Source organism: Cygnus olor, chromosome 1 (assembly GCF_009769625.2).
Source record: "Cygnus olor isolate bCygOlo1 chromosome 1, bCygOlo1.pri.v2, whole genome shotgun sequence".
Classification (NCBI taxonomy): domain Eukaryota; kingdom Metazoa; phylum Chordata; class Aves; order Anseriformes; family Anatidae; genus Cygnus; species Cygnus olor.
Genome location: NC_049169.1, coordinates 112,847,354 through 112,991,140, shown reverse-complemented (window position 1 = coordinate 112,991,140; position 143,787 = coordinate 112,847,354). Strand labels below are relative to the sequence as shown.

General features: G+C 39.8%; 5 protein-coding genes across 11 annotated transcripts; 1 reads left to right on the top strand and 4 right to left on the bottom strand.

Moving 5' to 3' along the window:
• Positions 1–20,928: 20,928 nt before the first annotated feature.
• CHAF1B (chromatin assembly factor 1 subunit B) lies at positions 20,929–36,894 on the bottom strand. Its single transcript, XM_040577295.1, has 13 exons — positions 36,614–36,894; positions 35,136–35,268; positions 34,299–34,416; positions 32,691–32,794; positions 30,338–30,434; positions 28,936–29,020; positions 27,823–27,916; positions 27,130–27,199; positions 26,955–27,046; positions 25,125–25,287; positions 23,561–23,965; positions 22,451–22,542; positions 20,929–21,956 (listed from the first exon to the last, which is right to left on the bottom strand). The coding sequence occupies exons 1-13, from the start codon at positions 36,737–36,739 to the stop codon at positions 21,835–21,837; spliced, it is 1,701 nt and encodes a 566-aa protein (XP_040433229.1). The 5' UTR covers positions 36,740–36,894; the 3' UTR covers positions 20,929–21,834.
• A 2,054-nt stretch (positions 36,895–38,948) lies between these two features.
• MORC3 (MORC family CW-type zinc finger 3) lies at positions 38,949–67,290 on the bottom strand. The gene is given in 18 exon segments (XM_040577285.1): positions 38,949–39,650; positions 42,809–42,972; positions 43,382–44,130; positions 44,133–44,206; positions 44,772–44,959; positions 46,386–46,428; positions 47,269–47,343; positions 47,456–47,578; positions 47,691–47,807; positions 52,218–52,300; positions 52,708–52,827; positions 53,965–54,096; positions 55,167–55,314; positions 57,161–57,308; positions 57,585–57,799; positions 58,935–59,067; positions 62,745–62,817; positions 67,135–67,290. Coding segments are annotated over 18 exon segments (2,778 nt in total). The 5' UTR covers positions 67,174–67,290; the 3' UTR covers positions 38,949–39,496.
• A 4,008-nt stretch (positions 67,291–71,298) lies between these two features.
• On the bottom strand, positions 71,299–115,856 carry DOP1B (DOP1 leucine zipper like protein B). Of its 3 annotated transcripts, none has more exons than XM_040577255.1 (37): positions 115,780–115,856; positions 113,435–113,609; positions 107,128–107,309; positions 106,870–107,040; positions 104,701–104,890; positions 103,778–103,876; positions 102,917–103,040; positions 102,321–102,421; positions 101,748–101,862; positions 99,194–99,314; positions 98,646–98,765; positions 97,913–98,018; positions 97,236–97,427; positions 95,700–96,390; positions 93,982–94,253; positions 93,047–93,199; positions 91,923–92,023; positions 91,082–91,272; positions 87,775–89,389; positions 87,049–87,160; positions 86,259–86,444; positions 85,409–85,534; positions 83,824–83,958; positions 83,181–83,236; positions 82,245–82,349; positions 82,092–82,158; positions 80,603–80,744; positions 80,121–80,203; positions 79,786–79,895; positions 77,886–78,032; positions 77,408–77,469; positions 76,325–76,453; positions 75,716–75,852; positions 75,306–75,361; positions 74,667–74,816; positions 74,059–74,188; positions 71,299–73,373 (listed from the first exon to the last, which is right to left on the bottom strand). In XM_040577255.1, exons 2-37 carry the CDS (start codon positions 113,570–113,572, stop codon positions 73,113–73,115), a joined length of 6,876 nt encoding a protein of 2,291 aa, XP_040433189.1. In that variant the 5' UTR covers positions 113,573–113,609; positions 115,780–115,856; the 3' UTR covers positions 71,299–73,112. The 3 variants fall into 3 exon arrangements, with proteins under 3 accessions (XP_040433189.1, XP_040433196.1, XP_040433204.1); XM_040577262.1 differs by having other exon boundaries at positions 93,982–94,250; positions 115,780–115,851; XM_040577270.1 differs by lacking the exons at positions 107,128–107,309; positions 113,435–113,609; positions 115,780–115,856 and having other exon boundaries at positions 104,701–104,885.
• A 6,004-nt stretch (positions 115,857–121,860) lies between these two features.
• On the bottom strand, positions 121,861–129,565 carry LOC121079663 (carbonyl reductase [NADPH] 1-like). 2 transcript variants are annotated; one of them, XM_040577232.1, is made up of 5 exons: positions 129,448–129,523; positions 128,829–128,915; positions 128,216–128,535; positions 124,723–124,830; positions 121,861–123,123 (listed from the first exon to the last, which is right to left on the bottom strand). In XM_040577232.1, exons 3-5 carry the CDS (start codon positions 128,499–128,501, stop codon positions 122,687–122,689), a joined length of 831 nt encoding a protein of 276 aa, XP_040433166.1. In that variant the 5' UTR covers positions 128,502–128,535; positions 128,829–128,915; positions 129,448–129,523; the 3' UTR covers positions 121,861–122,686. The 2 variants fall into 2 exon arrangements, with proteins under 2 accessions (XP_040433166.1, XP_040433175.1); XM_040577241.1 differs by lacking the exon at positions 128,829–128,915 and having other exon boundaries at positions 129,448–129,565.
• Positions 129,535–140,258, top strand: SETD4 (SET domain containing 4). 4 transcript variants are annotated; one of them, XM_040577195.1, is made up of 11 exons: positions 129,535–129,649; positions 130,041–130,143; positions 130,583–130,678; positions 131,647–131,684; positions 133,188–133,276; positions 134,420–134,849; positions 135,617–135,791; positions 136,465–136,546; positions 136,889–136,969; positions 137,949–138,072; positions 138,975–140,258. In XM_040577195.1, the coding sequence occupies exons 2-11, from the start codon at positions 130,074–130,076 to the stop codon at positions 139,107–139,109; spliced, it is 1,320 nt and encodes a 439-aa protein (XP_040433129.1). In that variant the 5' UTR covers positions 129,535–129,649; positions 130,041–130,073; the 3' UTR covers positions 139,110–140,258. The 4 variants fall into 4 exon arrangements, with proteins under 4 accessions (XP_040433129.1, XP_040433134.1, XP_040433144.1 ...); XM_040577200.1 differs by having other exon boundaries at positions 129,556–129,603; XM_040577210.1 differs by having other exon boundaries at positions 129,626–129,668.
• Positions 140,259–143,787: the final 3,529 nt, after the last annotated feature.

The following is a 143,787-nucleotide window of genomic DNA, read 5'->3' as shown; positions in this document are numbered from 1 at the left end:
CTCTTTCAAAGACACCTCTAACCAGGACCCCCACGTGGGGATGGGATGAGGGCAAGACTGCTGCTTCCCACCTTGGTATCTTCCCTGCAGGCTGTTGTACTAGCTGTTCTCCAGTCACCCTGAATTTTGCCGTCTAAAATATAGAAGGCCTTGATATTATCTCACCAAATATGCCAAATGTGTAACTCTGATTCAGCACATCACATACCATTAAACATAAATCAAAGGAACTGAAGAGAGGAAAACTTTTACTTGCTGCTAGAAATTGGACAATAGTCCAAAGGAAAAAAATGTGCTAGTCTGTTTCTACTGAGCCTGAGGGATTACAACCATGAGCACCCTTGCTAAATAGCATCCCACCAGTATCCTAACTGCATCTGCAGGAAAGGGATCTGACCAGCCGGCTGCAAGAAGAGACTGGTCTACTAAGAACATGAAACTGAGGCGGGGGGTGGCCACAGAGGTAGACCAAGGCCTTCCTGAGGTGCAAGGCAGGGTGGAGAAAAAAAAAAAAAAAGTAATTTACTTTTTGGTTCAAAGTATGGGAATACATTGATATTAAGCCCTGAAGAAACTGTTATGTCCAAGCCTGTCCTTCTGCACAGCGGGGGCCAAAAGACTGTGTTGTTGGAGGGATGCATGATCCAGTGCCTGAGACAGCTGTGCTGCTCGTTGTCACAAAACCAGACAGAGCTAGGGGGCAGACAGAAGCTCTTTGGGTTGCAAACTGGTATGTTTGCTCCAGTTTTTCCACAATGCCTAGTGCAAGTATTGAGTAAGGTAAATGATACACTGTAGTAAGCACTAACTCATTTCCAGAAGAAACGTGTCTGAGTTAACTAATAAGATGAGGAAATGAACTACAATCAGTAACTAGAAGTTCTGCTTATCTAAGACAGAATTCATCAGACCATTTCCACAATTAGCTGTTAATTAAGGTCTTTCAAGTCAGTGCATTAAGATTGATGGAAATTCTGGGTCCACCTGTAAACACCTACTGCTGTTTTGCTGTTTACTTTGCTCTATATCCAACAAGATGGTTTGTGGACAAATACGTATGAAAGATAGGCAAGGGTAAAGTGTTTCAAGAGGCCCAGGAGCTGCTTAAAGAAGAGCTCAAAGCTCAATATATTCCCTTCCCTAGGTGATCTACTAAAATATATTATCTTTTCCTGCATGCCTTATTTAGGTATGAAGCATAAGAGATTTTTTTTCTTTTTTACTTGTTTTCTTAAGAAATTATTTATACAGCTTAGCCCATGTGTTCTACATTTCCTTATTCTCACTGCTACATGGGTGCCTGGTCAGGCTGATTCCCAGGTTAATTCCTATCCTTTCCTGTTCTTCTGCCCTGACATCAGAAGATACGTCTGAACCTAGCGAGGCTTGATCCTGAGAAAAACATAAATCAGAAGATCTCCCTTGAAGTTACATTATCCCACTTTCCCTACTGCTCCCCCTTACCCAGGCAGGAGAGCTAGATTAGGTGTTCCCTTCGCTGAGAAACCTGCCAGTTTTGTAAGGCAGTTTTCCATCAACCCCAGCATCTGAAAATGCTCCACAAAGAAGACAGGAAGATATACTGACTTCCCTCATTTTTTCTTAGATGAAGGCCTCCTGGGGGAAAATGTTGTTAATTTTATTCTCTGCTTTAAGCACGAGGAAGATCCATTCATTTTATTAGCTTGCATCTAAAATATCTTTGGTAAGCAAACTGCTCCAAAGTAGAGTGAATAAAAAGACTGAATCAATGTGCAGATTTGATCTGTTAAGAGCATATGTATACACTTTATATGTGTGTGTGGATGTATAAAATGGTGAAATTCTGGCTGCATTGACTTTACAGAGGTCAGAATTTCACCCATAAGCTTATTATTATTGTCAATACTTCCAAGTCTATTATAGAGCTTTTAACTAAAAGGCCTCCAGAGCAAAGAAAATCAAAGTCAAGGGAGCTTTGCCCCTGTAAGAAAGACAGCGAGGTGGGACTTGACATGGCCATTTCACAAAGTGTTTTGTACCGAGCAGAGCAGTTGTATCCAGTGGCATGTATGAATGAATCTCCCTTCCACTTGAGTCAAGGACAATCAATTTTATTTTTAAAATGTCATAATCAGTGATATTGATCAACACTCCCTAATGGGGTTGCTCTCGAATCCATACTGGCTTGGGTTATTGCTACTTCCCTTGCAATTCATGCTAAATTAGGCTGCCTTGCTAATGCATGTCAGCTTCATTTAATCGCTCTCAGGCCTGCAGTGTGAGAAAAGGGCAAGCTGACAGAGTAATCCTGCACTTTCACTTTGCGGTGAGCTGCCTATTTGTTTTATTTGTTCAAATTTTAAAGGGCTAAGCGCTTGTTACATGGAAAATACAGAAGAGCAAAAGTCAAGAAGTACTAATAAGCCTTGGAAAACAGAGCTAGAACTCAATTGCTTGTGCAAAGAATGTCTAATGTGTTCAGTATTTTGAAAGCAAGGTGGATTTTGTAGCTGGGGTGCTGATGAGTAGTGCTTGTCCATGGAAACTGAAAAAAAAAAAAAAAAAAGGGTGGAAGCAAATGTCTTCTGCCAGCTACATCCTTGGAAGAACAATGTCTATTCACTGGTTGGCTGAGGGTAATGTGGCAGAAGCAACCTCTAAAGGAAGCTGGCAAACAGCTGGAGATCATAGACTTACAGTTGCTTCCATAATATATAATATTAACGTTAAAAAATGTTAATTAATTAGGAGAAAGTTGGGGAAGAGAGGGATGGCAGCACGCCAGCAGAAGGGAAGTAGCTATTAAACACCTAAGATCTCCAGCCTGTGCAAGAAGTGTTTGCATTTCCCCCAGCACACAGGTTGTGAGCTGAAACAAAGAAATCACCTGTGACCACCGAAGTGCCTAGCTGCAGACAGAGGCTCTCGGGGCGTTTGCATCTAGACCTGAAACTAAATACCAGAGGAAGAAAAATGCAGGTATGAGAAAAGTAAAGGAAAAGAACCTCAAGGGGGGCCCTCTGGAGTGTGGTACCCCCTTTATAGCTGGGCTGTATGTCCCTGGCCGCCATCCCACCTCCTGGCTAAAGGTTAGGTTTGCTGAGGGAACAAAGAAGTCAGAGAAACACTTGGAGGCTACAGCACTGCTGCGAGTCCCGGATTTCCAGCCCCCAAACCTGATGCGTTTCTTGGGAATCGGACCCGCATCTGACCACGAGGGGCAGACTAAGGCCGCATTGTATTTTCTGCTTCTTTCTAATTTTGGTAGTGCAAGCGGTGGGTGTTGCTACTCAAATGTGTCCCTGATAATTGGGGGAGGAGAAACAATCCCACAAATTTTGGGTGCTTTGTCTCCTTTGAGACTACGGCTCTGCCATCAGTGACCCCTGTGCCCCTGACCCCTGCAGGATGCAGCCAAGCAGATGCCGTCTTTCTGCAGGCAAGCAGCACACAGCTGGCTTTAGGGAAAACATCACCCTCAGCAGCATGTCTGTAAACCCCACCTCATCTCTGTACCTCTGCAGAGCCATGCCTGGGGCCCTATCTAACAGAATTATAGCAGGAGTGTGTTAAAAAGACAATATGAAAATAAGCTCAGTCCAATACCGCAGAAAGGGTTACTTGCTCTTTCTGTTTTTTTCATTGATTTCTTCAGTTTTTCTTTTTCTAGCCATGACAGGCCTCCTTCTTGTTCCCCGTTTCCTCAGCTCCAGCCTCTCCAGGTTACTTGGCTTTAGAGTGTGCTTCTAGTTTTAGACTTGCTGAGGGTTGTTACACATGATGGCAATTATAGCAAAGAAAACTGAAACCAATGAAGACAGGCAGGGGGAAAGAAAGCTGTAGGCTTCAGCCTGAGATTTTAGTTTAAGAGGGCTGAAAAAATTCCGGTACCCTTACAAAGACATACAATTGTTAGTACATGAAATCTGTCAGATGGTAACAATGCTTACAGAGGCCACCTAGAAGTGCTCTATGATTCATTACTATTGTCTTTGAATGAAACGTTACTTGAACTCTACACTAGGTAATAGATTTATTTATTACAGCTAGCTCTTTCCCATATCTCTCTTTCTACAAGAAATTTTATGAGAACTAACTTGTATAGCATTGGTAAGAAGGCAAGAACAGTACTATTTATTTATTTGTATATTTCAACTGTGATGTCCTTGCTCAGCCAGCCTGGGGATCTTGCATGCATTCAGGGCCTAATTCTGCAACATTTTGGCCAACAGAGTTTTGGCCACAGGCAAACAGAAAACACCAAAGCTATTAATTTTTGCTTTTTACACCCAGTTGTTCTGGGTGTTAACTGCCTAATGTATTAATCCGTTGTGTCCATCTGCTTTTTATTCTTGTTTTATCTGCCAATAACCAAGCATTTTTCATTTATATAAATAAATAAATAAAGCTGTATTATGCCTGTGGATTCTTCATAAAATGTCCTTAAATTAGTCACTTTTATATTTGTACTATGTACTCTTATATACCAGTTTATGAAATGAATATGTTACGAGTATGGATTACAAACTATTTTCGTGTTCCAGGTAACTAAAGACAGGCCCCTTTAGATGTTTAGATGTAGTCAATGCAAACCCAGATGCTGCACCAGCTTTTCTTCACCCATGCTTGTTTTGAGCATATTTGAGTTTTTAAAGTTATCTTATGCAGCTACTTCAATATAGGTGTAAAGACAAAATTCATAACTCAAGTAACATGGTCACTGATGGTGATGGGCCATATGCTAGAAACACTATCACCAGTAACACACAATTTAATCTACCATCGGTTGTTACCATAATAAGTACACACGTGTACCTGGTGAGATCCTCCTGAAATTAGGAGTGGCACTGTAAATGCCATCCGCTTGTAAAAGCACTTTGTTCTACGCTAAGCACCAGCACAGTGCAGGGCAGAAAAGAAAAAAACTCTTCCGGAGTGAAAGCCATCTTCACCATTGCACCTATAAGCTGCAGTGTGCTCCTGAAGGTCCTCAGTTCACTGCAGTGGGATGACTTCCACCAAAGCCATGGTAATCTCCTCGGTACTTGCCACAGTAATGGCAGGGAAAGACAGTCTGCCTGTTGTTTGGGTTTCCTGGGGTCTTGAAAGAAATCATTTTAAATGATTCTCTATCATTCTTAATTATTTGCACAAACAAAACAAGTATTTATTTATTTATTGTATTGGAAGATCGAGAAATAATGTTAGGTGAGGCTTTCCTTATAAGAACATAGAAAGAGAACGTTTTCAGAAGAACAAACCAGCCAAAGAGAAATACTGTTTAAAATTAAAATGTTTCCTCCTATCAGGGAATGAATATCTGGACTAGTCTTTTCATAAGGCTACTGGAGGCAAGCAACCAAACAGATATAAAAGTAGAGTGTGGTCACTTAATGAAAGGTATAAAGGGATGTCACTTCCTTGGACAAAGGGAGTTGGGTTAAATAAACCAGAAGAGTCCTTTTATCCATTTTTTTATCTGACAATGAAAGTTTTCAGTACAAAACTTGAAACACTATCAAAAACCTTTTTAAATAAGGCAGAAAAGGTCTTAGTTTTTCTTAGGGAATGGATAGTGTCTGGACAACTAGACAGGAGCACTCAAAGCATCAATACAGTCATCAATATAGAATAGGTAATTTAACTTTAAAATTGTGTTCCAAAATAGCTTAAATAATAAAATCCACAGAAGTGGAGAGCCCCCCCCCTCAATTAGTATACTAGTTATTGAGTGCTACCAATATACATCTGCAAATAAAGTGGGAAGAAAAAAAAAAAATCTCTAATATGTCAGTGAAAAGGGAGAGAAATAGAATGAATAGAATGCAATTAAATCTTTTTGAATTGCTCAAAACTGGGAAAATAAAATGAAAAACTGAACGAACTAGTCAAACACATCATTCTAAACATCCTTTAGAAAGATATAACATCATACCAAAATACATGATTTTCAGTCCTCTAGTCTTAACGTAAGCAGAGCAGCTCAGATAATTTCTTGTAACCTCTGCTGACTAGCTGACATCACATTTGCATCCAAGTACTCTAAGTAAGTTGAAATGCTTACTGAGCAGGGACAGGACTTGCCATAAACACAGCATACATTTACACAGTAAGAAATTCAACAAAGAAAATTTCACAGAAGGAAGTTGGGAGTTATTTAGCAGGTTATTGGTCAAAGACTTTGCCACAGTTTTGCTGAGGATTTGGCTTCATCTAGTTAATAAAAGAGAAATGAGACCACACAAGAACAAAAGGTAAAAGAAATATTCAAACAGCCATTTACTTAGCCAGCATGGCTGAACTCAACTATGAAGAACCTGAGTACAGAAAGACAGAAGAGACCAAAAAGTTGCTGGAACATAATCTCAAGTGCCTTTCCTTTTCTCAAACTTGCATGAGGTAAATTCCAAATTCTTACACCAAATATGTGTTTGTGAAAGAAACATTACCAGTCTTTGCCTCACCGCAGCCAAGAGTACTTCACAAAAAAAGGTATGGGCCCTCCTTTGGGGTCTCGGCACATCGCTGAGATGCCGATCCTGTATCACATGGGAATATGCCTCACAACTACCAGTGTCTGGGCTCCAGCAATGACACCTCAGGTTTCTCCCATGGTTTAAACTCATCATCTCCCAGAATCCCAAAGAAATTAGGAGCCTTTTGGCTTTTAGTTTGGTACTTCATCTCAGAAGTTACACAGCAGACATAAAAACAAGCTGACACATTACATTAGAAATGGGGGGCTTTGCACATGATTTCTGAATGTCTTGTTGCTTCAAAGGTCAAAACAGGTTAATACTGGCCATTAGAAAAGCTCACACTTCATGAACACAAAAAGAAAACTACTAATTTTACCATCCAAACTTATAATCAAGTAATGCGAAGGAAATGCCAAAGACAGGTCACCAAGGACAAGCACAAGAAAACAGATTTTAAAAGTCAGTTTTGTAATTGGTTCCCTTCTGATTTCTCTAGCTCCTCTACATATACTTTCACTGATTTGGCATGCTGGAGAGGTATAACCACTCATTTAAAAGAGATCTGTGCTGTTGTAGAGCCTTTTAATATACTGGCTGAAAACCCATTTCACATATTGATTATTATTATTTTTGATCTATCCTTAGCAATCAGACATCAGTCACATGCGGGACTTACACACTCCATCCAAATACACCAATCTATGGAAAGTCACAGAAAAACTTCCTGCAAACTCGAAGAGAAGAAATATCTATCACCCCAGGAATCTCCAGGAATAAAAGATTTCTCATGGTGTAGTGGCAATTTAAAAAAAAAAAAATCATCTTGAAAGGAAAAGTTATGCAAGCTGATCCAGGGTTAATACTTATATTTGTTACTTTATTTATGCTTAACACTCAGATATCAAACTGTGAAATTCAAAAATGTAAGGCCTAAATGAAATAGTGGTTGATTGACTTCCATAGTTGGTACTGCATTTTAAAACATTGCCAAATAACACACAACTCTATGAAAAAATATACTATGAAGCTCCACTGCCATTTTCTATCTTGATTCTTCCATTCCCTAAATGATTTGTTGGTCTTCCCATGTAATGGTTCATTATTGTTATTGAGTCAGGAACTAGATAATAAACTCCTTAAAGGCAAAAACTTATGGATTTATTAGCTTTTGTGCATTAACATTTTATTCTTTGCCAGCAAAGCACTTATTCTACTTTCACATTATTCACTAACGGTGTAACTTTCCTTTTCCTGTCATCAACAGCCAATGTACTTTTCACAGTGTCAGCTGGGTTAAAAGAAGTTTGAAAGAAGCAACGTTTCAGGTCAGACACTAAGGGTGCTCCTGCTCAGAAAACATTATTAAAGAATTATGGATTAATCAGCACTGCATTTTGACAGAATTTCCCACTTGTCCTTTCCACTTTGGAAAACAGCGCTACGCTTTCCTTCTAGCGGAGATTTGCTGCTGACTTCTCCAACTTCTTTTCCTTCACATTAGTAAACCATGCAGTTAACCACTGAGAGAGGAGAAGGAAAGTCATCGTGGCCATTAAACTATTAATATGTGGTAGACATCTATGAAGGGCTGGTCTTGCCAGAGGGTTTGGTCCTGCTGGTGGGTGGCTAATGGAGATTGATGCAGTTAGTGTTTTAAACCATTTCTGCTGCGTGATTCAGTAGATGTAAAATTAATGCCATCTGCAAATTGGCAGTGACCACTCTGAAGATTTAATTCAGTGGCTGAAGAGTGAAGCAGAGCTATCATAGCTTTTCTTTAGGAACAAAACCCTTCAGATAAGCAGATGTGAAATTTCTAAAGGGTAAAAAGATTCTGTTTTCAAATATCCTCTCTTCTGATGGTTCAAGACATCAAAGAGGGCTGATCTAATAATCATAGTGTTTTAACCCCACAGATAGCTCTCTCTCTTTATTTAAAAGTTTGCAAAATACAGAACATATCCTAAACTTCTTGCTAATATGTCTTAAATTCACTGGCAGCACACCCTCACATCTAGATTTGTTTGTGGGCTTTGAAACAATTCTGGGCATCCACAGACCTAAACCTTTGCCAAACTCATTTAGCCCACATCTCTGACAGTTACAGCTGTTCTATTCTACTATTATAATGAATGGGTGAGGAGTAAAAAATCTTGCTGATTGGGCCTGATAGAGCAGAAACAAAATAATGAGCTCCCGTGGTAAGAACTGAACAATGATCTCAGATTAGATAAGCCCCTAAGAAGCCCAGCTGAAGGGACTGTCACATCAGTAGCAAATAACTCCACTGTCCTACCCAGCAAGAGGTTTAGCCTCCAAGCCCAGACGCCTATGGCATTATGTTAATGCCCGATGCCTGCTACATCTGTGCACAAGGCTTGCACTGTCAGTGTTTAACTCATTACCCCCAGGAAATCCTACGAGATGTTTGGAATATAGAAAGTATTATCCTGTCCTGTGGTACCTACTGGGATATTTATGTGGCCTGCGTCACTGGCAGTCTCACAGGCACTGATGGATTTAGCTTCAGAGTATCCTGAGGAGGCATGCAAGGATTGCTGTCCCTGCTTTTTCATGATGAGTGCTGAGCAATAGGGAGAGTTAGACAAATGTTGGCAACTTCAATAGCGAGGTTTTAAAAAGTGACCAGCTTGCTGGTCCTCAGCAATCCTCAGACACCAGTGGCAGCAGAGCAACACAACACAGATTTCCAAGACTGAGTAACACACCCTGTGTCTGGGACAGAAGCAGGGGTCAAAGCTGTATCCCATCTTGATGCCATCTACACCTGGCCTGTCCTCCATATCCAAGGGAAAGGAATATTTCAGTGGAGGATGAGCTGAATTATCTACTACATTGGATTTAAACTTCAGGATATTCAATGGCAGCCGACTCCAACCTGCGTTTCATCTGCATGCATGTGGAAAAAGCCACCTACAGCTCCCTGTAGGTTAATCACAGAATCCCAGAGGACGTAGCCAATAGCTCCTTTCCTATTTCAATGCAGTCTGAATTGGGTATTAACTACCTGCTGTGTTTGGCAGATCTCTTATTCCTAAAATAAATAACTGTATGAAAAGTCATAAACTCTATATTGGACTTTTTCATTAAAAAAAATATCAAAGTAATGTCAGGTTTTTAGCAGCCTCACTTATTGCAGTAAATCTGGCTTCTACAGCTGTTCATGTTGTACTGTGTGCTTCAGCCAAGTGTAGCTGCAGTCCAACATTTCCTTCTTAAGGTATCCCTTACCCAGAGCAAAGCCAAGTGAATTTTGGACAGGACTAGCGTGCTAGAAATTATGAATGTGCTCTTATTAGAGCAGGTTGCATGTTTTACATTAAATATTCATTCAAATAACAATCCAGCAAAATGTTTGTCAAGATGATAGTTACTTTGGCTAAAAGAACACATTTTTCCTCCAGTCTCCACCAAAACTGGCCCATATTTATCACATCAAGAATCTAAGGACATTACCAAAGATCTTGCTTAAACTCGGCTGAGCTCCTGCATTGGTGCCAGATCCTGGTCTCCTGTTTTATAGCTGTACCATTTCAGAAATTACTTGGTTCTCACTAGGGACAATCCTTTTACAGGTTCCACTGCAGCTCATAAAAGGGAAAAAAAGGAAGAAAAAAAAAAAAAAAAGTAGCATTTTCTGCTCCTGCCTGTTAATGTCCTGCTTGCGTTGAGCTGAAACCCACAGAATGCCTCATAAAGGGATTTGATTTCGGTGTCATGGTTTTCCATGAAGAACCAAGTTTACCTCCACTTCACACATCCCTGCTGCTTTCACCCCACTGCCACCACTGCTCCTTCATTGCGACTTTCTCTATCCCCCTTTGCTCAGTTACCAGCTCTTTGTGCTGCTATGTTCTCGTGGGCATTTTTCTCGTCATGGAAGAACCTTTCTTTGCCTGGCCACAGGTGTCTTCTCCTGCTTTTTTTCCCAATCCACCTCTGAAGCCTGTCATAAGCCTTCCCACATTATTCTCCTTTGTGCTGGGGCTTCCAAAGGCATGTTTGGTGGTTATTTGGTGGATGGTCTAACGTGGGCCCTGATCCTGCAGTGGGCTACACAGGGCCCTGGGCCAGGTCATTGATGGGGCATGCACCAAGCTTTGTGCATTGTTTAACGCAGAGAACAAGAATATGTCTGTGACATAGTTCATAAAGGTATTTGAACCATGGCTTATTAGAAATACTGGACTAAAGAAATTCTGAGCCCTCAGTTACCTAGAAAACAAGTTTCATACTTTCATACTTCCTTTCGTCTTTTTGTTATTTTCCACTTTTACAGCTAATGCATGTTTCCAAAGCCTCAGAGTCAACCACTTGTATGGTAAGGCACATTTAGGACTACGTGTTGTTACAGCTCAAGTGGTATCACCATTTTCTTTTTTCCCCCTCAAATCGGGGTTGTAAATATGGGCCAAATATACAACAGGTATCACAAACACAGTCAAATCATGAAAGATTTCCTCTAAAAGACAGAGAACTTCAGTATTCTATTAGAATTACATACCTTATTCTAAATCAAAAGATCTAGCAAGGTGGTTAAACTAATAAAGTTAAAGATTAGCAATATTGCCATCATGTGGCTACTATAAGTAAATGCTCAGGCATGATCCTGAATTATATTAACTATCAGAAAGCAGGCTGCATCCTCTGAATTCTGCTCTTAAAACTAAGAGGCAATATTTAAAGTTGCTTGTTACTATTATAAAATATGATTATCTCTTTGTTACAGTAGTGATTTATGTAGCAAGAAGGTGTGTAAAATAAAGTTATATTACCTCTTCCACTGTGACCCTTATTCTCATGGATTTGCAGCTCATATTTAAGAATTCACTCCAAAACTAATCTTGAGTTACCACCCAGAAGAGAGATAATAGAAAATCACCTTTTACTGCAGAAAGCAATAGGGAAGGACAAATAGTCATTTTAGATGCCCTTCATATTCACAAGGACTTATAAGTAAAGTTTTATAGTTCAGACGTCTAAATTACTTAATCTTATGACTGTTAGGAACATTCATTATTTTCAGTAATTTTATTCTCTCTCTCTCTGTTTGTCTCTCCATCTCTCCATTTACTGCACTATCACAAGACACTCATCTATACTGACTAAAAAATGTACACGGAAGAGGTTTCCATAACCTATATCAGAAGGGTTCAATTTTGCCTAGTTAGTTAGAAAAATAAAATTCTTTATATTACAACTACCAAAAATGAGGACACACTCTGTCACATGCTAAGATAGTTCAGCTTCTGGCAGGAATTAATATAAAAAACATGACTTAGATTTGCAATTAAAAAAAGAAAGAAAGAAAGAAAGAAAGAAAGAAAGAAAGAAAGAAGGCATGAATACACTTGACTATATTACAAAGTTATTGCAAACTTACAAGCCATTTTGAAAACTGCCTCTCTATTTCTGGGATTCTGATGAATGAAATAGAAACAAGAGTTTATTTACTACCAGCACTTACTCTAGCAACTATTACATAACAGGCATTTGCAAGGTGTACTCCAATTGTTTTGGAGTACAAACAATCTATGTACATACAATTTTCTCAGTATAGAGTGTTCACTGTTCTACAAGATACATTGCAATGACCAATAATTCATCTGTGTTACTGTGCTGTCTGCTCTAACTTACACATACTTGCACATAGGCAAAATATTGCAGCAAGACTGTTCTGTGTTATTACTACCTATGCATGCAAGAAACTCTGATTTAGCTTCTTGCTGGTTCCAGACATTGCCTTCATGCAGTACATTATCATACAGCAGAGATGCAGCTTTTTCATAGCGTCAAAATAGGAGTTTAAAATGCTGGAGCACACAGCCAACATATTATCTCTTTTCTGCTTGCAGACTAAATCCATACCTTCTTTCCCACACCACTATTTGTAAGTATATCCAGCTGGTGCAACCTCACTGGTGCCAGAAGAAGGCAAAACAAAAACATCCATGAGACTCCCGCAGCTTCCAGTATGTAGGAGGCAGCATTCATTTAGTCCAAAGTATGATTTTAAACCCGTTCAATTAAGCTAAGATTATGCAGATATCCATTTCCATTTCAATCTGGCCCATTTCCTTTAGCAAACAAAGTTTAAGAATGCCTTATTTCAACTTATTTCAAATAAATACGCCAGTGTGGCTTATTTATTTGTTTTTGCCGCTTAAGTACACAGGAGAATTTTATACCTAGACAAAACCTGACATTATTTATAATCATCATTGTTGCGCCTACGAATCACATCATGGGAATGTCAGAGAAATAAGGCCCTTCAAAATTAAGTTTTTCTGGTTAATGTAACTCATAGCAAGAAAAATATTTTTAATGGAAAATATTAAAAAAGAACACCAATATATGCAAGAGTGCACATATGTGCGTATATGTTCTTGAAGCATTGAATGAATCCAACAGCCCTGCAGACAGCCGATTTTAAATAATTGGAGGGTACAAAGAGACTCCAAATACCGAAGCTTTGGGGAGTTAGGACAAACACCCATCAGTCCATACAGAAAAGATACCAATGGCTCCTGTTAAAAGACAAAAACAGGTTCTTCTCCTTTCAAGAGCACCAGGATCAGGTTTTCACAGTCCCTGGACAAGCCCAGATTTATGAGCTGTTTCCAGACAGAAAGAAATTTGTGAACCTTTTTAATTATTCATGCTCTCAGAGGCAAACCCTCTCAGGTTGCAGGCCAAGAGGCCTCAGGGCCATGGCTTTTTTGGTGTTTTTCAGTTGAGGGAATAAGCAGCCGGATTCTCAGCAATATCGCTTGGATGAAAGTGGCTGTCAGGCTCAAGAAAAACAGCACCATACGCTGCTTTGGCACACATGAAAGGGAACTGGCAGGGGAACAGCTTAGCTGCTCCCTGCTTGCAAATTCCAGCTATTCTGCTGGTGTTTGAGCACCTGCGGCCCAGGCAGCCCGGCACTCAGTCAGAAAGGCAGGCCGGGTCAGGCCGTGTCGGTGGAAGGGAGGAGGGCTGGGCGGATCGCCGCAAGGTTATTAGACCACAGCAGAGAAGCAAGGACTTGTTCCTTCTCTCATGCTTCCTTTGGAAGAAGGACAGAAGGAGCAGCGGCTAAGCAAAGGCCACTTGGAGCAGGCCTGAGCTGCCAGGACAGGGGAACCTTGGCACCCACAGCCTGATTCTCTGCAGCAGGCCGCTCTGCCAGCTCCCTAAAGAAACGGCATTGAGAAAATGGCAGCGCCCCAAAACCCCACACATGAAGAAGAACAGACCTGCTGTACGGGGCTCTGGGCTCGTCAGAGAGAATGATAATTTGTACCAAATGTGGGGATTTTGCTTCAGAGCTTATTGGCAGCATAAGCGCTGCCAAAGAAGGGCTGACAGATCTCCAGATCTCCTGCTCCTATCTGGAATGAGGTGGGGAAGGGACAAAAATACCAGGTTAATGATGTACTGTCTTGCATCTCGAATGCTCTTTGCCTGATAGACTTCCCTCAATGCCAAAATTCACAACAGCCTTCCCATTAAGACTATCAGGACCTCTGACCGGTTGCTCTCTAATCCAGAGGTTCTGTTGAACCTCTGTGCAGCCAGCCTTTCATGCTGCTGCAGCTTGGGGCTATCTGTCACCTCAGCCCAGGACACCGACTAATCAAAGGTCAATTGATTGGAAAGCCTGCAGTGTCAGCTCCTGCTGGAAAAGCCTTCAGATTTGTCTGAGACACTGCTGATGAGTAGAGTAGGAGAGGCTGTGCTCTGTTTCACAGCTGGCACCACTGAGGAGACTTTTTGATTGAAGTCAGCCTGTGGTATTTTCCTCCTCAAAGAACCATTTCCTGCTGAAGCCTATTCGCAAAATTTCTTGTTCATCAGGTGGAAAGGAACCAAAAATAATCACTTTTTAGAAAAGTCAATATAAAGATATAAAGATGATGAGAAATGTCTTTAAGAAAAAAACTGCTTTCTGGAGCAGAGTTGTGTTTCTGCTCAGTTTGATAAGCAGCTAATTCCCTGAATGCTGTCACCTGCTGGCAGGAAACCACAAAACTGAGAGGTTAGTGGCAAGAAAAGAGCCTTCGTGTTCCAGAGGAAAGAAGCAATAATACAACTGTCGCCCATCTTGGAAAACGAGGTGTTCCTGAGTAAGAAGGATCATTGCAGAGCTGAGAGTTCTGTACAGGAACTCCCAATGACACCAAACTCTCTCACTGCCACCTCCCACTGATAAGGCTTTCTGCACTCTCAGCTTCCCGTTTATTTCTCTTTTTCCAAATGCTATTTTCTTCTGCTTCGGTTCCCAACTCTCAAATATATCTCTGCATCCCAGCTCAAAAAACATAATCCACACCTGTGACTTTTCCTTTCCTAGCCACCTCCATTTCTACGCCCTCTTCTCATCAACAATTATGGCCCTTTCCAATTTCTTGCACAGCAAAGGGGTACCACTAGGTAGGAGCATTGTCTCATGTCTGCCTAACCATGATTTCTATTTTGGACTGGACAGAGGAAAAATAAAACTTCAATAGCACAGACAGCATGATGTCTAGCAGTCTAAAAATTAACCATTATTACACACCAGAGTGTCTTTCCAGGAGCAAGACAGCTGTGAATCCACCCCCATCTAAAATGTTGCAAATCTATTTAAAAACACTAGAGCAATTAGCTATATGCCTATATGAAACAAGGCCTCACTAGTTCAGTGGCTCACAGAAGTATTTGGTTTTTAAGGTGGTAAGTTTGCATATGCTATTGTTGAGAAGTAAGCACTCCTCGTGATTTTAACTGCTAGTAACTCAGTGATGGAAAAGACATCTCATTGACAGGGTAGCACTACCCTGACACATGGTGGAAGCAGCAAAAAGTATGTTTCCAGGCAGGAATACAAAATGGCAAATAAGTAAGGAGTTGTCACTTTGCTCTTGCAGTCAGAACATATTTCATGTGTGGGGATTGCTTGCATACTGCCCTTACACCCATGGTCACTCTCTCCTAGATGCCAGTGGCTTTGTGTGATGGCCCTCATCTTCTTCATTTCCTTTTATTAGGCTGGATGCTAATAAGATGGCAGTGCAATGTTTTAAAATGGATTAGAACAGATAAGCTGGTGCTGCTATACCACCATATATATATATATATTAAAAAATAATCAGATATATATGATTGTTTTTTGACTAATGGGTGGGGCATGCAAACGCATAGCACTATGTGTATCACAACTTGGGATCTCTTGGCAAAATAATCCCAAACTGGCTGAAGCTGGAGTGTGTACTAACCAGATGGTTCATACACATTCCAGATCCTTTCCATTCCCTCTTCAAAGATCTTTTCAAAAGAAATGATGCTTAAGACTTTCTTGGAAAGTTCAGGGCTGCATGTGGCATTTCAGGTTTATTAATTCATATCTCCCAACAGAGAAAGGGTATCATGGTACAGACTTACTTTCCTCAAACGATTAGAAAATACCATAAAAAAAAAAAAAAAAAAAAAAGTCTATCTTCCTAGAAGGAAGCTTGTCAAAACAATAAAACCAGTTTATTTGGTGATAATGTACATTTGTTATATAGAGTCAATTACAACTTGTTATTAAAAAGAAAACTTTTCTTTCTCTTCCCTGCTCCCAGTAGCGTTTTTCCTGACTCAGGAGGAGGAATCCTGTTAGAACAGTGACATCCAGTGGTCACTCCGAGATTTCTCTTTACACAGAAGTCTCATGCTTTGTGCTTATGCCACCTAGGCTTTTTGAACCATTCGCTGAACTTTGTACAACTGAGTACAAATTCACCAACAAGTTGAACAAAGGCACATAGAGTAAATTATTATTTTTTTTTCTGACACAGGTAAATGATTACACATACAAACAGAAACACACTTAAAATAAAAAGGTATGCAGAATTGGGACATAAAGATGGCCTTTTAAGAGATCTATTATCAAGACATAAGTAAAGTACAGAGAATCAAAGAATCACAGAATGGTTTGGTTTGGAAAGGACCTTAAAGACCATCCGGTTCCAACCCTCCTGCCATGGGCAGGGACACCTCCCACCAGACCAGGCTGCCCAAAGCCCCATCCAGCCTGGCCTTGAACACCTCCAGGGATGGGGCATCCACAGCTTCTCTGGGCAGCCTGTGCCAGTGCCTCACCACCCTCACAGGGAAGAATTTCTTCCTTATATCTAATCTAAAGCTACCCTCTTTTAGTTTAAAACCATTACTCCTTATCCTATCACTGCACTCCCCAACAGTCCCTCCCCAGCTTTCTTTAGGTACTGGAAGGCTGCTCTGAGGTCTCCCCAGAGCCTTCTTTCTCTTCTCCAGGCTGAACAACCCCAACTCCCTCAGCCTGTCTTCACAGGAGAGGTGCTCCAGCCCTTTGATCATCCTCATGGCCCTCCACTGGACTTATTCTAATAGGTCCACGTCCTTCTTGTGCTGGGGGCCCCAGAGCTGAGCACAGTGCTCCAGGTGGGGTCTCACAAGAGTGGAGAGGAGGGGGACAATCACCTCCCTCGGCCTGCTGGCCATGCTGCTTTTGATGCAGCCAAGATGTGCTTGGCTTTCTGGGCTGCCAGCACACATTGCCAGCTCATGTAGAGCTTCTCGCCAACCAACACCCCAGGGTCCTTCTCCTCAGGGCTGCTCTCAATCCATTCTCCACCCAGCCTGTGTTTGTGCTTGGGAGTGCCCCAGCCCAGGTGCAGGACCTTGCACTTGGCCTTGTTAAACCTCATGAGGCCCACCTCCCAGGCCTGCCCAGGTCCCTCTGGATGGCATCCCTTCTCTCCAGTGTGTCAACTGCACCACTCAGACTGGTGTCATCGGCAAACTTGCTGCGGGTGCACTCGATCCCACTGTCCATGTCACCAACAAAGATGTTAAACAGTGCTGGTCCCAGCACTGACCCCTGAGGAACACCACTCATCCACTGGTCTCCACCTGGACACAGAACCGTTGACCACAACTCTTTGAGTGCAACCATCCAGCCAATTCCTTACCCACTGAGTGGTCCGTCTGTCAAATCCGTGTCTCTCCAATTTAGAGATGAGGATCTCATGGGGGACAGCGTCAAATGCTTTGCACAAGTCCAAGTAGATGATGTCAGCTGCAAGTCCAGGCAGATGATGTTAGTTTTACATGCAGGAAAATCATCTGAGAAAGGGAAAGTTACACTTGCCTCCAACTTGAACTCTTTGATATATACAGTTCACATACATATTTACACCATCAGTCAATGCAGAAGACTTTATTTGTGTGATAGCTGTAGTGGATGTGTTCACTCCCCACCTTTCATTATGTTTTTCATTACGGGTACTTTCATTATGCATCTGTGTAAAATTCAAGTAATTCTGAGGATGAATTCTGAGAAATGTTTCATGATAATCACATATCTCAGTGAACTTCCACAGCTGGTAATTAGCTTATCAATCTTAATTGTTAAATCACTTGCTCATTTAACCTGAAATGGCTGTATTCACTGAATTGCAGAATGGCTGAGGTTGGAAGGGACCTCTGGAGGTCATCAGGTACAACCGCTGCTCAAACAGGGTGTGGTAGTTTCACACTGAGCAGGTTGTCCAGGATCGTGTTCAGACTACTTTTGATGACCTCCACGGAGGGAGACTCCACAACCTCTCTGGGCAACCTGTGCCAGTGCTCTGTCACTCTCACAGCACAGAAGTGCTGCCTGATGTTCAGACAGAACCTCCTGTGCTCCAGTTTGTGCCCATTGCCTCTTGTCCTTGCACTCAGCACCACTGAGGTGAGCGTCGTCATGGGCCTGACACTATTAAGGGTCTTTGTCCTTATTGTTTCACTCTGAGCCACAGCCATCATCTGTGGGACTAGAAAAAGAAACTTAGGTTCAGTAATCCACATATCATCGTGGTCCAACAGGTACAGAAGACCATGCTACTTTCACCTCAGAAAACGTAAACTGCGATCAAAACCCCGTTTATTTGGTCTTTCAGGGAATTTGTCTGTGGGATATTGGCATACACAGGTAAAAAAAAGAAAATACTTTGACTGGATGCAGGGTTTGGACACTCAGTGAAGAGTTCTGCAGTTCCCAGGGTTCAAAAGCGATTTGGTGCCTCTTGCAGGAGAGACTTTTTATGTGTTTAGCTCCTTCTTCTTACTGCTGCAAGATTGAAAGGAGATACTGACAGGTCATTTTTTCCTTTATCTTGATGCAACCTCATCAAGATAGTACAAGAAGGGTAAATGCCCTTAGAGTAGATATGATTCTCACAAAATACACTGAGCAAAATGTCACCTAGAAGACCTATGCCATGTTCACTGCTGGAATATGAATTCAGGGTCCATTTGAAGCATGAAAAAAAAAATAACACAAGTCAGATCTGAACAAAAGACCGTGTTTAAAAGAATTACAGCTACGCAATACATCAACTCGCCAGACAGTCAAGAAAGAACTGAAATAGCACAGGGCATATTCTGTCTTGGAACAGTCTAACGCATGACTGAGAAAAGAACCATAACCTACTTCTTACTAACATGATGTTGTGGTTTAGACCCAGCAGGCAGCTCAGCACTACAGAGCCATTCGCTCATTCTCCCCAGGTTGGATGGGGGAGAGAATCAGAGAGGTAAAAAGTACAAGAACTCATGGGTTGAGATAAAGACAGTTTACTAGGTAAAGCAAAAGCTGCACAAGAAAACAAAGCGAGACGGAATTCATTCGCTACTTCCCATTGGCAGACAGACGTTCAGCCACCTCCAGGAAAGCGGGGCCCAGCACATGTAACAGTTTCTTGGGAAGACAAAGGCCATCACTCTGAATGCACCCCCCGCTCCTTCTTTCTCCCAGTTTTATTACTGAGCCTGACGCCTGTGGTACAGGACATTGCTTTGGTCAGTCTTGGCCAGCTGTCCTGACTGTGTCCCCCCCCAGCTCCTGGTGCACCCCCAGCCTCCTTGCTGGCAGGGCAGCATGAGAAGCAGGTAAGTCCTTGGCTCTGTGCAAGTGCTGCTCTGCAACGACTAAATCATTGGTGTGTTATCACCACAGGTTAAATAACTAGCTACATATAAATTTAACTAAGCAGCATGTAACTAACAGAGAATATAAAGAAAAGAGAAATAAGAAATCCTAGTGGCAAGAGACAGCTGGAACTAATGAAAAAAGTCCTATTGGGGAAGAAAAAATACAAAGTAGAGCATTATGAAAGAGATGATAATGTGGAAATAATCTCCTAAAAGGAAGCAGTGCAAGCCACAATACATTTATCATTCCAATTATGTTTTAAAGCAGAGGGAAAATAAGCTAAGCAACCATATAAACCAATATGGATATCACCTGAATGGGTTTGGTATGAAATAAAGATGAATCCTCTGGTAATTAATTGCACCTGAAGACCACAAAGGCCAGGTATGCCATTAACACTAAAATAATATATCTAACCAACTAGCTTTCAACAGAAAGAATAGTTTATGATGAAATGCACTTTGTGTAAAAAAAAACAACAATTAGGATAATTTTACAATTAGTATTTCAAAGTGTAAGTTTGAATTCAATGAATCCTTTGCACTGCAACAGAACGAACCACTGCAGTATTAAGTGGGTCACCGTCCCACAGAAAGATGAAATGCCAGCTTTCTTACAGCTCATGGTGAAGAAAACATCCGTTGCTGGTCATGCTATTTTGTGTTAGCTACAAATATCTGCTTTAGATATCAATTCAGATTTCTCTACAAATTTTTGTTCTATAAACTTTTGGGAAGACAAAAAACATTTCAGATGTACCTTTGCTTGGCAATAGTCTTCATATTCCTCATTATAAGAAAAAAACAGGTTTGGCCAAGTCTAATGAAGTTCCATCCTCATCTCATTAGTTTAAACCAAAGATACAGTTAGTTTCCTACAACTTTTTACTAATTAATTTCCACTGAAATATGATTTACACATATGATTACACACAATTTGTTTCAAGCTCTCTTTCTGGAACAGGTGTTTGTTAGTATTTCCTCCTTGTGACATTTTTGTGAATCACTTCTGAAACATTTCTATTTCTGCTTCTCTCATGTATTTGTCCAATTTCTTAGAAACTGTCAGAAAATAAGCACTAATTACACAGCTTAAAATCAACCAAATCCAGGGAAGAATGAAAGTCAAAGAGCTTTAGTATCAATTGCAGCTTTCCCTTCCCATGTATTTCAGAACTTCACATGATATGTGTGGGCTAAATCACAAGAGAAAATTCTATTCAAAAATTTCTACATGTTATCATAAACTAGAACAATGGTTGGAACACATTTTAAGTATTATCTTCTTAAAAATAAGTACCTGATATTAAACAAAAGTAATGAAGTAGATAAGCTCAGAATACTGTGGCTGAGCATTCATTCTACTTCTGGAGTCTTAGTCTGCACACCAGAGAAAAGTGAGCGTAGTGGTTTTCGAAGATTTGGGTCTCATTTTCAATTTGCAGGTCTCTGTTTAATAATAAAGCAAGTATTAAATAAATGAACTTTAAAAAGTTTATTATACACTGGATTTATATTATATTTTATTGGACAAATGAGTTAGATTTGGAAAAAAAGAAAAGGGGAAACCTTTTCATGTAATTTTAATGTATACACTCAAATCCTGCTGCCTCAGGAAAATCTCATGTCTGCCTTTTCGTAAACACACGCGCTGAATAACTGCGAACTTTCTTCCACTGTTTAATGCTTTTAACAGGTCTTCAGAGGGTTTCTTCCTTTTGCTTTCTTGTTTCTTGCAGTTCTAGGTTCTGATTTGTTTCAGTCATATTGCATGCTGCTGCATTCAGAGCATTTGAACATCTGCTTCCATTCCACATGTACTGTAGAGTGTTAATTATTTTGCACATTGCTACAATGTATAAGCCAAGCTGCCTGAATGAAAGTTTCAGGGTTTTTTTATGTCTTTTTTTTTTTTTTCTTAAGACACATCCAATCATCATGAACTCATTTAATTCCTTAGAAATTCTACTCATTTGCCAGACAGGTTGCTGGAAGACATAATACTTTATAAATGTCAGCTTAAGGACTTCTTATGGAAACTCTTAGGTTACTGTACAGCTTTTCAATAACCAGATTTTCATGATTTCCTTTAGCTGCTACATTTCTTAAATAATGTTGTCTTCAAGAAGTAGAACTACACTTAGAAGTCACTTCACAACTATTTCCTCTTCTGCAAAGCCCGAAACCTGTGTCATCTACTGCCAGTAGAAATTTTATTCCTGAAACCTGTGTCTTCTACTGCCAGTTTCTTTCTTCACAGCACTATGTCAAATGTGCATATGGTACTTTAATCAGGAATTGAAGATTTAACATTTGCAAAAAGAAATGTGCTCTCAGATATGGCTGCATCACCTTCAAACTGAAGGGTCTACTAAAAGATTAGCTGTTATTTGTTTGTTTTGCAGCTGATTTGATCTTCAGCAGATGTAGAAAGGGGCATTTCCTCTGTTCTAGGACGTTTAGATGCTGGGGGATTTTGAAGACTGTCATCAGATGGTAGTGGCCTCTCTGAAACAGGCAGATATGAAAGTCATTTAAGCTCAGTGAAGTCAGATTAAGGAAGTGAACTGGCTTGCTAAATTCACTAACAATTAAGCACTCATGAAAGAAAGTGGTTTGAGAGAGACCAGCATCTGAAACAATTACATGCTCAAAGTACAAGGGCAGAAAGTCTCCTTAAAACCTACCTGTGTGACCTGGAGGACATCATGTCCAAGCAAGTTTACTCTTTAGTGTTTCAACTGTCAGCTAATGTTCCCATTACTATTAAACTGTAGTGATATACAAGCAGCTACCTGAGACAACTGTAGTGAAAACACCACACTTCATACTGTCATAAGAACCTTTCAAACACACACAGACAATGAAAAAGCTTTAAAATCTACAACTAGTTTTAGGTTTGTGCATGATTTGAGTTTTATAGCTTATAAGAGAAACCCACGATGGAAAAAAAAATGATTGGCAAAAATCTTTTCTGGATACTAATAGCCACAAAAGCTTACCATGTTCCTGTTCTGAGGAAGGAGGTAAAGGAACTGTATCTGTACATGCCAAGGTTGGTGTATCTGGCTTCAGCGATATCAAGTTTATTCTCCTTTAAAAGAGCAGAAATAGTTCAAGTACTTAAAGCTTCCACATCCACTTTATTTGAACATATACTATACATAGAATCCTTTAAATTTAATGTTGTTTAGATGTATGTTACTATGTGTTTTTTTTTTCTTATTATATGCTGAGCAGGGCATTTTTAGAAGTACTTTAATACAGCCATTCATCTTTTTCACTAGAAAGTACTTTTGCATGTTATGTGAAACAGGCCTTCAGAAGACACTGTTTTGGTGAAATATTTTCAAGTTAAGACTGTCTGCAAAGGTAAGAATTTTAGCCTGTTTCTTGACACCTGTTAAGGCTTTTCGTTTGGCTATAACAGCTTACCGTTCCTCTGCTAGTCTTGTCCACGTTAACACTTTAAGACTGTTAAAACTCTAGGGAATTCTTTTGCCCTATAAAGTCCACTAACAATTCTAGTGGAGGAAAAAAAGAAGTCCTTTCTTTACATCACACTCATCAGATTTTGTATTTTCTTCTGCTAAATGTCTTCCGGATAGCACTTAAAAATAAGCATAAGAGTGACAGAAGATTAACTGGACTATAAAAAAAATACCACTGGCAGCCCCACGCATATTCCTACAAGATAACACTCATAACATAATTAGCTAATATGATAAAATATAGCTTCTCTCTCAAAAACCCAGGAAAATTAATTTGTGCTGTCACCCTGCCCTCCGGACAACAGTAACTTTTAACTACTTAAAACCTTTTCACTTGTTAGTTCCCATACAGATGAGACGGACAAGGTGTAACGGTCAGGTTAACTTTGCTACTTCTTCAAGTTTTAGATAGAAAGGCAAGAACTGTACGTTTCGGATTTGAGAGACATTTTGACCGTTTTGCTGCAGTACAGCTGGAACAAGACGTTCCATGTCAAGACAGCTACCACCAAGACACAAGGCTAGGAGTTTATGTCTAAACCTCAAACCTTTAAATGCAGCACAAGCACAGCTTGTCTTGGCCTTTGGATTTATGACTGCAAATGGCAATATAAATCTCACCTTGGAGTCTTGCTCCATGCTTGTAAAGTGTTGAGAGTAATCCTCCTGGGCTGGTTTACTTTAGTACTCTGGCTGGCTGGCTGGCTCATTTTCCTCTCGTCTGAAGATGAGACTGGAACATTTTTTACGCCAACAGGTGTGGAAGGCAAGTCCTTACTGGCACCTGCGAGTGTCTTAGGTTGGAGTGTGGGAGTGCTGGGAGGAGTCCCCTCTGTCAGCCTAGAGCCTGGGGAAATGGCTTTGTGACACTGACTCTTCTTCACTTTCTTCTCTGTTGCACCAGGAGCCTTGACATTTATCTGAGGCTTCTCCTTCAGTGGTATTCCCAGTTCATCTTTCTCAAAGGTAACAAATGAACAGTATCCATCCGTGGAAGAAATTGCAAGAAAGGCTCCATCACTGGACCTATTTGGATTTTTTTTTCCATTAGGAGCAAATGTTAAAACTTTTTTCTTCAACTCCCAATCCCCCCATCTGTAACACACATCTGTTCCTCTTCCCTTCCCCCGAGTACATGCATACATCTAAATAAAACTGCATTCAAGTGAAAGACATGCAATTCAAATGATCTTCAAGTCTGGCCTTCACATCTGATTTAATCTCTCTGGCCTTGTCTGTGATCAGTGGTATTATGCTGCTGCTAGCACCTGCATTCATCTCAGCAGGCACAGATCAATTGCAGGTACAAAACCCCTTCAGGCACAGTTTCTGAAATATTGCTGAAGTCTGCCCATTTAGACCAGCAGAGCAGCTTAAGCTCTTTAGCTATGATCCCCGTGCTAGGTAGAGATCTCTGTGCTCAAAATCACTGCGGTGCTCATATGGGCAGGCCCATGGTACTTATTTCACCAAGTAAATCAATCACTGATAAAAAACATATGATTTCCTATTCTCTTCTGCTCCCCTCCTCCTGACACACAATGATTTTCAGTTTCTGAGCATCAGTTATAACTTCTGATAGAGGCTTCCACGTTGTCCTCAGCTTAGGAATACTGGCTAGAAAGGCGTAACAAGCCCAGTCCAGCAGAGGGATTATCCTGATTGCAAGACTCGGCTTCAATTTTCAGCTCCAGTTCAGACTTCCCGCATCAGGCCAGATAAACTACTTAGTCCCATACATGAAGAACCATCAAGCAGAGCTACACAGCTAAAGCTTACTTTGGCCAGGATACAGATACCTGAACGCAGAGGTGACCTTTGAAACCTCTGAATAACATCGTTAGTACCAGTAACACTGCCTGGACAATGAGTACTTTTCAAAGGCACCCAAGTACATTAGCATTTGTACAAATTTTCTATTTGTCTGTACAATGCTATCTACTTGTCCTTTGGCTGCTTGCACCTTGTTTCCCAACCAAAGAACTGTAATTCTTCAGTTTACAGGGCAAACGAGATGACTTGTTGTTTGCATATCACAATGACAGTGACGAAAGACACGTCATAAATGAAACACAAAAATAAAGCAAGACACAGGAAGTTGTGCAGAGCCTCACTGTATAAGAAGGACAACCTCTCCTCTCCCCCTCCCATCACAACAACTTTTAAGAATCTAACCATTACATACCATGAAATGTCACTGAGGGTGTGATAATGTATGTTAGAAACATAGCCAAAGGGGAAAGACTGCTCAGTGTCATAAAAAAGCACAGAATCTTCTGATGCAACAGCAAACACCAATCGATAGGGCAAATTCAACAGACCAGGAGATGATTTCTGACTAATTTCATCTAGAATGCAAAGAAATGAAAACACTGAGAATTCTCTCTTGTATTCATTGCAGGGTAGTAAACACACTAGTCAGTCATGAACCCAAACAAAGATTTAATTATTCATCAAGATAACGGCTGAGAAGATGGCACTTCTATAAAACAAACCTTAATGTCAAGCACTAACATTTCTATTGCCTACAGGTTGCCCCCCATTGTCTTAAGAGAGAGAAATCAGCAGAAGTTTAGTTCATCCAAGTTGTTAATATTTTGTTTTGTCTGTCATATTTTCCAGTTTAAATTCTTCAACATATTTATATGCACTTTAATACTGAAGTCAAAACAAACAAACCTTAGGAAATACTTTAAATTAAAGTCACCATAAATTTATACCATCACATTATATTCACAGAATCATAGAATGGTTTGGGTTGGAAGGCACCTTAAAGACCATCCGGTTCCAACCCCCTGCCATGGGCAGGGACACCTCCCACCAGACCAGGTTGCCCAAAGCCCCATCCAGCCTGGCCTTGAACACTTCCAGGGATGGGGCATTCTGAATGACTCATTCAAAATAATGTATTTAGCTCCATGCGTGGTATCTTGGCTTCAGCTCCTAACTAATCTTTGGCTTCCAACATTAGTTCTTTGTAAAGACAGGTTATTCAGACTTGACCAGAAGCTGTGTGCTAGCTAGCTATTTTCAGAAATCCCTAGTATACAGACCTCCTGTTCACTTCCACAACTATGGAAGCAATGCACTGAAAAAAACAAGACATAATGTTAATGTAACATAATGTTAATGTAAGGTGCTTACGTTTACAGATTAGATTTGTGGACTACCACAGATTCTCACTTTTCAGGGACTGTACAGCAGAAACTAACCAGTGCATTTCGGAGAGCTACACAGACTGACTGCAGACACTCGTCTCCTTACCTTGCACCACAGAACTAAAATAGATCTAAAGATTATGATGGAAATACAGAACACAAGAAAAGGTACTTTCTAAATCCTCCAAGGAATACTACAAATTGACTCTCTAAACAAAGAGGTTTTATTGCACTCCTTGAGATGAGCAAAGCTCTGCTTTTTCACCAGAGTGGTGAAAATAAGAGTGGTCTTGTTAAAATGTAAACACTCCTGGCCCCACAGGGCTTCTGATAAGGCTATATTTCAATCTCCAGGTAAGTTCTCATGCAACTTCATACCATTCTTCCCCTCCTCAGAACTCCCGTTCTGGCCAGTAACACCAGCATTGCTTCAAGCTTGGCTTCCTTGAATAAACATCAATGGTTGTTGCAAACTACACCAACTCTGTGGCATTACTGTGATGTGGGTAGTTGGGACTAAAAATATTTCACTGGGTTTCTCCTTTAGTGCTAAGCCAAGTTATTTACTTTTATTCACAGAAAATGATTAAAGTTAAAGGAAAATACTAAGCAGTATTTCTGTAGCCTACACGGCCAAGTAAGAAGTTTATTCGCTGTATCAAAAGCTATTCACACGGTACTTGAGGTGAATTCAGGGTCTTAGAACCAGGAAACAGTTTCTAAGATGTGGTACAACACTATCTTAAGGAATGTTAAAAGGCTAGGGAATAAAATCATACGGCCTGCAAATAAACAGCCACACTGGCCTTTTCACATGTTTGCTATAAAAATCATAATCCCCGACGGATTTACAGTACCTTTATTAAGTGCTCGTCTCAACTCAAAGTAGACTGGGCAGCAGCGAACAGCAAGAGTTGCCTTTCCAGGACAGGGCAGATGACCCATAGGCCTTTTATGAAGAATAAGTATTTCAGAAAACAGCACTTGATTTTTTTTTTAATAAAATGATATTTTGATCTTATTAAACTCTACCTTTTAAGATTGTTTCTGGAGAAAACATATGTGGTGTTTGTTACATTTTCTCCTGATTCAACACAGCCAGCTGCAAAAACAGGTAGAAACATTACTCATCAAGTCAAAAAGGTACTGAGTACATACTTTCTGCCTATAAACATTTTACTTCTCAGGAGTTAGACTTGTCAGTTGGGCAAGAGCTGTGCAACCTGAATACAACTTAAAAAGGCATCCCAAATATTTATTTAATGCTGTTTGTGTTTCCCTTATATACTTCCCGCTCAAAGCTTCTTTTTAATGATGCCAGACATCTATAAAAGCAGTGCTTATATGGGCAAACTGATCCCCTCCTTGCAATGTTATTTCTACTATGACTGCAGAATGTTTTTTTAAAAAGGATAAAAATGATGGGAGACCTGACAGTCAAAATAAACCACTCATTATTCTTCATTTCTATTTAAACAGCGCTGTATTGTTGCAATGTACATGTTTCAGTTAAGAAATGCCACAAGTATAACTTTTATCACCAGAGAAGGTTGAGGTTCTGGATTGCTAATGAACGAGTATTGTGGAGTGTCTATTTCCTTCAACGGGAAGATGATTAAGGAGGAATGGCACAATTCAAATAAATAAGCATCCCCTAGCAGTTTGAAAGCAATCCTAACGCACATTCAAAGTAAAGTATAATAAACATTACACGTTCTTACATACCTGGAGTGAGTAATAAGGAGCCATCAGGAGTAAAACTGAGTCTGCGGAAAAATGACTTCATGCTGTCATCATGAAACATCCGATAGCTCCTAGCCTGTAACATTGAAAATATGATTGCAAGAAGTGCCATGAATATGTCAGCTGGAATCCAGGTGCGAAAAGTCATCTAGTTGTACAGTCCAACCTCACAGAGCTTTTAAAATAAAAGATAAATATTTTAAAAACCATGATTCCTTCAAACTCATTTTCCCCCTTTGCAATAAATTCTTCACAGCTAAGAAAAATAACCCTGATCCCTCTTCAGCTAATCAAAACACTCTTAAGAACGGTCACATTAGACCAGTAATCACAAAGTAGTAATAACCTGGAGAACAACATTATGTAACAGTCGGTGTGAAAACCTGTTCGTTAGGCATTTAGTTTTAACTCTAGGAGTAGAGGTTTAAAGAAAGCTTCTGTAACGGCAAAGAGACTTCTCTCAGGCCTGTTCTTTAGTCTCTATAAAACTGTTACAAATATTTCACAAAAAAAATAAAAAGGAATAAAAGGAATTAAAAAGGTTATAGCTGGCTTAGAAGTGTTATTTTACTTTGAATTATTTTGGGGAAAAAAAAGTTCTTTGGTTTTTCTCTTTAAAAGTAGTGAAAATTTAGGAAATTCTAATCCTATTTTTTTTAAAAATCAGACCCCCTTTTTGTAAAAAAGGCTGTTGAATTTAAAAGATTAATGCTATGTCATATCCATTCATAAATGTACAGCTACACTCTGACAGACATGTTTTAAGTCTATTAAAAATTCGTCACACACACTATTTTTTCCATGCCATTTTTAACATTTACAGCCAAAGACGCTGTGTTACTACTTCACTCAGCTGAACTTTCAAGAGATCAGCAGCAGCAGGCAATGTTCTTTGTTAGTCACTTCTACAATGACAGAGGAAACCTGAAGAGGTCTCTACTCATAAAATGTTAAAGTTAGACACAGACGAAAGTATTTGATATGTGGATTATTTGAATGGAAAATATCTGTCCCTTCAGTTTCGGAGAACAGACTAACTCATACAGAATAGCACCCAGCATATTCTCCAGTACCATCAGCAGCAGAACAACATACCTCTCCTTCAGCTCCCGACCCAGATGGCATCTTGGTAACGTTGAATGCTACACGCCTGGTTTGCGTGTTGTATACTCGCAGGACCCTACACGGTGGAGAGCACAGTTAGCTGTAGCCAGCTTCCCTTCACCTCAAGTTTCACATAGCATTACAACATCTCACTTTTCAGTCAGGACTGCCAAAAATAAATGACAATCACACAATAATTATAACTCTGTTCATGAGACAACACCGGGGAGGACACGTCTTTATGGCTAAGCAAGCAGTTAATCACTGACAACTATTTGACTCAATGAGGTTTGTAAGGTACGAGCATATATATTCATAGAGGAATAAGGGAATTAATGGACAGTGAACAGCCACGCCATTCCTACCTGCGCTGTAGTAGCTAATAAGTTCCTGTGGAATAGGAACTCTCCTCAAAGACAATTAGTTACATTTCTAGGCTTTAATTCAGTTTCCTTTGGAAGACATGAAAACCAGAGTATAACTCCACAGAGAAGGTTTGAGCTCCACTGACTTCATCTCAGTAAACAGCAGGTAGCCAAAGCAAATCCAACTGCTGGTCCCACCATCCCGTCCTTTCTGCCAGCTCAGACACCCACTGAAGCCTTCACTGGGTTACGTTGGTTTGTGTTTCACTGCTGTTCGTTTTAATAGAAGCACACAAATTTCACATAACTGATTATCAGAAAACAGAGGCTCATAATGACCTAGCAGCCATTAACTCATCATTTTTCTGAGCCTATTGCAAATCTTAAATCAAAACTACTTTTCCACTACTACAGTAATTTTCCTTGCAACTGGTGCCAAATAACACACATTTATTAGCCAGCTGCGACCCCTCCTGAGCAGCACACATGCCCTAGACAGCTTAAGCTGAACTGCAAAGTTCTGACAAAGGCCAAGTTTATGAAGTGTGTGTTTGCTTTCCCAATGACATCACTTACAAAACTGCTTGGGATGGAGGGAGCAAGAGGGCTAAAGAAATATATCAGTGAAAAAAAATATTTTTAACTGATTTCTTAACCTGTTTATACCTTTCTCTAAAAAGCATTGACAAGGATGGACTGATTAGCTCACTGACAACCAGAGAATGCAGCAATCTCTTAAGATGTATCTGGTATCTCTAATGACTAATATCATGAAAGCCTATTTCCTGAAGACAATTTTCTAAAAAAGGTTATATAAGCTTACTTGCCATTTAGAAAAGACACTCAGACCTCAGGAATCATTTAACACAAGCAAAAAGTTTACTGAATTATCATGTTGCTTTCACATCAACCTTCTTAGACAACAGTCTGAACATAGATAAAAGTCACATTTATCTCATACACATGCTTTTAATTCATCCTCAAGGAAAAAAGAACATTAAGGCAAAACACTTAGACCATCAGCTCACCTATCACAACTCAGAGTTGCAATGTACTGGCCTAGAGGATCCCAGGTTATTCCTTGGACATAACTCTTGTGTTCGTTAAATATTGAAACCTTCTGCCCTGAAATTACAAACAGTTTCCAAATTCTGAATTCAAATGTGTTTTAAAAACATTTCTTCATTTCAGAAATAAAACAAGGCAAGATGTTTTAAAATACAAACAAATATTTTTTTAAACAAACTTATCTTGATGGCACCTGACATGAATGTTGGAAACAGAAATATTCTAGACATACAACAGACTCTAGACATAAATGCAGCCAATTGGTACACGCTAATTTAAGGCTTGTTCCCTACAAACTAACTCTGACAAGCAGCTTGGTTCAGGCATCAAATGTGCAAGATGAGTATATTTCAAAACCTTTCTGATTTAGAAAAAAAAAATCATAGAAGTCTAGAGTACTCCTCCACAATTAACTGACTTTGGCTGAATACAAAGCCAGAAATTCCAGCACTAAAACACAACTGTCAGCTGGGGCTAGATAGCCAGGCGCTGCTCTCTGGAGCTGTGGAAACTCACCTACTCTGCTGAGCAGGCACTGAACAAACATACTGCATGCATGCTGACTGATGGCTTCCACACGCACAGCTTTCAGAAATACCTCTACGGCAGTGCTAACTCGTGCTCTTCCACAGCTCACTGTATCATGAAGATCTTTCAAAGGCTTGAACTCTCTGACCTAACATGAATGGCACAAATCTAAAGCATTGTGATGAGGTAAATTTACAGAAAATTCTCATGAAATACTATGTTTTAAATACCAGTGACAGACTTTCTTCTAGTATCATAGTGTCGCTTTGTTTCAAAGGAACAGCTCTTTGAAAAGATTACACAAAGAGTTGAGGCCATGCTGCGTAATTCCCGAAGTCCTTCTGGCCCCCTTGTTCTCAGACAGTGACCAACAACACATGCCTAAGAGCCTAAGAAGAAAGCGAGCACGTAATGATATTTCTCCAGGATGCCCTGAGAGCTGCCAACAGTTTGTGCCTGTAGGATTTCTAAAGCCAGTGATCTGGTCTTTGTACTAAACAGCCCTATGGATTTTTATTAATTTTCTTCCTGCCATTTTTTGTTGTTTTTTAAACCATGCAAGCTTTTAGCCTGGATATTATAAGAAGCTCTCCTTGAAGCTCTTTATTTCAGGTACCTCCAACTTCAACCACAAAGCCTACACTTTCCATTAATGGCTTCTTACTTCCAACTTATTAGTTGCGTCTCCAGTTAGAAGACACAAAACTCCTCTGCAGCAATAATTTAATGCCAAAAGAAAGCAGCAAGAGTGGAAGACATTACACATATATTATGTAAGTAACATAAAAGGACATCCAGCTTTTTTTAGTAAAAATTTGAATAGATATGTCCATTTAAAGTTGTTACAAGCAGTCCAAAATGCAGGACATTTCATCACTATCTGCCTGCACATACTTAAGCTCTGAGCACATACACACTTAGTTGAACATTCTTGTATTTATGGTAAAGGAGTGTGTGTGAACACAGTTAGGATGGGAGAGAGATTAAGCATCCAAACCAAGAACATGAAAAAACGTCAGCAGCAGAACATTTATACTTTCATGGGTGCACGCACGGAGAAAGTAAGCTGGATGCTATTTTTTTTTTTTAAACTAGATACTAAGTATAAGAAATGCAAGATTAAAGTTTAACTCTAGTGAAAGTCAAGTATTTCCACATTAGATTAGAATTTAAAGTAATGATTGCACTGCTAATAAGAAAACACCAAACCACTGTCAAGCAACCAAACCTAATTGGTTACTACCAACCATACATACATGGCTGGACACTGCAGAGTGCTAAGTATTCTGGGTTGGTCCAACAGAACTTCTACAGCTGGGCTTGGAGAATATGAGCAATCCCATGGCAGTGGGATGAAAATGAACAAAAGTATTTTGCTGAACAGAGCCTAAAAAAGTGTCACACCTTGCCAAAAGAAACGGCCTACATCCTACATGTTCTTTCTGGATTTGACCGAGGTAGTTAGTTACTTGATACCAGTCAACTTTTATGTGTTTGTTGGGGTGGGGGGAGGTGAACGAGTAATACACAGGACACTTGTATAGGAGCTTGGGGAAAGAAAAAGGGTGCGGTTTGCTTTCTCAGTGAAGATATGAAGAGATGACTTAGTACACTTTGCTGGCCTGAGGGTATCCTTATGTGCTGGGCTATCTGCCTCACAATTCCAGAAGTTTAGCAACTAAGTGGACTGCGCTCTCACAAACAGAAAATATTTTTAACCATTTTGATAAATACCCTAAGACGCTTCCATCAGTACTGGAGCCACAAATAAGAAAAAGCATTTACCTTTATTGACATCCCACATTATTGCTGTGTTATCTACAGAAGCAGATGCCATGTAATTTCCATCAGAAGTCCAACAAATATCGTACACGTCTTCTAGGTGGCCTCTAGAAGCCGGAAGAGAAGATACCAATTATTAAGGTGAACAGATACATGTAAATGTTAACAGTTTTGCACAATTTCAGGTTAAAAAGAAAATCAGAAATCCAAATTAAAAAACCACGGAAGTAAAATGAACAGCATGATTTTCAGCTTCTAAAAAACTTCCATATTCAGGAGGTGGTAGAACGTTCTTAAAAGCACATCCTACTTCTACTCAAAATAAGCCTGCCTTTTCAACGTTCCTTTTTTTCCACAGACAATAAAAACTTTGCATTTGAAATTGCTTTTGAATTTATATCTAAAGAGCTACAAATGAATAGTTCTAGGATACGTACAAACAGAACACTACACCAAAGAAGTCAAGAAGTGATACAATTCAAGACAACTTTACTGCATATTTATGGGTTTTATAAAAGCAGTAAACAAACATGCACGCTCAGCAGAACCACGTGAAACACAGAAAATTAAGGTTGATTTAGACGCAACTGAACAAACTTTGTAAGATATTCAGAACCACCTAGAAGGACTTCACCAAAACCAATTTGTATTGCCTGTAGTTTAAAGATTTGCCATACAGTGTCATAGCTTTAATAATTAATATTTGCAATGCTAAATTTAGGGAAGGGGGTTTGGCTTTGTTTGTTTGCTTTAAGAGCTTGATGCTCCTAAGGATCCTGCCGGTACTTCATGCAATTTCACTAGCATGTTTGAAACTTTGCACATAAACTTCAACAGTTGCAAGGAATCTAACAGTTATGTACAGCACAGTTTTTTTTTTTTTGTAAAATAGTGTAAATTCTTAATAATTTTATCAGTATAGACAGAGACCTAAACTTTTAACATGTACTACACAGAAAATGGAGCAGGTATAAATACTGCTCATTTGAAGTACTGCAGAACCACTTATTTCTTTCGATCTTCTGCCGAGTGAGAACAGAACATATTCCAACTGCCAGCACTGGTTTAATGCCTTAGTCACTGTCAGCTAATACTGACCTAGACTTACCAGGCACAGTGTGTATATTGTATTAATCACTGTATAGTTTGAAACTATTAAAAAGAACCAGTTGTAAAAGACTGGTCTAGCTTCACAGCTACTGTCTGGCAAACTTCAATGAACCATTTCAGCTACTGACATTTTTTTGCTTTAATAATGATCAAAATTTCCACTATAAAGCTAATAAATAAAACTTCACATTTTCTTTAAATATGTATATACACACACACACACACACGTGTTAGTGCCTGCAAATCTCAGGAACCAGTTTCAGAGCACATCAGTTATGTCACGTAAATTAAGTCATGTAAATGCCTTAACTAAGAGGATGCAGGTTGGCACTGTATCAAAAGAAAAAATAAAAGATGATAAAAGGATGAACATTGGAGTAAGCAAATCTTAGAGAATACTGAAGTTCTAAATACACTGAGCAGAAGACTGTACTATATGACAAAAGCCACTGCAGAATCAAAAACCCAGAACAGGAAGCAAGCTAAAAAATATTGAGCTACCTTAAAGTTTTAACAACTGTCCAGTTTTCCTTGTTGAGCTGTGCTTCATCTTCATCCTGAAAAGCTAGTGGTTCCAGTTCTTTGCTATCATTCAGCTTCCACAACAAAATAACAGCATCTGGAGAAGAAATACTATGAAGCCTTCTTTTCCACTCATTGTTTTGTTAATATATTACATTTAGTTTAACATTACAGTTATCTCACGTATGACACATGAAAAACAAGCCTTAATTTGTGATGAGGAAGAAGAGACTGCTTTACCCTCCAGTGTGAGCTACTGATTTTAATCTAAGTATTTTTTACGTAATGCTAATAAAAAGAATAAAGAGACTCCCAGCAGTAAAATGAGAGTTAAGTGCTTGATTTTCAATTTACTTTTGATTAGAGCTGGCTATGGTTCTGCACTTCAGGCTTTTGAAAATCTTCCATTAAGGTAGGTAACACTCAGCTCTGTCTCACAGAGCACCCCCCCACCTAACGCTGTCCCTGCTGCAACTGAAGAACCCACACGGCCCTGGAGGGACAGGGCTAAATTTACAGATTCTGCCACAGCGTCTCAGTATGATGCTAGGCAATACACTCAGTCTCCCCACCTCTGAAACACAGACAGCAATTATTTTATATCTGGAATACATCCTCTCAGACACACACAGTGAGAAGTTATTTAAGAACTGCATGGCAAGTATTTGCCAACTACAATCAGAGGGCACACAGCAGTCCATAGCTAGAAGTGCGAGAGACAGGTATGAACAAACCCCCATGTTCATTTTCTCCCCTCCACTCACCAGATGCACAAACAGCTTCTTTATGTTAGCTTCTTTAGGCATTATCACTCACCATCTCCACCAGACGCTAGGATCTCACCGCTGGGAGAGAAGCGCACAACATTTACTGCTTTGGTATGGCGGGCGAGGTTGGACAAGAATTCCACAATAGCTTTTCCATCCGGTCCTTTTTCCACTTTCCATATCTACTTACAAAAGCATTACAGGTAGTTTTCAGAAGCAAGATGTAAACTGTGTTCATCACTAAAAGAATTCACAATTTACTCCTTGGGCAGTCATTCTGAGCTTATTATCTGAAACTCTTGACAGCTCAAGCTGCAATAACACAACATTTTTCTCTCTACAAACTACAACTGTAATTATATTGCAGTATTATTTTAGTCTGATGAAATGTATTACCAAATATTTCCCATAAATTTAAAAAACAACCACCAAACACATGACATCATTCTCTTACCTTTCATCAGCAACCTCCACCTTCAAGTGAATTTGACACGTCTGTAGATAGCGATTTTAATATTATGGGTTTACAGTAACTCCAACAACCACAAATAGTAACAATCCAAAAAAAACCACCCAAACACCCTTATCTCTACAGGAAAAAAAAAGTGTGGATGCAATCCAAACAATCCAGATTGAAAGGACAGGTCTGATCTTTGCATCTCAGATCCTCTGGTAAACCAGAATATTTCTCCATTAAGAAAATGCAGCAGTAATAATAAGAAAAAAAAAGTGTTCTTATTTCTCTCTTCCTGCTTGCTGCACATGTAGTGAGACCCCATCACAATACTTTATTTATTTTTCAAATACATCAGATGTGTGAAGACTGACAAAACATAAGCAGGCTCAAAAGATATTTAAAACGTAAAATTATCCAAGACTGATAGATGGATACATACTCACGTAGCAGAAAACCTGCATGAACTCTTTGTGTGGGAGTTTGTTACCAAGGAGCACAGGGAGGCTCCTGGTTGGAACCCTTCTTTATGGCAAGACAAGTTTGAGGAAAATTGAATGGTTAGCAGTAGACTTTTTAGCAAGCAAGCCAATTTTTTCCTTCTTTTTTTTTTAAATGGCAAACCACCATGCCTAGATATTGAAGGGACATACAGGGAAACAAACAGCCCAGCAGGATGGGAACCTACTCTGTTTCAGTTTTAGTTCCAAAAAAAAAAGGGGAGGCAAAAAGAAAACTGTGCCTCACTAGCTCATTAACTTTATTTAAAGAGATGACTAAGATGCATTTAAAAAGAACGTCGCTCTCTCAGTGCATTCGTTTTCCCAAAGCTTTCCAATCAGGCCTTACTTTTAAGAGGAAAAAATAGCGATTACTGACTGACTAACAGGAACAATATGTATCAGGAATTTTTATGACAGAAAACAACTGCTTGTTTTTGCAGTGGTGCATCTCACAGACACATCTCTTGGGGCTTACGCTCCTCAGCCACCTGATATTCTCAGAGGCGACTCTCAGGAGGCTGAGGACGAGACTCCCAACGCCTGCCGGCACCGACCCGGGGCGCTACTCACGCGGACGGCCGTGTCGACGCCGGCCGAGGCCAGCCGGTTGATCTTCCCGTCGGCTCCGCGCTGGAAGTCCAAGCTGTACACGGGCTCCTTGTTATGCCACGCTATTTCGCACGTGATCACCTTCATGGCTGCTCGAAGAGAACGCAGCGAGGCGCCGCTCCGCTCACCTCACGGCCCAACCGCCGCTAACGGCCGCCGCGCGCCCCCCGCCCCTACCTGCGGCGCCGCGCGGCCTGGCCCCGCTCCCGCCCGCGAGCGCGTTTCCCGCTCCTGCTCGCCCCGCCCCTGCCGCCGCCGCGGCGCCTGCGCAGTCGGACCCCCTCGGAGGGCAACGCCTGAGGTGGAGCAGCGCCCCCCGGCGGGGCGGCGCCATGACGGCGGGCAGCGATAACAGACCCCGAAACGTTTGGCATTTTACTTTGGCTATGTTTTCAAGAAAAGGACACCTGAATAAAGGGCAGGGGGGGCCTGCCTAAGCCTTCTCCCATCCAGGGTCGCCCCGCTTTCTGACGAGCTTTCTGCTTGAAATAAGGCAGCACTGCCAGCCGTGCTGCAGAGCATTTATTTATAAACAAGAACATCCTCTTGGGGCACAGGTTTTGATCTAGCAAACTCAAATTTATTTCCTTTTTTAATTTGATTTTTTAATTTATTTATTTATTTTTTTTTTTACAAAAAATACATTTTAACAGGTAAATAAAAACCATTTCCATTAGTCCACTGTTCAAAGTGTAAATGTACATTGTAAATTTTCAATTTTTAATACAGACATATGCTATATTTTGACAGTCACCTACAATAAACTCAACTACGGAATCCGATGAAACGTAATAAATAAAGAAATGGAAAACTACACACCAATAAATGGAAAATATAAACTTTTTAAAAGTCATACAAAGTTATATTACAGCCACCTCTTCAAAAATCAAACATTCCATTTAGCCATTATAAAGTACAACAGAATCACGTTATCCTTATTGGCATACAAGAACAGATAGCATCTCCAAATTGAAATGCTATCCCTTACAAGAAATTGAGATACAACTTACTTGGATCATGTTCCTTTTTAATCAGGACAGTTAGCAGTGCAAAAGCCAAAATCATTGGCTTGACAAAAAGTACAATTCCTAGGTATGAAAACACTGGATACAGTTTCATGATTTTTATTTTAAAGCAAGAACCATTTTTCTTGATCACTTTTTGGATGATGAATAATACCAGACGTAGAAGGTAGATGTGCTGTCTTTGCCACCTCTTCTCATTCATGAAGACTTGAAAGGAAAAGCATGCAACAGGCTGAAGAGAATACTGTCACCACTGTAATAATGTTTTGTCTCAGCACCATTTCTTCCAGGAAGTTTCTGCGTGAGCATTAGAGCATAGAACTAGTGGCTTAATAGTTGCTGTGAAACATTTAAGGAGGTTAGAAAAAAGCGTGACTCTAAAGGATGTCTAAACTTTAAGACAGCATAAAAAATTGTATTTGAACACTTTCAGCTTTAGCTTACTGTGTAGTTTAACACCACAGATAAGACATGCCTCCATTTTCGAAGTTATTTCTATTTCAACCAGATAATCAAAGATTTAGTAGTCTGACCCATTTATACACAGCATGGCACATGGATAGGAAAGTAAGTTCTGGAAATGAGTCTCAGCACCTTCACCATGCCAGCCTGAAAGACTCCAGGGCAGAATACATGTTTAATGCTACAGCAATTCCCCCCCACCCCCCAAGATAACATATACAAGCATTTGTATACATCACAGAACCTGTATGTCAATCCTTTTCAGCACTGGGCTGCCCTGAAAAAACACCTTCAAGTCTCAAGAGGTGATGTTACAGCTGAGATCCTCCAGGAGTCCAACCCTAGCTTTTCATACGTTCTCTCCAGTGGGCCACCAGAACGATTCCCATTCCGTCAGATACCTCTGACTTGGAAAGAAGTGGGCAAGAGCTGCAAGTTGAAAACCAACTACTCAAACCTGTGTACTGGTACATACTGGACTTGGGAACCAGCACTGTTGCGTTCAGATGGTACCTATAGATGTTCAGATAGGAACTACAGATGGTAGAACCGAACATCCCTCCCACTGCACTCAGAGAAACAAACCCTAGGAAACAACAATCAAGTAGCAAGGGCAGGACACACATAGGTATGTGGTCTCCAAGACTGAAAAGGATGAAATATCCCATGGCTTTGTTTATGCTGGAAGATTACGTACACAATGTTCATAAGAGGCACCAAAAATCCAAAAGGAAGTCAAAGATCACCCACTTTAAGGATGAGACCCTTAAGGCATTTTTTCCTCTTTTGGTAGTAAAACACAAATATTACCAATATGGGCAAAAATGTTATCTATTAGACACATTTCTAGAACATTAATGCAACATACAACATTTTTGATAGTAATGAAAATACTGTAGCTTACAATAATCACCGAGGTTTTGTTCTTAGAAGGAAATCAAGGCAGAGGCTCTTTGTGCATTTTTAATATATTCTACTGCCTGTACGATTTGCACAGAAGAGGAAAAATTGCAAGTATCAACGCTTATATAGACCAAAAGGTCAACCAAACTTCTGTAGAAAAGTATTTAAGATTCCTAATCATCAAAAATATTTGCAAATTTAATTACAAATACATTTTAAAAGCAAAATCCTTAATTAAGTACATTGGGGTTGGTCAATATTGACAGTGTTCCTTTACGAGGAAGTTAAGATAACCCCCACTGTATCCGTGGGAACATCTAAATGCATAGAGTATATACACTTATCGATCAAACTATGTCAAATATATAAAGTGAAGAAGCAGTATTTACACTTTTGAGCCTATACAAAGGTTATAATGGAAGAACAAATAAGAGACTGCTAAAATCTTAAGATATTAAGTACTACTGATTTCATGCATTTGTTCTACAACTTGTCCTAAAATTTCATCTACCACATCAATATCGTAATTTACTTGCTGCAAGTCTAGATCAGGCATGATCGTAGCCAAAAGTTGTCCAACATTCACTCGAAGGGAGCGTAGTTTCAGGCTGTGAAGAAATAATTTGATATGTTTAGATATAGATAAGTTTCATGTTAAAATACACACAACTTTAATTAATAAAGCTGGACTAAGGTTCAATAATGCAAAGGCTCTGTGCGTGACTTCCGTAAACCAAAAGGAAACTGAAACTGCAACAAGACAATTTCAAGATCTACTGATTTTTCAAAGCTGATTCTCAAGTTTTTAATTTTAAAGGTGTACATTTCCTTAACTTCAAAGGAATACTAAGAATTCTGCCTTTCTGAAAAGAAGTTTAATACTTCCATTTAAGTTAGCAAATAAGCACTTGCACAATCCTCTACCCCACAATACCTCTTTATTTCTCAAAACAGTATTAAAAAACACAATTTTTATACATCTAGAATCACAAACTACTACCACCAATGGGAACAAAAGAAGAGAAAAAGACAAGAAAAAAAAAAAGCAAGAAAGAGTAGCATGTCCAAAGGCTTGAAATTATAAAGAGGAATTAAGGTAGGAGTTACAGTACAAGGAAAATACTATTCCTCCTCTTTTTGCTTTCTTTCATGGTTCAACTGCTCTATCGTCCTCCTGCCCAAATTGCTTCCATATCATTCATTCCTTCTCTTGAGCATTTCCTTCTACCATCATTTCCTTTATTATCTCGAGTAGCCAGTCTTCATAGTGCCATCAAATCCCAATAGTACTTGTAACTGCCACCACAAGCAATGCATGTATTCACTAATTCTTCCAGTCAGATGCAGTAAGCAGAAAATGAAATGCTGGCAGGTGAAGGGGAAATTGAACCCCAGAAAAACTTGGACTGAAAGGGGTCTCTAGAGGTCATCCAGTCCCTTCCCTCCACTCCCTTCAACACGTATTGAAAGAAGGGCTAACTCAAATCAAGTTGCTTTGGACCTTCTTGTGTTTGGAAAATCTCCACAGACGGAGATTTCACAGATTCCCTGGATCCCTCTTCCAGAGTTTGACTGCCCTCACTGTGGATATAAGAAAAAAAAAGTTTAAACAGAATCTTTTCTTGCAGCTTGTTTCTATTGCCTCTCATCCCATCACTGTGCTCGCCAGAAGCCAGGCTTCATCTTTTCTACACCCACATCCAGCTGCAGAAGAAAGCACTGAGATACCAGATCTCAAGGCAGCTTCTTCTTCCTAAGGCTATTTCCCTCAGCATCCCCCTGTACATCAGACGCTCCAAGCCCCTCATCATCTTGGTGGCCCTCCAGTGGCCGGTGTCTTTCATACACCAGGGAGCCCCAAACACTCCCTGTCTGGTCTCACAGTGCCCAGCAGAGGGCAAGAATCACTTCCCTCAAACTGCTGGCTGAACTCTTGCCAAGAGCCCAGCAGGCACCGGGCCCTCCCACCACAAGAGCGCACTGTTGACTCACATTCAAACTTCTAATCCCCCCCACCGGCCCAGGAGGAGCCTCCAGCTTGTTCAACTGCATGGGTTGTTCCCAGTGCACCTTGAAAAACGTCACTGCTGCTCTGTTGAACTTCTGTGAGGCATCTTGCAGCCCACATCTCCAACTTGTTGAGGTCCCTCAACAACATCCCTACCTTCCAGCGTATCAGTGGTCCCCCTCCGATCTGGTGTCACTTAGAACTTACCAAATTCATTTTGTTGTCATCTAGGCCATTAATGAAGGCATTAACAACAATTGGCCTTGATATTGATCCCCAAACTTATCAGACTGGATAGTTTTACAACCCACCTCCTAGTCTACCTATCCAAATCATAACTCACAAGTTTTGGTTATAAAATTATGGCAGCCCACATGGAAAGCTTTCCTAAAATGAAGGCCCATTTTCCCCTTATCCATAGGGCCAGTCATCTCATTGTATGAGGTAATCAGGCTGGAGAGGCACTGTTTGCCCTCAGTCAATCCACGCTGGCTGTTTCTAATCACATTGACTATTGTGAGGCTGCATGTGGCATCCAGGCAGATTTGCACCACAGTCTTCCTGAGGACTGAGGTTACACTGACCAGTCTGTAGTTCAGATCCTCTTACTTGCCTGTCCTGAATACAGGCATGACAACTGCCTTTTTCCAGGCATCAGGAAGCTTAATTGACTGCCACAAACTTCTGGAGATGTCATCACAAGGCCAACTCCATCAGTTGATCAGCTCCCACTGATGCTTGTCACCTGGTTCCACAGACTTGCTTGCGTATGTTGAATTCGCTGAAGTGGTCCCATAATTCAGTCACCTTTTACTCCAGGCAATGCTTCAATTAACAATTAGGCTCATGGACCTTGGGGGCCAGAGGACAGACCTCACCAGTGAAAATGAAGGTAAAGGAGGTACTGAGTACCTCAGTAATGTGTCTCAGGTACCTCACATCCTTTGTCCACAAGGCTTCTGCCCCACAGAGAGCAGGCCCATAATTTTCTGTTTTCCTGTTGCTGCTGCTGTGCTTACAGAAGCCCTTCTTGCTTGTCCTTCACAGACCTTACTAGTTTTAACTCCAGCTGAGCTCTGGCTTTCAATTCCATCTGACATGCTCAGCAGTGTCTCTATATTCCTGCTGGACTAATCATCCTTCCTTCCACCTTGTACATGTGCTTCTTTTGTGTGTTTATTTCTACTAATGGAGAGCAGCAAAATCTCGACTTGAAAGCATAAACTCTTGTTTAGCGCGAAGATATACCCTGGACATGACCTAGTTCCGCAGGACTGCTCTGCAGCAAGTTGCTATATGGGAGAACAAATCAGTTCCAAAATTGAAAACAAACTCTTTCCAGCAGGGTACAGCTGATTCAAGAAGAAAAATAGCATGCAAAAGCGAAGTTCATCTATATAGCACATGCTAATAATCACCCTCTTTCTTGCCTTCTTTCTCCCTCCCCTTGTTCTATAAATTGTGTCTAGAAATTATCTTACAACATTTTCAATATTTAAAGAAGTGTCAGTAGGGAATTATATTGTGCAATGGTCAATGCTGCTCAAACAAATACTAGATCATTAAAAAAAAATACTTGATGAAGACATGAAGCATGAATGTTACTGAGCTGGGAGTCACAAAAGGCAGTAGAAAAGAATTCCAAGCACCAAGTTTTATTATATGATTATCAGACATGACCTTCAATCAAGGTCTTTCAGATACAGTCAGCCAGCCAAAATCTTGTTTGATATAGTCTAAAAAGAACAAAATTGATACCTTTCTCCATCAGAAAAATTTACAGTCTCTTCTACATTACTGGTTGTAGAATCATTTGCTTGTGCTACCGCTTGCGGAATTGAAGCTTTTAACTGTGCGATTTCTCCTTTGAGTTCTTCACATTGACAGGCAATTTTATTTTTTTCCACTTGCAGCATTTCAATCTGGCAAGTAAATCAAAATAAACAACTTTATACATCACATCAATTTGTGGTGGTTAAAATAAATATAACCAAAACAAACTATTTGTTGACTGCTTTCAATTAACTTTTCAGGGAAATTTCATGATATGGCAAATTAGACAAACTGCTTTTGAGCAGCCAGCTGAACACATCGCACTCTAAACCTACTTTGTCAGACTCTCAGGTTTGCTTTTTTCTATAATGGAAGCAAAAAAACCGTAAGATTCTAGACTAAGTTAGCCCATTTTAGGTGGCTTGATTAGTTAATAGACTGAATTTAACTAAACAACATGTTAGGTACTAGAACTGCTATGAAACATCCCTTCAAGAAGACGGAAATTTACGTTTTTAATTGTCATTTTGAAGCATATCACCGTTTTAACAAACATACCTCACTTTTGTAACTGTCTCTCTCAATGCTGCATTTGTCCAGTTGCCTGAAAACATCATCCAGCTGCACAGCAATTTCGTCGACCTCACTCTTACTTTCCCCGTCAGCACACTTGCTGCATTCAGTCTTTAAGTTCTGCAGAGTACTGCATTGTTCTTTTAGTTTTGCTATTTCTTCTAAGGCCTGTTCATATAGCACGCTTACTTCTGCCAAACTTCTTTCATGAATGTTTTCTTCTGCAAATGAAGAAATTGTCTCAGTTGACTGATGGCACATTTCTTTTTTCACATACTTATTATTCATTTCTAGTATCCTCTGTTCCAGTGTTTCTACTTGCTTAGTTAATACCTCACATTTGTTTTGGTACATTTCTTTTTCTTTGTTTACTAATTGCAGCAGATTTCTCAGTTCATTTCCAAGATCTGCAGATGTCTCAGAACGATTATTCACATCGTGCTGCTTAATTTCCACTTCCGCACCGGGAATTGGAATTTCAGTCTCATCTTCCATCTCTTCCTTTTTAACCACTAAATTTGGGACATCCGTCTGTGTTGCAGAGGTCAACTGTTCGCTTTTTGAATCTGAAGCAGTCACGCTGCAAGGTTCTCTGACATCACTGTTTTCTATCTGCTTCTCCTCCTGGTCCACATTAACACATTCAGTTTTTACCACTGGAACATCAGAATCTGCTGAAGGCTTTGGAGTGCTGCTCTCCTCTAAAATAATGACATCATCGTCATCATCATGGTATTGAATGTTCTTTCATTTAATCGAGGTGTTTTTAAAGACACAGGTGTAACACAGCCAGGTGTCTTCCGTTTCAGACTGAGGAAGAAAATATTAAATTGATTATTGTATTGTTCAAATACTGCAAAAGTCATTTGTTTTAAACTATGTTTAGTGTTTCGATAAGCACAATTCAAAACTGCTACTCAACAGAAAGACATGTCTCCCTGCAGCACATCTTAAGGTCAGTAGTCACAATAAATACCTTTCCTGTAAAAACAATGGCTGACATTCACACTAGGTTATTACTTTCATACGTTATTTTGAGACAGACTCACCATTTAGGGATAGAGAAGACCTGTAACAGAGGTTAAGTAAAACATACTGTAGAGTGAGCTTAACACAATACGGCCTTTTCCTAAAGTGAGACAAATCACTAAGCAATTTTCCTTGCCAGTACACAGTGGTTTTTTGCTGCTTTCCTTTTTCTTCTTCATAAGGTTTCTAGGTATCTTTAATTAACACGGTTCTTCCTATAGTACCAGAAGTGACATACAAACTTTGGCAGCTATGACCCGAAGATGGGTCTATACCCAACACCATCACTTTCATTACAAAAATTATTCGGGATAAATAGGAATCTTTTTTGTATAGGTTCACTAACCTGGTGTCAGAATCAGAATGAGGTGAAGATACTGATCTATTTGAAACAAGCAGAGGTCTTTTGACAGAAGCATTTGATGTTTCTGGTAAAAGTGCTCTTGGAACAGCTTCCTTTCCACTCACAGCTGAGAATGTTTTAAAGTCTTTACTTGAGGAAACAGGTGTTTTTAAAAACATTTCATTATTGATCTATAAGATAATGTTAGTTAAGAATAGAAAGAGAGATTAGTAGATTCTTCAGAATAGGTTTAAGTAGTTCTATTAACTATCTGAAAACATATAGAATTATGACAGACATTTCTTCTGTGTACTGCAAGGATACAGAAGCAATATGTATATTGCAATATGTCTCCATCCATAGCAATCTCCTTGACCCTGGCTCAATAGTTTGCAATAAGAAAGGTGAACTAGACTCCTTTTTAAAACCTCAGTTTTCTCAGCTTAATAATCACATACGCAAAGAACAAACAAAAAAAACCCACAACTAAACTCTACTGATCTGTATCAACTACTGTTTCCTTTGTGTCTCTCCAATGCTTAATTTTACTTTTTAGTGCATGTCTTAAATATAGAAATATTAGAAAGCAGCAAGGTTTTTTTTATATCTTAATTACAAATTTCTGCTGGATTTCTCAGAGGACTCCAGCTGCACAGTCCTCCCCATGCACAGCTGCTTTCTGACAATAAATCTTTCTGATCTTACAAGTCTTTCTACAGAAGAACAGAAATAGAAATAGCTATTTTTAAGTACGACGTAGAATCCTGGGGAAGAGATTTTTCCAAGCAGCTTTGTAGCTGGGTCTGAAGTCTGACCATCATACACAAAATATAGGATAGATGTTTCTGTTAAGTTGCTCATAATTAATTCAGTTTGTCCAAAATGAACAAACCATTTTACTTTTAGAAATTACTTTTCTACTTGGATAAAACTAACTGCAGGAAAATGAATACAATGAAGTAGATGGATTAAAATAACACATGCAAAATCTCTTCTCCAGAAGTTGAGTGATCTGAGGTTAACAGTTAGAGAACAACCTAAATCTCACTTTGTAATTCAGAATCAAATTTCCTATCTGCACACTCCCATTACTAAATCATTTTGATTTGCATCTGCATTCCATTTGAATACGAGTTCCTCCTTGCAACACAAGCTTTCAAAAATACAGCTACTACAAATTCTACACTTACCCCAGCCCCCCCAACTTTTTTCAATAAAACCTTTGTTTTTATCTCTTCACATTTCCCTCTACAACAAATCCACTTTCAACAATCAGATATCATGTCATAAAAATAGCTATCCATGACTGATGTCTTTTCTAGTACTATTTCGTGAGGCAGCTTTGACCCCTTCAAACCCTTTGTTCAGTACTGCATAGAACTCAATGCTGCATTTCCTATCATTAGACAGCAAAGATGGGGGATTTTTGGTTTACTAAGAGTGAATATAGCCTATACAACCATCAAAACAAAACAGGCTGTTGATCCAATCAGCTGACCACGAGTTAAGGCAACCTAAATCAAAGCCTGGCCTACTGGATCAAACTGCAGAGTATTGTTGCCAGCAAGAATAACTCCGTTACCAACGTCAGTTTCCTATTGACTTCAGGAGAGTTACCTGGTGGCAGTAGTCCAGCCGTTTCTTCAGTTTTTCCCTGTCTCTGCACAGGAGCAAGGAAAAAAAAAGAGCTTAGATTCAAAGCGTTAATTCATTGTGAAACCATATCAACTTACATCTAAGACTAAACACAATACACCTTATTTGGCTAGGTACATTTCTAACAAACACATTCTACTCTACTGAATGAAAATTTTCTGCATGAACTTAGAAACTATTGTAGTTTAAATTTAGCTTAACTTCAAACAAATTCTCCCTCAGATTATATTTATTTTAAAAAAATGTTTAAAACAATTAAAAAAAGCCTTCTAGAATGCAAACCAGAAATTCATTAAAATTGCTCAAGTCTTTTTTCTTTCCATATACCTTAGCTAAGAATCCTCTCATTCTTAAATAAATGCATTGAGGTATTCAGCTGCTTCAACGTGGGCCTTGAAAACAGTTTACCTAGACAAGGGCTCCTAACAGATATAAGGGACTGTTTCTCTCTAACATCCCAAACTATCCTCATACTGCTTACTACTATGGAACTCCACCCCTCTGAGAACTGTAGCGAACACCGGCTTCTTGCACTATTCACCTCACTAGTTATTAAATGAGAGGGACCTCTTCTGCTATGACTTTTCTGATTTTTACTTAAGATGGAAAACAAGCATTAGTCAAAGAGAGAAATTTGAAGGTCCTGTCAACATGCTAACAATGGAGAAAAGAAAAATGCTATTCAGCTAGTCATTACTTTGATCAGGTCTTGATTGTAGGGCGCTATCTTCTGATGGGTATATTCCCAGACGGGTTGCAATCATATCACAGGTGAAAGAAAACAGTGTTTAGCTTTCACATTATTTTTCTAGCGTGGACACACAAGAAAGTCTCTAGTACTCACTTTTTCTTATAAGTTTTCTCATATGTGGGATGTATTAAGTCATCATCTTCTGGTTCTTCTGGCACATTACAATCCCTGAGTTAAGAGAAAAAAGGCCAACAAAAAGAGCTTAACATACGTACTTACGTTAGGTGATATAATGAAAAGTAAAAGCAATAGTTTGATATTTTTCTAAATCAAATTTTACCGGAATTGTGGATCAGGGTTCAGTGAGCAGTACCACTTTTCTGGCAAGTGCTCTATTCCATCTGGAAGCTTCCGCCACTTCAGACATGCATCACATTGTACCCATGTCTGATCAGGCTGCTTTCTGTAATGAAAAAAAAAACACAGAACTTTCACAATAAAAGGTTATTTTCATGATCGAGCATAATGTAGTAATAATAGTATATAAAGTTGTTTTATTTAAAAGTGATACTCACTGGATCTCCTCAACTGGCAAAGCTAATGGATATTCTTCATTTTTCTTTGCTTTCATTTCATTCCAGTAATCATTAAGCTTTTCTCCTAGAGCCGCTATTGTGAGTCTAAAACCAAAAGTTTTTTTTAAAAAAAACCTTAATAAAATTTTAGAACAGAAATAACATTTTTTAAACTCCGCTGAAATAATAAGCATATGAGCGTGTGAGTATTTCCATTTGCACAACAGTGAGCTTTTTGCTTTTAGCAAACCCTAGAAGTTCAGAATTGCGCGAAGCCATGTTTGTCAGCTAGGAAATCACAAGAAATTTTACTTGGGACACAAAGACAGTTTTAAACTGAAAGAGAGAGTCCTTGATTCAGAAGCACTGTGCACATACAGTGCAAACCCTGAAGCCAAATCATCAGCTAGGCTTCAATCCTAGAAGAATCATGGTACAAAACTGCCTCTGTCAACCTGGCACTGAGGTGGGTATTTGGCTGTGTGTGTCTATAGGTTCATGACCACTCTAAACTGACCTACAGCAATACTACACTGAGATTGTAAACATATATTCACATTAGTGTAGTATATACTCTACATGCTGCTAAAAGAAGCAGGCCAGTTTTCCCCTATATTCATTTTTAGCTGGATTAGTTTCCTGATCAGGACTTATCATGCAGTGGCACGACTGCTAGAGTTGGCACACAGCAAGGAGTGGTGTAGAAGAGGAACAACAAGTCCCACAGGTGAGGTAAGGGTAAGACCGCCTATTATCAGCATGCTGATTTATGTCAGAGTTAAGTGACTGGAAAACCAGAGCCTGTGAGCCAGTCCCTCCCCTCCCAGCTTATTCCAATACCTACACAACCCCATGCTTTGAACTAACACAAATGTCTCGGCAGTGACCTAGTCTGGCCTAGAAAGTTTCCATCTGGATAACCTCCAAACCCAAGTCATGAATTCTGGTGCCAGAAAAAGGAAGTAGCACAAGGGCAGAAATGAGCAGCAATGCTTGAACTGAATCGTGTCTCTTTTGGTGAGGGGAGAGAGACAAGTCAGCTTACATTGATCGTGAAATTACAGCATCAGCTTTTCATTTCTGTTCTGGGCTGCTTCTGAAAACCTGTACCAGCAATCTTTGTAGAAAGACCTTAACACAAAGATCTTTAAGTACCTCTATGTCCATATTACAAGTACAAAAAAAAGCCAACAAAAAACAAGTAAAACGTTCAATGCTCACTGTGCCAGCCTGTGGGAATGTAGTGTAAAATTTGGTTAACACATATGACTATCCTGTGGCATATCCTCTGCCAAAGGAACTGTTAGTGCAACCACAAAGGAAATGGTTCAGGGAACAGTTGTACTTAAAAATGAGCACAAGAGCTATGTTATCATTAGAATGATTCCCTAGTCTGCTTTAACATGCGTTCTCATTAATAGCTCTGCTAGTATAATAGTGGCAGACACAGAGACTGCTTAAAGCTGGCAGTATCACTGCAAAGAAGAGTGCAAACAGTGTGCTGTGAGTACTACTTAAAAATATAGGCAGATTAACTGTAGCGGCTGCAACAGTCATCTTCCCAACTATCAGGCTTGCTCCTCCGCTAAAAGCTGCTGTTTCAACAGCAGGAATGACCAGGAGCTATAGCAGGGGAAGTCTGAACTGCTACAATTAACAGCTTAGTTTGTGACAGCACTCTGATGAGGTTTCTGGTTACCTCTCTAAGCAGAGCTGCACATAAATCAGCAAATCGGGAAAAGCTCCATGGACAGTTCAGCTGTCCTTGTCAGGGGAACACCAACAACTGGTTGAAGGGCAAAACACACAGCTTGAAAAAGCTAATGACTTCTCCTACCAAAAAGTCCACCCCCACCTATGTTTGCAAGCCAATACCCCCAAATTAAGTCCACATTAAAACCAAGTGTTAGGATAGGTAGAAGGGAAATCTGCTCCTTTAAGCATGCCTGGTCTGCTCAAAGGAGCCATAAACAAGTACAGAGACAGACCTGACTGACACATGATAAGGGAGGCAGTGATAAGAACAAACCTGGTCAGTCACACTAATTGTTAAAGACATGTGGAGTGTGAGAATGTTTATTTTTTCAGTTGGGAGGATGAGGAAAAGGAAGAAGATAAACACAAAGAACCATAAAACCCGACCAACTAGTATTAACAGAAACAACCAGAAACAAACCTGGACAGTCACACTAATTGACAGGCTTATCAAGAAACCGATAAGGATGCAAACCTGAAGGCCCAGGTAGTCGGAGGGAGGTCAGTGGAACTATGCCAACTGATGAGGCAACGTGCAGGGGAAGAGGGAGCAGAAATGGGGGAGTTAAACAGAAAAGGGTATAAAAGGAGTATAGATTGCACATAAAACAGGGACTATCAGCATGCTTGGCTGACAGATCCCCGCGCCTAATGCCTGAAGTATTTCCTATCCCCTTATTAAATCTTAACTATCTCTTTGTTGCATTCGGTCTGCATTGTGTATGTGCCCTGCAAGGACTAAATGCCAGATGCTGGTGAGATCCACACATGCAAGTGGAAATTGGTGCCAGCTACTGGAGTAAGACTTGGGGTGCGGGCACCTCAGCCTGCAGTGTTGGCTGCTGGAGTAAGCGAGGGTCCTCAGTAGTTGGAGGGGCCACAGTTCCTTGGGTCACAGGAGGGTGCTACAGACTTCGGGAACGAAATGCCAGCACTGGGGGCACCACTGTGAATGGATCTGGTGCCAGCTACTGAAGTCAGACTGGGTGTGTGGTCAGCCCTGCCCTGTAGAGTCAGTTACTGGAGTGAGCGTTGGGGTCTTCAACGTCCAGTTACTGGGGTGGGAACAGCATCTGTCAAAAAAAGCAGCTAGTGTGGAACCAGTCAGAGTGCGGGGCTCTGTGCCAGATGCTGGAGCAGGACTGCAGGTCACAGCCCAAGTGCCTGGTGCCAGTTGTTGGGGGTGTGTGGAGGGAGGTAAGTGTCTGTACCTTCCTCAGACTTGGAGTGCACGGGATATGCATGTGTATTCACCAACAAACTTCAAGCTGGATTTGCCAGTGAGTAGAAAGCCCCAGATCCAGGCCAGGGTATCAAGTGAGCAAGGGTCTACGCTGGTACATTCAGGGGCACTTGTGAACGTGGTGTGTCTGTGGGACAAGCATGCAAATGCTGCCCGTTTGCCAGTGAGCATCGCGCTAGACCAGCTAGCAAGCAGTAGGCCTGTGGGGTGGATAAGGCGGCCTGGGACTTGGTCAGAGGGGCTGTGACAGTGCTCAAGGGATCTGTGAATTTGTGTCTGCTTATGAATATAAAGTGTCACGGGTGTGCCCTCACTAGGGACCCTCAATCTCTACAAGTTGAGGAGACAGGAGGGTACTTGGCTGTCTATGTCCATGTTTTTCGTGAGTGCTGTATGCAGGTACTATTGAAGGCAGCATCTTGCCTGTAGAAGTGTGTGTAACCAGCCACGTCAGCGTTTTGTCTGTCTGTATCTCTGGGATATGTGCTCAGCTTCCCTACCAGTTCATCCCGCCGATGGGAGAGTGGCAGCTTGTGCAGAAAGTGTGGGTCCCCAGGCTGGGCAGGAGGGAGGCCTGGGACAGGGCTGCTGGAGGAGGTGGTTGCTCCTCATACATCCCTTAATACAAAGCAGCACAGAAAACAGCCTTGTCATCATGAAAGGAAAGAAATAGTAGAAAAACTCACAAGGTTTGCATCTAGAACATTTTCCCTGGACAGCTTTTCTGCTTAGATAACTCACCCCCTCCATACCTTCCATAATGCCAGCGCAACCAAGTCACAGCAAAGCAGTGTAAACACACTAGGAAATTCACCTGGATTAAAAACATTTCTGATTTTTATTTTTTCTTTCAAATCAAACTAGATTTCCAATCAGGTTCACAGAGCAACTGTAAGAAATACCACAGTAGATACCCACTGATGGGGTGGGTGCAGATGTGAGAAGTGGCAACCCTGAGCTAGAAATAACAACAGGAACGAAGCTACGTTCCAGATCACAGCTGCCTTTAGGGTATTTTGTATTTTAAATGCTCTCTCTGTCAGGTAGACAAGAACCTCAGGACATTCAAATCCACGCTTAGGAAAGAAATTGAAAAGAACAGCTGAAAATGTCCAGAGAACTGTCTAAGAAATCGTCATAAAGAGTTAATAATGGGATTCATACCTCACAATTTTAGTCATCTACTACACAAGTAGCCTGAAGCTAGTGATTCTGGGCTCATCCTACAACCAGCAAAGGGCAGAGTTGCATCCAACCACTTCTGAAGGCACACTTTAAAGGCACGCACTTTAAAATGTCATGTATCATACACACCCTTGATTTCACTGACTGCACAATGAATGCAGCATGACCAGCATAGATGTAAACACCCTACCCCTACTGTTTGGAACAGTCATGCAGTTTAATGGTGGAACATAATCATTTATTCTTATTAAGAAGGTTAAGAAACCTTTTACGGTCAAGTACCTCACAGTGAATGACAGTAGTCAATAAAAAGTTTATATAAATACACATTTACCTGTATTCATTTGTAATCAAAATCTTGTTTGTTAGTTGGTTTTAGGAAGTTGCACTCAATAATTCCAACTACACCAACACCCATATTATTTGCCTGAAAGAGATTAAGATCTATCAGGAGAAAAAAAAACATACCAAATTCCATGCTAAAACCATAAGACTTTGTCAAAGGTAATCATAACTTATATACACAACAAGTAAAAAAACTTTCTGCGTATCACCTGTCTCCAAGAAACCACCACCCTCCACCCCCCCCCCAACCACAACTCTCCTGACAAAACACCTCCCCTGGCTAAAAACAACTGCAAACAATTTAATGCAATTTTTAATGGCTGTGCAAAGTAAAAAATTAAAATTTTTATTATTTAATTAAAAAATTAAATGAAAATTAAAAAAGCTACATCAATATACTAGTTTCTATCTGTACTCTTAAAAAAAATCAGCATTTGAGTGAGAATTATTTCTAATGATGTTAAAATATTTTTCAGCTTAAATCCCTACCTTTAGCTGACAGCCAACTCTTTCATAAGCTTTGATGAGTCTGTTTTTATGGTACATCATTATTCCATAATGATCTTTGTTTCTGCAGTTAAATCCAAAAGTAATTCTTACAGTTTTAGCCTTTTACCAGATATTAAGGAAAAGTCTGGTTAATGTCATGTAACACAAAACCGTATCTACTTTGAGTGCTCATTCTAAACTGGATCCTGGAACTTCTTTTTATTTTTAAATATATTGAGACAATTAAAAACAACAACAAAAAGCTGCAACGTTCCCAGCAGAATTGAGACAGCTTACGTACAAAGTATGTATTATATCATTATATCATATAGTGGCTTTTGTTGGAAGGGAACTTAAAGATCATTTAACTCCACCCCCCCCCATGGGCAGGGACACCACCCACTAGATCAGGTTGCCCAGGGCCCCATCCAGCCTGGCCTTGAACACCTCCAGGGATGGGGCATCCACAGCTTCTCTGGGCAACCTGTGCCAGTGCCTCACCGCCCTCACAGTGAAAAATTTCCCTAACGTCTAGTCTAAATGTCCTCTTTCAGTTTAAGACCACTCCCCCTTGTTCTATCATTATCTACCCAAGTAAAGTGTCCTCCTCCATCTTTTTTATAAGACCCCTTTAAGTACTGAAAGGCAGTAATGAGATGTCCCCGGTGCCTTCTCTTCTCCAGGCTGAACACCCCCAGCTCTCTCAGTCTGTCTTCATAGGAGAGGTGCTCCAGCCCTCTGTGCATCTTTGTAGCCCTCCTCTAGACTCACTCTAACAGGTCAAGATCCTTCTTGTGCTGGGGGCCCCGGACCTGGAGGCAGTACTCCAGGTGGGGCCTCACAAGGGCAGAGCAGAGGGGCACAATCACCTCCCTTGACCTGCTGGCCACCGCTCTGTTGATGCGGCCCAGGATGCAGTTGCCCTTCTGGGCTGCAAGCACACACTGCTGGCTCATGTCGAGCCTTTCATCCACCAGAACCCCCAAATCCTTCTCTGCAGGGCTGCTCCCAATGAGTTCTTCTCCCAGACTGTATTCATGCCTGGGAGTGCCCTGACCCAGGTGCAGCACCTTGCACTTGGACTTGTTGAACCTCATTAGGTTCATGTGGGCCCACTTCTACAGCCCGTCCAGGTCCCTTTGGGTGGCATCCCTTCCATCCCTTCCTTCTTTGGTATCAACCACACCACTCAGCTTGGTGTCATCTGCAAACTTGCTGAGGGTGCACTCAATCCCACTGTGAATTACCAAAGGATACATTCAAAAATTTTGGCCTATATATATCACGTTCAATGAAAGCAAGGCTTTTGGAAACCAGTTGTGTTTTTACTTTTTGTCCTCGCAGAATGATCTGCATTCTTGGCTTCAGATACAAAATGCTGCAGTAAGCCTGCAAAACACAGTAATTCCTGTTACTCAAAAGACAACAAGACCACCTTCCCTATCCCCCCCCCAAAAAAACCCACACCAATCAAAAACCATCAAGATGAATACTTTACAATAGACATTACGTTGGAAAGACAATCCCAGGTTTTAATTAAAATGTTACAAACTCATTTGTGTCAAGTCTCCCCACATGCACACACTTGAATCCACAAAACCCAGGAAATGCAAGTGTGCATAAAATACGTATCCCGTGAATAGCAACTGAAGGAGAACTTTTATGAACATGACAAGTTAATCAGGTGTCTGAAGATGCACTTTTATCATTAAGAGCTCTCAATCATGCTCAAATGCACAAGCCCGTATTCTTATTCCCTACTGAGATCTTTAAGATTCTATTACAAGCTTAAAAAGAAAAAAAAAGCAATTGTTAACTTTGTTCCAAATGACTGCCTTATCAAACTACACAGCTTTCTCATAGGTGTGTCAATCCATGAATTTTAGTCTGCCTTTCATTCACCATATTTACACCTTCAGTATTTGAAGTGGATTAATGACTTCAATGAGTCTTGGGATAATTGAACGTTGCATTTCAACTGGAACAATACTACTGAATATTATTCAGAAGTACCCAGAACACCTAGTAATTCCAGGTGCACTTTCTTACAAAAAAAAAAAAAATCACCTTCAAAGACTATCGGAACAATAGCATAAACAGTGGCTGTAACAATTAGCCTGCAGACATGGTCTTCTAATGGAACTGCTTCCCAGTTCCTTGATCTCTTTTGAAACCCAGAACGGACGCTTCACCAGCTGAAAACTAGCAAAAATTTATTTGTGAGACTTCATAAAAAACAGTAATTTTCTTCTGAAAAACAGCAAGTATTTACACAAGTCCACAAACACATTTCATGTTTTTCAAATAGTGTCGACACGTTGCCTTAACATTTATATTCTGACATTTGTCTTTCTTTTTGTTTCCAATCACCACCTCTGAAGCATGGTATATAATGTTAAAACAAAAGCACACATCTTTCAGTTTCCACAAAACAAATAAATGAAAAAAAGCATACATACTCGTAGTGAGTAGTCGCTTTCTGGAACAATCTGGTCTAGCCTCTCTTGTTTTTTATATCCTCTTTTCCCTGTTTCATCTAAGTCTTCTGGAATCCTGATGTCATATTTATCCTTGTCGAAGTCAAACTCTGTTTTTTCATTTTTATCTCTAAGAAATAAGATAAAATATCTAATTATGAAAAGGAAAAAAAAAAGAGATATTGAGGTGAACCCAGAGGATATCACAAAGATGAAAGAAGCAGAATTCCTTTAGTGTTTTTCTTCACAGACTTGCTAAAATTCACAAATTCACCAGCTCCTTTTTGAAACCTCAGGAATATGAGAGAAGTGACAACAAATGAAACTTTCGTAAGTTCTAATTGTATTCTAAATAGGTTACACTTCATTAATAAAAAAAGACAGTATAAACTGTAAATAATGGATGAGCCAAGATGCATGCATTCTTTCTAAATGAAAAATTTTTTAACGCTGAAAATTGCCTTCCTAAGGTTTTTATTGCTGCAGAAGTGACACACTACAATTTTCTAACTCAATAATACTTCATTGTGATTTCTTATTGCAGTGCTCAACAGATGGTTTCTTTATTTAGTTGCAACTGACAGAAGTTTTGCATAACACTGATATATCATAGTTCACAAAAAATACTCCAGCAATGAAGTATTAATATTGAAACAGCTCTGTTGGGTTTTTGAAAGTAGATTTAGTTGCAGCACATTAGAAACAACAAGAAAAAATTCCTCAAGTGTTCTCTTCCACAACTTCCAATGAAGACTCTCAAATTCAGAGCACGAAAGTTACCCTGCATAGTTATTTGACTTTATTTCTTGAACAAAAAAGTACAAAAAAGTGATGCACATTTCTAAAAATAAATGAAAGTTTATCTGGATAATGCAACTTAGTTTTTGAACTGTACAGGAGGTAAAGTTTTTCTTATGGAGTACGTGGCAAGAGGAAACAATCAAAATTAGTAATGCCAGACCTTGTTACCTCCAGCTTTCTTGCATTAAAATTTACTATACTAAAGTGCCTTAAGATCCCTAAAATACAGAAGTTAATGAAATAAGAAGAAAAGCGCCTTTTATCTGCTATAATTCACTGAGATTTTGTTCTGTCCTATAACATTTTATCTGTAGTTATCCCAGTCTGGGTTTCCTCCCTATACTTTTTTTTTTTCTCTGATGGGGTAGAATAAACTGAAAAACAAGCTATTTTCCTGCCAAATCCACTGAACCGTAAAACAGTTCAAAATTGCTTCTGATGGATACCTCGTTATTTTTGGTATTTAAAACTCCAGTAAGCTGAACACTTAAGAACACAATACAAGGAAATACATTCCCAACCAATTAGCTCTATCACTGTTAAAGGAGTGATAAAGCTTTTCCAGACAGGCCATCAGACAGGTTCCCTGCTAGTAAGACAGCAGCAACCATGCAAGAAAGAGAGGACTGGGAAAGATGGGAAATGATGACATCCAGATGCCACTGCTGCAACAACAGATTTAAAAAAAAAAAAAAAAAAAGGAAAAAAAGCAGTAAGCCCAAGCTAGAAAAGGCTGAAAATCCATACTGCTGCGAACAATCCCACATACTTAAGTAGATGAAAATAAACAACTATTTACTTGGAATTCTGTTTACATTACAATAAACAGTTAATAAGTTTAGGAAGGTCCAGGTCTTGCCATATCAGTTTGAGGTAACACATTTATAATTCATCTATTTCATTTTTTCTTCTGGCAAAATCAACAGTATTTTATCAAGGGGAAGTATGAAGTCCTTTACATTCTCCTTCCTCCTTTGCTACTTAAGGTTAGCAACAGTTCTCATGGAACACTATCACCCTTCAAATAGGAGTTTGAGTCTAGTTTTCCTAACTGCAGCTAACTCTCCAGTCTTTTGGAGTTACTCTACAAAAAAAAAAAAACAAAACTTGTATATTTGCATACTAAGAATAAATAACAACGAAATGAGAGATAAAGAGACTGGACTTCATCTTACCTTCTAAGATTACAAATTATAATTCTTGTTCCTTTCTTCCCCATGATAGCATCTAGCTCTGCCAGTAACTTTTCCTCAGTAGGAAATAAAGAATGCGTTAAGATAGCCTTCAGGCTGTTTTTGGATTCTGTTGGATCACTTATCTGTCGTAAGCATTACGTTAATGAGAATAACTTTGAATTAAAAAGAAGAAAACTTTCAAAAGATGAGCAAACTTCGGCAACAGAATCCTCTACTTCTCACAGGCTCTCATTCCACATCTCAGATCTCCTACAATTGTAAAGATTTTAACACATTAGTCTAAATAAATTGTAAGATGGGTAGAAGGTTATCTGTAAAGATAAGGAGATTTCCTTCAATGATGTCATCACCCAAGTTTTGCATATACACACAACTTTTTGCTCAGAAATTGTCGAAAGGATATGTTGGTTGTTGAATGTCACTATAGGAACCATGACATGCTCTGCTTTCGTGACCTCAAGGAAAGTCTGAGATAACAGGCCAACACTCATGGTTTCTCCATTCTTGGTGAAGACTATTGCATCTTTTCCCAGGCGCATGGACCCCGATTTAAACCCATTTCCATACAGTCCCACCGGAACACGGCCATTCATAACAGATTTCTCACTGAAGCCAAAGCTGAAATGTAAAAACACATTAGAAGAGTGTAAAAAGCCCCACAGCACTTGAAAACCCGAAAGATGCATTCAAAACACATTAACTTAGACTTAAACACATTGAGTTCATCTCTTGTTTTAGAGATCAGGTACTGCCATGCAATTAAACAACGAACAGCTAATGTAAATCCAGAGAAATACAACCTATATAAAATTACTAAAATCACAGTGCAAGAATTCAGAGAAAGGTACATTCACCTTTTAAGTATCGATAAGAAATATCATATGCCTGGAATTATCTGCATTCACACGGGTTTCTAATAGTTACCCCATGGCTTCACAATAAGTTGTGAGAAAAGCCCCTTTGGGTTATGTTTTTTTTTTTTCTTCCTCCACTTGCTTAAAAATGCGATCTACAAAATTTTCCATTGGTAACTTCTCATTACATTTAAAGTAGAATGCAGTAAAATGCGTAACTGTGTATGGAGCATGGGATTTCACAAGTAAGCTATTAATTGTGGTATCTTATAGAAAAAGGAAATAATCTGAATTCAAACTTCCTCAAGTTTAAACCCAGAGATTTATCTGGAGGCAGAAGAATACATTTTATACTAAAAAAGTTCGAACAGCAACCTCTTTGCTAACTGTAGAAACAGGAACTGCAGAAAGAACAGTTCAACCCTTTAGAATATTAAAAGGTAAAATGACAATCCACACCAATTTAACTCCCACTCCCTTAGTTTTTCCAGAATACCTTCTATTTTCTATACTCCAAAGGGTTTGAATTGAATATTCCTTTGTCTCTTGGTCACTAATTTAGTCTAAAGCAAGCTTGAAGGGGGAAATGATTCTCCTTAGCTCCACTGAAGGGCACTACAGTTTACCTGGCACAACACCTGCACATAAAGTTAAGTGGGAATGTTTACAGAAAGGATAAAAGGAAATTAGAAGATAAAATACATCTCCAAAGCTATATGAAAGCTATACTAGCATCTGTCTCTTCTAGAACCTCATTTGGATAATCACTCACCTTCAGAAGTGCTAAATTTAAAAACGAGCTTAGTAGATTACATGTGATAGAAAGGAATGAACTGAGCAATAACAGGACTAGAAATTGGAATCTTTACAAGAAAAGACATTGCAAAGAGGTTATCTACCTTAGCATTTTGTGCAGCTTCTCTGTGTTCATACCATTTCCATTATCAGTGAATGTCAAGCATATATTGTCATTTATTACTGTTTTGTCTATCCATATCTGCTTAGCGCTCACATCTGGATCATAAGCATTATCTGAAGATTGCAAAAAAAAGCAAACAAGAACAGAATACTGAAAAAAACAAACAAATTTAACACTTTAAAATAGGTTCACACTTAAAGTGCTTAATTCCAGTGAAGATGTCAGGTAGCAACTCTTCCAAAGTTATTTAAATGCTTACGTGGCATGCAACAGTGCTGTATATGGTAGGTATTCCCCCACAAAAAATCCACCAAATGCTAGTCTTGCAACACTGACAAACAATGATAAGGAACTTCTGTCCCTAACTTTATTATGATGCTGTGCTCACACAAACTTGCATTTGGTGAATATGGCATCATGGGCTCTCAGTTCTGCATTTGTGCAGATCCTAACAGAGCTCTAAAACTGCAGCAACTCTTCAGCTCCGCAGTTAGATACGTAATAGTTGCAGAAGTTATGTGCTGGCACAGAGATGGATTTCTCAGAAAAGTCACTGAATATTAGCCAAGCTTTACACAGAAGTATTTTTTTTTATTAGAAGCTTTTAAATAAGTAAATGTGCTAAAAATTGTCTCCTAAAGTATTAACCTCTTTATAGTTGACAACACTAGATCAAAACATTACAATGAAACAGCTGCATCAAAAGCCAGCAAACCATGCCTGAAAACAAGACAAAGTTTTCCAGCTATCCCAGACAACAGTACTATACAGCTAAAAACTTAGTCTGAGACAAGTGGTTGAAACAGAATGAAATGAGTGGTTGAAATTGAAAACAAAACCCAGACAAGTTTTCTAGTTTCGTTTCCTGTTTCCCAAGCAGCTGTTGCAACATTCACTTTTCTCCCAGCCACCCAAACATCTCCTCTGACTGACTTCCAGGTATTGAGGTTACTGTGCGCAATGCAGACAATGGCTCATCACTAATATACCTGGCAGCAAAAATCTTACCTGCAGCGGGCTTTTTAATTTGGAAATCAGATTTGAAATACTATCACAACTTCAGATAATGAACTCTGAGACATTAAAAAAAGCAAACAAAAACTTGAAGCCACCCCCCCTTCCCCCCACATCTCAGATAGTTCTGTGAAACCTAAAACTTTGACTCCACAGGTGCAGGAAATTAGGTGAAAAAAATTATTGCTGCTCTACTACCATATAGATTCTTTATCAGCAGAGTTGACAGTCACAAATATATATCTCTTGCTACCGCAAGTTTTTCAGATCTAAGAAGGTATGACTTTCACAGAAGAGAACTATAAAATGCTATACCCTAACCTTCCTACTCACTGGATTTGAAAGAGCCTTCAGCATTTCTACTGCAAGTGCAACTGAAATCATGGTACCACAGGCATTTCTTGGACGCAAAGCTGGTTTAAATCTCATCTGCACTAGAAACACTGTTTGGCTTCTCTTCCCGCCACCTCTGTGCTACTCATGGAATTTGGAGGTTGGGGGAGCTGGGATGTGACGGCACAGTAGGAAGCAGTGTCCCTGCCTCACTGCCTGCTTTGCAGGTTCAACTGAGGGGCAAAACCCAACAGCTCAAGCCAACACTGCAGGCTGTAAAAGGAATTACAGCTTGGCAGCTTTCTTTCTATGAGCATAAACTGCAAACTCCATCCACAGTGAAAAAAATCATAAAAGCATTTCAGCATCAACAGAAGGGAACATTTCAAGTACGTTTAGTTTGAAAGTATTCAAGACCGTACTCGGTGCAAGCTTTCTGATTTGTTAGCTCACCACCTCTCTCTATTTAACCTCTTTGATGCAAGCATCACCAAGAGTTCACTTTAATTTAAGCTAAGGACTGTCAGGAGATGCCAGCAATATAACCAGGAAAAAATTGACAGAAGGGAGCTTAAAAAGCTTATTTTAACCAATAGACTATTAGGGTAAACTGAAACTCAGGCCTCTATAAAGTAGCCCTATTACTACTGCTTGATATTTGGCTTATAGTATAGCCTCACATAGCATGAGGAAGACAGATTACAAAATCAACTAACTAGAAGCCTTTACACCCAGCATGTTGCTACTATGCTTCTGAACCTTTGTTAAAGCAAACAATGACAAAAAGGCAAAGGAAGGAAGAAGGCAAACTCACAAGCCTTGCACAGCACAAATGTGTTAATTCCAGCCAGGTATGGCATGGCATAAAACAGATGAAATGACTTAACATGTCAGTCATGACTTACCACCAAAACAGCTTGTCCTTTCCATAGTCATGTGGTTCTTGTTTCCTTGTGACAACTCTCCCTTTATCTAGCAGAAAATTTCTTTCTTTCTTTTGTTAGGTTACTTTTCTTCTGGCTTAAGAACTGACAAAACTAGAGCATAGGAAGCTAAAGAATGTGACCAGAAGAGCTGCTCCCTTTGGCAAAAGCGAACTGCTTGATAAGCCAAGCAAGTCTTTCCATACCACGCCTTTATTTCAAGGAACTAGTTAGAGAAAGTAAGCTAATCATTCCCCAACTCAGGAAACATGCAACTCCGAGAATATCCAGTTAGTGGCTATTCAAAATAAAAAGCAAGACAATAAACAGGAGTTAATAAATCAAACACACTCAAACCCCTACAAACAGCAGACAGAGACAATTACAAAAACCAGGATTCTTAGGACATCGATGGACCAACCATTCAAAGGAACCACTCAAGTATAACCCTGAAGATGTTCAACCAGAAATTTTGTAATCCAAAAGAATAAAATAAGGATGTTTGAGGAATACTGTGTCAATGTGCAGAAATTGCCGTTGGATATTTTCAGGAAGCACTGAAGTGAAGGAAAGGGAAAGGTCCAAATGGATGGAAAAAATGCACAGGATAACGGAGGTGAGGGAAGAGTGGGAATAACACAGGCTGACTGCATGAAAGCTGTTCGATACACTTCTGTGGTTGGAACCTTTGCCTCTCGGTTGTACATTCTTACTAAACTTTATTTCTATTTCCTACATGAGTGTGCTCTCTAATCTGAATGTGTGCCTGTACGCATTTGTTCTGCTAGCAAACCTGAAGATGGACAAGTCAAAAAGCTGGAAGAAACCAGAAACTGCAGAGATCCAAGGTCTAAACCAGAGACTGGTAAAAAGCCCAGGGTCTGGACACAGTAACTGGAAGGACTCCAGGTCTTGGCAAAATACCCAGAAATGTGGGTAAATATGAGAGCTAAGTGACCAAGAATAACGCGCATGTGCCACTAAAAATTTAAACGTGGTTAACCATCAAACAGGAACAGAATAAGGCCGTTTGGTCAGTTCACATTTTGTGTTTATGTGGGTTCTTGCAGAGCTATCATCCTTTGGTCTGTGCTAATCTGCCTGTCGCCAGCACTGTTTGTACAGCACATAAGTGTGCAGGCACATCCTTGGAATTTGTGCTCAATCTTACTGCTGGTTGGGCCTGGGAACAGCAAAGAGCAATAGGCCTGCATTTGGTGGACTAGAAAAGAAAGGATTCTCTTGGCCCCACTGTCCTCTGCATTTGGCAAGCTTCAATAAACTAGGAAGGAAGAAAATACCAAGTCCTAGAAGGCCCCCGCAACAGATGTCAGGTAGTACACATACTGTCAAGAAAGAATGAAGTCAATCTGTCTGACTGTATGCAAACAAGATTTTGATAAGATTCTGAATGATAACAACAGGGTTTCCTTACCTGAAGGAAAAAAAAAAAAAAAAGTTTTACAACACGAAAAAGAGGTATTACAATCGAGTACTCAGGCAACTAGTGATCCACATACCTATAAGTTCTGCAACTGCACTGAAAGGCCAGGTGTGACTGGTGGAGTTGGTATGCAAGAACTTTGGACAAAGCTGAAATAAAACAGAAACAATGGCATTAGTTTGTGTTCTCCAACAAGTTACAAAAAACATCAAAGCCTTAGTCCAAAACTAGCAACAGAAACACAAGCGCTCACGTATTAAAAATGTAAACCTTAAACCAGGAGTATGGATCTGGGAAAGGGAACAGCACCAAATACCCTCAGTGACTTGCTAGATGATCTTGGAGGTCTCTTCCAACCTAGACGATTCTGCGATTCTGCTATCTCATTGCTCCTTTTGCCTATGTTGATCAGAATCACCTGTTAGTGGGACCCATCAGACTTTCTCAACCTAGCAGTTTATACAGTTGGCAATTCAAGCTCAGACATTTTAGCCTCACTTATGATCAGATGCAACCACAGGAATGCAGCCACTACTTGGATTAGACGACAACATGCAAAATAAATATACATGCTTATTGGACACATCTTACAGATGTCAGTGACAAAAGTATTCTCAAGTAATTCACGAGAGCGTGGGTTTGTACACATTCACCTAGATCAAAAGAACATGAAAACCAGAAGTAGATATCCATATAACTTCAGGATTTGTTGATGCAATGTTTGGGGGAAGTATAACTGCTGAAAGTGATAGCTGTATTTGCATTACCACTTAGAATATCTGTAATTATACTTTTACGAGGCCTTTAACACAAACCTGGTGCATATATATGCTTAAGCCTTACTGGCACAGTTATATTCATAAAAAGCAGTACCTATGAATACATAACACTGGAAATAGCCCTTGTACAGTGCAGCCGCATCAGAAAATATAATCCATATTTTAAAATATTTTCTGTTTTTATATACAAAGTGCATCCATATCCTCACTTATTACATTTTACAGAACTACTACACTGACAATCACTTTCATGTAATTAGTACGGTCTAAATAAAAGCAAGCAACCACTTCAAGTCTCCAAGTTCACTTATCGGTGAGAAGAATAATGCTAAGAGCAAGTTCCAGAGCAGTGAGCCAAGTGCCACGGTGGGAACGCAGCAGCAGCCCTGGATCGGATCAACATAAATTGCCAAGAAATCTCACCTTGATTCAAAGGTCACAAAGAGCGCAGAGCACACTTTCAGACCGCAGCTTAACCCCTGTATTTCTCCACCGAGCTAGGCTGCAAGTACAAGTGGGCTCTACATTCTTCACTGCCATCTGTGTTTTAAAATCCCACTTTTATAAACTCCGGTAAATTGAACCAGCCCCAGTCACTGTGCTCCTTTGAAGTTCATAACAGATGCTTACAAACAATTCAGAATCTAACACGAAGATGACATCAAGCCAAGCACTGGGAGCCTCACGTATACCACTGCACGTGCTCAAACAGACCTTTCAGTTTCGTTCTGTACCATACCATGGGTCAGCAGATCTAAAGATCTGTGCTGTTCTCTTCACTTCAACCTTTCACAGTGCTGGCAGTATTTGTTCCTTTGCTTTCTAAGATGATGATGATAATTAAAATACACCAGGAACAACAGGATTCCCCCCCCCAACCCCAAATCCCTCCTTGTCGAAACATGATACTAACACAAAACAAACAAAAAAAATCAAACAAAACCACCCCCACACAGGTACACATTCAAATATTTAGCATCTGCTCAGCTGATTGCTAAAATATTTCTTTGCTGCTAGCCAGTGAGAGACTCCTGTCATGCAGAAGGTAGACTGGGACCCCCGCAGTAACTGCTGGCACTGTAACCTCAGCAATATGGAGGACTTGGAAAAAAGTCCTGACTGTAGTTTCGAAAGGTGTGAATTCAAAGTTGTGGCCCTCCCCTGGTCAAGTAACACTGATGAAAGAAAGAGCCTCGGCACCACTAAAACTGACCCTCACAGCCAAATGTCCTTTTTTCCGCAAAGCAAAGTGTATGTGGGCACAGCAAGAAAATCTCTTCATGCAGTGCCTGAGGAATGCAGCGCTTCTCCATCCTGCATTTCACTGCTGTGTACTAGCAACTGACATTGAGAAGAATAGCATCGTTAGGAAACCCCATCCCTTATAAACAAACATATGCCGGTCTCCTGGGACACTATTTCATTTGGTAAGGTTTTGAAAAAGGCTGAAATGTGATATACAATGGCGGGAATGTGAACAGTTATGGGAAACTAGAAGATACGGATGTGGCCATGGGAACCATCAGAAACTGGTTCTTGGCTCTAAAGCTCCACCAGCAAAAGGCAAACATCCCCCAGGGTGGTTAGTGGGAACATCTGCCTCCCAGCAGACAGCACCGTTTGCTAATGCAGGGCTGCGAAACACCGATACGCAACAAAAACAGCTTTAAAAAAAATGGAGACAAGCGCTGTAAGGCCATTAGCTCCCTAGCTTGCTTCAGAGCACATCCAGCTGGCTGCCAGCACAACTGAGGGAGAGCTCGGCAAGAATTACTGGAGCCCATTTTGTCCCCAACACTTCATTTCATCAAATCGCTACTTTAATTAGCTTTATGAATAATTGCATTTCCAACGAATACACTAAGAAAGTTACTCCCCAGGTGAACGCTCACTTTGGGCTATTTTAGTATGACTGCAGCTGAGGTGATCCAGCTGCGCTGAATGCTGGGCCCAATAGATTTTGTTAGCAAGTGGGTTTTGGTTAGCTGCTTCATTTTTTATCCTGAAAGCAAGTGCAGCAAAATCCCTTCAGAACATAGAGCTAAACCTCCACCTCCTTCAAACTGCGTGTACAGTTCATGTACATTACGATGAGCAAATATTAAAGAACAAGGCAGCTTACCTTTGAAAATGACAGGCAGCTTTGGAAATTTTAGCGTCCCAAGAAAAATAGAACTATTCCATCTCTTAAAGAGTATAAGTCACGCACAAATAACATAACTACTGAACAAACAGCCTTGTATTTTAGAAGTACTTTGCAACTCCGGGGGGAACAATCCCACTACCGTTCTCTTCCTACTACTTTTCTTCCACCTGGTTGCTTCTTTCTTTCCTGTTACATGCCTTCCTCCTCCCTGCCAGTTATGCTAGCGCAGTTGCATGATAACATAGCGAACCACATCATGGCATCACTCCAAAATAAAACTAATTTTTTAAATCTTATTTTTAATCTGGATCACTTCCTGATCTGTCTCATCGCGCAACCGAGAAAAAAAAAAACGTTACCAGAGCAACAGCAAGAGATAAATGCCAGGGTGGGAACGAGCTGCCAGGCCTGCTCGCACTACCTGCGCGGTTCATGCACACTTCTGAAACCAATGGAAATATTTTGATGAAACCCAACGTATTTCTAAAGCGCAGCTGCTGACAGAAGAGATTGTGACTGTCAGTTTTGTGTCGTTCTTTGCTGGAAAACAGTGCCCAACTGTATAAAAGGCTCTGTTAAAAATAAGCAAACCGGAAAGGGTATCAGCTGCTTCATTTCTTTACTGAAAATCTAATGAGAAATCACAGCTTTCACTGAAAATGCACTGAATGCACATTTAAAGTCATGACTATTGATGGAAAAAAAAAAAAAGAAAAGCAAACAGCACCCTAAATATAACTCTGAAAGTTATCTATTGCACCAATTCTAGCAGAGACTTCTCATCTCTAAAGTTTGCCAGAGTAAGATCAGTTTTAAACTGCAGCCTGGCCTGTATCATGTAGTTTTTGCAAGAACAGGTATTAATGCTGGTGCATTTCCCACCCCTTAAGAAAACCACTAAAACAAGGGGACACCTAATTTTTTTTATTTTTGCAAAGCAAGAAAAGCTGAAAAGCTAGGTGAGCCCTTCCCTAACAAGACATCTCAGACAAGCTGTGGAGTTCAAAACACTCGCAACGATTAGAGGGCCAAAACGAAAGTGCCGTTCCTGAGCTTCAGGCAGATGACATTTGCAGATAACCTCTGTAGCCACGGCAGTTAAGGCAACTTAAGGAGCGCTACGAGCACCGATGTCTGATTTTCCTGACGTTTGAAGAGTTCCTTAGCGTACGATTCCACCCCAAATTCGATGGCAAGGCTCTGAATTAGCGGTATTTACGATTCGGAGGGTAACTCACAACACACACACCGAAAGCCACAAACACCCCGTTTCACCCCCAAGGCGTTAAGGAGTCGAGCGCGGGGCCTCGCCCCTGCCCCACACACGGCCCCGGCCCCCGCCGCCATCTCCTGGCCCCGGCCGGGCCCTGCCGAGCGCGACAACCCGGGGGGGCTCCCTTCTTTCGGCCTCCCCGCTCCCATTCCCCTCCTCCCCTCCTCCGCCGCCGCCCTCCCCCGGTGCTCCCCGGCTCCCCTCATAGCCCCCCCGGGCCCTGCAGGGCCGCTCGGAGGCGGCCCGGTGCCGCCCGCCCGCCGCTCACCGCGCTCAGGCGGATGCCGCCCTGCGTCTTCGTCGCCATCTTTGGGGGCCGCAGCAAGCGCCGGGCCGGGCGAGGAGGGGGCGGTGGGGAGCGCCCAGCGCGCGCACTTCCGGCTCCTCCGAGCCGAACCGCTCCTGGGCAGGGGCGGGGCGGCCGTTGGGCTCCGCCCCACGCTCCGCCTGAGGGACAGGGCGGGACGGGGGATTCTTCGCTTTCTTTTTTTCTTTTTTATTCTTTTTTTTTTTTTTTCCTCCCTGTTTTTGGGCAGAGCTGCCCCAAACGTTTCGTGCCCTGGTTTCCAAACCAGCCCCAGCCGCCCCTGCCTGTGTTAAATGCCCGTTTCTGAGGCTGGGGGCTGACACTGCCCCCCTTTTTCCTCCGAGTAAAATAGCTAACTTCTTGAGCCTTTTCTGGCCCTGCTAGTTAAGAAACACACGCCCACATGATCTAAAGACCTCACCGAGTTAGCAAAACGTAATTAATAGAGGTGTCAATTATTGTAAAAGAAAGGTGCTGCCTCGAGCTTCCTTATCTGTCAGAACCCCCCCATATGTGAAGTAACCCAGGTGTTGCCTCTCCTTGGTGTGGTTTGCTGGGCTCCTGCTTACCTGACACAGCCTGGGGAGGAACGAGTCCTATAAAACCCCAAGGTAAAGGCTGCAAGTGCAGAGTTCATAGTAGCAGAGGCTGCCAGGCTGCTGCTCCACACTCTCTCCTGCAGCTGTAGCATTGGATCACAGCTGTTCTGATCTGATCAGAAGTGTAATTCTGGTTAGTTGGTGAGCACACCCTTTAAATGCATAATTGAGATGGAGTAATGCATAATGGCGAATGCCGTGTGCTAGTACCTGCAACTGTTTGCTTTTGTCCAGCAGAACAAGCTCAGCTGCAAGCCCCAGAATGCAAGATAAGAACCAAAAGTTTGATCAGATGGCTTTGATTGCCCTTGCTCACCGTGGCTGGTCTGTCAGATACACTTGCACAACAAAGATTGCACAGTTCCCTTCCCCCTTTTCCACTGGGTCTGGCCTGTGTTTGTCAAAAACAGCACTGAGGTCAAATTCCAGTGCCTTTATTTATGAAGTAAGACAATTAAGAAAGACTGCGTAAGGGAGTACACTCAGCACAAGCCTCCCTGACTGAAGGTTTAGCACCACCTGTATTCTATCAAGTTGCATACAGGTAACATCTGCAAAATGCAAGAGGACTAGAGGCCAGAATTCATACTTCACATAGTATTTACCCACAGAAAATTCCTCAAGTGTTTCATCAAAGTTACTCTATTTCAGCTATTTGCAGGTATTTTGAGCAGTGCATGGCTACTTACCTTGAGTCCAGACTATTAATTTTCTTCCTGGAGAACTTTAAATAACCAATAATTTTACATGCATTTATAGTTGGGAAGCTCCCTGGTGGCTATTGTAATCAAGCTGTGTGTTGCTCTCCAGCTCCTTTTGTCATCTTCCCAGGTTTTCATTCTATAATCTCAAATTTCTGCTGTTAGAAAGTAGCTATTATTTTGGTTGCAGAGAAAAACAAACAAACACCCACAGATATGGGTACACATCACAGGAGAAAAGGTTCAAAATAAAAGCCTGAGATACAGTAATTCCTGGTGACTAAAACCTGACAGGCCACTCACCCTTAGCTGAGGAAAAGCCTTCAACAGACCTTGAAATGCTTTCCCCTGCTTTCTTCAACAAAAGCCTATAATTCGTGATTTATTTATTTTTGAGGTGGGGCCTAGCAAGCCTTCCCATAAACATAAAGGAGATTACTGGCAGCCCTGGGGTTGCAGTGAAGGCCCCTGCTCTGGGAGTTATCATGGAAAACATACCTCAGGCTCCTCTACCTGGAAGTGCCATCAGTTTTGAAGAAACATTTTTTTCCACCAGCCTGCTCCTGCCACTCCTTTGCTCTGTTTGCAGGAGTGGAACCGAGAGACCTGGTCTGCTGGGCAGTCACGGCTGCCATTAGCTCCTGCTGAATTTTTGGAAACGGAGCATCAGGAGACAGCCATCATTTAATAAGTGGGTAAGCTGCCCTGGGATAGTAATTGCAAAAGATGGAGGTGTGTTGTTACTGCCAAACCTAAATGGCCAGCCCTGCTGATTTTTATTTGATTAAACAGGTACTTAGGAGGCATTCAGTGCCTCAGTATTACTAAATTAGCCTACACTACAGCATTTCTCAGCAAACATGCAACATACTGCAATGATTTTCTACATACCCAGTATAACCAAACATTAGCAGCTTTTCAGGTGCAAGATACATGCTCTACCTTACGAAAGATGTGCAAAGACTCAGGAGAAAGGGTGAAATCTGAAAAGCAGCTTATACATCAAAGTCATTGAAACCATACTTCTCTAGCCTTAGGCCTTCTCAAGCTCAGTTGTACGGAAGAGTTCTCTTCCTTCCAAATGAAGAGGCAGTACCTTCAGGGTATTTAACCTGAATATACGAAAGCATAGAGCCTGAAACTCTGAAATCTCTGGTGCACAGAGAATGAATGCAGCAGCAGCCCCTAACTCCCTGGGGAGAGGAACTTCCTCCAAACAGGCGGCCAGTGCCTGTCAGCCGCTTGGTCAGCAATCCTCTGATGCTGCAACAGCAACTTCCTTCATCAGCTAGCTCCACTTGCTTCTTCAGGGTGCAGAAATCCTGGAAACTTGTCAAACCTGGAAACAGCACAGGACTGGGATCCCAGGGTGGAAAGATCAGGAATGTGAATGATGGGGACTTTCGAGGGGCTTGTGATGAGAAGACTGGGGAGGTGGTAGTGCAGTCCTTCCCTGTGGGAATGTGCATGGGCCAGCCCAGAGACACTACTGCAGGGATCCAGACTAAGCCATCATGCACTGAGTGCAGATTTGAGAGCTTTTACAGAGTCAGAGAAAAAATAGAGATGGTCTGTGAGCAGTAAAGGTAGTCTAAAAATGAGAACTGCATTTGAAGAGGTATTTCAAAATAACATTTAATATTATTAGAAGAATTACATTCAAATGTAGTATAGAACACAACCATTATTCAATGCTCCGTATTTAAAGTTCTGCTATTCTTTGGCAGTTATCTTGGTTGCACCAACTGTATTTTTCTTCCCTTCAGGAAAAGGAAACTCTTGTGAATATTTAAATACTTTTCCCTCTACGTATCATGCACTGTTGCTACGCTATCCCAAAGCTGAAGTATCCAAGAGGGAAAGCTAAGCTTAGTTATTCTGAAAACAAGCAAAAACTACACAACACAGAAGAGGCGTTTCCTCTCCAACTCTTGGTACTGAGTTTGAGGCTAAAGTTTTTCAGATGTGTCCACGGTTAACCCAAACAGCTTTGGTAGTACCAGTTTTAGAGTAGTACAACCTCCTCCTTCCTGTGGATTTAACAGCAGTAGTGTAAAAATTAAAATCCCACAGTCAGTCCCATATAGAAAAGGAATAAAGTTAAAGTATTAGAGATACCTTTAGACCTATTTAGCTGCAAGCTTCTGCCACCCAAGTAGGACTGTTTTAGTTAGAGTCCTTTCCTCCTTGTCCATATCCCTTTTATGACACAAGATCTGCTTATTTACTAAGTTTAAAAGACTTTTTCCTCTGACGAATTAGACTCTGATTCAGTAGAATGCTTCTGCAAGCCAAATATCCGAGGCCATTTAAAGCAGCAATCTGCAGAACCACAGAACAAAGGCAAAAGTGTGCACAGAAGGCACGAGAGAAGAACCAGGTGGTATTTTTGTAGAAGGTAACATCATCTTAGAAGTCAGAGAGCTCTATGCTCCTAGGTCACAGATTCTAGTTTTAATGCTCACCACCACTGCCTGGGTGGTGGGGCAGAGGAGTAACTGATGTTTGATCCCCTGCACGTCCCAAGTACATGCAGCCAGAATGGGACATTCCCTTTCAAAGGGAAGAATGACAAAACCCTCCGTCTAAGTTACTGCTTCACCACCTTTAGTTAGTGAGGAAACTAAGTGAAGACACAGGTTTATACATTATAGGAGAACGCAAAGCAAAAGGTTCAGTGGCAAAAAGTTGTATTAGATTTTTAACAGCAGATTTGGCAGCAGATCATCAGAATTTTAAAAGAAGTCCCTAAGTATGGAATGCAACCAATAGAAAGCTGCAAGTAAAACTACCAAGTCATCCTGAGTATCAGCAATATTCTTTTCTAAAAAATCACTGTATTTATGAAAGTAATGAACAAAATTATTTTAAAAATATCCTGCTCCAACTTTCAAGTGATGCTTAAAAACAATTTTTTTTGCACTTGTGCTTATTCCAACAGCAGTAGATTGTTAATAAATTACATGAATACAAGTAATTCACATTCCTAGTCTAGTGACTACACAATATTACACTCGTCTGTTACTTTCCTTACTGTAAAAATTCACAGAAACTAAGTTTAGCATAAGCCTGTTATAATGTTACCTTCATACAGCATTACAGTATTATCACAGCAAAGCATGTTGTTCAGCATTTCATAGTTTTAGTTTATAATCCAAAGATGGGGACTCATACATCCATAGGTAAAAAACACTGCAGAATAACATTGTCTTTCTTGTGTGAGTTTTGCAAAAATCCCTGACCTCATGACCCAGTGACATTAAACCATTCATTTGGCATGTTCTTTTTTTCTTTTTTAAATAAGAAAAAAAGAAAACAATGATGAAGTCCAATACCAAGTACATTTACCTCAGTTGTGGTATTCCAAATAACACAAGAAGCACGTACCAGTCTGCAGGCATATCTAACAAACCCATTTCTCTAGAAACAAAGGTGTTTAAATAAAAGAGCAGACAAAGCTTTTCACCACAAAAACTATGACAAACTTCCCTCTCAGACAAATCAGCATTGCAAATTCATTCAGAAAATCCACTAAATATGAAAATTCAGTGGAGTCCACCTCCTCACTGTTTGGTGGCAGAACTAATCACTCTCTTCCACGTCCTGGATGGTGGAAGCAGTGCAGCACCAGAAGAAGCTGCACATGGAACATTACTGTAGTCATGGCACTGAGAATGACCTCCCGACCTCTGTTAACACCTAGGAACAGCCAAATACATCTGTTTGTATAAAAAGTGTCCTTTAAAAAATGAATTTTCTTTTCACTTTAATTAGGCTGTCAGTCTACAGTAATTTATATTTTTACAGGATTATCTTCATTTAACTGCATTTCACAAGTTGCAAAGTGATCTTAAGCGCTGAAAGAACAAAAGTTCTTTCACTTAAAAACTGAATTAGAATATTCTTAATAAACAAATTAAAATCAAAAGCCCTCAAAGTAGTGCAAATTATAAAATGTTACTGCATAGGTTTGCCTTTTATGCATGTGTTTGCTTTTTATTTAGGAATCACTAATCCTGAAGAATGCTATTATAATACAAAGCTGAAATTACAAACATGATAAGTTTGCAGTTATTTGCACAATGCAAAGACTTATAAAATACATCTGTTTGAAATTTAAGTTATTTGTTTAGAAGTTGGTAAGCATCGGGACAAGTTAAAGAAAGGAGTAATAGAAGGGGGCTTTAACATCATGAAATGGCTCTTCTGCAAACTGATTGTACGCTGACATGCAATATTATTTTTTTTCCTCAAATTTACTTTCAGAACACAGTTCCAAAAGTAGTTTAAAGTACTTACTTGAGAAGTTGCTGGATAAACGGTAGAGTTGCTACCTTCACCAACTCAAAAATATTCTTCCATTATTTACAATATCTTTTTAATCCTTCACATTGAAAACAAGTAAAAGAATACAGTAACTATGGTAAATTACTACTACACTGCACTTCCTCCTTCCCGCCTCCCCAGAAACTGAAGAATCCTGCTTTTTAACACCAACTGGAAAGAAGTACACTGCAGAAAAGCAGGAAGAAACCCCAAATGTAGTTTCAAAACTGGCGAAAAAAAGAGAAGAATTGCAGTATATATATGTATCTTTTTTGCTATTTATCCACCACGAGTGAAGCATCTGACATGCAGCTTAACTTTCCATGTTTTCAAGGAAGTCACATTCAACGCTCTCTTCAAGCTGTTGCAAGATCTTTATGCCATTACTGCCAACGTAGTCCACAGAGAGAGATGCAGAAGTACGTGAATGCTGGGATTCACTCCCATTTGTTGTAAATGCACAACACAGAGTCTTGAAGAAGGGCATAAGCTGGGTGATGCTTGATATAGTGCGGAAGTTCAAAAGAGGAAATTTGTGCCTCTTGGAAATTCCCTCGTTAGTGTTGTTTGTTTCCTGTAAGCATGCAAACCAAGGTTTACCAACATTTCTGTACTGACACAATGTTCTACTAAATATGGCTTATTTGAAGCCTGTACTATACACTTGTTTTTATACTGAGAGATCCACAGCCTGCAGCTCTACCACAATATAAATTGTATAGATGCTATACTGAGTTATTTTTACATTCAGGTTTGAGCTGCCATTAAATGAAAGTCTTACACTTTCAGAATACTGCCAATCTAGACTAGCCTTTAGAAACACATATCAAACAGCTGCAGAATATAGAGCTAACTCATAAATACCAAGTAATGCCTCTATTCCTTTTTTCTGTAAGTATCACTCCTAAACCTTAATGGTAATTTAAAATGCTATTATGGTAAGCATTTTTATTTTTGCCAAAGAACAGCATGCTGTTTTCATAAATACCAGTCCTGTCTGTCTGAGACAAATTGTTTAAACCTGTGGGCAGATTTAAGGGAACAACAAGGAAAATTGCCACTCCACACTCAAAAGAAATCTGACATCTTCAGGATCTATTTATGAAAGCAAGCAGATGCATTTTTAAAAGCCCCAGGAATATTATTATAATATCTAAAAACCTCTTGCCTAACTTATAAGCTTACCACTTATTTAGAAAAGTAAGTTAACAGCTTCAAAAGAAAAAAAAAAGGACTCAAATAAAGCATTTTTTCTTTACCCCATATTTCTTCTTTAGCAGATCCATGATTCTTACTATATGTGGTCTGCATTCTTGATGATTTTCTACAAAATGAGAAGTCACATCAGATGACTCTGTGTCCACCTCTGGGACAAATGCCCATTTGTACCTGAAACAAATGGAATACATTGATAAGAAGACAGGTAGAAAAATTCCATTTGAATCACATGTAGTTTAGCAGAGCACTGGTTTGTTCACAGAATGAGCTGTCATACGTATAATGTTGTGCTATCACCAGAGCCAAACTTAATGAACAAGGAAGTTACTATCATGTCAGTACTTAAATGCAACCGGCTCCAAAAAATCCCCAAGTGTATGCAAAGGAAAAACAAAGAGCAATCTCTGTTTTTCCCTTCTCTACATTTTTCTGTGTGAGGGAATCTTCAAATGAAGTAAAATCCTCTTACACTGACAAGACCAAAGTGTTTTTCTAAATACCCCAAATTACTATTATCCTTGCATCAATGTTTGCACTTGTAAAAAGAACAAATGGAAAAATTAACTCTAGAAAAAAATATATCTGAAACTACTTTAAATGACAAGAACAGATATGACTTGGAGAACACTTAAGCAATTAGAAGACTTACATTTGAAACAAATGCATCCTGTCGGGTGGAAATGAAAGTGCTGTGTCCAAAAACTTACAAGCTGATAAGTACAAGGACAGCTCATTCTGCTGGATGTCAGATCCACTGCCATCACCTGAGACTTTCTGTTTGCTTATTTTGCTGTTGCTTCTGTGTTAGTTACAATTGAGAAATGCACAATTAAAACACAAATCCAACATTTTTCATTAAGCTAAAGGAAAACATCTACGTTTACACAAATGTGCACCTGTATCTGTGCGCAACAAAAGCCTTATTTTTTTGTCTGTATTAACACTGGGATTAATATAAGAAGAGGGTGTAAGCAGAAAACTGGTATCTAAAATATTCAGAAGAAAATGTCAAAATGTTAAATATCCAAAACACTTACTTTGCATCTCTTCTGTTTTTGTATGCAACTATTAAGTACCATTTTTTGCATCTAGAACTATTTTAGCTGCTGAAAAAAAATCCTAAACTGATTCACCAGTGCCAGAAATACACGACTGCAATTACAAAACGTCCTGCTGTCTCTTTCCTATCCCTGAGGAAAAATGTAAAAAAAAAGTAGATACAGAGCAAGCACAATTGCTACCAGCTTTCACAAGTTTCACAAGCTTTCAAAGAAATGGTAATTCTTACTTTGATGGTTCATCTTCCTCAGTTAAATCTTCTTCCAGTTGTAGAAATGTCTGAATCTTTAAATAAATAAATAATTTATGGAGATGCCGAAATGTTCATACAACTCAACCATTAAAAGATATGCTTCACATAGTAGTGTAAGTAAAATAAGGAATAGCAAGGTCTTGGTTTACTTGTATGACTTGAAACAAGTTATTAACTCATGGAAGACACTACATTAGCAACAACAGCAACATCAGTCAAAAAGGTATTTCCTAAAGACAATGTTAATTATTTTCCCAAATTATCAAACTAATGTAGAACTCTGAAAACATTTCCTTTTTCAAACAATGGGTATATCTCAGAAGAAGAAAAAGACAAAATGCAAACAACAAAGACAAACTAGTTTCAAGTTACTACTTATTCCTTACCAATTCAGTCACCATAATTGGCCATAATGAGGTTAGATGCTGAGGAGAAATCCTTAACAAAAGAACTCTGAAGAAGAGAAACATCTGTGCGGCAACTAGAGAAGTCTGTCCAACCCGGAGGTTCTCAGACAGTCGCTCTGAAATAAACATTCAAAAAGTGAAGAAAAGTATTATTTTCTTGAACACGTGTTGTTTCAGGAAATCAAAAATATAGAAGGTGACAGGATAAAATTTTTGCTTTCAGGTTCAGTCCCTTGCACTCTATTAACAAGTATGTCATTCAGAAGAAGTCTGAAAACATAGGGGTTTTTATATTGGACAAAATTATGTCAAAACTGACATTTGAGGGGAGCAATAACCCAAGAGTGGCTGGTAGACTGCCACAAAATAATCCTGTTTCCATTGATATTTCTAGGCCAAAGGCTTTGGTTATGCAGATTCCTGTCTCTCTCTTAATGAGATTGTTTTTGGTAGAATTCAGAGATTCATAGTATCATAAATTTTAAGAACTCTTTTTAAAAAATGGAAGTATGACATTGCTTTCTAACACAATTTATGTATGTATCACAGCTGAATAAAAAAGGCAGATGAAAAGACCACAAATTTTACCTTGTATTAAAGGAAGATACAGATGATACTGATCAGTTTCTCCACTGAAGACAGCGAAAGCTTGCCGCTTTAACAACATTGCTTTTTGCTCAAAACTTGGGTAGAGTTTTAAGGCGCTGCTCTGCATATCTAGAACATACAAGAATTACTTCTTATCTACCATATAAAGACTTCTTGTGATTTGGGACTAAAATAATTTCAATGTCCTGAGATATTTTAAAAATATAAACTCTCTTTAGGTCTACGGATTGGAATAATGTATTGGTGTTGATCCAGATCTACTCACACTAGTGGGAAAATTACATGAAGCAAACACTGCAGCTCAAATGAGGCTGCCCAGTATTTTCAGGCCATCTCAGTCCTAACATGCATGAATCTCCTTCTCTTTTCAGCCTCTTAAATCCATAGAGGAGTGCTCTCAAGACTTACTGAGCGAAAACTGAGACGGTAAGATAAAAAATATATATTGTTTAAAAAGTGCATTAAAGAATTGACAGTTCTGTATTGTAACCCTTCAGCTACTCTCTTAAAAGGTCTGAAAAAGGGACAAAAGCTGCTGCTTCTTTCAAAGCTCCAGGCAAATTCAAGGGGTCCAAACCTGCCTCTTCCCCAAGGACTTGTTCTTCTGCACTGTCCTCAAGCTTGAATTAGAGATCAAAGCACGTTGCTCAAAGGTTTTCTGCACAGGTGCACCACATTCCTGCAGCTCTATGCAGTACACAGATGCATGCAGAGTTAGCCCAAGTCTCCTCACTTTCTAACAGGCAACAGCTGCTACAGTCACACTTCAAGAACTTAAAATTACCATCAAATGTGCTTGCAGGAGTCCAATATTAATGTTTATTGAACAAAAATACTTTTAAACATTGTTTGGCATGTTTTAAACATTACCAAAATACAGAGTCAATTTAGGAAACTTGTTCAATTTAGTTTTTAGCAGAGAATAAAGTTGGTAATGATCAATTATGCAGATGCAGCATTCTCTGCATTTTATCAATACATTATTAAAAATACAACTAATAGCTGAAAAGCAAATACAATTCAAATTAATGTAGAAATAAGTCAGCAGTAGCTAGTACTTACTCATCAAATCTTTAAACATAGTTTTCTCGTGTGTTAGAAGATGATCAATAACGGATCTCCAACTGGATAAGATATAGAAGGAATTAGACAACCAGAGAAAGCTTTGGTGTAGATTCACCTCAAAAGATTTTGTCAAATATTTCATACTGGGAAAGAGTTTCCAAAGTGTATTCAGAATGCAGAATCTTATGTATTTTAACGCATACTACACTATAGGTCCTTCAGCTCTATTATATGCAGTTCTCAAATCACTAAGGGGAGTTATCAGCATGAGACACATTCATTCTTCTGCACCATAAAGAAAATTTAAGTGTTTATAATCCATTTAGCATAATAAGTTATTGAGCCCCATTTTTAATGTTATTAGATTCTGTAAGAATGCACTAAAGAGAATTTCCAATTTTAGCCCATTCTCCTTTAAACCTTTCTTTGCAAATCATAGAATAGAATCTTGGAGCGCTACAGTCTCACATCTTACTGATTGCATGAAGTGTCCATTTGGAAAAAAGCTGGATCCATATACAGCTCGAGAACTTCTTTTTTCCAGGCTCGCTTGGTATAGGCGTATCCACTCAATGAGCCGAGCAACTGAGAACCAGCACGAAAACTAGGAATGTTGTAGGTACTGGGGGAAGAAAACAATAATAATAAATATCAATCTTTAAAAAGTTACATTTATGTACTCAGAAAATTAACTGGGTTCCCCAGAACTTCTAACCAAATTATCTCAGTAACAGGTAGGCTATGTCGACATTATCTCATAACTCATAGCAGTAGGAGATCTGTTGATCAAAGCAGTTTGTGCAGAAGCTCCTCACATTTCCAGTGTACCTTTTTTTAGGGAGATGTTTTTGGACTAGACATTTCACAGCACTGCCTGTCTCCACTACAGGTGTAGTTCAAAACTCCCCAAAAGAAAATTTCCAAACTGGTCAACAGGCTCGGCAAGGCACAGCAGTGAATGAGTGCTGGGCCCAAGCATAAACTGGTAGGAGGACGGAGAAGGGACCCTCCATGAACTGACGCTTGTCCTCTGGCACCTTCGTTCTGCTGAGGACACAGACACCAAACAGCTTCCTGGGAATCCTGGCTACAGCAGCTGCTCTGACCATGGCTGAACTCAGGTTTCAGGCTGGAGAGGTGACACTCAGACTAACAGGAGTACGACTTTTAGTTGAGAAGGGATGCAGTCAAGGTCCTCCAAATGAAGACAAATCACAGCATTCACTTCAAAACTAAACTACTGCTCAAAATTGCTAATGTAAACATAGTCATCATTACCCTGAATTCTGTTTGTCCATTACAGCAAAGAGAATGGTCAAGAAAATCATTCTAAAAGCACAGAATCATAACTCAATGCAAAACCCAGCAATGTCTGCTATTGCTGCATGAGTTTGGTAGGGCAGAGCGTACACTTACTGGATATACAAGATATGCTCCCAAAAGGGAAGTTTTGTATTACCCTGTTGTAGAGGATGGCTCATCATTCAAATTGTAGAACCACAGAATGGTTTGGGTTGGAAGGGACCTCAAAGACCATCCGGTTCTAACCACCCCTGCCATGGGCAGGGACACCTCCCACCAGAGCAGGTTGCCCAAAGCCCCATCCAGCCTGGCCTTGAACACGTCCAGGGATGGGGCATCCACAGCTTCTCTGGGCAACCTGTGCCAGTGCCTCAACACCCTCATGGTAAAGAATTTTCTCCTTATATCTAATCTAAACCTACCCTCTTTTAGTTTAAACCCATTATCCCTTGTCCTGTAACTACAAGATTATCAGAAAACTAAGGCACAGAGAACTTAAGAATAGCTGACAGGCTCACTGATTCTACATCTGAGCAGCTTTGCAAAGTAATGGTTGCAAAATCTACCTAGTAGTCATGCTCATTACCTGTGCTCTTCCATTCGGGAGGCACGTGTGCGTCAACAGCAGAAAAAGGGTGGTGAAAAGTAGTCTCAGAGGTTTATTTTAACTGGCTGTGCCTCATTCCCTAGATTTTCCACAGTGAGCAGAGAAAGAAGTTCTTCTGGGGTGTCATTCAGGACAAAAGTCTCTGAGCGCAGTTTTACAGGACTATGGCTCATAAAGGAAGTTTCCCTTTGTTGGGGAAACCTTCACTTGGGAGACTACAGATAATTTTCTAGATCAAAAGATCATGGTACAGGAAGGTAAAGGAAGGGGAGAACATGTTTGTCTGTTCCTTACAGCTGATGACCAAATTAGAAAATTATTTGTATGAGACTTTGTACTTCAGATCTCCAACTCTTACAGTTCCCCTTCACTATTAGGCACTCCTGAGAAGAAGGAAAAGCAAAAGTCTTACAGCATGGTCAAAATCAGACCTAATAAAAATCAGACGTGCTGAGAGAGAAGTCACCTGTGGTTGCGTAGATAAGGAAATACATAATATAGCAGACGGGAAATCAATGGCACAGCTTTCTCCTTCTCATCACTCCGGTAAACCATGTCCAAAAGAGAAGCAAGAACCTTAAAAATGAAAAGAATGTCTCATTAAACCTATAGTAGGTGTTTCTCACATAGGGGAGAAACATGCTGTGTTTCAAGATAGGATGTGTGTGCTCATGGGATGCCTCATTAAATATTTAAGCTCCCATTTAGTTTATCAGAAAAACCTAATGTATTCCTCTGCTCAATAATATCAATAAATAACCATGGATGAGAACAGCAACTGGAACACTGGATCCTACTTACTTCTGCAAGGAGTGAAAGAGCTTGGACACTGTATATTGAAGGAGCAGAGGCAGAAACCATTGACGATGGTGCCACTGAAGTATCTACGAGAGGCAAAATCAATCGTTCAGTTTTGACTTCAGACATGACATGGTTAAATTTTGCTGTTTGCTAATTTTCTTCCCAAACAGAACTGTTTCTTGCATGCTGGTATTACAATGAAATGCTCCTGGGCATCTTGCCACAATGACATACTTCATGCCTCGTGCTGTTCTGTCCCATGTATTGCATGCACCTGTGATAACTTCTCCTCTGTATTACATACAGTATGTAGATATTTAGTAAACCCACTTAAGTTGGCACTGTTAGTGGAGGGCAATGAATATTTTTACTTTCATCTGTATTACTTGCTTCTCACACAAACAGTGCACTGACACATTGTACTCTTTACTGACTTAAGCAGAAGAGAGAAAGCAATGGAAAGTCAGATGAAATCACATTACCATTCATATCTTCAATGTTGAACTCATCTGGTAAAATCTGAGGCTGAGCTTTCACCTCCAAGTTCCGACTCAGCCAACTAGTCTGTTCCAGAGAAGAACCAGCAACAGTCCCTACAGCCTCCAAAATCTTTTGGGTCACCTCCTGTAAAATAACCAGACAATACATCATCAGATGAAGCCTACTGTTACTTGAGCAATACAGTGAAGTCCTTTTTTACATGGAACTTGTTAGGAAGATCAAAAATAGGTGCTTTTATATCTTAGAAACATAAATACTTCTCTGATCTATTTACTTATCTGTGCTCAAGATAAGCTACTGCTCACTTCAAATAAAGCAAGGCATGAAAATGGGAAGCAGGAAAAAAAATCAAGTTAGACTAGCATAGAAGTTTTGGTAATAATTTTCCATGCAAGTCATTACTACTAATACAGTATCTGTTCAGCATCCGTCCTGACACACTTTCTGCATTAGATGTCATCCATCACAGACATATCTGAATTGTTCAGCCCCTCATAAATGGCATACAGATGCCTGTATTGTTTTGAAACCTCCTAGTTCCTTTTTCTTCCTTCCATATTTAGAGAGCATTAAGTGAGGCTGAGTTCTGTCTTATGGAAATTCATCTGTCCATATTCAATTCTTTATGTTAGGGGTAAGACAGACAGCCTATCAAACCATATTCATAGTCACGTTTTAGCACATTTTATTCCAAGTGAAATGAAAAGCCAGTCACTCTAGGGAAGCCAAATCCCAAGTACCCAAATTAAAGCAGTGGTCGTGTGAAGAAGCTAAAAGATAAGATGGCAAAACAGTCTGTTTTATAACGACTGCCATTTCGCTGGCCAGTCTCTGAAGCAGAAGTACCATAGCCATAACATTGTCTCACCTCATAAGAAGCGTTAGGTTGGCTCAGAGCCAAAATTGCACCTACATGGGTAGTGCTTAAATTGTTCTAGTGAAACCACAGTTGGTAGAGGAAGAGAATCCTGCTCTGCCCCACCCCTTCTTTAAATAAACACGAGCCGATAGTCATTTACGTTGGCAAATCCAGCTATGAGCTTCAAGGATAAATTATGCTACTAATTTTCCTACATAGTTTTGAGATTTCAATACTTACCCACATGACATGAACTCATGACCAACAGATTTGTGTTATGATTTGAACTCTGAGAAAAATCGTATAATCATCCAGGGATAACCGTATAATCGTATAATCATCCAGCTTTGAACAGTCCACAGTTGCCACTGTGTTTTCACGCATTTTTGACAACATTTTGTTAGAGACATCCCATGCATCATGTCTCCCATATTTCAGTCTCCCCATATTTACTGGGTGTAAGTTATAACATGTGAATGCACATTCAAACATTCTAAAAAGACAGGTGAACTCAGACACAAAGTACACATCAGGCCATCTCCACTTTTACTTAGATAAATAGTGCCAGATGTATGAACTAGAAGAAAAAGTTATACACGTATAGACTATACCTGCAAGTCTTTTTGGTCTTTTTTGTTTTCTAGCGTAGGTGTCCTAGTCACAAAGTCATTCAGAGTACTGTGGGAAAATCAATTCAATCTGAGTTAGCAGTTGGATAGGTCTACTCGATACATCCATAAGCCGCCTTCTCTCTCATGCAGTACCTGAGAAGCAGAAAGTGTCCAGGAGGAGCCAAGTTCAACTGCACAGACTCCTTCAGAAGTCCTAATAAGGACTGGAAGTTCTCCTGCAAGGCTGAGACAGGCAGTCTACCAAAAAAAGAACACCAAACACACCCAAGTCAGAAGTTAAGAATTAAGGCAAAAAACTACATACATGTGTAACTTGGTGGCCCAAAAGCTTCCATCAATATCAGCCCTTCAGATCCTGCACCTTCCTAACTGATCCAGCAGTATGGTCTAAGTGTCTGGTGCCACACGCTGTATGTGTGTGCTAGCATCAGTAAATGCTAGCAGCACGTGCAGTATGCCAGCACTGTAAAAGTGGTGGTTCTCCAGGGAAAAGAAAAAGCATAAAGTTTATCTAACTCCACTGCCTGCCAGCTTACTTCACCTCCATTGCTTATTGCATACAGTATATTGTATGGTCTAATAAATCCATATGAGAAAAGGCAAGTATATGAGGAAAAGTTTGATTAAAGGAATATTTCCAATCAGCTGTCTGACCCACTAAATGTCCAGCACAGACTGCAGCCATAGCAATTTTATTGTGCCTTTCTGAAAAGGAAGGAAAATGTAGAAGTTCTCTATTGATTCCTCTAGAAACACAGACCAAATAAGGCGAAAGGTCATAAGAACACATACAAGTGTCTTGCTAATTAGATGTCTGAAGTATATTGCTCTAGTAGATGAAATGAGACTTTCGGACTGGCATTATCAACAGATCAATGGAAAAAAATGTCATAGCCCAGTTATTTTGTCTATCTGTCACTTAACAATGAAGTGGCAACAATCATTTCCTATGCAAAGGTGTTCTGTGACATTGTGACACGAAGATCAAAGTAAAGCAAAAATAGCAATGCTAGCTGTTATCCTAACACTTTGAGTAAAACAGAAAATGATCTTATATGACTAAATTACCTTTGAATGAAAGCATAACTGAACTGCAGCATTGGAATATCTACAAGAGAGGATTTCTGAAAAATAAAAGCAAAAACGCAGTTATTTGCTCTCAGAAGAACAGAAAGCCCAAGCTGCTGGAAAACACAACACTTCTAAGAAGCCACTGGTACTCCAGCAGGTGACCAGCCACGATACAACTATCTGTACAACAGTACAAAGGAATTCTGAGCTTTAATAGAGGACCCCTGTTTAAAAGTAGTCACATTACTGCTAATATCCACTACAGTTTTTCAGAGCTGTAGGAGCTCCCATGATGGCTAGCAGTACAGGCTTCCTTGAAAGCCAAATGGAAAATAGAGTCAGCATAAAGTACTTCTAACTGTTCAGATAAGGGTAAAGGAATAGAAACACGTCACTGAGTCATCATCTCTAATATCAAGAGGACCCTCCACCTTTTCATTACCAGCAACTTCTCTAGCAAAAATATTCTAAAGAATCTACTTACACTGATTGACTACAGAAACCCACATTCTGGAAAATATAACAGGAACAAAAGAAAATTTCACACTTAAAAAGTAACTTTCCTTCTAACAACATCTAACATATGCTACTCTAGGTCTATTCCAATGTATTAAGAAAACAAAATTATCTTCCTGGTTACCTCTTCACCCTTGATTTGTGATGGTTTCTTGACTACTTCTTTGACTAGATGTAATATGGTATCAATTTTCAATGTGTTAAGTGCACATATTAAGTCCACAAGAATAAGCTGCGATGCACTAGCCACTGGAAGAATCTGATGAAACAAAAAAAAAACCACATCTGTCAGATCACTGTACCATGCAAACCACAAACCTGAAAAGCAGCTTTCCGTGTAACAACTCAAATATCATTACTTAAACAAAACTTAAATGATAGAAGTTAAATCAACCATGCAAAAATTCCCCACAGACAGATTTCTCCCAACACCTTTATGAAGACAGTTAAGTGCTGGGTCCTGCAACTGGGTCTTAACAACCTGATGCAGTGGTATAGGCTCGGCAAAGAGTGGCTGGGAAGTTGCCCAGCAGAAAAGGACCTGGGGGTGCTGGTTGACAGCCAGCTGAATGTGAGCCAGCAGCGTGCTCAGGTGGCCAAGAAAGCCAACAGCATCCTGACCTGTATCAGAAATTGCATGGCCAGCAGGACCAGGGAAGCGATCATCCCCTCATATGCAGCACCAGTGAGACCGCATCTCGAGTACTGTGGTCAGTTTGAGGCCCTCACTAAAGGAAGGATAATGAGGTGCTCGAGTGTGTGCAGAGAAGAGCAAGAAAGCTGGTGAAGGGACTAAACTGGTGAAGGGACTATAAAGACTTATTAGGAGCGATTGAGGGAACTGGGGTTAGTTTGGAGAAGAGTAGGCTTAGGGGAGACTTCATTGCTCTCTACAGATACTTGAAAGAAGGTTGCAGCAAAGAAAGTGTCGGTCTTTTTTCTCAGGTGACAAGTCATAGGACATGAGGAAATAGACTCAAGTTGCACCAGGGGAGGCTTAGACTGGATATTAGGAAGAATTTCTTCCCTGAAACAGTGGTCAACAATGGAGCAGGCTGCCCAGGGAAGTGGTGGATTCCCCATCCCTAGAGGTATTTAAGAGATGGGTGGACGTGGCTCTAAGGGAGACGTGGTTTAATGAATGATGATTGATGATAATCAATGACTTGGAAGGTCAGGTTGATGGTTGGACTTAATGATCTTGAAGGTCTTTTTCAACCTAGATGATTCTATGATTGTATGAATTTCAGCATACCCAAACAGAAGCAGAAAAGAAAGATCTTCTGCTCAGAATACATGCTTAGTTACAGAGAATATTACATCTCTAAACTTTCTCTGGAAGTGGAGCTGATCCAAGATATTTAAAGTAAAATTGGCAAGTTGTAATCCTAAAATTACAACCCAGTACTGAATAAAAAATGGTTATTACTGTCAGACAAACTGCTAGATTGTCATTTTTATCTGATTATTTACTTAGGTTTAATTGTAGCCCTGATGTTCTGTGGAATTACATACAAACAAAAGCATTTTAGATTTGCCTTTGTCACTTGTAAAAAACAAACAAACAAACAACAACAAAGAACACCACCACCACTGAAAAAACAACCATCAAGCAACCTATAAACAAGTCCAGAGTTTAAAACTGATTGCATGAATGCAACATTTGCCTCTACATTGGAAACCTAAGGGTTCCTTCTCTTTAGTTTCACCTTCATTTTACTTTGATTCCTATGAGGTTTCTTGCTATTCCACACTGCTGCAATTGCTGCCATCAACTGGATTCCAAGTTGTGCTGTCAATGGATTCATGAAGTCCAGTATTTTAGTTCTTAATGTCTATGGAGGGGGGAAAAAGAAAATATTCCTTTTAACTTCGGAAGGTAAAGGCTAACTCGCAGTCTTTAAAATATTCTTCCTTTTCCAAAGATGTTCAGAAAATACACAGTAACAACAGAATCTCTTTGTATATTTGGCAGTCAGGCCCGTTTTGCTAATTTGCTTATGAGTTACATGTATCCTTCTTGGAGAAGGGAAGCACGTATGTTAGAAAACAGACAACAAAATATAAAAACTTATTGTGTTGTTTTTTCTCCTACACATACTTTTCACTACTATAGTTTACCAATATCTACAGAAAAAGGGAAAAGCCTAGTATTTTTATTCCCTCAGGTACATGCTCTACTGCCTGCAGAAGGTGCAGACAATTGTTTAGCTCTACAGCAATAAGTAACAGAAGCTCATAGAAAAAAAGCAAACATATATATATACACACACACACACACACTTATATATATTATTTATATATATATAAATATAAATAAAGGTCAGGTGAGGGACCGGAATAGGCAGAAGGAATATGTAAAAATCTACTTTTGTAGGAAGATACTGTAGATACTGTGCAAGTCAGGAGCTCATAAGAGTTCTTCAAAAATTCTTTATGCCCCAGTATCATTCTGGAACTGACAAAGCTATTCCTACGAACTCTACATAAAATACACTGGGGAGGGGGAAGGAGACAACAGGGATGATGAGATATGCAGCAGTTTAAAAGAACTCCTACTTTGGTTGCTTTAAAGTATGCTGAGGAAGAGCCTTTAGTTATTCCAAAGAAGTCAGTCGGTCTCTTCTGAGAGTCTTCCCTCTTTATAATGCTCCAAAGAAGGGACATGGTATTAATAATACGAGGCAATTCTTCCAAAATGGCGTTCCTAGCATTTCTCAGGTTTGCGGGCTCGGCTAATGACGACTGGGAAAGCAAAAATATCAATATTAAAATATATCGCATTATGCACCACGGAGTGCTCTCGTTCTGTAATTAGGAGACTTTTGTAATGACAACTTTAAAAATAATTCAACTGTTCTATTTCTGAATTATACTGCTGCTGTTAAAGTCTACTGAGTTTGCTGCTGACCATTTTGGGACACAGAGAATCCATCTGTCTTGAAAATTGTTAAGATGCCATTGCTCTTATGCCAGACATGAGAACAAAAATGTAGGGAACACATCAGAAAGCATGTTATCAACTCAAACAAAACCAGAACATTTTGTTAATGACAAAGCAACTATAGACAAGCTGCACACCACTAGTATTTGTGTGACTATAATCATCATGAACAATTTACTTAAAACTAACTTTCCCTTCTTCAAATAAGAAGGAACTAAGTTCAGTCCCCCTCCCTTACACTTTTACTTAGTTCACTTCCTTGATGTATTATCAGGCTTCTTTAAGGCTATCTTTCTTGTTCAAGCTCCCTTTTACGACTTATAGTCACCTCTGAGTAAAAAGGGATGCATGCTTTGATGAACTGGTGCCAAGATGTCAAGCAAGTGGTAGGCATTAAGCAGTTACCTTTTTAGTTTGATTAGGGTGATCCAGAAGGCAGAAGTGACCAATAGTTGTCAGACCTTCCAGAAGGGTTAGTGGGTAATCAGGCGTAACATTCTCTCTTTTAGTGGTTAAGCTTTGGAGGAAAAAAACAAAAATAAAAGAGCTTAGCAGGCCAAGCAGTATTTCCATGAGTAAAAATTCCAACAGAAATCTATTTCTACTCAATAGTTAAGGAATACTGGAATATCAGAACAAATGATACACAAACTGTGCTTGGACAACCCCAATTCCTTGTCTAGATCTTGAAGAACAGAATTCCCCACCTCACCATAAATCTTTAATGTTCAATTATTTTTCCTTACTCCTTTCACTTACTGACTGTTCTCAACAGTATCATTATTTTTCTTCTGCAGGGTCTCTATCCCCAGCTAGTCCTCCAACATCCTGAGTCTTGTCAGAACTGGACACTTCTTTGTACTTGGATGGCAAGCAGCATCACAGCTGCTGGTCATTCTTGCTGCTGGTCCCCTTTCCTCTCTTCATCCAACTGCATTGAATCCTACTGCAACAGTACTGCATCCACCTCATCTGGGCTCAAGGGACAGATGCCTGCATATGCAGCAGGGTTTGAGAATCAAACTCTGGGAGCTACAGTGCTAAATGAGTAAGTTAGTATGCACTACTCTGTAGTAAGGGGAACTTAAAAACAAGTTTCAGCATAATAAATCCCACACTGCGGACTCTTACCTTGCAGATGTTTTCATGGATGTCTTCACAGCTTCATTTTCATATTGTTTGACAAGCTCATCCAGGTTTTTACATATCTGTACAACAAATGGTGCCACAGTCCAGCCTAAAGACTTTCCAAAATAGGGCAGGGAAGATGTGACTAAGCCTACCCAAGTGGGATGCATCCCATAGCCATACTCTGGTTGCAAACCTCTAACAACAGCAGAGACGAATAATCCCTGTGAAGTTATTGGGTGCGGATAGACATACTGCATCGCACCGATAGCCTGCTGGAAATTAAGAGCCTGCTGCCATTCCTTGGAGAGGTCTGGCTGATTCTCCTGCTCCTCATGAGTCTGTCCAAGATGGTGCTCCAAAATAATCAGTACCTGCAAAAGCTTCAGCAACTCAATCTGGAGAGGGTGTTCGCTCCATATTTGATCGTGTCCAAAATTGATTAGGCTCTCTTCAAAAAGATCTTCTTCAGGAACATTATGAACTCCATCTGCCGTAAGCAGTTCGTACCGCTTCTGACTTGTGTACATAGATGCAGACAAAGAAAGAAGAACAAACTCCTGAATTTTGCATCTTCCAAGCAAGTTGCGTATGAACTCTACATTCTTACTCTCTGCTGCCTTTGCCATAGTAGCCAGCTGGGTCATCATTCTAATCAAGACTTCCACGCTTTTTACCTGAACGTCTCTGTTGCCAAGCAGATCTCTGTGCGTAACCTTCAAGTAGCATGGATAATATGACCGCAGAAAACTGAGACAGAGGTAAGTGAGCAATTCTATTAGAAGAGAATGGGGACACATGGTTGGGGACTGAGTCTGAAGTTTGCCATAAAAACTCTGCCCTACAAGAGCCTCCTGATGGCGAGCTAAGAGATTGTAAATAAGATTCAAATGTGCAGTGGAACTGGTATCCATGCTAGTACTAGCTACAGCTTCAATAAATTCTTTAGGGTTTGTTTTAAGCACTGCCTCCAGAACAGAAAAAGCATATAATACCCTCTTGGAATCATAAGGTTGCAAATATAACAGCATATGTTTGAACAGAGCCTCAATCATCTCTTGTTTTTCCTTCTGCTGCTTGAGCAACTTAGAGCTGGTAATTTCCTGGAGCTCCAAGTCCAGCTCTTCATCACTTGACAGAGATTCGGATGCTTGAGTCCTCTCGGAGTCAGCACGCACAAGGTTTAGCGCTACACTAGACTTGGAGCTTTCAGGAAGCGATGCATGGAAGGAACCTGCATGGTTTGTGTTCTCTCTGCCATCAGCTGCAGCACTGTCATCGTCCTCATTGCTCACTTCCTGCAGCTCCAGAGAAGGAGAAAAAGAAGATGTATTTTCACTGTCATGGCCTGTGCTGGTGTCTGCTGATTCCGTGTGCTCACTATTATCTTGGTCACCGTCTACCTCATGTGAAGTTACTGGATTGCAAGAGGCATCACTTTCAAACTGTTCAGTTTTTAACTCTGGCTTCTCTGGATCTTTTTCCACTTCTGCCCAAATTGCTTCTCTATCCACGGTGGTAAACTGGCTCAATGGAAGGTTTTCCTCAGAATTGCTCTCAGAGACACCAGATTCTTTCAACGAGGCCTTTTTCTTGTGAAGCCAAAGATGTATATCCTCTGGGAAAAAAAAAACAATCAAGAAGAGTACATAATGGGCATTATAGAAACATCCTCTATATGGAATAAATCATTGTAAGAAAAAAAAAAGATTAAAAATAGTCTATTAATTGCAAAAATGAGAAAAAATAAATATATTTTTTTGAGGTAATATTTTTTTAAAGTGGTAGAGCAGTACTAACCTACTCTAAGTGCAAGAGAAGAGGATCAAAACCCTAAGCATGTATTGTTTCTCTTATGCTATGATTCTCTAGATGTGATAATCTTCATGCTTTCTGAGCATATAATGTTTGTTGAGATCAAGGAAATTAGAAGGTTAAGAACTGAAGTTATTGTTATTATTAACTTTTAAGAGCTAATATTTTCCTTGTTTACATGCTGTGGAACAAGGAAGGAATATATTAGCTCCGTGTTTGTATAGCATCTGTTAAACAGGTCCTTTTGGATGCTATAAGTGTCTGCCATCTAATTACTTACCAATCAAGACAGAAAAACAATTATGCAAGCAGACAGCTAGGTTAACAGTAATGAAAGAGACAGATGACACAGAAGTTTCGTTTCAAAGAAAATACTGGACACTTCTATGCTATCTTCCTGATCTGCTCCAGGAAAGAACCTTGACTTCTTGGGCCATATAATGCAGGACATCTCATATCCATACTGCTCCCAGCAATCCCACAGCTGAATAGACTGCCAGCCTTCACAGGACTCCATGCTTGGAGCAATCCCTGAGTCTGTACTTACATCTCAGTGTTCTCCAGCTACTCCCCAGAGGTTTCTGTAACGCTAGTTGTCTGTTCCACATTTGCCATGCGATCATATGTGGTTCATAACAGTTCTCATCATAGATCTTAAGATGAACATTTCCTAACTGTCAAATTTAGTCACTCAAGGTAAAGACTCCCTGCCGTATCCCTAAATTTGGGTGGCTGGAGGTGATCCTCAACTGCAAATCTCTCTCTCTGCATTCTAGCTATGGGATACCTCAAGCTGTATGCCACAAGGGGTGAGCTCTCCTCTTGAATCAACATGGATGATCTTTGGGCAAAGACAGTTTAATCTTCAGAAGTTGGCAGAATTAGGGTTGTGTGTGTGCACCCAAAACAGCAAGGTGTGCTTCACAACCTGTCTGATTATTTTAGCATGATACTAGGGGAATCACTAACAAGAGACGTATTCTGAATAAAGAAAGTTGGTATGAGGGTGCATGGTCTGCTAGGGTAAGACTGGGCAGAAAGTAAGATTTGCCTGTCCATCCTGCCTACTGGAACAGTTCCTGGACTGACACAGTCACCAAATTGCTCCTGAATTCCATTTGGTTGCAGACTTAGTTTTACTTGAGAAGGGATCCTGCGAACAGTGAATACACATGCAGTGTGGGTCATCTGGGAATGGCAACGAGAAGTGTGGGACAAGATCCCAGAGCAAAGCAAGAAGCAATCCAAACCAACAGTGTAGGTGCAGCCACTGTAACAGAAATTGTCATTAGGCCTTGAACTAGCATGACTTACTCATGAACTCTGCGTTAGGCATCCCCAAAGGTACTTGGATGAGGAGGAATCTACAGAACTGAGGCCAGACAACCCGCTGTAAATAGGATGCCTTCACAGTTCAGAGACCACCTTTAGTAGGTGTTCAGGAGTATGTAATGCTACGCCAACACTTACAGTTTCATCCCAAGAACAGTGTTACCTGCTGAATTTTTCTGTTTGATGTAGTGGATGGACGTGCGTTGTGTCTTTGGATGAAGCAGCAGCAGCAGGACTGGTTCAAGAATCCGTGCAACATCATTAAGTGAGAGAGCACGGATCAGCCAGCCCTGTGCTGCAGCACCAATTGCGCCATCTGAACAATTGAGACTGTCCAGTACCACAAACAGAGACCTGAACAGAGAAACCAGAACAAATAAGAACAATTGAAATCCCTAAAAAAATTAATGCAAACAACAAAGTAGTGGCAGGGAACAGATTTAGCGCATGTTCAAGCAAGCATCAGCCAATAGCTCATCTCTGCTACCAACAGCTTGATCATGCACATTTTTTCTGCTACTTCACATGCAGTTGTAGAAGCAAGGCCATACGTATTTTCACACTGTAGAAGAAAAGCATGCTTTAAAGTTCTTTCACATATATACTGAGAAAGACTTTTAGTACTTCTGTCTCCATTTTTGTATAAAAGTTATGATCTCATAAATATGAAGTCACTCAAAACCAAAATAAGATTTTTTCCTTTGCGTTGGTTCTATTTTGTTTGGAAAAAGTCTAACCCGCTCCAAAAGAAAAGTGTCTGCTAAGCAGGAACTTGTCTGCCTGAAGTTACTCTTCATACATGAAGCTCTTTCTATTTTTACAAAAACTTCCTTCATACAAGAATGTAAAAGCTGTCTTCAGTGCACCATGCATATTGAGCACAAGTAATAGTGCAAGTGAAGATCTTCCTTTTGCTTGCATGTCTCTACAGCAAACGTTTTTTCCAGCCCAGGAAAAAAGAACAGAACAAAGCATAAGTCCAAACCAGTGAAAATGGAAAATACCTATCGAAGGACCGATTGTGAGAAGTTACTCTGCTGCCTTGGATCTCTCTGGTCAGATGCCACATGACAGAAAATCTGAACAGTGCTTCCAGCCTTGTCCCCTTTGCAAGGAAACAAAACATATATGTTATTTTTCACAGCATTTATCTCCGAGTAAAGTTTTAGTGATTTTTCAGCTTCTAGCAAAACAATATGTTGTGTAGACAAACACTAATCCTTCTCAGGTAGTTTGAGAGCACTTGTTCATTTTGCAATAGGCTTAAATAAAATGCCAAATACCCACAAATGCACAACCAAAACTTAACAGCCACAGTGCTTGCAGAAGAAAAAAAACATATGCCAATACACCAAAAATGTATTTCAGGACTCTAATGTGTAAACGTTTAGACTATGTTTGGTGTTAGGGAGGTTTGAAAGTTAGATGACAAATAAGAATGCATTGCTATATCAGTTAGTGTTTAGAACTGGCAATTTTGTTTAAAAGGTTTTAAAAAGATTTCCAAACTTAAGTTTCAAAATTGCAAGTGAGAAAGTATGAAAACAACACTGAAGAACATTGTTGTAAGTTTTGTTGTGCAAGACACTTCTCACAAATGAACTCTACGCTATTAAAGAACTGTTTTGTCATTAAACTAGATGAGTAAAGTAATTAAGAACTGGCTTAGTTTAAACACAGCTTACTTAATATAAGAACTAAATACTAAAGGGTCAACATTATGCTGGCATACACCTACACGTTAAAAAAATGTTTGGTTCAAATATGAAGTTTAGAAAAAATCAACACAAGACGAAATGATTTGAGACTTAGTCATGGGGCTGGGGCATTTTGGAAATAATACCAAAAAATGCGAGCTTTTAGATGCCACGTTATTTGGCCCAAAACAAAAAATGCTCCAGTACTGACTGATACAGCTTGCATCTGGGGTTTAAATTTAGCAGTAGTCTCATGATGAATCAGCCCCAGGGAATCGCGGTGGAGTGGACAGGGAGTCTGTTGGACTCCTGAGAGAGAGGGACCATGGAAGCGAAGAGCTGGGATGGAAGGGACCAGATATAGTCTAGGAAGCATTGGAACAACTCTATCTCAAGTGATGATGGGTCTTGACAGTGAGTACAGAACCTACCTTATCATGATCCAAAAGCGCATGGCATATAATGTCTTCGCAGATATTTGCTGATGGTGCCAAGCAATGCAGCCTGTAGAACAGTTCCACACAGGCAATATGATGTTCCCGGGTCTCTTTGTTCAGTTGATTCCAGAGCACACAGGCTACTCTCTAGAGTATAGTAACAATAATAAATAATATTAACAACAACATCATTTCTTCACTGTTTCTATTGCATAAAAGTACTCCATTACTGAAAGGGATTTCCAAATCTTAGTTTGACAAAGAGCAAGAATTCAGGTCACACACTCGAACCTAAAGGAATGCAACATTCCTAACCTGGTATTACAGGATAGGTAATTCAAAGGGATGTGCACCACAAGTTGAGGAAAGCACTTCTGCTTCTATTTTCTGGGTCAAAACATTACAGATTATACATGTGTCAGGCACAGCAGCTGTAAGCACAGTAATTAACAGTAAGAGTCTGGAACCAACCCTCATATCAGTAAAAGGTCAGGATAAGGAAAGCATCTTTGATATACTAAAAACAAGGAGGAGGACATATTCTTGTTATCATTTACGTACTAATATTGCCTCTTATCTGAAAACTTCTCTGAGTGGCATCAAAGTTCTCCAGAGCATAGTGTTTAGGCTAAGAAAACCTAGCACTTCAAATCAGAAATCAACTGCCTCCACACCATAGAATCTGGGCACAGAAACCAAAAAGCAATTCAAAAATAACCTGTCACTTTTGAACAACCTATTGTGAAGTAAATGAATAAGAATAAAGTTGCTTTAAAATGCTTGTGGAAGCAAAAACAAAACAAAAAAACAGCAGTGTCATTGTAACATGAATATAGTGCCCCAAACATTCCTATTAATGTTTCCTTCTCCACCCCATCCCTGGATGTAGAGTGCAGATGGGCAGGGAAAAAGAAAAAGAGTATTGATACCTGGTAGAAATCTGTTTTCTCTGAGATGATCTTCAGAACTCCAGGAGCAATGGGAGGAAGTGTGACCATCTGCAGCTTTCCAAGGAAGGGGTTGTGCCCAGAGACTTTGTATCGCTTCATTCTGTCTTCTATCACAAGTGCCAGTGACTGGGAATGGTTGATCACCTCCAGCAGCGTGAAGATGGACACATTCTGAACATAGCAGTCATTCACACAGCAGCATACTGTCATTAAGGACTTCAGCCACATAGGGAAGCTGGCATCACAACCTCCTCAGAAGATAAGCAAGAAAAAAAAAAGTTTGAATACTCTAAAGCTCCTGGTCATATTTCCAAGAATTCTTCAATCAAGCTCACAGGACCCAGAGACAAAGACGACCGCTCAAATCCGACTGCGAAGAGCTCGCTTCAAAGCAAACTATACTTTTTCCCCTGCTTCTTCCAGCAGAAAGCTCTTACAGGACCTCTGTGACCCACTAACCAATGGATTTCTGCTTTCTAGTTTGTTTACTCCCAAATAGTTTTACAGCTGCTGTTTTTTCAGCTGTCATTTTCAAAACTAACAACAGAAGCCTGCTGATCCAAGGATGCTCTCTGGAGTAGCATTGAGGCTTAACATTTCAGCAACCATAAAGCACACGAGGAACTGATACAGCTAACAGCAAGTCAAGCCACTTTTGCCCCTCCTAAGTGAATAATCAGATAAAGTTTTATTAGGACGTGACTGGAGACAGTCTCAAGTATGAACTCCTACCTCTGGATACAAAGCCAAATATTTTAACTGTTTTACCACCACAAAAAATGGACACCTGTCCTGTATTGCATTCAACCCAGACCTTCATTATTATAGGTTCTCTCCTTTTGCCTTTAAATCTTACTCTGTTCTCCAGGCTGTGCAGCTGAAAATTACTTCGAAAATAATTGATAATCCTACTACAATATTCCAAAGAAACATAATTATGAAAGCAAATCTTCTAAGTACACTGCTGACCACATGGAAGGCACTGAAAATATGCAGAAGTGTCCATGTCAAGCAGGCAGCTCACCCATGCAGATGATAAGCATATCACTACTTTGACAAGGAAGACAGCAGAAATTTGTAGTGAGGTAGAGAATCCAAAGTTCCAGTTTCCTGTCTCTCCATTCACTACAAGCCCATCTCGTCAACAAGCCTTCAGGCCAGTAACTGCTCCTGCTAAAACTAATGAAAACTCCCAGCACAAACAGGCCCTCCAAGACTATTCTTACACGTTAGCTTGAATCAAATTCCTTTGAACTTTGAGAGTAAGGGAAAGGGCTGTTCTGCTTCTGTTATGGTTTGGAGCTCCAGTTTTCCATCTACTCTGCCTGCTTTTAACACTTCTTTTTGTGTTGTTTTTTTTTTTTTGGGGGGGGGGGGGGTGAGGGTGTTTGTGTGGTGTTGAAACTCCTGAACCCTGCCACAAACTCTCCAGGCCACAAAAACTTTTCAGCCCTTCAGCTACAAGTTTGGTAGTGAAAGCTTTCAAAAGAATATGCATTTAAAAAGCTCGAGAAAAACTGTCCCTCAGCTCCAAGACACAGAACACGTACTGATGTGGTAACTCTCAAATTCACAAGCAACTTGCATTCAGCCCAGTCAGAAGGCATTACTACTGGTCACAACTCTTGCAAGTAAGTGAGCTCACACTGTTGTGTTCTCAAATGCACAAGTCATCCAGCAAAGGAATCTTTTCTTACCAGGAATCTGAAACAAAGAGAGATACAGCTGTTCCATCTCCTCCTCTGAAAGGTAGACTGGGAATGTGGTACAATCCAACAACAGGTGACAAGCCGCAGCAAAAGCTTCCTTGCAGTCACCTCTAAGGGGTCCCAAGACAAGCATCACTTGTTCTAAGTCCCACTCTTCTTCCTTTTCTTTTTTATTACCAGAGTTGCTTTCAGAAGAAAGAAGATGGGAACTCTTGTTCTTGAACGGTGATCCTCGAACTGAGAACAAGTCTGAAAGTATTTGTTTAAATTGAGGTACAGTCATTTGCTTTGCTTCCCATGCACTCTTTTTCTTGCTAGCACTTTCAGGTAATCTGTAGCCATTTTCTTTTTTCTCTTTTCCCTCCAGACTCATTGCTGAGATGCTTTCATTACTTGCTTCTTGAAACTGCACCCCAAAAATGTATTTACTGGCAAACTTGGCAACCAGCTCTTGGATGCAATGCAAAGTCTTCTGCATGCTCCCCCCTTTTTTCCAGACATCATCTCTCTCAAGGGTCACAGTTGGCACCCCTAAGTGCTGAGAGAGCTCTGGGGAAGAAGTGCTTAGACCAATGCCACTGTCTTCTGACTTCAGGGGAGGGAATGGAGTCTCATCCTCTTCCTGAAGCACAGACTTGGTCTCCAAGGTTACATCCCCACTGTCCTTTTTCACTGGGCTCTAAAACAGAAACAGTAACGTGGTTAATGTGGCACTACATAGACCATTTTGAAGTATGTGGAACTGTGGTAAGCAGTGGGACATTGGGAAACACCAATGGAAGAGAAAAAAACAGTAACTGCAATTTCTTGATGCAGATTACTTTCGTAAAATCAGTTACTGATAAGCAGTCCAATTCAATAGCATTTAAAACATAACAAATGTTTATGTAGTCCTCGCAATCCTTGACTCATCAAACATCAACAGATCTGTGTCTACAGATACTTGACAAATGGAAACGTTTCCTTAAAAACAATTCATCACTGGAACAGTATTACTTGTATCTGATTATTTCCAGCCAGATGCATTTATTTGTTCTACTGCAAAACTTTGCCAAGCTGTGCTTGTGTGACTGCTTCATGCCATCTATTCCTCGTTCGCTGTCATGGTCTCCTGCACCCAAATAATACCACATTGTGTTAAACCAAAATATCAATTTAAAGCCTTACGGACCCAACCAGCTGTAATGCTGGGCTTGACCTGGCAACTCTTATCTTTAAGAACTGCATGACGCTGTGTGCCTTTTCAAACTGTTAAGATCACGTTCTTCTCAAGAGGTAGGATTATAGCCCCAGTTTCAGACAAGACTCCTTCATCCTCACAAATAATTCAAACAAGTCAGAAATGGATGCCCAATATATTCATATAGGACACTGAATAGCTCTTAAAGGGGCAAAAGGAGATAAGTTTTGAAAATCTTTATTGCTGCATTTATCGTTGACATTTAAGTTTAGAGAATTAACATTTAAAAATAAGGTTTGTCACTATTAACTGTAAATATCTGTAAGTACTGGAGAAATACCTACCCCATTTCCACTGCCTGTCTCAATGTCCAAATAGGAAGGGGGCATTTGTACTTTGCTAAGCACCTTAAAACAGGTCCTTAAGGCATGAGTGAGTTCAGGTAAACCTAATACTTCCACGTTTTCCAAGAGAGATTGCACCATATAACTGAGCATCTGAGGAAGATACTGAGTCTGCACTTCAGAGTAGAGTTCCTAAAATAAATAAGAATTATTTAAAACAGTTACCAGATATTATTATTCAGCTGTATAGCAGCACTAGTTAATCATTAATAACATTGGTTCATGAATAGTTAAACTAAAAATCTGATTCAGTTCTATTCTTTCTTCTTTTATTCTGTATGATAAAAACCAAATCATTCCCCAAATGTTTTAGGATAGTCAGTAAGCTACTAAGAGACAATAAAGTCCCAGCAAATGATTTACCCAAGAACAAAAAAATACACATTTTCATTCCTTTCGTAGAATCACCATATTTGAAAAGGAAAACAACTTTCCTTTTGCTAGGCAATAGCAAGGATAGCCATATAAAAGCACGTGCAACTATACTTTGCAGGACATGTCATACATACACACATGCCTGCTCATTTGCTCATTTCCATTTTATGTAGTCATAATACAAATTATTTGTTTTTAAGTATCTAAAGATGTTTAAGTAGTTAACTGCAAGGTTGCCTTACCAAAGGAATCACGTCAAGAAGAAACACCAATAGTGTACAGAGCTCTGAAATTGTAGGAGGAGTGCTAACATTTTCAAGAGGATATCTCATCTTTGTGGATTTGTTTCTGGCATGGAGAGAAACTTCATTTTGTAAACTCTTTTCATGTCAAAATTCTTGTTACAGTAAAATAGCTTCAGCAAAATAAGTACAAAATACTGAGCTAGGCCTTCTAAGGCAAAGTAAGATGGGACTTCTTATACAGCAGCGTAAAACATTCTGTTAAAACCACCTAAACTGCAGCTTGTATGTGAGATGCTAAAGTGCTTCTAATTTTCAGATCAAATCTCTATAGACTATCTTACTAATTTAAGTATAACTTCCTGTCTTACATTTAAAAAGCAACAAAATGATATTTTTCCTCAAAAACACTTGTTCTTCCAATGAAGACAAAGAAACTATCTTCCCTGTCCACCTCCCCTCTTAAGCCTTTCCCACCCTCAGCTGCCATTTTTAAACACCATTTCTTTTGTTGTTATTTTCTTCCAGGTTATTTTTTCATGCAATTGATTACTTGATTGAACTTCTGAATTCTTTTAGAATGAGACAGATATTTATTTTGCATGCTAACATACATTAAGGCCCTACCAAAATTTAAATGTTTTGATAAACTTTCTTTATGATCTTATATAGATATCTGTAAGCAGCATTTTTGGGGGATGGAGAGGGAGCACTATTGTTTGATAACAAACACCTGAAACAATCTTCAAAACATTTGGTCATGTAATCCCAAAGGAAATCCGTGCTTAAGGATGTGATCAGTAAATTGACTGTTTTGACAATTTCCGAAGCATTTTTGTTCTCTTTGATTGCACTGTGTAAAAGAAGAAAATGGAAAAAAAAGAAAAAGAAAAGATGTCAGTGAGGATTTTAAGAGCATGCATGTTATATAGTAGCTGATGCGTTCTAAAAACTTTTTTCCTCCTTCCTCTGCAAGCTACAAAAAAATGATTGCTTTAAATCAAGAACTACATCATACTGGAATAGCTAAATTTTGAGTATCTTTCTCCAAGATGAAATAAATCAAACCTTATTTCATCAACACCAATGACATGCAGTGTACTTCATTTTTTTCTGTGCTAATCAAAGAGAAATCACGTGTGTGTGTAAAACGCTTGGAAAGTCATAAGAAATCTGGTCTTTTATACAAAAATATTAACTTATTATTAATATTAACTTATTTAAAGAAAGTTGGCTTAGTATATATGATTTCAGTTCATAATTGCAAACTTGTAGTTGTACCTTGCAAGTATGTTGCCACTTTGATTGTAGCTGAGTTTGAGATCAGAACCAAGTGCATCTTTGCAGTAGGAATAAAAGGCTCTAATAACTTCAAGGAACAGATCCCCAACAACCTGTGGCCCTATAATTGAAGGAAAAAAGTATCCCGTAATTGTACCAAAGTGATTGCCAGGCAGTTTAGTTAAAAGTTTATTTAAACTTAAATTAGAGGTTACTAGACCAAAAAAACCAAACCAAACAAAAACATTAACAACAACAAAAAACACCAAGATTTCTGAAGTATGAGGAAAATGTTTATGTGGCTTTTTAAAATGTCAGAGTTTTTGAAACATCTCAGTTAAAATGAACTTAACTACTTAGTTTTTTGTTGTTGGTAGGGGTCTTTGTTTCTAAACTTCAGTTAATACCACTCTGTTTCATTTTTAGGAACTTTTAAAGTAACATCTGGGAAGAAATAGCGCTGATGCCGCATTACACTTGAGACAGTTCAGTAAGACACCAACACTGCAGTCATTTGTAAGTGGGCATAATCACACCATAAACCTGCAATTCACAAACCAAGAATAATCACCATGCCTGTATCTATGAGAAAATAGCAGATTTCCCAATACACATTTATCCTAGTAGCCTTGATTAAATTTTGAGGAACAAAATCTGAAAAAAAAAGATATGTAATTGAGGAAGTTCAAGTTAGATGTGTACTGTCAACCACACCTGATTTTCATGGTCAGTACTTCTTTGTTTTATCTGAAATTGTGTATAAACAATACACGTACAAAACCCCCAAAAACAGAATTAAAATATATATATATATATATCTCTAAACCATTCCAATGAGTGTTTCTACAGGAAAAAAAAAAAGTTACAACACTAAGAGTAGCAGAAAAGGTCAAAGATTCTTGTTATATTTTCTATTGCTACCTTTAAAAAATAAAGTTCTGTTGCTAAACCCATTTCAAAAGGAACTGAAAGTCATACTGGCTTAAGGTTCAGGAAGTTATCATTTGTGTGCTGATCAAAACAAAGAATAATACTGTATAATGTAGTTCAGCAAAATAATCCATATTTGTGGTTCAGTTTAACACTGTCAGCAAAATAAAACGTATGATAGGATACTATCTGTTGTTTATTTTCTAAATTAGGATACAAATTACTCAACTAATCTAACAACCTTGGTCAATTGTCCCTCCTTCAACATTTTTCTCAGGAAATAAAAATGCTTTCTATAATATGTTTTAATCACAACTGCTTTTTAGATGTTCTTTAAAAAATGTAACAGCTGAAGGAGATATTGGTACCACTGTCTTATAAACAGACTAACAATTGCTTCTATTAAGGTAGCGTTCATTTGTTAGGTAAGTAATACAGAATTCTGATTTTCCCTGGCAATGCTTTAATAACACTTTACTATGAAATGTGCTTTCCCGACCCATGAAAAAGGGTAATCTTACCAGACACAGAAGCCTGTAAAACCAACTGCTACTCAAGAGTTTAGGCTCAGTACATGAGTTTTATTCATGATATAGACTACAGGCATAGTGAATGGTAACATCTCTCCCCAGCCAGGATAACAGCTACAATACCGAGGGATACAGTCAGGCATTAAGACTCTGTTGGCTTTTAAAAACTATCCGCTTGTACCCATCAGATTCACATAATGTAATTGCAAAGATTTATCTGTACAAGGTTCTTACAAAATCCTACGAAACCCTAAAATCTGTCCAGTCCTTTTAAGACTTTATTTTTTGACACAGAAAAGAGAAGTTGCCCTTTAAAGGGCAGGCTAGCAGGGCCTCAGCCTTAGGGAGCTTCTTGTACACAACAGCACCGACATGTGACAGTCAGGGAAGAGGAGGAAATGCTTCACAGCTCAGTCATGATGTCTCAGACCGTACCTCCCACAGCAGAGACACCCCCACCTCCCACACCCATAACAGGTTATTTCCAGGTGGAGCAGCTGCAGGTAAATGGCACTGCCCATTTTGGCAGCAGTAGCACCATGAAGTAGCAGCCTACAGTGTCTGGAAAAACAACATCATCACTGGAGTGATGCAAGTCTATAGCAAGGCCCACAAGCACAGCCAAGCACTGGAAACAAGTCCAGGAAAAAGCAGTACTGGTAGTTTTCCAAGTAGAAGCCTCCTTATAAGACGGGGAAAAAAATAAAAGATGCCTGATGGATCAAACTTGAAAGATTAAGCTCCAAGGAATGAATGGAGCAGAATATTGAGATAAGGGCAGACAGGGTTCTTTTAGACTGGACCCCTGTTCTGGGCACAGGAGAAAGTTCTCGTTAAGATACATCCAGGCTACACAGTGCAGTGCTCTGCAGAAAAGCCAGAGATAACCTGAAGGGTGCTTGCTCCAGAGCACTGTTCTGAACCAGTTCTAAGGCAAGGAAGACAGTCCCCCTGCACAGTAATGCACAACGCGCACACACTCAGAACTCGGAAGAACTCTGCAGGGTGTTGTCCAGAGTCCTACTTCCAAAGCTGATGAACACCAAGTCATAACAGTTTTTAGCAGTCAGGACAGACGTGACAAGTAACATTACCTATTTCAGGTTTATCAAGGAGACTGATTAGAATGCGGAAAGGTTTCAAATAGGCTTGATGCTGTTCCTCTACATCAGACTCTGAGAATTTCTGATGTAAAATTTCAGCCAAACTCTAGGAAAAAGAAAACATCACAATGTTATATGTAGAGAAGAGACTGCCATTTTATTAAGAGCTGAAATCTTCCTTAGTTTGATTTTGTACGGTACCAACTACTATCGATTTTCAATTTTCCATATAGGGTAGACAAATCAGTGACATCTAATAATAATGAACACTCAAGAGCTGATCTTATTCAGGGAAGCATTTTTAAATAATTCAGGTAGTTCATCAAAGATGCTACCCTTTGGTTTCATTACATTCCATTTGTATTTGTAAGGACATATAATATTGGGACAAATAAAGCACAGCAAGCATTCAGATAAATGAAAATGTAACCACCACGAGGATGTTATATTTAGAGACAGAAAGCTTTGAAGGACAAACCAAGTGGCACAGCTAACAATTGTAAACACAGTTTGTGTTGAAATTTAAAAAGCTCAGAAAAATATCTGTATAGACTGACCACCAACCTCAACTAAAAGATCTTTAGAGTATTTTCCAAAAAAATAAATAGCATGGTCTTCAGAAGATGTTGAGTCTGGAGCAAAAGTACCCCCTTTAATATCAGAGCCTACAAGATAAACAGAGGAATCACAAGTACAGAGAAACACTGCATTACAGTGAACTACACACACCACAGAACACTACACCCACATCGTCTATACAAGTACTGAAACTACACTGCATTTTTTACATTTGTAATTTTAACATTGTGCTTGAAAGCAATTCACGAGCTGCCCTAGGACAGCCCCCATAACAGAGTTTGAGGCATCCAGATGTACTATACTGAACTTTGAACTTAAAATCAAAACCAAAGTCAGGTCCAGACATGGAGTCATCAAGGGCAGCCTTCAAGCAACTACACAGCTACAACTCGTCCCAGAGAAAATCTGTTCAATAAAACCAAGCATTCATTTGGCAAACAGGTACTTCATAAATGGAAGCTAAACAACATCTTATTTTATCATCGTTCATTAACTGCTGAAAATGCATGTTACATTTTAACCACCCGAACAGTTTTCTTATGTATTCAGAACAGTAAATATTGCAGTATATTGTGCAGTACCTAGCAACCATGCGTATAATCTTCTATTGAGTGACATGTCTCTCCTCAGCAATGTCTGTGTAGCTGCTGACAGAATATGGACTAAATCAGACCTGCGCAGTAGAATAGCGCTTTCATTGCAGTCCTAGGATGAAAAACAAAGATAGCTTAGCTGTTCATGAATACTGAAACAAGTCAAAGTTGTAATGAGGTGTCGTTGTAGTTGCTGCTTTTTAAATTGGTAATATTAGTGGTTTTGGAAAAAAACATCAACACCACAGTATTTTGTATACTAAAAATTTCAGGAAAGGGAATCTGACAGTCATGTGACCATTTTTGTATTTATAGCACAGAGCCATAGTTAAGCTAAAAATACTGAAGACTTCATTACGTTATGTCTTAAGACTTAAAATTACTTGGTACCTTCAAAATACTGACTATACTACCAGGTAAGTTAGGAAATGATGGGGGAACAGCTAATGTTTTAAGCAGTATTTGTTTTTCTAGCCTTTCACAGAAGTATTTTAGTTTAGTACAGACAAATCCAAATGCTCTTCATATTTTCTCTGTGCAGCTTCTCAGGCCTGAATACTTCAAGCACCTTCCAGTTATCACAACATTCACCATCAAAGCACAGCTTCATTTGAAGCATTCTGATGATGTAAAACTGAGTTAGCTGTAAGGGGTCTGAGTAACACAGGTCTCTCTGCTCCTATTAAAATTGACAGAGGAAGAAAAAACTGCAAAATCTGTTTACTGGTTTTCAAAGTCAGACAAAATTCAGACATTTGGTAATAACAGAGGTGGAGGCTGGATTGGTTCCCAAGAAGATACTTTCCTGCTCAAAATACATACAAGACAATACTAAAATAGTCTTCTTACCAAAGCTGTATAAAATGGGAAGAAGAAGAGAATCACTTCCAGAGTGTTTCTTTGCACAAGAACATTTGAATCCAGTACTGATACACACAAGGACTTTATCTGTAAAAGGAAAAGAAAGCACAACGGTGTTTTACTTCATGATAATATTTAACCCACGATCACTGCAAATAATCACAAGAAGAAAAAGAAAGCAAAAACTTTTTTTTTTAATATGTGAACAATATTATTTTAAATAAGAGGATAATTACACATTTATCTCCCATTCCCCAAAAAGAACCAAAAATGTTTTGTGGAATGCTGTCAAAATATTGTTAATATTTACAAAATACTTGTTTTTGTAACAATACAGAATGTCACAATGTGATATCACTAGCTACCAGTCTCCCAAAATGCAGATATTAATTACTTAAGGTATCATTACAGTAATTCTATCACTAATATAAATTACTACCTATTGAAGTTTTCTATTTTACTGAATAAAAAGATACTGAATTTCAGAATTGTCTTCTAGATTGTAAACACTTGGGAAATCCAGCTTATAAATTGTATATAAGGTATTCAGAATTATACCTAAGATATAATTCAGAACAAGTAGATGTTGTCATGTTTAACTTCTGATTTGAAACAGAATCAGTCTTTTAAGGCCTTATATAGTACTGATTATCAAAAAGTGCAGAAACTTCAGAAGATTTGCGTTCTGCAGGGTAAACAAAATCTGTATTGGAGATTCTCTGGTACATTTCAGATACAATGTTCACATGAAGAAATCATATCAGGCAATTCTGAAGTGTAGACCTTTCAGCCTTTTTTTCTCTGACTCTTAAGAGTGTGTCATTCTAATATAACACAGAGAAGGCACAACATGCTAGCATGCTGGCATTATGGTAGATAAGACTGTTCCACAAGGAGCATGATGAACTTACTGTAAGCTTATAATCGGTGCCAAGCATGTACTTCTGCTGTTTTCCAGACAGCTCTCTGTTGATATGACTGACAACAAAAAGAGAAGCAGGCAGCCTGATGGACGGGCTGACCAGAACACTGCCCCAGAGTGCTCCATAGAAAACTTCCTTGCCCATTAATAAGGAGAGCTTCACGAGCAAAGCATCTGTTCTGTACAGAAATATATTTGATATGAAGTAACAGATTTGTTAGTGCAGTTTTATAGCATAAAAAGGCAATTCTACACAAAGCTAGTATTCTAGGTCACAACATTTATTTATTTTCATCCTCTTTGTATTATCAATATTGCCCTTTTGCCATGAAGATGTCCAGCATCTGATTGAACGAACGAAAAACAAACAAAAATGCTAGCCTCAATACTTTGTCACTGTGCTACTCACTGAAACAAAGTTTCTCTGCGTACTTTGGAAACTTCTACAGTGATCATCTGCAAACACTAAGCTCTGAAGAAATTACGGCAGTAGCTCTGATTGCAAAATATTTAACATATGTAATGCTGAATTGGAAATACTTTAAGCTAATGGTAGACTTAGAAAGCCAATTTTATCAGCCTGGAAATTGGAAGATATCCCATATATTCATACTTACAAATCAATGGGCTCAACTTTTAAGTCTTGAATGAACAAAAGCATGAGATAAAGTGACACACTGTCAGTTATTGCACACAGAACTGGTACACTGAAATTAGTTTAATGGCAATCATGTCGGAGGTCCTATGACTAAAAGGCACATTCTCTGCTTTGGCAACTGTGTCAGCACTCTGGTGTCGAAATCTCACATGAGCAATGTAGAAGTGAAAAGGGAGAAGTCCGGTACAGAAGAGAAAAAGAAGAAGAAAAAAAAAGACATCCCAAACCTTTACCCATTTCCTTAAAATGTAGCCTTCGAGCCATTTTTTCTTTTCCATGCATGTATAAGCATTCGAAGGAAAGTGCCTAGGCTGAAGCACAACCTGAGCTAGTACTTCTGCCACTTTTAGGAACAGCAGATGTATTAGTATTAGTCCATAATGTCAGTTTCAAAATAAGCTGAAACTCCTTTAAAGGCTCAAGATGAATAGAAAATTTAGTTCCAGCAGATTCCCTTTCTTCCCAAGTCCCCAACAACCAGTGCTATTGGAACGAGGAAAACTATATATCATCACTGTGTGTCATAAGCCTGCCTGACAAAAAGCACATACTAAAATTTATCTTTCTACAGCAGATGTATAAGAGGTATACACGTGTCCACAGATCTGGAGTTGGCAACTGAATGCTATTCACCAAGCTGAGAACACATGCAATCTATTCTTAGCTGCTCCAGTGACTGATACAAGTCTTCAGTTTAACAATTGTTTTTAAGAGGAGGCATTAGATGTAGAACTGTTTTATCAACCATAATGTATGTAGTTTACCATTCAAAAAGGGCAGAGAGCAGCCAACACATCCAGATTGGAAACACAGAAAGAAGTACATTACAAATGCAATGTTTAGTGACTGTTTAAGCAAAGAAACATTTGAATGAAACCTACAGTGGCTGAGCTCCTATAAGATCTTACAAAACAGTTCCTGTAACTGAAATAAAACCATTACACAAATGGGTGCTCTTCTCAGCATGCTTCCTGACTTTATCATACCAAATGTCATTGTCATTACTGCCAGGGGCACCTGGGAATGAGATTCTTTTTTCCTCAATAGATGCTGGAAGGGTTGCCTCTCGCTTATGTTTTCAGAACCTGAAGGTAAGTATCTGGTATAGAAAGACTGAAAAGAAGATACAATTCAGCTGCTCTCTCACGTTACAATATTTAAATAGAATTTCCCACAGAGCAGTGGTTTGGGGAGTCAGGTTAATTATTTAGCAGTTTGGAAGAGGTTTTAAAAATGTTTTTTCATTCTCTTCTCTCAACACATCTATTTTTAACCCTCCTTTTCCTCTTCTGTCCTTTCCTCCTCCTGAGATGAAAATAGAAGGGGAAAGGGTTTTCTACTTTAACGCTATTCATTACATCTTTCAAGGACTCCTCATTCTTTGACACTTAGAAACCCTTTATCAAACCTCTTTACATAGCTAGCCAACAGAAATTTCTTGAGAATTTCCTAAGAAAGCAAAACACTGTGTATTACTTTTAAATTAATGTTAGTTCTCACCTGTCATAAATTTCTGATCCCTCTTCCAGTCCAGGCAGCAGTCCAGTTACAAAGGCTTGAAGACCAGGCAGAAGGGACTTTTGGAGAGGAAGAAAATATTTCTCATATAAACCAAGAAGAACAGGCCTCACTGACATTGCTGCATTTGCCAGAAGAGGAAACAAACCAGAGCTATTTAAAAAAAAAAAAAAAGATTAAAAAAAATTTAGTCAATTAAAAGAGGCTGTGAAATGCATAAGCCTTTGAAGAGAAATTTACCTGTACAAGAATAAGTCCTTGGCAAGCCATTTTGTCCCAATTATTTTAAAGATTATTTCATAGGTTTCTAGTGCCTTTAAATGTACTCCACTAGGTAGTGCTGGATGCAGACACTGAGATAATCTTTTACTGATGATCAGACGCCTTGGCAATAGAGAATACTTCAGGTTACTCTGAAGAGCCTGTGGAAGAGAGGAGATTAGAATGAATAGCTGTAACATAAAAGATGATATAAAACTGTATTTCAAAGGTTTTCTACTAGCAAACTGAGAACTAAATAACATATTCAAGAGTTTTCTCCCATAAACGCGGTTTGTTACACTTAACCAACAATTGAGTTTTCATAGAAATTAGCCATGAATAATCTAGAAAAGTCTGGTCTTGCTGTCCCTAGAAACTGGAAATGGAAGTCAAATGAGGAGACAGGGACAGTGTTCCCTTATCCTATCTCCAGTGGAAGTGGGGAAGTGACAAGAGAAGTCTGGCAATAACATAAGTATTAAATAACCATCTTTCCTCATAAATTAACATTTCACTTACAGCTGACATAAACAACCCTCCCACCAATGCAGGCATGATTAGATGGGACAATAGCATCTTTGATGTTACTTATAATCCTGTGTGGCTATATTCGGTAAGCTTCAGTAACTATAGCCTCTGTACGGATGTATAAGTAAAAAAAACCTTCAAGATAGCAAACAACTAAGTATTGCAGACAGACCAGGTCTCTGGAAAAACAAGCTATATCACTTTTCTTTGGAAAGATTACACTTTTCCTTGAGCCATGCATGCATTTCAGCAGGGCAATTAAATATGCTTCTGCAATTAAGAAAAAGATGATTAAATAAAGAGGTTGCAAGTAAATGCCACTTCAGCCTTTGATCACCATCTGCTAATGCAAACAAGTGTTTTACTGCAGGTTGACATTTGGGATGTTTTCAGGATTAGGCAAATTCTTAACTCTCCCAAAGGGTAAGCCACAGTTTTATTCTGTGAAACTGCTTTAAACTCGATGTTCGTCTACCATACCTGAAAAAAGGTTTTGAAAAAGCAACAGACAAATAAGCTAAACCATGCTCGCTCAATTACAAAAAAAAATAGTTCAGCAATGACCACAGCATTCATTTGAATGCTCAATCCTGAATACTCATATCAGCAGTAAGAGACAGAACCCATCACATTTAAAAGTGCGTGCAATGTATCATTTAAGACTTTGCAGTAGATGGCCATGAAAAGTTAGAAACCACTACACTACCATTGCATTTTATCTCCCATTTGCTGCCCTGCCTATGCTGAGAAACCAGTTGTTAGGGAAGAGCTTCTAGTAAATACACTTCATTCAAGAAGAAAAAGGCTGTGAGTTTGTAACTACAGTACAACAGAAAGAAATGTCACATCACTCTGAAATACATACATTACAAATGCCATTCAGAGCCAATTAATTTCCTTTCTTCCCCACAAGGAGATCTGCATTTTAATAGGTATTAAAAGCTAGAATTGAAGAATACAGCAAAATTTCACACATGAAATTAGAACAGGTTATATTTGTGGAATTATCCTCATATTTGAGAGAGAGAATAAAATCTTTAATATGTCTTGCAGCAACTTCAAAACCAGGTTGAAAGCTGGACTTTGAAACATTCTGTTTATATTGGTTGGCATATATTTGCCCACACCCTCTGTATATATAAAAGAATATCATTACAAAAAAATATGCTAGCAGTAAATATTTTCTCCTCAATCTTAAGATCGAACAAATACCATCTTAATATTCTATCAGGTAAAATTTTAATATTATCTAGGTAGAAAACAGCGGATGGACAACTCTCCGCATGGGCTTGGGAACTGACATGTATCATTCACCCATTCTTTTGATTCTCATGAGCTTAATTTGACAGTGTTCAGTTACATATGGGCTGAAGCCCACCCACTTTTTCTCCTTTTCTCCAACTGCCTTCCACATTAGCAGTTATGATGGCAGAAGCGTTAAATGTCACTGGCACTCCTAGTAAGAGTTGGCTGGAGAAGCCTGGACTGCCAGCAAGCACTCCACACGTAGTAAGATCATCACAGGGTTTGGTATTCACAGATCAGTGAGAAACCAACAATCCCAGAAAACCAAGAAATATTTGACCTCCCACTGGCTTTTAAAATAAGGATTTTTTCCTGGCTTACTGATTAAAATGAGACATACAAAACAATGACTTGTGTCCACATGCATATCCAGATTGCAACTTTTTCAAGGTTCTTTTTCTTTATGGCTGACCAGAGAATATATTAGGCACACATAAGATTTTCTAATGCATAAGCATGCTTATAGTTTCTTTGAACATGAGATATAAAGGGTAGAAAGAAAGGACTATCTACTCTTTATAACAGCGTATACACATGGCCTAAAGCACTAAACAAACACAGGCACACATACACAAACAGGAGTATTTTTATTTCCACGTTTACTGTTTTAAGAAAACCTGAACTGCTTTACAGAACCACTAGAGATCTGTTTGATCAATTCATCTAGACATAAAATAAATAAGCAAATCAAGGAAATATTTTTATTCACATAACTAGAATTCCAGAAAAATGCAGCATGTACGTCAATTTGTACAATTATCTTCAACCAGGAGATACTCTTGTTTAAGTCAACATTGGTTGGGAGGGGATAAAGGGGAGCCTATGACTCCATTTTCCACTGATCCATTTTCCAAATAAGTATGAAAAACAAAATCTAAACAGAGCTCCAGCTTCTATTAAAATAGCAGTGTGAAGTTCAAAGACTGTAGTGAGGAAACTGTAAACTGGGAGCTGGATTATATCAAAAAGAAGAAAAAAAAAAAAAAGATGTATCCCCAGTCCTGTACACTGTGTTTGTGCACTGGGTGTGAAGTTTCATAAAGCTATTACAAGGCAAAGCTTCCTTTCTTGAAGATATAAGGCTTGTCTTCAACAGAAGGCAAGTGGTGCTTATGTTTGTAACGCAGCCAACGGCTGTCATAAAGGCACGGCAGTCACATTTCTCATATGAAGTAACTGGCGTAATTAATGGCTGTGCTCACAGGCTCTGCATTTCAGAAGAATCCTTTTCTTCCCTCCCCTCAAGAACAGACATATTGTAGCATTAAATGTTACTACTGAAATAACACTTGCGTAGCAGCAATGATTTTTGTAGTTTCTTCCCCCTTTCCCTCTAATCTGTTTGAATTCGGAAAAGAGCTACAAGCATTTTGGATATATATAAAAAAAAACATTAAAAGCGCCTATTTCACAGGCAGGCCTGCATATGTTGAACCACTACCTATTTCTAGGTTAGGGGAAAAAAAAAAAAAAACACTAGAAATTTCTTCTATCAAAGAGACTTTGCAGAGTTGTATATAGTTGTAGCCTATTACAACGTTGGAACAAGCCAGCAAAATCCACAACAGCACAATCCCACTTAGCACTAAGACAATTCTGGATGCAGCAATCTGTGCTGAAGATTTGAAAACCTTAACCACAAAACAGCGTTTTCCAAACACAGAACATATGCAAATTTGCAAAAATAATAAAAAAATAGTTTGAAGCTGTATCCGTGAACAGTAATGAGAAGAGGATAACCCTGCTCTTGAAGCATGAAGTAGCTTAGGCTGCAGCTACTAAAGGAGTTGTTTATGTAACTAGAGATAGGACTCATCACCATGATGTGGGATAACGCACGCTATACAAATTTAAAACCAAAAATCTCTCCCCTACAAACTCGGAGCGTAGCATAAGCTAGCAACTTTCACCAATGCTAGCTTTTGTTAAAAGAAGTAGTTTCTCTCCAACCTTCATTAATGCTCCCTTGGTAGCTGCAATTCTGTTCAAACACTGCAGGGGAGATTCACCTGATATAACCTTAGAAGTCTAGGTCTAAAAAACACGGGCAAAACCGTAGTAACACACCTCGGGCTCCCTATAGAGTCAGTGAGGAACACAGGCAGTTTTAGGACAGGACTCATCTGGCCTAATTTTAAGAGCAAGAGGTGAGTCACAACTAACTAAAAACCTTTCTTTCTCTCCCTGCCTGACAGTGATTCAGAGTAAAGCTGTCCATAGCGGAGACAAAGTTAGATAAGGTTCATCTTTCTCAAATGGCAAAACACAATCTTTTGAGAGATCTAAACAGAGCGGTCTGGCTGATCATTCAGACTGAAGTTGACCGGTTTCTCTTCTGCTTCTGTGGTTCTAAAAGTCACCATGAAACAGAATTTTGGTCAAGAGAAGCAACAGAGAAGCTGCGAAAAAGAACCTTTAGTTTAACCTTAGTAGACAAGGTTAAATAGGTAATAGAAAGAAGTACCACGGCTGTCTCTGTTCACCGTAAGTAACAGCATCAGGAGCTCCAAGACCACTTTTTTAGTCATGGCCAAAAGCGTCTGGATCTGCTCCCTCTGTTCTTTACCCTCATCTTTAAGTAGGAAGAGACCGCACTGATTCCTCCAGCCCCTGCACTGAAAGAGTAATTCTACTGAACTTCTATGGCAATAAGTGTGAGGATGTGGGTGTCAGCTTGTGAGACTCAATAGTACAAAGTACTGTTGAAGCCTACCTATAGGAGAAAAAGCCTCAGAAAATATTACAAGTACATAAGCAAAAACACCCACAATTAAAGTCAGCAATACAAAGATCCTTATAAAGCTTATGCTTATAAAAGCATGAAAAGTCTTTCCAGAACTCCTCGACTTACTCCTCTTCACTCTCTCTCCCTTTCTTAGCATTTTCATGTTTGCTTAGCAATAGGCATCACTGCTCTCCAGTTACTGACATCCAGGTTCATGTGAAATGTTAAAAAATGTTTTTAAAGACATTTTTATCACTAAAATGATGATAGTCTCCTTCCTACTCCCCACTCTCTCACTGCTCATTCATCTCTGGGTTATAAGAAACTGACTGCAGATGAAATTAGGCTCTTTATGTTAGAACCCTGCCACAAACAGAACTCACCAACGACATTTATGTTTTAGAGTATAATAGATCAAGCAATCACAGAATTTAAGAGAATAGCTATTGACATCTTATTTCACAATCTTCCTTCTGGTGGCACATTCCCCTGACTTATCTGTTGTCATCCCTAATTTCAGGTAACAGGCAGAAGCAGATGAACACTGGGGATGATTGCTCTACCAACTCTTATGCTCCTAAGACGATTAAGTCCACAAAATACCACAGCAGATGGACTGATGTAACAGCTAAAAGCCTTTTTGCTTGGTTTCTGCTGTGCTGCAATGTGTTTTGGCAATTCTGTACCTGCCTAAGAGTTTCAGATCAGTGTTAATCAGTTGCAGTGTATTTACCTAAGTCATGATAAAAGATCAAAGCCTAATTCTTGACATAGGTATGTAGTCTCTCACTCTAAGCCTGATTTTCCCTTTCCAGAGAAGCATTCTGAAGGCCTTTCTCTCTCCTTATTGCCCTCAGCACGAATCAGAGAGAAACACTGAAGGCAGAAATGTGTTACTCCTATTGACAGCAAATCCAGCTTCTCTCCACAAAGAGGAAAGAACTTGGCTGCCCTTTAAAAAACCTTCAATTTGGACTCTCCTCCCCTTTGAAAACTGTAAAATTAAGGTTTAGCAACAACAGCAAAATCATGTGGGACATCTATTCTAACAACAGATGTTGCCTTATGAATTCTGCAAGTTGTCTCCTCCCATCCCTGTTTACTTGATGATGCAACTACTCTTGCTCCATGTACACTAGTGACAAGCATTATGTCAAAATAGACCAAATGGGACACAAATAACAAACACCTCATTTCTTAGGCAAGAGAAGACACACTTCCTAGGTGTTTTCCTGTACAAGTCTTTTTCTTTCTCCCTGTATCCAGACATATTTTCCATGGTCACACAATATGCACCACCACCAGCAAATCAGTTATTTCCCCAAATACAAGGATGTGGTCAACTAAGTGTGATCTTTAAATATGAATTTTGACTCAGAAGCTATGCTAAAATCTTTGAGCTCTTGTCCTACATAAAGCATTACTTAGCTGCTCTAGACTGCTCTAATTTAACCAGTATCCTGAGGATTTTTTTAATGCAAAATCTAAATTAGACTTAAACAGTATAAAGGAAACAAACACCATTTGAAAGAAACCTCTGCTGGTTTTACCAGAATTTCTCATATTCACATAAAAGATTCTGATTTAGCAGCTTTCATTTCCCCTTCCTTTATGAACAAGTATTTCTTGTCTGACTTTTCAATTTTGCTAAGTATTGTAAGTTACAGAAAATTTAATAACAATACAAAGACAATAAACCAATGAAAAAAGATTCCTGTAACACCGTACCTTATTGAGTTTGCCAAGGGAAGATATAAGATCTGCCCATTCACTTGATGATTCAAAGTTTCTCAAAGCTTTCTCAATTGCTGAAGAATAATTTCTGTATCTATAATCGCCAAGTAACTCCTGCTCTTCTGGATCCATCTTCGGTTCTCATATCAAGGTGAAATTTCCTGGTAAACTAAAATATGTACACAGTTACAAAGAGGAAAAGGAAACTTAAGTTCTGTCAAACCTAAAACAATCATAAGATAACAATAGATAAATAGAAACACTGACAGATTGCAATGAACTGGTCATCTGATCAAGTTGCAACATGAAGCTGAAAGTCATTTTACAAGCATGACTTCAATTCTCCACTGCCTGTTTTTGTGGTTTTGCAGTCACATTTTTCTATTTATGAAACATATTTTTTTTCCTTCCATGCACGTGGATCTGTCACACAATAACAAAGGAAAGAAAAGTATAAAGTCTCATTGTAAACAGGCTGACAAGCAGTTAGGAAGACATACATAGCTTTCAGAATTTATCTAGGCGGTATTTTGAAAGGTTAACTGTAGTAGTGGAACGTGAAACATTTCATATCTGAATATGAATTTTTAGGGGAATCCTGTTAAAGGGCCTCCTGGCTCATAGCAGAAGGATCCCTCAGAACTCAGCATCTCTACTTGTCAGCAGCCGATGTCGATGTAAAATTCAAGGTGTTGTGTAGAACTGTCAAGCCATACGTTCAGGTCTTCCTATAGTTCCCCAAAGTGTATTCACATGCTTTTACAGAGTGAAAAACGAGTTTTACAGGCCTGATTTCTTCATATTCTGTAATACATTTAAGTTAAAAAAATAAATAAAGCAAACCAAACCTGGTTTGCAACAAAAGGAAACGGGCCTGGTTGCATTTTACATACTATAAATCATATCTGCACTCCTATGTTAGCTATGACAGCAGTTCTCCTGCCAGATAATATCACAATAATCTCTTAAACAAATGCTTAGGTTTAAGAATGCCAGGCTTGGTCCACCCGTGATATATCACTGACAGAAAAGTAAATGAAGTCCTATAAAAACATTTTATGTTTCTGAAAGATATCTTCATTCAGTTTCCTACTGTTAGGTCACAAAAATAACTCTAAGTAAATCTACATCCTTAAAAGAAACAACAAACAAACATAAAAAACAACAACACAAAAAAAACCCAAGCAACTGTGTATTGTCCTTAAACTGTAATAAACAACAATAACTGCGTTGAGATAACATTTTGGTAGCAAACTCTCAGAAACAGAAAAATGCCAGCTGATGCACCCCAAAACAGAAAATGATTTTAAAGGCAGGTTTTGCCTTTGATAGTCCCCTGACAGTAGGGCTCCGTTATTGCTAATACAACCACTTCATGTTGTCCAGCCTAAAACCACCTCCATAAAAAAAAATAGAGAGAGAGTGAGTTATGGCAATGCCACGAAGACCATGTGCTGCTTTTTTTTTTTTTCTTTCCCCACCACGGTAGATTTTTAAAGCTTCTGTTTTCACCAGGATGTATGCAGTACTTCTCGCAGCAGGGAGATTAGAAAAACAAACAAAACCTATTTCCCTCTGCTCCTGTAAGTACCTTAACCATTGGACTGCGTTCATACTGCCTAAAAGCAAGCAGGAGCTAGGAAGCATTGCAGAAGCTCTGTGCAAGCCAAGAGTACCTCCACCTTCATAAATAATGTATTTGTCGAGATCATTCAGAATCGTGCAGCCACTTTGCTGACAAAACACATCTAGTTTCTCCATTTCTTAATGGTAAATAAAGACATGGATCGACTAACTGAAGAGGAATCAATCCCGTTATCAACAGCACTTAAAGATGTTCTAAATGTTCTGCGATAGTCGTGTCTTAAGCATTCTCAGACCATTAAAACCTGGTCTACTAAGTAAAGCCTAGATAGAGTCTGAGGGTAAAACAGAAGGTACTGCTCAAGAGAGAAAAAAATAATAATAGTAAGACTTCAACTGGGGGGAAAAGAGTGTATTTGGACACTTTGCTCTGATAAAAGGGCTGCACGGCGGCAGGTTGCCATCCCCAGCAGCAGCGATAGGCTCAGTGACTGAACACACACCGACGCTCACGCACCTATGCTGCCGGCAAGCTTTGAAAAGCCAACCATTTTAATGCCCAACAGATGACATTTATGGAAGATTTATTTTTTAAAGCAGCAGGTCGGTGACAGGTGGCGTCTCCCCAAACGCCGCTGACAAAACGACACCGCGCGAGGCCGGGCCGCCAACGGCCCCCGTCGCGTAAACGGCCGCCGCCGCCGGGCGACGCCCCAGCCGCCCCCCGCCCCCAACCGTTCCCGCCACGCCGCTACCTGGGGTCCCGCGGTCGGGCCGCGCTGCAGTCCTGGCGCGACGTGTCCCGGCCGGCCGGGGGGCGGGGCCACGCAGTCCCTATGGCAACGCGGGGGGAACCACCCAGCCCCGCCCGCCTCGGCAGTCCGGGAGATACCATTGAATAGAGCGCGGGGGGGATGTGGTGGTAGATGGGTGTGGGAGGGCTCCGGGTGGCCGTCGCCCAACGGCGGCCGCGCTTGTCGCTGCTTGCCTTTAATTCGCCAGGGAAGGCTGCCTGCTTCATGGGTCGGTGAGCGCTACAGCGGGTTATCTTCTCCCCTGTCCCCCCCCCCGGTGAGGGGAATGGTACATGCCAGCGGCTCCCCTTCTTCCAGCGCACTGGGGGGAGACGCTCCCAAAATGGCGGCCGCTAGTGGTGTGAGGCAGGGAGAAGACATCTGGTTCCTCTGCCCGCTGCCTTTTCAAAAGGCTCGAAAGAGAGTCGATATGCTCGGCTTCTAGTACTCACGGTGAAAAAATAAACTACCAAAATACCCATGGAAAATAAAACACGTGATCCTGCCAGACAAGGATTTATATACTCTGTGTTATATGTGAGTGCATATACTATTCAACCTCCGTGCGTATGTGTGTCTAGGTAGAATGTAATCCTGGTAGTTAAAGTAGCTGAAAAATTCAAGGAACATCCGCCCGCCTGCTCAGTTATTCCAGATAGAATAGCATTTGTGGCTTTTAAGATTATGATGGATATTGTTTCAGCAATAATCTCCTGTAAGTTTTATGTTAATACACTAAAATATTCTTCAGACCACCTGTCTTTCCCCTTCCTAGATTTTAGTAGTATAATTTGACATGGTCATCTAGCAAATAAAAGCAACATCTAAAGGCAGTTCATGAGACTGCTTCGTGCACGTGCTAGAAGAATGGAAGCAAGATGCGATGGCAGGAAAGCTTCCATGCGTGCTTTTAATCCTCGGTTGTGTACATCGCCATCTCTCCAAAGCTAAAACAGGTTTCAAAAAGCGCTACTGGCCATGCATTATCTCACTGTAAAAACTTGGCAATTATTCGCAAGCTTTGATACAGCCCATGTGGCAATTGCACATTCCATCCATTTGGGAAGTCAGCATCTGCTGACAGTGCTACAGTTGGTATGTATGCATGAAGCACTGCATAACCTCAGATAAAGGTGTGACTTGACAAAACACTAAAACATTTTGCAGTGATCTACAGCCTTATTACAGATCTGTCATAGTTTCAAAGGACATTATCAGAAAAGGGGTGGTAGTAGAGCGTATGCAAAAGCAAGTTCTAAACTCATTTGAGGCTCCCTCCTAGTACAATAAGCTAACTTGTTGGTTATTTGAATACAACGGTTTTCCTTGGATATAGATGGCAGTAGATACATTCAGTACCGTGGGCATCAACATAGCTTGTCTTTCTAAATGACAACGCCATCAATTTAAACTTAATTTTCTCAATTTTACGTTTTTGTAACTTTCAAATTTAGTGTAGCTTAGTTCTTAGAAATGAAATTCAGTGCTTCTGAATATATGCCTGACTGAGCAAAGAACTCATATTTTTGATGATGTTCTTAACACATGACAAAATACAGCGTGTCACTTAGGATATTTTAAAATTAGCTTCTGAGAATTTGCTATCATTTTAGAAGTTTTTTTTCCCCTGCAAATTTGTCTTACTTGGCTGTACCAGTTGTGTGTGGCTAGGCAACTACATCAATTTCATTAAGATTTCCACCCAACTTTTGAACCCATTTACCATTTCTGCCACAAGACAGAGGTCTTCTGGAATTTAAAAGAAATGGGCAGGCAGAGGAGAGAGATCCTTCAGGGCTCCTGCTGTGGGAATAGCGGCTGTGTCAGATAAGCTACAGGCAGGCACGAGTCTCCTGGTAAGGCCACAGAAGTGCTCAGCCTGGTGGCAAGTTTTGATCAGAGCATGCACCAAAACCAACCAGACTCCAGACCACCCCACCTCATTAGCTCTGGTGCTTACAAACCTGCTGGTTGCTTAAATCATTTAAAAAATAACTCTGAATGCTTTTTGTTTGTTTGTTTGTTTGTTTGATCAGAGGTTATGCAAATTCAAAGTATGCCTATCTTACTAACTATTCGGGACTTTTTATTGGGAAAGGCCATAAATCAATTTGTTATATACACCATTGCAGAAATGACCATAATAACTCTTAACCCTTGGAACTGGATCAAGCAGTAGATTTACTGATGTAATCATCTCTGGAGATGGCCGGGATGCCTTTCAATCTAATGAACATTCACTTTAAACTTCATGTGATCTTGACATAAATCTCTTTGGTTCATACTGGAGAAGTCTACTCTAAGGGTATATCACCTATCAGATTTTATTTTTTATTTTTTAATAGAAATATTCCTCAAAATTTAAAATCTCAAATTTCTACAATGAAAATATACTGCTTTCTTATTATTTACTGAGGGAAGTTTAACAAGTTGCTTGTTTTCAGTATTTTATCTCCTTAGCAGAAAGTAAACGAATATGTTCAGAAATAAAACCAGAGGCACTATTGCCATTTGTCCTCTAAATACTGCATAACTCCAAACAAAACAGGCAATGCCCATCAGATCAGGGTGTCTGAGAGTGCGGGTGCATACTTGAAGATAGCAAGATTTTAAGAATACAGGGTAACTGTGACTCTACATGGTGAGCAGGGACCAAAGACAACAATCGTGACTGGAAAATGTGTAGTTGGATACCATTCATTCAGATCTAAGTGCTATGGGTAGCTAACTTTGTGAAGCAATCTACAGACAATGAAAACTGGCCTACAAGACCACAGTGTTGTCTGTCTGATGGTTTCTTTTGTTGTCAGCTCCAAATGAAATCTTTACACAATAAAAATGAAAACTGAAAAATTTAGACAATGTAAAACATCATTATTGTCCCTTTGCTTTTTTCATTATTTGAGGCAAAAAGCCACAAACATTTTGTACTAATGTTAGACTGGCATTTCAAGTATATTCTGCATTTAAAGGTTTTAAGTAATACTGAAGGGCATATACAATCTAAATTTTCTTCACACATTTTCAGTCTGAAAGGAACTCTGCAGCATTACAAAGTCAGGATGCTGCCTATATGTTGATTCATACTACTCTAAGTGTTGGGTTCAATTAAAATTATCTGTGGACATAAATTTTAGAGTTCTTTTCATTTTTATTTTTATATAGGAAAACACTTAATTGGAATTTTAAGGAAACAACTTGTTAAGCTAGGTATATTTCTTTATATTTTTATGTAAACTGACATCAAACTCTCTAGGCATGTGTGCAGTGCAGTTTTAAAAAACCAAACACACTGCACTGGAACCATAATGAATACAGAAGTCTGGCCCACACTACAGTCATCAGTGTCACAGAAGATCCAGAAAGAAATTATCTGGCTGTAATCCTCTTCAGAGTCATAAAGGTTTAGAGCAGACCAGACCCCTAACTGGTTGCCCCCATACCTTTAAGGTCACTGGCTTTCCAAAGCAAAGCTCTGCCGAACAGCAAACCTTTGAAAGTGACAGCTGCGTTATTAACCAATCATACTTGGATGTCTATAACTTCTCCTTCAGACAGTCCCAGGGGCCCTGCACATATATCCATATATCCTGTCTACATCCAGTTGATACGGAAGCAGGTAGAGCTTCCATTCCCAATTTTGCCACTGCTGCCTGACTGCATCCTGCACAAGCCATGGCATTACCAAGTAAATGCCCCCAATGAGCTCTCACAATTGTGAAACCAATTCCTCTATTGTCCCATGTCACTCCAGTTACTGCACTGCCAGGCATTTTCTTCGGCTAATAAATTCCAGAGTAAAAATGGTAGTGACGTGCTGTAAAAATAAAAACAGTAAATCACGTGTAAAGGGTTTATATAGTAGAACTGGTCATTATTTTATCCTTCTCCTAACCCTTAAACACTCAATAAGCGTGCCAGAATCCGAAAGCAACAAAACACTTCACACATAATGGACGTGGGAGAGAAGCAGGGAAGCAGCCTAAAAAAGAAATAAAAAAATGAAATGATGGTTGAACAATGCAAGCCCTGTCCAAAGGCCCAGCCTGCCATGCACGTTGTACAGGCTGTCCTCTCCTTCTGCTCTTGGCAAACAGCCCTCCCCTGGAAGCCTGCCCTGCACAGTCCCAGCTCTGTTCTCAGGACACGGCCCTCACACCGTTACCACAGGGGGCTGTGCGTCTCCTGCCTTCCTGCTGCTGATCACGCCTGTGAACAAGCAGTATTTTCTGCCTCATTACTTCCATGACACACCTGTTTCCACCTCCCACTGCTGAGGTTGAGTCTGCACAGCTGCTTCTCCTTCCTTGAGTACTGCACCACTCAACCCAGAGGTTGTGGAAAGGTCTGTCCTCTGTTACTTCTTTCAGTCCGCCTTGGGAGAAGCGGTATTATTATCAATTTCACCAGAAAAAAATGGCATTTCTGAAATTGACTACTACATCATCTTCCACTTTTCTTCCTTACCCAGAAACAGGGTAAGTAGATCTAACAAAGAAAAAGCACTGTGAAAGGGCTTAGTGTAAGAACTTGAAACATCTTCTATAAAACGTTCAAAGGTAATTTGCTTGACTTGAATGTAAAAATAAAGCAAAACAAAACAAGCAACAAAAAAGAAACAATGATGAATTAGACTTAAGGAGGAGATTTCTAGAATGTAGGGAGATACAGGAACTGATCTCTCTTTGATGATGGATACTATCCAGCTACATTAAACTTACCTGGGATTCTTACAGTCTCGTTTTTGCAGAAACCGTATGAAAGTGGGGGTTTGGGTAAAGCTTCATTTGAAAAATTTGTGCGTGCCAACTGGAAGGGCACGCAACTTTTGAAACTTAATGACTCAAGTATGAAGAACTAGGTATGATTTTCCACTGCTGGATTATATCTCTTAAAGTTCTGCATAAGCTATTACTAAATCAGAACAGCCAAGTTTCGTTTTGCTGAGGTACCAGTAACACAGCTAAAAGAGCATAAGAAAACCACGGTCCTTTCTGTTGCACATCAGAATGATAGTCAAGTTACTCTGTTAGCAGGATGACCTTTGGAGCTATGATACAGTAGGCAGCTTGTGGTTACTACATAAAACGCGTTAAAAACTTTTTAAAGGGGTTTTGTAACTGACCTGCTGCCCTTAAACATCAGGCCTCAGAGATTTTTCTTCATGGAGAATAAATTAGCATGAGAACTCTTAGGGCAGCACTCATCCTCTTCAACTGACTCATGCCAACAGTTCCATCTTAATGAAAAATAATAGCTACTGCGTCCTTTAAAGACTAATAATCACACCTTTGTTCTGCGCTGTTAAGCAATCAATAAAGCCACACACATTGTGCCCAGTGCCTAAGGCTTCCCTGAACACAAACCGTACCATGGGAAGCCAGTGTAAAACCCAGTTAGCTAAGCCCCTTTGGCATCATCTTGCTGACTCCCGATTAACAGAATCATTACCAATTTTTCACAACTAATGAAGCTCATAGGCATTTTTTTCCTGCTCTTTCAGTTTCCCATAGCAAGAGGAAGAAGGTGGCACCCTCCTCCTGCACAGCAGTCCTGTGTGCATCTTGCCCTGCAGCAAAGATGGGGCAGGGTCTTGGAGCCCCCACCATGGCTTTTGTGCTGGACAAAACCAGATGTTATGGAGAAGGCTGCAGTTATTGCCTGAGTCAAAACCCACTTTGCTCCTACCTGCTGCAGCCAGCTACCTCACCCCACCCCACACCTCTGCTTTGACATGCCTGTACCTCACAGCTTAAAGTGCTGGGGCAACCCTTTCAAGGTTAAGCATGTGAAATACAATAACCAACGTTTAACCCCCCCCCAAAAAAATTAGTACTCTACATGTCACTGCTTCCTCTACTTGTGATTTTGCTTAGAGGATGTTTTTACTCTGATAATTACATGTATTTTAGCCCTATCCTATAATAGTAACATAGGATTCATAGTTCTATTTCTCTACTACAGAGTACACTTGATCTGGGCTTTTAGTAAGGAAACTTCTGACTGCATAATAAATGAACTGGAAGTCCTGGAGAAGTTTGCTATTATCAGTTCTGTAGTTTATTTACTCTTAATATATTCCAAACATCACACATTCCAGCTACAGGTCTGGATGCAAAAAATTAAAGTGTATTTTTCAACAAACATCTATTTTAGTATCACAATAATAGAAGTCCAGAAGTAATCATTTATTGATGTACACATTAATAAAGCCCACTGGATAAGCTTTCCTATTAATAGTATATCAGTGCTATTTTTATTTTCACCTAATTCCATTTTGTAATGACAAGGAATTTTTATACAACAGCTATTCTGTTCGAGTCTGATTAGCTTCCCTCAAAAAACTGGTTAGATTGTAGCTCTGAGGAAAAAAAAAATCCTCTCCTTTAAGAAATCACATACAAACTCAAGAAGCACCTATGGTCCTCAGAAAGATCTGTTGCACTAAGAAAGCATAAGGCATTTGTCTCCTCATCTGACCCCCAAGCCAGAGATCCATAGGCTGCCTCAGGGGTAGTATGAGAAGTGAAGGGCTGGCAATGATTTAACGGAGACTAAATTCTGGTAAACAAGGTCAGGCACCTCAACATAGGTTAACGTGGTGTTGCCCTTATGTGATCTGGGCTGGAAGACCCCACAAATCAGATGTCAGGCTGCCCAGTCAGTGCTGTGAGCAGAATGGACACTGCTGGGAAGCATCCTACCATAAACACAGTGTTGGAGAAACACTGGAAATGTAACCCCCACCGTAATGACAAAGGACCCTCATGCTGCTGTGGAAAGGATGAGACGACTCTGAGTGTCACTACCAAAGCACAGGCTGATCTACAGCCATATTACCACTTGCAAGGGTCCACAAACCGTAAGATCACCAGGTCTGAACAGTTTTCTCACTAACAAACTGGCCATGAGGACCATCAGCATCAGAAGGCAAAAGGGCTAAGTAAACTGGGGTCTCAGCCCCTTCCTCTGGTGATTTAGGGGCCTTAGGACCTGCCATGTCTGTTCTCACCCACCCAGGACAGCAGGCATTGAGAAGGATGTGGTCACCATTTCTTTTCTCATTTAACATCCGGGCTTGAATTCTGGACAAGACCGTGACACCAATTTTGGACACCCCATATGCAGTATTTGGCCACCCCTCTTTCTCATGCACATTTTTCTTGGTATCTTCCACAAATTTTGTCATGAGCTCCACCAACTCTTCCTCAGTGATTGTGTTGCTGCGAAACTTCTTCTGTAGTTCTTGGCTGCAGCTTCCCAGAGCTGAGCTACTTGCCATACTAGAGACATTCACTACTCTACCTGGTAAAAAGAGAATAAAGACTGGTTACATTTATGCACACTAAATACACCCAAACTTGAAGTAGGTTTGCTCTACAGTTGTGTGTTCACTGCTTAAGTGAATACCTGTAAAATATTTTATATGGACTATTTTGCAGAACTTCTGGAAGATCAGTCTACTCAGTGTTCAATGCCTCTAGTGAATTCCATCACAAAGGGTAATTTAAGGTGCAAATCTGCAAAAGCTCTCTACTGAACTTCAGGTAGGCTCGAGGATATAGCCTGTTACGGTCTGTAGGCACAGTCAGAGCAGTAAGTGGTTTTCTCATTTAAGGGCAGCCAGACTTTAAATACAGCCTTCAAATTCTGGTGGAAAACATTCTCAGTTCTGCAACAGCTTTAAGAAGGTGCCACAGGAAAATACCTCCAAACACCAGAATAATGCATAATACAGCAAAAGCAACCTAGTTCCTAATGCATTGAGAGCATCAGCTTGTTTATGGAATACCTGATGATCTACAAATCCCAGCATGCAAAACTGCAGTAAGCTATTTCTCCCCTAGCACTTCAGCACAGAATGAAGTGAGGAACAAATGCAAGGATTTAGACCTTAAAAGCCACAGAAATTAATCATTTCTGTTAATGACTTTATTAACATACTTGTTCTTTGCCCTTGGTACAAGGGACTAAATTGCTATTTTGTCACACTTTACTCTCCCCCATCTACTGACTCAAATTCACTTCATGTCCTTTCTCTCCTCCCTATGGACTCAGAGTTCCCAACTTTTATCTCATCTACTCCTTTTCTTATGCAAACTGTGGGTGTACTTAGATATCAGTATAGACTACACTTATAGCATCAAGCACTTATCCAAATAAGTATGGAAATATCACACAATCACAAGTTTGAAAATACTGCTATTGAAAAAAAAACACCACCACCAAGCATTAACAACTTCAAGAGTTTGATGTAGGAATTGGATCAAATTATTTTTGATAATTTTTCAAATTATGTGGTGACATGTCAGCAGCATTCAAGCACTCCAGGTTTTGACAAGAGGAGCATTCTGTGCAGGATAGTAATCTGATGAGTAGCGATTATCTGCATGCTGCTAACATCCCTTTATTATTGATGCATCTGTCTTGTTTTATCCTGGTCTCCCTCCATTCTATTTACTATTTTTGGTGAAGTTTTTCCTTGAGTTCCTCCTGCTACCACCAAATTATGACAATGTAAAGCATCTTTGAGTGCTATTTATAATTACATCACTGAACACCTGCAAATACAGCAAAGGCTGTGATCTAAATAGAGACAGACCAATAGCCTATTAAGGAGGTTTCTTCAGTTGCAAGGACAGGTATATCGCATCAAACCCAACGGGAATACTATTTTTAGTTGCTTCTTTATCCTAATTGTATGATCAAAACATCCTTTTAAAGCGAGAACAATTTATGTAGGCAAGTAGCATGAAAAGAGCATGTGTAAATTCTTCATTTCTTCTTGAGGGTGCCGTGAAAATTCCACTTCAGTCCAGTGTGCTTGAGACATGACAGGATTTTGCCAGTTAATGAGCACCAAAAAAATCACAAAAACTATTTCTCTGCTTATGTTACACTTACCATAAGGCTTCATAATAGGCAACAATTCTGTGCAAATATTCCTGGTTCCAAAAAAGTTTGTCTTCAGGGTAACCTCTGCTTGGACTGCAAATGGAGTTTGGTCATGAACTTTTTGTAAGAGGCAGTAGCAAGGGAGGAAAAAAAAAAACAGAACAAAACAGAATTATACTACTGTTTGAAAGGAAGTTATTGAACTAACAAAACCAAACAAGTTTATCTTATCACTGTCCAATGACCTACCTACTCACATCTAGTTCTCAGACTATGGGCTGTCACTACCACATCCAAGCAAACTTGGAGGTGCCCTCTCCTCTTAAATGCACAGTGTAGCGCTTTGCCAGCATCCTGACATATCTGGGGAGGCGATGGGTAAGAGGGGAAATCCGAGAGCAAAAAAGATCCTGAATCTAGGATACTGCCACCAAAGATGCAGAAGTTAGACTACTACTCAGGCATTAAGATCCAAAACCAGGGCAGACAATTGCTTCCATATCCTGACTCATTTCTTGCCATGTCTTTTGGGTTCTCAGACAGGACTTGGGAGTCAGAGAAGTATAGAATTGCAACAAACACCGTAAAACGGTCTATACAGAATGCAGGGATAGCATTTGTTGCAGTCCAAAAAAACCCCACTAATACCAGTGTGATAATCATTTCCCTAAACTGACAGATCTGTGCTGACACAAGCACAAGAGTAGGAAACATGAAGCCAGGAAAGAGCAGGGAGCTGACTTAGGTAATCGTATGGTGCAGTTCCACAGTCTGCTTAAGGCTGTGATCTCAGACAGAACTGACAGCTTGCCACCACCAGAAGCGGGGTAGGATGTGCCATCAGCTGATGACTTGGCTCAGCAATAAGCCATATGCTGTGCGCCCTCCAGCTTGAGGGGAAATAAGTTAAGGAGACAGCATTCTTCCTCATCTGCTACAGGCTCAATCTCTGCAGCGATAAAGGCCACCTACACAGAATAGGTAGGTCTTCGCTTGGTCTCCATAGCCCAGACCTATGTAAACTCCAGAGAAGCAGTAACAGATCACTTGCTGGTTAACATAGGTGTGGTTTTATTGTAAAACTCAGCTTAAATGACTGTAAGTCAGTCAGTCTCAAGCAGATCACTTGCTTACATTTAAAACAGAGATAAAAGCCGGACCATTGCCTATTGCAAAAGCTGTGACAATAGGAGAAAAGAGATCACAGATCACAGAATCGTCTAGGTTGGAAGAGACCTCCAAGATCATCTAGTCCAACCTCTGACCTAACACTAACAAGTCCTCCACTAAACCATATCACTAAGGGCTACATCTAAACGTCTTTTAAAGACCTCCAGAAAACTAGAAATCCATGCAATCCAAAACTCCTGCTTCCATGCCCACTCTGCAACAAACTCCCCTGCTCTCAGAAACCCACCCATTTGTCAAACAAAATATATATTTTGTAACATCCGATTGATATGCCCTCCCCTGACTTAACAAGTGTTACTAGAATGACTGCTTTCACAGAAGCTCATCCAGAGGACAAGTCACAAGTACACAGTCATTTCATACAGGGACATTTTTGGTGGACTAAAGACTTCGCTGGACTACCTGTAGCGCAGCACAACAACTGAACAATAAATTCAATTTAATGACAAATCTGATCTTTGACAGACAGCAATAACACATTTCTACAATAAAGAAAGGAAACCATAAATTCTGGGATGGCAGCAAAAACCAAGAAAGCAAGAAGCAAGAATTAAAGCCAAAATATGAGATAAGGATCAGAGCAAGTTAACTCTCTAACTTCTGTTAGACACTCGCACAATAGCGGTTACAGATAAGAACTGTGATAGAGGAGCCGATCATATGACCTACTGCTGACTCACGGTGAATTGTCAGCATGACAAAAGTCAAGTTCTAAGCGCCTGGAAGCAACTTATGAATAGAAAAATCTATGCTGTTGTAAAGGAATTAACAGAAACCTCACTGCTCACACTATTTTCACCTATTTGTGGATGTGGTGCTTTAGGGATATGGCTTAGCAGCAGGCTTAGTAGTGTTAGGTTAACGGCTGGACTTCATGCTCTTAAGAGTTGTTTCCAATCTAAATGATTCTATGATTTAGCTGTCCAGTGTCTATACAATAATATATCTGAGATCTCTCACAGATGAGCTCTAGCCAATCTCGCTAGAGTGATTTCTGGATTTTTTGTTTCAGCTGCCCAGGTATCCACCCTGGTGAATGCTACGGTCGCTGCAAAGTCAACAAGGGGAAACACACACTGCACTTCAACTATGGCAGTTACAGTCTAGTCTAGCTCAAACACATTGTCACTTGCAGGTTGAGCTAGGGCCCTGATTATGAACTGAAGAAATGCTGGTCTGGAGACCTGCAGGCTTTTTGAGTGATAACCTTGGACAGAGATGCAATCTTTTAACCACTGCTGTTAGGTTTTAGCACCGCTCTATTTGTCCACACTTCAGGATGCACTCAAATTATATTAAGAGTTGCCCCTTATTGAGCTGATCATTAACATAAGCAATCTTCCTGCAGAGTACTAAGCAAAATGTAAACAGTGACTTGACTTCAGAACACCCTTGCTACATTCCCACTATGTAAGAAGCTCCATCTTCAGCAGCAAGTGAGGATTGGTCCATACTGCCTGACAGGCTGCCTTAACCCATACTGTGAGCAGATGAAACAGTGCTTATGCTGTGCTTGAACAGTTAATGTCCTAATTATAGATCAGGCAAAGAGATTAAAAAAACAGGAGAGCAAGCTTTTACTGGCAGGGAAATGAACTAGTAGTCATGCCTGTGATTTGCTCCATCTGGAGCTAACATGATCCTCAATTTGTTTTCATAAACACCTACAAGTAGAATGCACTCTTCTACCTTACAACTGTGGTGCCTTCCTTACTTTTTTGTCTACTAGATGAAAAATTTCAATTCTTTCTCAGCACAGCAAGATTTAGATTAACTGTTCTACAGTTAACTGAATTGCCTGAGAAAGTTAACGAGAAGTAAAGGTGACAGGAACACCCAGAGCTGAAGGTTCTCTTTTTATCAACTGGAACTCCTGAGCATATAATGCACAGAGCAAAGTACAGGTCTCATGAAACACAGAAAACTCAGATCCCAGAGGAACACGGCCAACTTTCATACCCATAATGGGCTACCATAGGTCTGATGAAACTCACATGCACCAAGGCAACAAACCCCTCTGCTCATGTGCACTGTGCATCTAGAGTATTTGCACGCTCTGTACATGATGCAAATAAAATACTCCAGGGATAGATCTTTACATACACAGTTAACTCATCAGGTGCTCAAAGAAGAGCTGTTTCACACTGCCCTCTCATCATACTTGAGATAGTAGACAGCTTGCCCAGCCAAAAAAGCAGCATGGTGCTGGCACAGAAACCCCATAAAAGCTTTATAAAATCCTTGATGCATATACCATCCTTCTCCATGTAACTTTATACCACATGACTAACCCAGACAGTCTGCTTCCTACCTTTGAAAGCTATCGCTGCATTGTTAACCAACACATTCAGACCTCCATATTTCTCCTTCAGGAAGTCCCGCAGAGCTCTGATACTCTGCAGATCATCAATATCCAGCTGGTGGAAGAGAGGATGGAGCCCTTCCTCCTGGAGCTTTGCCACTGCTTCCTGGCCACGTCCGGGGTCCCGGGCTGTGAGGTACACATCCCCTGGAAACTGCTTGCACATAGCCCGCACAATTGCGAAGCCGATCCCTTTGTTGGAGCCGGTCACCACAGCCACGGGCACGCTGGACATTGTCCTCTCTGAACGTATGCTAAAGCAACAGTAACTGCAAACAGCAAAGAAGAAAAGTTTTACGCTCTGATGGACAGAACGGATATCTAAAAAAGGATTAAGATGTTTTTTCTTAAAAATCCCATTTAGAATTTCTCTTTGAATTATGTAAACCTACATTACAACTGTACATTAACATTGATTTAGTGAACTAGCATGAGCTATTAGCAAAGAAATATATTTGGTGTTAAAAGGTGTTAACTCTGCCACTGGCTGGACTTTAAAATAAAGTCACTTGTCTGCAGTGCTAACTTAACTTTTGATAGTATTACAGTCTTTTGGACATACACCTTACAGGATGACCATTTCCTTTTTTTCAGGACATTCAGCTGGTTCAGGTCAAGCACTGATGAAGTCAAAACTGAAAAACCTGGGCTGAAAAATACAAGAGGAGCAGCTTGATCCTCAAGTGCCAAGCAGAACTAATTCTAGTGTTTTCAGAGGGATACAGGGACCACGCGTTGCCCTCACAACTTTTCTTCCATTTAACACATCAGCCAGCTTTAGATACAAAGTACACTTCAGAAAACCACTCTTCTTAGAGATGCAGCGCGTTAAAACCTGCATTTCACCCATATAAGCGAGTTTCAAAAGCAGTTTCTGTCCACTTTTAACTGCTATTCCCTTCCGAAAGGGCTTGCAAGTAACCACGAGCAAGCACCTAGCAGGAAGAAATCCTCACCAGCTCCCAAGAAACACCCACATCACTCCGGAGATGCCGGACAACTCATGCCCAGCCTTCCCTCCCGCTTCGCTACCGAGGCCCCGCTGGCCCCCTACCACCTCCCCAGCGCCCCTTTTTCGCCCTAAAATAAAAGCAGAAGGGATCCCACAAGCCAAGGCCAAGCCCAGGTCCCCAGGAGACTCCGTGCTGGCCGCGGGGCGAGGCCGGCGCCCCCCGACCCACCTCTGGCTCCGCGTGCCTGCCCCTGGCCGCCGCGCTGCGGGAGGTTGACTCGACCGCCCACCGCTAACCGCGCTCCCTAGGGGCAGGCGCACGTACATAAGATGGCGGCCGGGGCCCCGCCTCCCGCGGCGGGCAGGGCCGGTGCGGGCGGGAAGGGTAAGGGGCCGCCGGCGGCGGCGGCTGCTTTAATCCCTCATTGCAGGTGGGCTGGAGGTAGCTGGGTGAGTGCCTGTGAGGCGGATGGGTGACTGGGGCAGCCGTTTTTGCTTGTTGGTTTTCTATAACTCTAATATATTTGCTGTTTGGAAACTGTTTGAGTTCTGCGTACATAAATACCCGCGTCTCGTTTGCTTTAGACGGTTATGGCCATACCTCGGCCAATATGAGGATGGAGATAAAGGCTTTCCCTCTTCTCTCACCCCATCACCCACCCTCATTTAAGGGTTTGCTTGTAGTACATTTGCTTAAGTTTAAAGAGCCGGTGTATTCAGCAGAGGGTGGTCTGATTTTTCTTATTGAAATGAAAGAAACATGCAATATTTGAAGTGGTCATTAAATATTTTTATTTATTTATATATTTTCCCTAAATTCAGGCTGTCTGAAAAAGGTGAGATCTGTTTCTTAATATGAAGAGAAACAGAGGCCGGACGGGTCGAAAGAGAAGAAGAAAACACTTGCAGAGTTTCATGCATGGAGGTACTATCCCTGGAAATACTGCTAAATAATTGTTTATCTAGGTATCATTTTATGGTGCACATTTCTCAAACATTTTTGTATTTTGCAAATAGCATTCAGATTTTTTTTTCTGTACAAATATTCTAACATTACATTCCCAGTCAGAACCTGGTGAATATTGTGAGGTCTGTTTTCTGGTTGATGAGAAGTACCACGTTATTCTTAAGTTCTTTGTCCCTTGAATTTGCTGAATAACTCCTACAGTTCTGAGAGCTCCCAGTGCCCAGAGGCCCAGAATTTAGCAAGCTAGTTCAAGGGGAGCCTTTCTTGCTATTCTATTATGCTGTACTAAAAAGTTGAAAATATATTTTTTTTCTGAACACACAGTCAAATTTTTGTATTTGGTTTGTTTTACAATAGAGTACTATTTTACAGCATTAAACCTCTCTTTCATTTTCAGTCAACTGCAGTCACAAACTGGAATATATTAAGCTTAAGAAGTGGCTGAAAGACAGAGGGTTTGAAGACAGTAATTTAAGACCAGCACAGTTCCAGGGTAATGTTCTAGTTATTCATTGGTGGTACATATTTCTGATTAAGAATGTTGTATTCCTACTTTGACTTTGAATCACTCACATTAGCAAAAAAAAAAAAAAAAAAAAAAAAAAAAAAAGGCAGTTACCATTAGTCTTTTAAGGACTTTTGATAAGTGCACGTTAATGTCATTTAGCACGAATAAGTGTATATGGAGGCCTGAAATACTGTAAACTGTTTCTTATATAGAAATACTTTTCTGTAAAACTCTGTTATAGAGAGTTCTCAGGTATGCTGTAAAACAATGCAAACCTATGCCAAATTCCTTGTAGAAATTGAGATTTTAAGTGTTAATAGTACAGTTTTCAAGAAGAAAGTACCATCTCAAGTGTTTCCAGTATCAGAATCTAACCTTGGTATCATTTCTTTACCTTTTATTTATCTGTGCTAGTTCAGCAGCGCTAGTGATACAGATAAGTAGATGATTTTAGAGGTCAGAGTCATATACTACTGTTTACAGTAAAGATACGTACCTGTATTTTTTCTCTTCAGTTAGATAGTGTTTCAAAAACTTTTGCAGTATTGTAGAGAGGGTAGTATGAGTCAGAGAAAAATATTGTAAATAGAAATTGTAAAGTGAAGTTAAAACTTTGAAAACAGGGTCAAGAGCCAATGGTGAAAGATGTGCTTAAAGAAAAAATTGGGAAAAAGGAATTGAGTAATTTCTAGAACTGGACGACAACTGTTGCAGGGGTGCAGGGGAAGGGCTTTCTCCAGGTCCTGAAAAAATAGTATAAAAGGAAAAAGGGAAATGGAGTAAAGAGAAAAAGAAATGTGCTGTGTATCTAGAACAATCTATAATTGGCTTTTATGATTTTTCAGAGAGGTATATGTTCTTTTAGACTTATTCTTTGTGGGCCTGTAAATTTATTGAAGCTTACCATAGTCTCTTGTATTTTACTATAAACATTCTCTTTGTTTCTGCTTCAGATACAGGAAGAGGACTGATGACAACAAAAGCTCTTCAGGTTAGTAATGTTGATTGTAATGCAGGAGCTCCTCTAGGTTCGTTAAATTGTAATCATTGATTCATAGAATATGACTTTTGCAACAAGGAAACTCAAAATTCCAGACAAGGTGTTTGCAGTCCCCATTGTAAATGTAATTTCTAGCCTAATACTAGAAATTGTAGTGTTGTCGTATCTGCAGAATTATATTGTATATACCCTGAGGACTCACTGGATGAGGGCATTACTATACTCATTTACAGCAATTTAGTATGCAGTCTTACATTTCAATTTAAGGCAGTCAGTGCCTAACTGAAAACAGAAGGAGCAGGCCCATTTCTTGCTGTGTGCATTTTTCCTCAGCCACTGGCTTCTAGAAGTTTCCTTGCTCTTGGGGTAAATTGCCTCAGGAAGCTAAACCAGGAGAAGACTCTCTCTTACCTTTGATAGATTTGCTCCTTGAAATGGCACACCTTGGTTAGACCAGGTGGTACAAAGGGAGCAATGGCATGTCAGGGAGGGAGATGGAGGGAAGGGGTCAAGGCTTTTAAGCAGCATTTGGCGTTAGATTATCTTAACCATAATGTGAAACCAGAGCTTTAACTACCCTTCAATGGCCCTCTTCTTTGTTGATAACCAAGTAATAAAAACGTAATTTCACAAACATTCCCAGCAGAAAAGGGGCATAATAGCAAAAATACCTTGACCTTCAGATATTGGCATAGCAAGACTGATCTCCAACTGCAGAGTGCCTCTCAGAAAATAAGCTTGTTGGAGAAGTTTCCTAACTGGCATGAGAATAGTATATCAAATATTGGGAAATCAGACCCAGAGCCTGTTGTGAAACAGAGAATACAGCAAGAGATAGGAAGGAGATGCAGTGGAGAGTCAGTATGGAGAACAGTGTAGGTTCTCATGCTGGCTCAGCGTATGTTCCCAGGGCCAGAGCCAGCAGTTGAAGCCAGAGGCTTGGATTATCCACAGTGCTGGGAGTCTGCAGTTAATGAAATGAGAGCTGTACTCAGCTATACTTGAACAGGATAGGGAAATACAGGAGAGGAATGGGAAGAGGAGAGTATTGATTTATGTCCTCTCGCTACAGGGATGGACATGTACCTCTCAAGCTAGGAATGAAAGCTAATTTACACACATGGCAGCTTGAACAACGTCAGGGTAGACATGACCTTAAACATCCCTACTCCATGCTGCTCTGTTAATAGAAGAGCAGGCGTTTGTGAGATCAGTTATAAAATATACCATAGTACAGAAGGTAGCGATGCTGAGGAGCCAGGCACCAAACTGTGTTGTGAACAGGTGAGTTTCTGCAGGTGACAGTTCCTGCTGGTTGCAGTCATACTCCTTCCCTGGACTGTGACTGTCTTAAAGCCATGTTAGTTTCCATTAAATTCAACATCACATCTGATTGCTTCCTGTCGTTAGTGTTCTCTGGGTTCTCTCTTCATGAATCACATAGTAGATGAACCATTTACACTTGACCTTCACATTTTATTTTTTCCCTCAAAGGCAGGGGAACTGGTTATTTCATTGCCTGAAAAATGCTTACTCACCACGGACACTGTCCTTAGCAGCTGCTTAGGAGAATACATTATCAAGTAAGTGAAAAGTGACGTGGCAATAAAGGAAAATGACTTTCTCAGCTGACCCTTCCCATAGGTTGCTCAATAGTAGATAAATCATCTTAAGTGGTGGTAGAATTTTGAACTGCATATCCTAACTTGTATTTTTTTGTGTACTTTCCTGCATGTGGAATGCTCAGATAATCAGCTAGGTGGAGTTGGAGGTATGGTACAGGTTTGAACTTGACCTGCCTCTAGAGCCATCTTGGATCTAAATGCCAGTTATGAATGGTTTCTTAGAAATTTGAAAGTATGCTTCAACAGAAGAAGGGGAATAACATGAGGCAGCAAAGCAATCACCCGAACATAGCCTTTTAGAAAGTCCAGGACAAAGGCCTGTGCTGGATGTTGAGTTGAATCATAGAATCACAGAATGGTTTGGGTTGGAAGGGACCTTAAAGACCATCTAATTCCAACCCCCTGCTAAGGGCAGGGACACCTCCCTCCAGACCAGGTTTCTCCAAGCCCCATCCAGGCTGGTCTTGAACACCTCCAGGGATGGGGCATCCACAGCTTCTCTGGGCAACCTGGTGAAGTGCCTCACCACCCTCAGAGTAAGAACTTCACCTTTCTGTCTAATCTAAATCTACCTTTTTTTAGTTTAAAACTATTATTCCTTGTCTTATCACTGCGCTCCCTGACAAAGAGTCCCTCCCTGGCTTTCCTGTAGGCCCCCTTTAGGTACTGTAAGGCTGCTCTGAGGTCTCCCCAGAGCCTTCTCTTCTCCAGGCTGAACAACCCCAGCTCCCTCAGCCTGTCTTCACAGGAGAGGTGCTCCAGCCCTTTGATCATCCTTGTGGCCCTCCTCTGGACTTGCTTTAATAGGTCCATGACTTGCTGTAATAGGTTCATGAGTACTTGTTATCTATCCTAAAAAAAAAAAAAAAAAAAAGACAAGAGGTGAACCTGAAATTTTTACCGCAAAATGACTTTTATAATTTCTCAATAAAATGAAGTCAAAAGCCCCTTTGAAAGAATCAAAAAGACTTGGAAATTAACTACAAAGACGTTTAAAATAGAAGTTATTTATAATATTTCAAAGAATTAAAAGATAGACAAAATACTACTATATCAATTTCCTATCTCACCTCTGTGTATCTGCTTTTTTATTTTTAATAGATGGAAGCCTCCTGTATCTCCTTTGATAGCACTGTGCACGTTTTTAGTAGCAGAGAAGCATGCTGGTGAGAAATCTCTGTGGAAGCCATATCTTGATGTTTTACCAAAGTCATACACTTGCCCTGTTTGTTTGGAGCAAGATGTAGTGAGCCTTCTTCCCGAACCTTTAAGAAATAAGGCTGAGGAGCAGAGAACAATGGTCCATGAATTGTACACGTCTTCCAAGGCTTTTTTCTCTTCCCTGCAGTCTTTATTTGCTGAGAACACAGCAACTATTTTTAACTACAGTGCCTTAGAGTGGGCTTGGTGCACTATAAATACCAGAACAATATACATGAAACATTCCCAGAGGGAATGTTTTTCTCTTGAGCCAGATGTTTATGCATTGGCACCATATTTAGATTTGCTAAACCACAGTCCAAATGTTCAGGTAAGAGACTAAGAGTAGATCACTTAATTTCTTGATTTATGAATGTACTATCCCAGTGCAGTATACATTTATGTGATGGTTTAGGAGCGTCTGGAGGTTAGCAAGAGATCTCATAGTGGGGAAGTTGTCTATCTGGACAACACCTGCAGTCTGAGTATGCATGGTTCACATGTACCCTGGAGGCTCTTACTCAGTAAAGCAGAGGTACAGGGAGAGCTCTCAATTTCTGGCTGAGATTTGCTTCCAGGGTAGCTATTGGGAGGAACCACTTGTAAATACAACCCTACCCTGCTCTCCCCAGAGGCTCAACTCCTAAGACAAATCTTGAGTTACACACTCCTTGGGTTACTTCACCTCTGGCTGAAGTTTCTAGGTAGCCTTAGGAGAGTGTACAGAGCAGTTCTGCCTGGTGACAGAGATGGGACTTTGCCAGTGTATTTCTGGGACAGCATAAAAGTGGTTAGCTCCACGAGGCCACTTTTATTTGGGGCTTCTGTAATAAGTGTACAGAGTGGATGGCAGGCACATCCTGCAGACTAAGGTTTTGATGTTTGTTCTTTGTACTAGTGTTTTTGGAGTAATCCTAGTGTTAAATTGTCCAAATGGGTTGCCTTTTCAGCCATCTGTAACGCTTATCTGTTTGCACCCTATTATTGTTGCTGTGTTAGGGAAGTGTTCAGTTCTGTTGGATTTTAATATTCAAGGCTTGATTCCTTTTTCCCCATCTTCTGCCAAGACTAACATTTTTACCTTTTAATTTCTCAAAGGTAAAGGCTGCATTTAATGATCAGACAAGAAGTTATGAAATACGGACAAATTCACAGTGCAAAAAATATGAAGAAGTATTTATCTGCTATGGACCTCATGATAATCAGCGACTGCTACTAGAATATGGATTTGTTACCATTGATAACCCTCACAGCACTGTTTATGTCTCATCAGGTTGGATTTATAAGTTGTCTTGACATTAAAAGGTACAAGAGTAGAGAGCAGAGCGTCTGAGCTAACACTGTCTTCAACAGGAAATGTGGTTAGAAACAACAAGGATAGTGAAGTTCATTTACTTGCATATATGTATATGCACAGTGCATATTAAGGCATTGTGGTCTTTTATTTTATTACCATCAAAATATTTCTGTGTACTTCTAAGAAGTGGAGTAGAGTTGATACCACTTTGAACTGCATAAAATTTAAAGATTGGCATTTTCAAATTGGAAGTGGTTTTGGTAACTTTTTATTTTGTAAAATTGTGATTCGTACCACCATTTATATAGAGCTTCTAACTGGATGTCTTAGATTGTATCATTGTTTTCAAGATTGAAGCCCTGATTCCCACTAGCTGGAGTTACTGAAAGTTTTTCATAACTTCAATTTGAGTCAGAATTTCCATTATAAGGATACAATCCTGCAGGTTGCTGATTGCTTTTAAGATGTAGTGAGCACCTCCCAAATATGTTTTTGATTATGTTCAAGTTCTCCCAGATTTAGCAGTTTTGGTCTTTTATCTTTTATCTTTTAGCTATGTGACAAATACAGTTAAAATATCATTTCAGAATCGAGGGTTGTGGTTTCTTCATATTATTTACATAAATATTTTAAATATGTTTTTATGTAGATACTCTCCTCAAATATTTTCCACCGCTGGACAAGCAGAGAGATGCAAAGCTTTCTATTCTGAAGGATCATGATTTCTTACAGTAGGTATCTAGAGTTTTTTGTTTCCATGTTAGCTTTCTTATAATTTTTTTTCTGGGAGTCAAATTTTGCTTCTGGTATCAAAATCCACCATAAAATCATTTTTATCTAACAAACTGATTTGCTCACTGTTTGTGAGAGAACATACAAGAGGTGAACACCGATATCAGGCTTCAAGGTCCAGCCTGTCTCCTAGTTGTGGACAGCAGCAGGGTAAGATTAGTCAGGGAATCCTCTGCTTCTGAAGAGCAGATCTTCTCTTGTTGACAATTACCAGGAAGAAAACTGCTGGGCTGTAGAAGACAACCTATACTTTCTGTATCTCAGCACTTCTGTCTTTTTAGAAACTTGACCTTTGGATGGGATGGACCATCTTGGAGACTTCTTACAGCCCTCAAGTTGTTAAGTCTTGGAGCAGATGAATTGTAAGTTTCAGTACTTTTTGAATATGTAGACAGTGTGCATACGTCATTTTCCTTTGTTCTTTGCTGCCTGTGTGTGAGACACTGGGGACAGGTTTGGATCTTGTGTCTATCTGATTGACTCCAGGTGAGAGGGGGAAAGAAGAAAGGCAGAGAAAAGTATATAATGTGAAGGGATTGCCTATTTCTTGCTTTGCTCTTTTACTTTATTGTATTAAGCACTACACACACCCCCATTGTTTTCGCTTTCTATTTCAAGAACCAGATGTTTCTTTACGATTCAGACTGCAGGTGATTTTTCTGTTGGTTTGATAGAACTCCTATATGCTATTGACCTTACTTGCTTGCTTCTGATATTCTAAGGTCAAATAAGTTGCTGAAAGTCATCTCCAATGACTATCAGTGAAGTTTTGATCATTTGTTCCAAATGGCAAGCATGCCTCAGACAGGTTTAATACAAAAGGGTCACCTGAGCTTTTCTTGTAATAGTAAATTTTAAAAAAGAGGAAAAAGGTTATCTTTTAGTTTTGATTTGGGCAGCTGTTTATGCTTCAGAGATTGATTGCTGAGTGAAATAAATTGATTATAAGAACTAAAAATAAATCCCCAGGACACTGGTTTTAGGCACATGAAATGTGTCAGTATGTGAATAAGCTCTGCCTGACTGAATAGCTTTTAGTCCTTACTGGTGCTGCTGAAGTTGGTGGCAGCATAGCAGAGCAGTGAAGACTAGAAGCACTTACCTAAGTACAGACTGGCTTTGGCTGAAAGGGTAGGGGTGAAACTGCTTCTTTGGACCATTAAATGTCTCTTCTCTCTTGCTTGATTCATCAGCCTCATATCTGTACACTGTGCCTTTTTTATGCACGTTAACTTTACTTGCCTTATGCCTGCAATGTTATTATGAATATAACCATGTGTTTAATATTTAATTGTGGAACACAGCAAGTGATTGTGTGTTGTTCAAACATTTTGATTCTAGTACTTGCTGGAGGAGAGTGCTGCTTGGTGATGTAATATCAGCCAGAAACGAACAGCAGACTTTGAATATAACAGCAAAAATATGCCATTTTTTAGCAGAGGAGACACAGCGTGTCCTTTTCCAGGTAATTTGGTTAGAAGAGCAAGGTAGCCCAGATTCCTTTCTCTCCCTGCATAAATGTATGGCAGTCTAATTTTCAGGGTTAAGAATTTTAGGGTTGAGTGATGGAGGGAATTGACTTCACTGGGATGGTGTAGGGTTTGTTACCAGGGTGACTGACACCGCTAAATAAATTGCTCAGCAGAATTTGTGGCTGCAGCAGAAAGAGGAACCATGTTACAAAGCTTATTACAAAGCCCTATAAACAAGTGAATAGTATTTAAACTTGCTATGCCCACAGTATCATGTTTGTTGAAATTTCTTAAGTTGAAGTTTCATTTACATCTTAAAAGAAAGTGTGGACTCCAATAAAGTAGGCACATAAGATGTTACAGACCTGCTGTGAGTACGTTTGCTGCAGAAAGTATGTTCATTAAAGCCAGCCAAGCCAAGCTAAATACCCTTGTCAGCCAGTCATTTGTGAGGGAGGTCTTCAAGATCAAGTTACTATTATGCTCTTAGAAAAACAATCTCTGCTTCCTTTCTGAATTTTGGCAAACAACATGTATGTAATATAAAGTTGGATAGCTATAATGGCAGAGGGTTTTGAAAACCACACTTTTGCAAAGGAAATGCATGCACAGAGTATGAGGTGAATCTGGTCTTGAGCTACATCTTGAGGATAGTATGGACTTAGGAAATGAATATCAGGTAAACATTTACCTTCCTATCCTCTCCCTGGTTTTGTTCTGCTTCCTATCTGTATGGTGATGGTTTCCTTTTTTTCTTTTTAAAACAAAACAAAACAAAACTTTTACTGTGTTTTAAAATAATGCTGCATATGAGCTTTCCACAAATTCTGTGTTCATATCCTATGTGAAATAATGTGAATTTTAAGTAATTTCATCCTGTTTGTATAAACTCCAGATTTCCCAGTTGAAAAGGGACAAAGAGAACCTCAAAAAACACCTATCTTTGGTAGAAGCACTACGCTTGGAAGATCTGAAGATACTACAAAAATCAGCAGAGATTCTTTGCAACTTGAACGCGGCAACAACTTGACCCATCTGGAGCTGTGATAGCTGTGGTTGATTGCATCTCATTTGCTATGGGTGTGCCTTGTTCCGCTGTTTTAATGGAATTGAGCAGCAAAGAAGAATGTAAAAATTCATCAGAAAATGCCTAGTTTTCTTTATAGGGTCACATGGGCAATAGAAGCTTATTTTGTTCTTTGCTGACCTTCTTCAGTAATACAAAAGGATAGCCCAGAGGGTAGGGAGGAGCACAGGCAGCTTTCATCACATGGCATCCAAATCATGGCTGTTATGAGCAAAACAGCCTCAGGTAATTTGAGCAGCTTTGGGATTGTGGGCTCCAGCAGTTTAGACTTTACAGCTGTCTGTGGGGCTAAGGCATGGATCGTTGGGTCAAGTCGACATTCCTCAGCATGTATTAGAGTTCTAGCAATTGACAGAGAGGGAAAGGACAGAGCTACTTTTATTTGCCCTGTACTAATCATTTACTTTTTTTCCCTGAGGTCTGTACATATGCCTAAGAATTAGTAGTTCACGTAGTGTCAATTCATTGCTGGAGCAATAAATGTGGACCAGAGCACAGATCACCATCAGCATCTTTGTGACTGACCCCAAATCATTTCCCTCACAGTTTCAGCTCATGTTTCTGGAACTTTGGGAAATATGAATTTCCCTCCTTTACCATCAGAGCTTCTTCCAGACTCACTAGCTTGTGTTCTAACTCCTCCTGCTGGGAATGAGTACTGAAAGGATGCATCATTTTAAAACTGTTTCTTATTTGGAAGAGCACCCAGGCAATTCATTCTGTTTGTTTAGTTCTTGTGATCACAATGAGAAATATTTTCCTGTCTTTAAGAGGATAGTCTCGTGAGCTGCCTTTCAGTATGAGTTCTACCTAAATAGGGAGGTCAAGCTCCCTATGTAGTTTAGAAGAGAGAGGTTTCCTTGAGGGCATTTCCGAGCAGGACTCTTGTTTGAGCTTTACAAGTTTCATAATTGTGCTTGTGTTGTGATTATTTCCCATTGTATGGGGAATTACGTTTCATAGAATTTTCATTAATATTTTTAGACTTTTGTTAAGAATTGTTTTTAAAGTGTTTATTTTTGTAAATATATGGATTGTTTTTCTACAAAACTATTCTCTCTCTATAGTTTTTAATAAATGAAATTGTATACAGCAATAAAGATATTTTGGCTAATATCATTTAAAGAAAAAAATGCAGCAAGTGAAAACTTCTAAGAAATATGAAAGCTCAAATGCACTTTCTGATTTTCTTTGGTACCTTGTGAACAAGAATGTTAATATATAAACTTCTTTGGATTTGAGCATTCCAAGATTTTTCTCTGCCTTTTTTTTTTCCTGCCTTAATGTATTTGGGACAGGAAATACTTTGATACCTCACCCATGTGAACTACTGTTCCTAAAGTGTGGTTATCCAGAATCTGCATAAGACTATGTGAACATGTGATATGTTTCTGAGCAAAGCAATATGTCATCTCCAAAAATTCCTGCATCTCACTAATGTTCTGATCTTGTTGATGGCATCTGTTCCCAAGCCATCTGGTCCCATTGCTTTGAGGCAAGTTAAGGCTCTTCAACATATCTCCCTTATTTTTTTTTTCCCTATCCTTTATGGTATACCAAATGCTGGAGCTCTGAGAAGGATCTTTCCTTAACTAGAGAGGTATGTTGGTTGAGGTTCAAAAGACTGGGGAAACTAGGAAGTGACTGCTGTTACTCAGTTTCCGTGACACTGAAGACAAAAGTTCTCCTTGGTTTTGAGGTGCCATCCTTGTAATCTCTTCCTAGGTTTAGAAAATAAGCTATTTTCTATGTAGTTCACCTGACTACACCGAGACTCTTGTACTCTCAGGCTTTCTGGATTGTTCATGTGGAGATGCTGACAGTGTGGTTACTTTACATTTTCCAACAGAGGGCAAGGTGAATGTGTTGGGAGAAGAACTGGAGTGCCTCCAGGACCATGAAGTGTATATATTATGTCCTTCAGACAAAATTAATTTCATTTGCTTAAACTGTGGTTTTTAACCCTTGTAAGTCACAAGGCACCTCGTTCTATACTTTGGTTGGCCCCATACTGAAGTACTTTAAAGGAGGAGATGACTGGATTTGGGTATGCAATCACTTCTAATCCCACCAAGAGCAATCTTCATCAGCTTGCATAAGGGTCCTTCTGTACCACTGAACCTGGCTACAGCAGAGAGCGCAGAGCTGAGAACCCGAACCTATGGCTCTTGCCAGTTCACTTGGATTAGGTCTGCAAAAATGTTTACAAAAGTCATGAATGACATGAAAAGGGGGGGGTAGTGACTGAGCATTCAAGTGAAAGAAGTAAGGGCTTTCAAAGGAAGTTTGAAGAAGTCAGGTTCAAACCGATCAGAATGTGGTGACAGATTCAGAAGTTTACATGGGTTCAGAGTGCATGTGCATGGAAGACAGACCTGCTGGCAGTTACCAGCCAGAAAAACCTCTTCAGTCTTAGGTAGTTCTCTGATTTCAAAATACTTGATTGGAGTATTGGTATTGGAGGGTATTGGCGGTAAGTATTATATACTCTTGACTTGTGCTTACTCTTTTAAGGTGTTGGTAGACATTGGGGAAAGAGTCCTGGGCCAGATGGACGCTTGCTTTGAACATGTCCTGCAGTTTTTATGATTACCATTGAACCGGTTGTCTTCTTAGGTTCTTTTAGTAAGATCTTTTTCATTCTCTAAGAAAAGATGTGTTTTCTAGCTATGGTGAAGCTATATAGTCCCATGGTAGTCAGTAGGGCCCTGCTAACTTAACCCAGCTGAGCATCCAGTTACCCAGTTCTGTGTGTGGAAGACTGAATAGTGGTTTTGTTTGTTTGTTTGCCTTTTTTTTTTTCTTTCTTGCTTTGCCAGATGGATACTAGTTTGACAGAAGTTTATTTGCTTCAGTATTGCAGGATAGGCCACACATTTATACCACCTGGTCTGAATATGGGTTCTACCTCTGTAACTCCTGCGCTCCCTGAGGGACTGTAGGAAGGGGTTCTGGCAGACCAGGATAGCAGGCAGCCTGAATAGCTTGTCTGTCTCTTGGATGTAAACACAGCAGTAAGCCCCTAGCTTTACCCTAAGCACTGTAGCAAGTGTTCTGAATAGAGCCATGTGTGTTTAATGTCAAAGACGAAATCCTGCTCGAAGAAGTTACGGAATTGGAACTAGTGCTTTTGTAACACATCAACAGCAGTGCATTTATAACTGGCAGAGCATAGGTAACAAATCAGCTTATATATGTATGTACACATGTGTGTATATATATAAATACACACACATACATGCACAATCAGCAAAAGCTTATTTTTTTTTTTAATCAAACCTAAAACTATATGCCAAATGGAGCACCCTAAGCTGGTCTAAGAGTTAGGGTGCTGGAGGAGATAACTGTGCTGGGAGTGCTTTCCAGCTGTCTTAGAGAACACTAAATCGAGTTTTCAAAGAGTGAAGATGCTTACTGTTGGCCTCTACCTAGAGCCCCTTTGAGCTTCAAACATCTTAATCATGTAGCTTTAGTGACTTGCTGTTAACGTTTGGCTTTGGCTATCTGTTAGTTTAAAAAGAATTTTAGCTGTGATCCCAGTGTGGAAAGATGTGTTGTATTTCCCTCTTGGTATAAATTTCCTTTTCGATCATATCTGCAAACCTCAGCAGTAGTAGGAATAAACCCCAGCTTTTTACCATTGGCAATACAAACCTAGTATAGACCATGGCAGTGAGCTAGATTCTCTTCCAGCTTGTGCAGTATTACTCAAAGAGAGCTAAAATAGGACTGCATTCTGCGACTGCAGTGAAGACACTGGGTTTGGGTAGGTGTAATGAGAGAAGTTTTATTTTTATTTTCTGTGATAAGAGTGTGACACAGAAATAGCACAGCTTTTTTTTTTTTTTGTCTTGGGGGCAGGGGGATTTAATCTAGTGCAGTCTGAAGTCACTGAAAAATGATAAACATGAAACCTCATGATATTATCTTTCCTGTGTCAATTTATGTAAATATGGCATGGATTTTTCTTTGATCTTCTACAGAGAGTGGCTTCTAGTTTACAGTTTTCTTCAGCTGTAATGCGTGGAGCTCATCCATCATTGCTAAGTGCCTTTAGACCTGTCTATTCAGGACAAGATAAGGGAGTATCAACTCTCATATCCTGATAATTAAAGCTTTTAGGTACACTGTGAAAACATTTCAAAGATGACATTCCCAAAGAAAGAGCTTTTAGAAGTGATGTCTCCCAGGGTATGTAGCCTGTGCCTTCCTAGAAGGTAAAGAATGCCCCTGTACAAATGCCACACTTTGGTATAATTTGAAGTGGTTGTTTGAACTCAGTGCATCAGTGACTACAAATATGAACACTAAGATTGAATGAAATTGTCCCAACAAAACTTTATGAGTTTCATTATGTATTAAATATGAAGTATAGATGTTAAAAGATTTACAAATATTGTCTTATTTTCTTTGTGAGTTTGAGCCAGCAATTGATTTTGAACCATGTGAAATTCATGATTTTGTCTCATTTCCGTGCAAAAGCTCAGTGACTGAACTCAACTAAAAGAACTCATTTTTAATCCTATCTGTAGCAAAACTTAGGTGGCATAAATCTGTTGAAGATTGGAGTAGAAAGAAAAAATATATTTCTAAGATTCACTTCTGAGTGTTTTAGAGAATA

What these genes read in the sequence shown, in the direction of transcription:
- CHAF1B (XM_040577295.1), bottom strand. Translation starts at nt 36,739, where the DNA reads ATGAAGGTGATCACGTGCGAAATAGCGTGGCATAACAAGGAGCCCGTG. An exon ending in TCCAGAAACAATCTTAAAAG is followed by an intron (nt 27,047 to 27,129) that starts GTAGAGTTTAAT and finishes TCTTCATAAAAG; the next exon opens with GCCTATGGGTCATCTGCCCT. An exon ending in GCATGGAGCAAGACTCCAAG is followed by an intron (nt 22,543 to 23,560) that starts GTGAGATTTATA and finishes GCTCTTTTAAAG; the next exon opens with GAGAATAAACTTGATATCGC.
- DOP1B (XM_040577255.1), bottom strand. Translation starts at nt 113,572, where the DNA reads ATGGATCCAGAAGAGCAGGAGTTACTTGGCGATTATAGATACAGAAAT. An exon ending in AAGGACTTATTCTTGTACAG is followed by an intron (nt 107,041 to 107,127) that starts GTAAATTTCTCT and finishes TTTTTTAAATAG; the next exon opens with CTCTGGTTTGTTTCCTCTTC. An exon ending in CAATTATGGTGACTGAATTG is followed by an intron (nt 75,362 to 75,715) that starts GTAAGGAATAAG and finishes ATTTATTTAAAG; the next exon opens with ATTCAGACATTTCTACAACT.
- LOC121079663 (XM_040577241.1), bottom strand. Translation starts at nt 129,545, where the DNA reads ATGTACGTGCGCCTGCCCCTAGGGAGCGCGGTTAGCGGTGGGCGGTCG. An exon ending in GCAGGCACGCGGAGCCAGAG is followed by an intron (nt 128,536 to 129,447) that starts GTGGGTCGGGGG and finishes TGCTGTTTGCAG; the next exon opens with TTACTGTTGCTTTAGCATAC. An exon ending in GCCTATTATGAAGCCTTATG is followed by an intron (nt 123,124 to 124,722) that starts GTAAGTGTAACA and finishes TCTTTTTACCAG; the next exon opens with GTAGAGTAGTGAATGTCTCT.
- SETD4 (XM_040577195.1), top strand. Translation starts at nt 130,074, where the DNA reads ATGAAGAGAAACAGAGGCCGGACGGGTCGAAAGAGAAGAAGAAAACAC. An exon ending in TGACAACAAAAGCTCTTCAG is followed by an intron (nt 131,685 to 133,187) that starts GTTAGTAATGTT and finishes TTTCCCTCAAAG; the next exon opens with GCAGGGGAACTGGTTATTTC. An exon ending in ACCACAGTCCAAATGTTCAG is followed by an intron (nt 134,850 to 135,616) that starts GTAAGAGACTAA and finishes AATTTCTCAAAG; the next exon opens with GTAAAGGCTGCATTTAATGA.